We start from the raw sequence: 118,610 nt of genomic DNA on the forward strand, positions 1-118,610 counted from the left end.
CTCTGAGGATGGAGCTTTGAGGACCAGGCTACTGCTCTAGCTCTGAGGATGGAGCTTTGAGGACCAGACTACCACTCTAGCTCTGAGGACCAGACTACTGCTCTAGCTCTGAGGACCAGACTACCACTCTAGCTCTGAGGACCAGACTACTGCTCTAGCTCTGAGGACCAGACTACCACTCTAGCTCTGAGGACCAGACTACCATTCTAGCTCTGAGGACCAGGCTACTGCTCTAGCTCTGAGGACCAGACTACCACTCTAGCTCTGAAGACCAGGCTACCACTCTAGCTCTGAGGATGCAGCTCTGAGGACCAGACTACCACTCTAGCTCTGAGGACCAGACTACCACTCTAGCTCTGAGGACCAGACTACCACTCTAGCTCTGAGGACCAGGCTACCACTCTAGCTCTGAGGACCAGACTACCACTCTAGCTCTGAGGACCAGACTACCACTCTAGCTCTGAGGACCAGGCTACCACTCTAGCTCTGAGGACCAGACTACCACTCTAGCTCTGAAAATGGAGGTCTGAGGACCAGGCTACCACTCTAGCTCTGAGGATGCAGCTCTGAGGACCAGGCTACTGCTCTAGCTCTGAGGACCAGGCTACTGCTCTAGCTCTGAGGACCAGGCTACCACTCTAGCTCTGAGGACCAGGCTACTGCTCTAGCTCTGAGGACCAGGCTACCACTCTAGCTCTGAGGACCAGGCTACCACTCTAGCTCTGAGGATGCAGCTCTGAGGACCAGACTACCACTCTAGCTCTGAGGACCAGACTACCACTCTAGCTCTGAGGACCAGGCTACCACTCTAGCTCTGAGGACCAGACTACCACTCTAGCTCTGAAAATGGAGGTCTGAGGACCAGGCTACCACTCTAGCTCTGAGGATGCAGCTCTGAGGACCAGGCTACTGCTCTAGCTCTGAGGACCAGGCTACTGCTCTAGCTCTGAGGACCAGGCTACCACTCTAGCTCTGAGGACCAGGCTACTGCTCTAGCTCTGAGGACCAGGCTACCACTCTAGCTCTGAGGACCAGGCTACCACTCTAGCTCTGAGGATGGAGGTCTGAGGACCAGGCTACCACTCTAGCTCTGAGGACCAGGCTACCACTCTAGCTCTGAGGATGGAGGTCTGAGGACCAGGCTACCACTCTAGCTCTGAGGACCAGGCTACCACTCTAGCTCTGAGGACCAGACTACCACTATAGCTCGGAGGACCAGACTACCACTCTAGCTTGGAGGACCAGACTACCACTCTAGCTCTGAGGACCAGGCTACCACTCTAGCTCTGAGGACCAGGCTACTGCTCTAGCTCTGAGGACCAGACTACCACTCTAGCTCTGAGGACCAGGCTACCACTCTAGCTCTGAGGACCAGGCTACTGCTCTAGCTCTGAGGACCAGGCTACTGCTCTAGCTCGGAGGACCAGACTACAACTCTAGCTCGGAGGACCAGGCTACTGCTCTAGCTCTGAGGATGGAGCTTTGAGGACCAGGCTACTGCTCTAGCTCTGAGGATGGAGCTTTGAGGACCAGACTACCACTCTAGCTCTGAGGACCAGACTACTGCTCTAGCTCTGAGGACCAGACTACCACTCTAGCTCTGAGGACCAGACTACTGCTCTAGCTCTGAGGACCAGACTACCACTCTAGCTCTGAGGACCAGACTACCATTCTAGCTCTGAGGACCAGGCTACTGCTCTAGCTCTGAGGACCAGACTACCACTCTAGCTCTGAAGACCAGGCTACCACTCTAGCTCTGAGGATGCAGCTCTGAGGACCAGACTACCACTCTAGCTCTGAGGACCAGACTACCACTCTAGCTCTGAGGACCAGACTACCACTCTAGCTCTGAGGACCAGGCTACCACTCTAGCTCTGAGGACCAGACTACCACTCTAGCTCTGAGGACCAGACTACCACTCTAGCTCTGAGGACCAGGCTACCACTCTAGCTCTGAGGACCAGACTACCACTCTAGCTCTGAAAATGGAGGTCTGAGGACCAGGCTACCACTCTAGCTCTGAGGATGCAGCTCTGAGGACCAGGCTACTGCTCTAGCTCTGAGGACCAGGCTACCACTCTAGCTCTGAGGACCAGGCTACTGCTCTAGCTCTGAGGACCAGGCTACCACTCTAGCTCTGAGGACCAGGCTACCACTCTAGCTCTGAGGATGGAGGTCTGAGGACCAGGCTACCACTCTAGCTCTGAGGACCAGGCTACCACTCTAGCTCTGAGGATGGAGGTCTGAGGACCAGGCTACCACTCTAGCTCTGAGGACCAGGCTACCACTCTAGCTCTGAGGACCAGACTACCACTATAGCTCGGAGGACCAGACTACCACTCTAGCTTGGAGGACCAGACTACCACTCTAGCTCTGAGGACCAGGCTACCACTCTAGCTCTGAGGACCAGGCTACTGCTCTAGCTCTGAGGACCAGACTACCACTCTAGCTCTGAGGACCAGGCTACCACTCTAGCTCTGAGGACCAGGCTACTGCTCTAGCTCTGAGGACCAGGCTACTGCTCTAGCTCGGAGGACCAGACTACAACTCTAGCTCGGAGGACCAGGCTACTGCTCTAGCTCTGAGGATGGAGCTTTGAGGACCAGGCTACTGCTCTAGCTCTGAGGATGGAGCTTTGAGGACCAGACTACCACTCTAGCTCTGAGAACCAGACTACTGCTCTAGCTCTGAGGACCAGACTACCACTCTAGCTCTGAGGACCAGACTACTGCTCTAGCTCTGAGGACCAGACTACCACTCTAGCTCTGAGGACCAGACTACTGCTCTAGCTCTGAGGACCAGACTACCACTCTAGCTCTGAGGACCAGACTACCACTCTAGCTCTGAGGACCAGACTACCACTCTAGCTCTGAGGACCAGGCTACTGCTCTAGCTCTGAGGACCAGACTACTGCTCTAGCTCTGAGGACCAGACTACCACTCTAGCTCTGAGGACCAGACTACTGCTCTAGCTCTGAGGACCAGACTACCACTCTAGCTCTGAGGACCAGACTACCACTCTAGCTCTGAGGACCAGACAACCACTCTAGCTCTGAGGACCAGGCTACCACTCTAGCTCTGAGGACCAGACTACCACTCTAGCTCTGAAAATGGAGGTCTGAGGACCAGCCCAGGCTACCACTCTAGCTCTGAGGATGCAGCTCTGAGGACCAGGCTACTGCTCTAGCTCTGAGGACCAGGCTACTGCTCTAGCTCTGAGGACCAGGCTACCACTCTAGCTCTGAGGACCAGGCTACTGCTCTAGCTCTGAGGACCAGGCTACCACTCTAGCTCTGAGGACCAGGCTACCACTCTAGCTCTGAGGACCAGACTACCACTCTAGCTCTGAGGACCAGACTACTGCTCTAGCTCTGATGACCAGACTACCATTCTAGCTCTGAGGACCAGGCTACTGCTCTAGCTCTGAGGACCAGACTACCACTCTAGCTCTGAAGACCAGGCTACCACTCTAGCTCTGAGGATGCAGCTCTGAGGACCAGACTACCACTCTAGCTCTGAGGACCAGACTACCACTCTAGCTCTGAGGACCAGACTACCACTCTAGCTCTGAGGACCAGGCTACCACTCTAGCTCTGAGGACCAGACTACCACTCTAGCTCTGAGGACCAGACTACCACTCTAGCTCTGAGGACCAGGCTACCACTCTAGCTCTGAGGACCAGACTACCACTCTAGCTCTGAAAATGGAGGTCTGAGGACCAGGCTACCACTCTAGCTCTGAGGATGCAGCTCTGAGGACCAGGCTACTGCTCTAGCTCTGAGGACCAGGCTACTGCTCTAGCTCTGAGGACCAGGCTACCACTCTAGCTCTGAGGACCAGGCTACTGCTCTAGCTCTGAGGACCAGGCTACCACTCTAGCTCTGAGGACCAGGCTACCACTCTAGCTCTGAGGATGGAGGTCTGAGGACCAGGCTACCACTCTAGCTCTGAGGACCAGGCTACCACTCTAGCTCTGAGGATGGAGGTCTGAGGACCAGGCTACCACTCTAGCTCTGAGGACCAGGCTACCACTCTAGCTCTGAGGACCAGACTACCACTATAGCTCGGAGGACCAGACTACCACTCTAGCTTGGAGGACCAGACTACCACTCTAGCTCTGAGGACCAGGCTACCACTCTAGCTCTGAGGACCAGGCTACTGCTCTAGCTCTGAGGACCAGACTACCACTCTAGCTCTGAGGACCAGGCTACCACTCTAGCTCTGAGGACCAGGCTACTGCTCTAGCTCTGAGGACCAGGCTACTGCTCTAGCTCGGAGGACCAGACTACAACTCTAGCTCGGAGGACCAGGCTACTGCTCTAGCTCTGAGGATGGAGCTTTGAGGACCAGGCTACTGCTCTAGCTCTGAGGATGGAGCTTTGAGGACCAGACTACCACTCTAGCTCTGAGGACCAGACTACTGCTCTAGCTCTGAGGACCAGACTACCACTCTAGCTCTGAGGACCAGACTACTGCTCTAGCTCTGAGGACCAGACTACCACTCTAGCTCTGAGGACCAGACTACCATTCTAGCTCTGAGGACCAGGCTACTGCTCTAGCTCTGAGGACCAGACTACCACTCTAGCTCTGAAGACCAGGCTACCACTCTAGCTCTGAGGATGCAGCTCTGAGGACCAGACTACCACTCTAGCTCTGAGGACCAGACTACCACTCTAGCTCTGAGGACCAGACTACCACTCTAGCTCTGAGGACCAGGCTACCACTCTAGCTCTGAGGACCAGACTACCACTCTAGCTCTGAGGACCAGACTACCACTCTAGCTCTGAGGACCAGGCTACCACTCTAGCTCTGAGGACCAGACTACCACTCTAGCTCTGAAAATGGAGGTCTGAGGACCAGGCTACCACTCTAGCTCTGAGGATGCAGCTCTGAGGACCAGGCTACTGCTCTAGCTCTGAGGACCAGGCTACTGCTCTAGCTCTGAGGACCAGGCTACCACTCTAGCTCTGAGGACCAGGCTACTGCTCTAGCTCTGAGGACCAGGCTACCACTCTAGCTCTGAGGACCAGGCTACCACTCTAGCTCTGAGGATGCAGCTCTGAGGACCAGACTACCACTCTAGCTCTGAGGACCAGACTACCACTCTAGCTCTGAGGACCAGGCTACCACTCTAGCTCTGAGGACCAGACTACCACTCTAGCTCTGAAAATGGAGGTCTGAGGACCAGGCTACCACTCTAGCTCTGAGGATGCAGCTCTGAGGACCAGGCTACTGCTCTAGCTCTGAGGACCAGGCTACTGCTCTAGCTCTGAGGACCAGGCTACCACTCTAGCTCTGAGGACCAGGCTACTGCTCTAGCTCTGAGGACCAGGCTACCACTCTAGCTCTGAGGACCAGGCTACCACTCTAGCTCTGAGGATGGAGGTCTGAGGACCAGGCTACCACTCTAGCTCTGAGGACCAGGCTACCACTCTAGCTCTGAGGATGGAGGTCTGAGGACCAGGCTACCACTCTAGCTCTGAGGACCAGGCTACCACTCTAGCTCTGAGGACCAGACTACCACTATAGCTCGGAGGACCAGACTACCACTCTAGCTTGGAGGACCAGACTACCACTCTAGCTCTGAGGACCAGGCTACCACTCTAGCTCTGAGGACCAGGCTACTGCTCTAGCTCTGAGGACCAGACTACCACTCTAGCTCTGAGGACCAGGCTACCACTCTAGCTCTGAGGACCAGGCTACTGCTCTAGCTCTGAGGACCAGGCTACTGCTCTAGCTCGGAGGACCAGACTACAACTCTAGCTCGGAGGACCAGGCTACTGCTCTAGCTCTGAGGATGGAGCTTTGAGGACCAGGCTACTGCTCTAGCTCTGAGGATGGAGCTTTGAGGACCAGACTACCACTCTAGCTCTGAGGACCAGACTACTGCTCTAGCTCTGAGGACCAGACTACCACTCTAGCTCTGAGGACCAGACTACTGCTCTAGCTCTGAGGACCAGACTACCACTCTAGCTCTGAGGACCAGACTACCATTCTAGCTCTGAGGACCAGGCTACTGCTCTAGCTCTGAGGACCAGACTACCACTCTAGCTCTGAAGACCAGGCTACCACTCTAGCTCTGAGGATGCAGCTCTGAGGACCAGACTACCACTCTAGCTCTGAGGACCAGACTACCACTCTAGCTCTGAGGACCAGACTACCACTCTAGCTCTGAGGACCAGGCTACCACTCTAGCTCTGAGGACCAGACTACCACTCTAGCTCTGAGGACCAGACTACCACTCTAGCTCTGAGGACCAGGCTACCACTCTAGCTCTGAGGACCAGACTACCACTCTAGCTCTGAAAATGGAGGTCTGAGGACCAGGCTACCACTCTAGCTCTGAGGATGCAGCTCTGAGGACCAGGCTACTGCTCTAGCTCTGAGGACCAGGCTACTGCTCTAGCTCTGAGGACCAGGCTACCACTCTAGCTCTGAGGACCAGGCTACTGCTCTAGCTCTGAGGACCAGGCTACCACTCTAGCTCTGAGGACCAGGCTACCACTCTAGCTCTGAGGATGGAGGTCTGAGGACCAGGCTACCACTCTAGCTCTGAGGACCAGGCTACCACTCTAGCTCTGAGGATGGAGGTCTGAGGACCAGGCTACCACTCTAGCTCTGAGGACCAGGCTACCACTCTAGCTCTGAGGACCAGACTACCACTATAGCTCGGAGGACCAGACTACCACTCTAGCTTGGAGGACCAGACTACCACTCTAGCTCTGAGGACCAGGCTACCACTCTAGCTCTGAGGACCAGGCTACTGCTCTAGCTCTGAGGACCAGACTACCACTCTAGCTCTGAGGACCAGGCTACCACTCTAGCTCTGAGGACCAGGCTACTGCTCTAGCTCTGAGGACCAGGCTACTGCTCTAGCTCGGAGGACCAGACTACAACTCTAGCTCGGAGGACCAGGCTACTGCTCTAGCTCTGAGGATGGAGCTTTGAGGACCAGGCTACTGCTCTAGCTCTGAGGATGGAGCTCTGAGGACCAGACTACCACTCTAGCTCTGAGGACCAGGCTACCACTCTAGCTCTGAGGACCAGACTACCACTCTAGCTCTGAGGACCAGACTACTGCTCTAGCTCTGAGGACCAGACTACCACTCTAGCTCTGAGGACCAGACTACTGCTCTAGCTCTGAGGACCAGACTACCACTCTAGCTCTGAGGACCAGACTACCACTCTAGCTCTGAGGACCAGACTACCACTCTAGCTCTGAGGACCAGACTACCACTCTAGCTCTGAGGACCAGGCTACTGCTCTAGCTCTGAGGATGCAGCTCGGAGGACCAGTCTATACTGCTCTAGCTCTGAGGATGGAGTTTTGAGGACCAGACTACTGCTCTAGCTCTGAGGACCAGACTACTGCTCTAGCTCTGAGGACCAGGCTACTGCTCTAGCTCTGAAGATGCAGCTCCTTTCTAGCTCTTGAAAGTTTACATTGTTACATAATATCACTGAAAAAATCTGTGAAAAATCCCTGCATATCTGTGATTTGTAGGACAATATAATAAATACATTTGAAAGAAAATATATATTTTTCAAAGCTTTAGAGTGTGTTGGGCTATAATGGTATCTGTTCTCTCCAAATTATTTATTCCTTCCATCATTCTAGGGCTGAACTTGTTATTGTTCTTATCGCATCCATAGAGAGAGAGGGAGAGAGAGAGAGAAATAGAGAGAGAGAGCAAGAGAGAGAGAGAGAGAGAGAGAGAGAGAGAGAGAGAGAGATAGAGAGAGAGATAGAGAGAGGGAGATAGGACTGGATATAGGGATAGTGGGAGAGAGAGTTGAACAACACAGAGAGACAGTCAGACAGAAAGACAGACAGAGCGACAGACAGACAGACAGACAGACAGACAGACAGACAGACAGACAGACAGACAGACAGACAGACAGACAGACAGACAGACAGACAGACAGACAGACAAAGACAGACAGACAGACAGACAGACAGACAGACAGACAGACAGACAGACAGACAGACAGACAGACAGACAGACAGACAGACAGACAGACAGACAGACAGACAGACAGACAGACAGACAGACAGACAGACAGACAGACAGACAGACAGACAGACATTGACGTCCCCATGGCGTAAAGTGGGAATAGTGGATAATAGGGGACATGAAGAGAATTAATGATTACCCCAGTATGTAAATGGAATTAAAGGACACTATATGCTGCAGGCGTTGTCCTTGCATTTTGCTGTTGGTTTTTATAGGAAAGCATCCAGATGCTATCTCTGAGAGCCATTGGCCCTGACATTCATTTGACAAATAAAGAGAAATAAAACCCAATCACAACACATTTAATCAATTAAGTATAATGGAAAAAGTGATCAGAACCATTCTTGTTTGTCTAATTGAAGGACCTCTACACACACACACACACACACACACACACACACACACACACACACACACACACACACACACACACACACACACACACACACACACACACACACACACACACACACACACACACACACACACACACACACACACACACACACACACACACCAAAACTTGGCAACCTGATAAACATGAATGACTGAATGAAAAACATTTATATCTTGGGCAAACCTTAATGTACTCCCTCGCTTGTCTGAAACTTTCTGTGGCGACTCAGCGCATTCTGAACAAAACGTTGATAAATGATGGAAATGGTCAAGAGAATGCTGTGGTGCTCGACTGAAAACGAGCACCATTAGTTTCACTTTAACTCAAAGGGCTTTCAGTGTAATTGGAAGGGAGGGGTGTGAATTTGCTGCGCTGTTGAGGGTTAGAGTCTAACCCTCAACAGCGCAGCAAATTCACACCCCTCCCTTCCCATGGTGTAATTGGAAGAGAGTGGTGTGAATTTGCTGTCAGTTACTTTCAGTTGAGCACCACAGCATTTCTCTTGACCATTTCGCATCATTTAGCAACGTTTTAAAAAAAAAATTATATCTCCACCAGGCCTGGGGGAGATCATGTAATCGTTCTGGTCTGTGTACGTGTCTGTCTGTCTGTCTGTCTGTCTGTCTGTCTGTCTGTCTGTCTGTCTGTCTGTCTGTCTGTCTGTCTGTCTGTCTGTCTGTCTGTCTGTCTGTCTGTCTGTCTGTCTGTCTGTCTGTCTGCAGCAAATCTCGCAATCTACAAGGCAGATTTAGATGAATCGTTGCACATTGGCTGACAGCAGGACTGGAATTCTCAAATACTTTTTGAATCGGTCAATGAAAAGTATTTTATTTGAATGAATTTCCATCATTGTCCATTGAAATAGGTATTCAGAATGAAGTGACACCTTTTGAACACAAGAGGACGATACTACACAGCTCTCTGGCCCCTGTTTGCAACATGGAAACGCCATAGTGAACTTATTGTCATTGATATACCTATGTTTCAAGTTTCTTTAATAGTTGTCATACAGAAGTACAGAATACTTTCATACAAAATGCTTCTTACTGTTACGCTCCAGAGACTGTGCTAGACAAGATAGTATCAAATAACATAGTATAGCATGTAATTTAGAAGAAGAAAATGAGGTCACAGTGTTCGGTATAGACATATGTACAATGTTCTGAGTTACCATATAATATACAATACTATGCAGTGTACTAATGTACAGTACTATATAGTGCAAAGCAGAAATGGGATGAGGTACAATTTAGGTACAATTTACAGTAAGGTGTACGGGTTGTAGTGCAATCCTTCATCAATAAATATAAAGTGTGGGGAGTGGGTGCTACAGTGTGTTTGTTTAAAGTGGGTGTGTGCTATAAAGTGTGTGGAGTGGGTGCTACAGTGTGTTTGTTTAAAGTGAGTGTGTGCGTGTGGATGTGTGTGCTATGTGCGTTTGGTGGTTGTTGTTGTGTAGTGTTCATTGTTCGTTTAGCAGCCTGATGGCCTGGGGATAGAAGCTTCTTCTGAGTCTTTCTGTGCTCGCCTTGAGACTCCGGTATCGCTTGCCTGACCGCAGCAGTTCAAAGAGGCAGTTGTTCGGGTGACTGGAGTCTTTAATGATTCTCTTAGCCTTGCCCTTGCAACGCTTGTTGTAAATGTTCTGGAGGGTGGGGAGCCCCCCTCCAATTGTGCGTTCGGCTGAACGTGTCACTCTTTGTAGTCTGCTTCGGTCTTGTGCAGTGCTATTCCCAAACCAGGAGGTGATGTTGCCGGTCAAGATGCTCTCTATTGTACATGAGTAGAAGTTCTTAAGGATCTTCTGACTGACTTGGAACTTCCTTAGGCGCCTGAGGAAGTAGAGGCGTTGTCGTGCCTTCTTCACAACACTGTCAATGTGTGTGGTCCATGTCAAGTCCTCGGATATGTAGGCTCTGAGGTACTTAAAGCTGTTGACTCTCTCAACCGGTGCCCCGTCGATGCTGAGGGGGCTGTAGTCCTTGACCCCCGACCTCCTGAAGTCCACAATCATCTCCTTTGTTTTGCTGACGTTCAGGGAGAGGCTGTTTTCCTGGCACCATCCCGCCAGGACCTTGACCTCTTCCAGGTAGGCCCTCTCGTCGTTGGCAGAGATCAGGCCCACCACCACTGTGTCGTCAGCAAATTTGATGATTGTATTGCTACTCCGCTGAGCCACACAGTCGTGTGTGTACAGGGAGTAGAGGAGGGGACTCAGAACACAGCCCTGGGGGGCCCCTATGTTGAGGGTGATGGATGAGGAGGTGCAGTTGCCTGCTCTCACCACCTGGGGTCTGCCAGTCAGGAAGTCCAAGACCCACTGGCAGAGGTCATAGTTCAAGCCCAGGTCCCTGAGCTTGGCTATGAGTATGGAGGGGACTATGGTATTGAATGCCGAGCTGTAGTCGATGAATAGCATTCTCACATAGTTCCCCTGCCTCTTGTCCAGGTGTGATGCTGCTGTGTGCAGCACATGGGCTATGGCGTCCTCCGTGGACCTGTTGGGGCGGTATGCAAATTGCAGGGGGTCCATGTTGATGGGGAGGGAGGAGCAGATGTAGCCCTTTACTAGCTTCTCAAAGCACTTCATGGCTATGGAGGTGAGAGCTACAGGGCGGTAGTCGTTGAGGCAAGCAGGCTTGGATTTTTTGGGTACAGGGATAATAGTGGACTTCTTCAGGCAGGTGGGGATGACAGCCTGTTCTAAGGACAGGTTAAATATGTCAGTGAATACTGGGGCCAGTTGGTCGGCACAGACTTTTAGGACGCGGCCGGGGATGCCGTCCGGACCTGCTGCCTTCCTGATATTCACTTCACTATGCATATAAAACATGTATTTATTCATTTCCATCATTGTCCATTGAAATAAGCCCGCTCCCTTCCCTTTCATATCTCATGAACCATTTGTTATAGAGAATTATGAGAGGTGTCAATCAACTCAGTCCTTTCATTGGTCTTAACCTCTTAACACAATGGGGACCAGCCACGTATATATACGGGTTTCGAATCCATGCGTTGTGGACCAGAAGCACGTATATAGCCGTGGCATTTGTTATTGCTGTTATTCCATTTTAATAACCGGCTCAAAGTCGCCGACCGGCTCTGCAGATCTACCCTAGTCTGTGAAATCGAGAACATGCAATACCGGCCAGATCCTCTTAGGGGCGCCATCGCTCCACTGCAGTATGCCCTGTGGGCGAAAGGAAAACTTTTATTTTTTCTTCCAATGGAGTTTCATTGTAGCCGGATCCTGAACCAGCACAATGTACCTTGGATTACGTTTCGAATCGCAAATTTCACCATGGAATAATGGGATTTATCATCAGCCATAACGGGGAAATGCCCCGGGGTATCCCACGGTAAGACCTTTTTCACCTAAATTACAGCCGGATCAGAGCTTGCTGTGAGACGCAAGCAGCCGATCAGTGAATGTGGCTAGTTACACGGACACTGTTATTGGTAATCAATAATACTAAATGACGTCCCCCGCCCCCCCCCCCCCCCCCCCTTTCATGCATACATGCTTTGGGACAGCCCGGATCATATGCAGTTTGAGTTATTTCTTTAGCATATATAAAACGGAAATGCCGTTGAATATGACGTTAGCAGCTATTAGCTCCATAACTAGCTTTCCAGAAAATATATGAGACAAAATCTGCGATAAAGCTTATATTCACGGCGCTATAAAATGACAACCTATTTTGATGCATTTTTTTTTTCTTTAAGCCATTTTGAAGGGACGGTTTATGAACTCAATTGACAATGAGAATGGACAGATAGCAATACTATAAAGTATAGATATAGCTGTACAAAAAGACACCGGTCTGTTGACAAACCCTGGTCCTCAACCACTATATTAGACGCATCCCAGCGGTCGCCAAAGTGTTAAGCCCGAGCCCTATTTAAAAAAAATCTGTCTAAAAATACATACCTAATTAAATGGAAGATTGCTCCACTTCTACAAGGTCCATTTGCATGTTCTTGTTATCTAGGCTAGGCCATCTATGGATCTCAGAGAATCTATTCCCAGTCAGAAATATTGTGTCTGTTACTAGGCTTGAGTAAATTGTGATGAACCAAAGGAGAATATCAATTATTTTGTATTTTATTTTTTCATCTTTGACGGTGAATAACACCATGCAAAAAATTTCCAGAGAAATTGCCACTTTTGCAGCTCCACTGAGCTCACTCCCAACCTTCTTGAGATCATGTGTAGGCCTACATAAAATCTAAGCAAATGAATAAAGGTAAAATGATTAAACAGGAGATTTCGTAGAGACAGTACTGAATTCTGCCATCCGGACACATGCAATTTGAAATATGATTATAGAATATAGAATATCAGGCCTATAAATTACCTTAGTATGGCCAAGTCTATGGATCAGGCCAAATCTCCCCTGGCCCGAACCATGGCAGAGTTCAATCTGGATTTAGTATCACTAGGGGTGATTCACAAACCGTGAATGAAATCTACTGTAAGTACAGTTACTTTTTTATAATGTAAATTTCTCCGCCATTTTTCATCAGATTGCAACGCCATTTTTTGCTAGATGTTCACAGAAAGGTAGATAAACTAACTGAGTTCTGTTTTATGGCAATAACGTTCAGGTTTGTGGGAGATAATCCCGAAAAATAAGAAAAATAAAAAAGTTAATCCAGAAATCAGATGAATGACAGGGGCTGGCATGAGCTGGGTAGTGTAGTTTTTTGAAATTCGAAAGCCCATCGAAAGTCCTGGGTCTCCTCTCCTCATAGGACTACAAACAAAATGGTGGCGCACATTTCCTAGCGTCAATATTCACCTTTTTCCGACTAGATTTCTATAACTCATATTTCACTAATAACACTTAAAACCATTGGTAAACAAACGTATTGCTGAAAATATACACTTTTACTTGCTTTTTTGACAGGGTTAATGTCTTTACTCTTGGCAATATAAAAAAAACATTAATTCATACATTCTGTAGAGATGGATTTATGGCGTGATGTCATTTGCGGTCCAGTACCGGACTGCTCGGACTTAAGAGGTTAACCATGCCCCCATGCTTAAGTGTGTAATAGTGTAATAGTGTGTAATAGTGTATTAGTGTAATAGTGTGATAGTGTGTAATAGTGTGATAGTGTAATAGTGTGTAATAGTGTAATAGTGTGATAGTGTAATAGTGTGTAATAGTGTGATAGTGTAATAGTGTGTAATAGTGTGTAATAGTGTGTAATAGTGTGATAGTGTAATAGTGTGTAATAGTGTAATAGTGTAATAGTGTAATAGTGTGATAGTGTAATAGTGTAATAGTGTGTAATAGTGTAATAGTGTGATAGTGTAATAGTGTGTAATAGTGTAATAGTGTGATAGTGTAATAGTGTGTAATAGTGTAATAGTGTGTAATAGTGTAATAGTGTGTAATAGTGTAATAGTGTGACAGTGTAATAGTGTGTAATAGTGTAATAGTGTGTAATAGTGTGATAGTGTAATAGTGTGTAATAGTGTAATAGTGTGATAGTGTAATAGTGTAATAGTAAGGGGAGATCTGCTTTTATTGATCTGTGTTTGCCCTGTCGCTTACACTTGGGCCCCGCCTAACCTTTTTTTTTTTTTAAATTTTTTTTATTATTGCAAAACAAAACTTATTAAAAGTCAGTACTCAACACACAATGTATAATGAAACTTTCAGTAAAGGTGGTTAAAATATATGCAAGTACAGAAACAGGATAAAACAAAAATAGTCAATAATAACATTTTAACCGTATACCGTGTATATCCAGCGAAGTTACAATTATATAAATGTTAGTATATAATATACCCCTAATACCTATTTTCTAAAACCCTACACACATATGCTCCAGCTCAAATCCCCCCCTCCCGGACCCCCTCTTGGATAGTACCTCCATTATCCCTCACTCCTAACCAGACATCACCATTATAGGCTAGCTTTTATTCTCTCCACCACTTCTAACCACATTAACATTTTGGATTCATTGAGCCCCAGAATTCTTGCTGTTGATATTTCTTGATATATCACATCAAGATATGTAAGAAACCACACTTTCCGGCACATTTTTTCCGGTTGAAACCAACGTGATGCAATCAGTTTTTTAGCTACTGTGATACCCGATAAAACCAATCTTTTTAGTTGTGGGTTCACTGCAAACTCAAAAACATCATTCAATAGCAATACCGCGGGGTGTACAGGTATATTCCAAAATACGAGTATTGATAATTGTTGGGACACATCTTTCCAGAATGCCTTAACTGGTGGGCAGTCCCAATACATGTGCATAAATGTTCCTTCGTCCCCATTTGTACATTGGGAGCATTTGGAGTCTTGTATAAGCCCCATTTTGCACAGCCTTATAGGAGTCAAGTATGTCCTGTGAATATAGTTCAGATTGATTTGTTGATGATCCGGGTTCCTTGATGTAAGTCGGACATTTGCCCAGGCTCCTTGCCAATCAAAGTCATTTTCCAGGTCTGGTATATCCCTCCTCCAGACATTGTCTAGTTGAAGGGTTTCGTACGAGGACGTTAGTAATTGATAATAAAAACCTGATACAAAACCTCCCAATGTATCTCTTTCATAGAAAAATTTGTGGTATCTGTGGTGTTCAATTGGTATGTGTAATGGAACACCGTGAGATCTCATACAAAGTCGTAACTGTATGTAAAAAAGCCATGTGGACTCGGTGAGGTTAAACTTTATGCATATTTCGACATAACTACAGAGGCCCTTGTTATTAAAAATATCCCCTAATGAGTGTATGCCTCTTTCTTCCCATACAGGGAATCTTATAGGTCGTTTTCCCATTAAGAGAGCATTGTTATTGAATATGGGAGTGTGATTATGCCATACTTGATTGTTAGGAAATTTCCTTTGTGTTTCCCGCCATGTCCTGATTGCATGGGTTATTATTGGGCCAAATTCTCGCTCACAATGCTTGATTGAAAGTTTAGTGTATGCTATGTCTTTCAATCTCTGTGGGGCTACTATGTTTTCTTCTAATTTTCTCCAAGATACCAAAGCCTCGGGGTCAAACCATATCTTCTTCAATGGTCTTAATGTGAAGGCATTAAAATATTGTAAAAAATCTGGGACTGCCATGCCACCGTCTGCTTTACTTCTCTGTGCGGTGGATCTTTTTATGCGAGGTGGTTTGTTATTCCAAATAAATTTGTATGTGGAGGTTTGTAATCTTTTCCAGTAGCCCTCTGGAGGAGGTAACGGAAGCATTGAGCTGAAGAAATTGATTCTTGGTAATACATCCATCTTAACTATTGATACCCTTGCCTGTACTGAGTTTTTAAGTTTTGCCCACCTGTCCAGGTCGTCCTTGATTTTGTTCTGTATTTTTGTGTAATTGTGCTTCACCGTTTGTCTTATGGTGGGGAATATTTCCACTCCCAAGCATCTGAAATGTTTTACCATCGGTATCGCACCTGGGAGGGTTATATCTTTTTTTGCAGGGGTGTTAAGTGGAAGGAAAGCCGACTTCGGCCAATTTATCTTAAATCCCGATAAATCACCAAAGTTCTCAATCAACTTGAGCAGATGAGGCAATGTGGTGTTGGGGTTTTGCATGAACAATATTACGTCGTCCGCATATAAACAAATTTTTTGTTGTGTGCCCTTGATTACGATTGGTTCTATGGATTGGGATTGTCTTATATATTGTGCTAAAGGCTCTAATGATAAATTGAATAGTCCGGGACTAAGAGGGCAACCCTGTCTGGCAGAGCGTGATACCGGAAAGATTTTGGAGATGATTGTGCCTGTTGTAATCATGGCCGATGGGTCCTTGTATAGTACTTTAATCATATCAATGAAACCTTTTCCTAACCCCATCCTTTCCAATACTGCCCATAGAAACGACCATTCCAACCTGTCAAATGCTTTCATAGCATCCAGGGATAGTATCGCCTTAGGTGTGATGTCCTCTTTGTCTGTATCTAGTACGTGCAGTATTCGCCTTATGTTATCATTGATCAGGCGACCTTTTATGAAGCCTGTTTGGTCCGTATGAACTAAAGACGTCATATGCTTTTGCAATCTGATGGCTAATATCTTAGAGTACAGTTTGACATCGGTTCCGAGGAGGCTTAAAGGACGGTAACTACCGCATTCAGTGGGGTCTTTGTCTTTTTTGTGAAGAACTGAAATGAGTGCGGTATTTTGGTGTTCAATGAAGCTTCCTTCTTTGACTGAGTATAAGATCATATTTAGTAATAAGGGTCCAAATATGTCCCAGCAAGAAATGTACATTTCTGATGGGATACCGTCAATTCCCGGAGCTTTGCCGTTTTTCATTCCGGATATGGCCTTCTTGAGTTCTTCTAATGTGATCGGTACTTCTAACTGTTTAGCTTCTTCATCCGTAAGTTTAGGGAGAGTAATTTGATTAAGATATGTGTCTAATTTGTCTTGATCAAAGGTCGTTTCTGAGTTATATAAATCGGAGTAGAATTCTTTGAATGTATCGTTTATTATTTTGGGTTCTGTTACTAGAGCTTGTTGTTTCCTAATGGCAGTTATATCTGCAAATTTTGCATTAATTCTTAGTCGCATGGCTAATAGGTGACTAGGTTTAGAACCTTGGAAGTACTGCTGTTGTCTAGTGCTGCGTATTTGCAATTCCGATTTTTGTCTGTACATTGCTTTGATCTCGGTCTTTAGAATGTTAACTTGGTTATCTAGTCTAGTAGAGTTGTTGTATTTTAAAGAATTAAAAAGCGTTGAGTAAAGCTTTTCCATTTCAGACAGTTTTGTGTTTTGATTTTTGCGCAATATGGAGGTAAATCTATCCGAGAAATCCTTGATCATACCCTTTACCGACATCCATAATATTCTGGGATCTTGCACCGAGTTAGCATTATCTTGTAGGAATACTGTGAGAGCTTCTTTAATTTGTGTAATGAATTCCTTGTTGTTAAGCAGCATCGAATTAAAACGCCATCTTGGGGCCCGGGTAGATAGTGTACCAAATGTTGCTTTCAGGATTAAGTAGCAGTGATCTGATAGCGCATTGGGTGTCATTTCCACTTCGTATTTATCAAATATTCTCGGGGATGCAAAGACGTAATCAATTCTGGATAGTGTGTTGTGTCTCGCCGAACGACAGGAGTACTTGCGGGTCATGGGGTTAAGTGAACGCCATAAATCAGTTACTCCTGTTGATTTCGACCAATCTTTTAATGCTTTAGATGAATTCTTTTGTTCGCTGGAGAAGGAAAGGTAAGTTTTGTCCATCCTTGGGTTCCAAATGGCATTAAAATCCGCACCTATTATATATGAGTACTCGGGATGGTTTAACATTTCTCCTGTTAGTGAAGTGAAGAACCCCACTTCGTACAAATTCGGGGCATATACCGCTGCCAATGCAATTTTCCTGTTATTGTGTATAATCCTAGCTATAGTTATGCGCCCCTCAGCATCCGACCATACCCCTTTCAATTCGATATTTAATTTGCGTCTGACGACTATGGCTACCCCTCTAGTTCTCGTAGCAAAAGAAGAGTGACCAATATTATGGTATATGTTATCCGCTAACGTATTTATGTCTCCCTCTAAAATGTGCGTTTCGCTTAATAGTGCCACGTCCACATGTTCTTTTTTCATCAGTGTAAGCACGCTTTTGCGCTTGTGTTGTTTGTTTATCCCACCGGTGTTCCATACCATTATATTCAAACTAGCCATAGTCTATGCATGTTTTCGTGTAGTTTTTGGTAATGTTTCTGGAGTATGAAGCTACAATAGATGCACATCCAATTAATGAGGTCCCGTTGAGAGCTGAGCTTAAAAACATATATATATACAAATAAAAATCCCCTATTTTCCCCTCTCCCAGAAAGTCGAACATGCCTGTGTTCCAAGAACACATCCTCCGCGATTGACTTTCTCCCATGGTCCACCGGATTGCCCAACCTGAGCATTGTAATCCTAATTTTCCTATGCTCATTGCCATAGGATCTAACATTTCCATTCTATTGCAATAGAATGTCGCTTTTGGTCTTGCACCTTCCCTTACTGTAATGAAGTATTGTGATAAATAACCTAAAGATAAAAATAAAAAATAAAATAAAAAGAGAATAAACCTTTATCGACATATTCCTTTGAACCCTCCACCAACGTGTGGGGGGAAAAAAAAGGAAAAGATTGTAGATCAATATTGAAACCTTAATGTGAAGAACATTGGAAAAGAATAATGTAAGTTACAATATATTTAAAAAATATATAGTAATATTGACACCTTAATGTGAAGAACATTGGAAAAGAACAATGTAAGTTAAATTATATTTAAAAAATATAGAGTAATGAGAAGAAAAAATTTAATAAAATAAAAATCAATGGAAAGATATAGATGAGGAATAAGAGATAAATAATTATCAACGTGGAGAAGCCACTAGAACCGATTTAACTGATTAGATAAGATAGAAAAGCAGCGCCTTTTAGCGCTTCAATGTGCCTTTAATGGAGTGATTACTTAAATTGTTAGAATAACCTTGCTGTGCTCATACGTTTATGTGTGGATAATTTTAAAGTATTATTATTAAGGGCTGATTGCACTTCATTTAATTTATTATCTGCTATGTGTATGCACACCGAATGTTATTGTTAGAGTTGTATGCTTCGTTGTCATGGTGCCTTATATTCTAGAAGGTTGTAGAATATACTAGTGCCTAGACTATTTTACATTCCAGAATGATCTAAGAGACCCAGGGCATTTGAGCGATAAACCCAGAATATTCCAGATAGATCTTTTTGCATTGATATTTATTTGTCCCCTCAGAGACCAGAGACTGAAATTATAATGTATTATGAATCGTATTCTACACAGTACACTTTGTTATAGACGACTTGCATATCGTTTGCTACTTTGATGAACACAGCAATGTCATTCCAACACTGGTGGAATGACCTCATTGATGAACACAATAAAGTCATTCCCACACTGGTATATATTTAGAGAGAGGCTTAACTGATTCCGGCATTTCCGTCATGCTTTGGGTTATTTGCTGCATTTTGAATCAGGAAATCCTCAGCATCAAAGGGTGTAAATGGACCTGACCTGCGGCCGTTATTGTCCAAGAATGATAACAGCGCCGGATATGCTAGCCTTGGCTTGTGGCCGGCTATGTACAGCTTTTGCATCACAACTTTGTATGGTTGACGTTGGATGATGGCCTCTCTGCTCAAATCTTCGTAGATAAATATTGGTTTATCACCATACTTCAGCTTCCCACGTTGGTTGCGAGCATATTTGATGATTTCATCCCTTGTTGTAGTTTTCCGCAGAGTGACAATGATGACTCTCGGCCCGTTGATATTTTGCCCCTGGGAACCAATTCTGTAAACTTGTTCCACTTCTGGCACTTTGTTTGGATCGGAGTTTTCCAAAATCGTTGATAACTCTTTTGGAAAGTTGATGTCATCGCAGTTCACTGATTCATCAAGCCCCACAATGCGGATGTTATTCCGCCTGTGGTAACGATGGGTTTCTAGTTGCCTCTCCATCACTTCGTTTTTAAGCAATTTTATTTCCCTCCGGTATTCATCTTTCACTTTTTCCATCTCTTCTCCCATCTCTGTCATGATACCTTCGTTCGCCTTGACTGCTTTTGTGTTTTCTGTCACCGAAATCTCCACTGTCGTGATTCGCTTTGACTGTGCATCGATCGCTTCCTTGACTTCTTCTAATTTCTCATTGATGCGATCGAATTTAGCCTCGATGCGATCGAATTTAGCCTCGACGTTTGCCTCGAGCGCCTTGATGTGTGTAATCTGCAGGTTAGACTGTTCTACCATCTGTTCTTTCATCAGGTTAGACTGTTCTAACTGTTCTTTCATCAGGTTAGACAGTGTGTTGAAATCGGGTGGATTTCTGCTTTCTTCAGTTGACGGCATATGGTAGATAGATGCAGTGACGTTGGAATCCATAAATCTGGCTGCTCTCCCTTTTACGGAGCTTGAATCTGTACCTTCTTTTATGTTGGTCTCTATTGACTCTCTTTCGGGGACCGTAATCGATGATCCCGATAAGTTGTCCTCTTCCTTCTCCTCCTCGGAGCTTGTCGCCGTCGGCTCAGAACCAGCGACGGTTAGGACGCGTCTTTCTCGTTTTTTTGCGTCCTGCGCCGTTGAAGTTGCCGTAGTTATTTTCTCTGCCTTCTTTCCACCTTTAACCATATTGTCTTTTGATATGGTTAGTAGAGGGTCTTAACAATACATACGATGTGGTCTATTCTCTTTCTTTACTGTCCAAATAATGTTTTTAAACGAAATTAGCGTTAGTGGGAGCGGAGCAATTGCAAAATGCGTGTGCTACATGTTGTAGCGTAACCGGAAGTTCCGGCCCCGCCTAACCTTATAATTAATGGTAATTATTAAAGGGGTAATAATTAAAGGGGTGGATGTGGAGATGGTGGACTCATATAAGTTCCTTGGAGTACACCTGAACAATAAACTGGACTGGTCGGATAACACAGAGGCCCTCTACAGGAAGGGACAGTGCAGGCTGTTCTTCCTGAGGAGACTCAGGTCCTTCAATGTGTGCAACAGACTGCTGCAGTCATTTTACCAGTCTGTAGTGGCCAGCATCCTCTTCTATGCTGTGGCATGCTGGGGAGGCTACATCAACTCAAGGGACACCAACAAGCTCAACAAGCTGGTGAGGAAGGCTAGCTCCGTGGTGGGAGTCGAGCTACCTAGACTTGAGGTGATGGCAGAGAGGGGGATGATGGCTGGCTGCCATCATGGAGAACCCCTACCACCCCCTCTACGACGAGCTAGTCAAGATGAGAAGCTTGTTCAGCCACAGACTCATTCCCCCCCGACACTCAACTAACCGCCTCGGACAGTCCTTCATACCAGCGGCCATCAGGCTCCACAACAGTGGGCAGCGACTAGCAGCCTCCAGGCTCCACAACAGGGGGCAGCGACTGCTACCAGACATTGACCTGGGACTTATAGGAACCCAAGGAGGACAACCTACACTACCTTAGGCTTATTGCACCTTATGTGGATACTGTGATACTGTGATACTGTGAATAATGTATATTTCAGTGGATACTGTGATACTGTGAATAATGTATACTCAGTAGATAGTAAATTATAACACTACCTTATGCATACTGCACCTTATGTGACACTGAATAATGTGAATATTTTCTTCAGCTAGTTAGATAGTAAATTATATTGACCAAATTGACCTAATTGTTTACACTGCCTGTGTTGTTGTTTTTACTACCTGTACCCCCCCCCCTTCCCCCATGCTGCTATGATGCCTGCATTTTCCCAAGGGGATCAATAAAGGAATATCTTATCTTATCTTATCTTATCTTATCATCTTATCTTAATAGGTGGTCTCTGCATTTTTTTTTCTTTTTCAAGTCAAGTCAAGAGTTTTATTTGTCATGGCATACAAGTATACAATGAAATGCGGGGGGTCTTGCCCGCAACGATGTGCATAATACAATAGCAATATATAATAAGAATCCAATAGAACGACATTGTGCAATAAACAAGTAAACAAAGTAGGGCATATCGGTATACAGTATGTACATGAGTTATTTACAGAGCATGGTAGGACATATAGGTCCTGTGGTAGTGCAATACACTGTTTGCTACGGATTTTGTTACATACTGTAGATGTGTGTGTGTGTGTGTGTGTGTGTGTGTGTGTGTGTGTGTGTGTGTGTGTGTGTGTGTGTGTGTGTGTGTGTGTGTGTGTGTGTGTGTGTGTGTGTGTGTGTGTGTGTGTGTGTGTGTGTGTGTGTGCTTGTGTGCATGTGAGAAGGAGAGAGAGAGAGAGTGTAGCAGTTGCCTGGTGGAGATTTGCACTCTACTGAGCGCACCTTTCTAGTTCAGAATGTGTTGAGTTGGCACAAAAGGTTTTCGACAAGAGAGGGAATAGATTTTGTCAAAGTGGTGGTTGTGTATGGGATTCCTGTTAAGGACCAGTCAAGGGGGCTTTATTCCTCTGAGCCCCCCCCCCCCCCCCCGCACGCTTAGTAATGGTTGTTCAATTTCATCAGATAACGGCTGAGATCTCATCGACGGCTGAAAAATATAATGAACTGTGACTCTGTGTCCAGATCGCTGCTCTTATCCAGGCAGAGATCATCAATGGAGAGGGAGGGGGTTCCACTCCACGGCGGCACCAGGCCAACGCACTTCATTACTGGTAAAGCGCAGGGGGGGGGGGGGGGCAAAATTGGAAGTGAACAAACCTATCTTTCCTGTCTCACCCCAGGGTCAAACTCTAAGGGGCAGTTTGATGGGCTCACCGACATGTTGAGAGGTCATCTTATTACAGCTTTCAGGAGGAGGAATGTGGGAAAAGACACAGAAAGATAAAAACATCTGTCCTCCTACCCTGGCATACACTTCCCCATCATACTTTATTTTGTATAGAATATTTTTTTTTATTTTACTTTACCTCCTGAGCAAATTTACTTCATCTGCCAGGTAATTGACAATTTGGGACCACAGACCATTTTGTCACTTATTAGTGAAATGTGTGTGTGTGTGTGCGTGCGCGCGTGTGTGCGCGCGCGTGTGTGTGTGTGTGTGTGTGTGGTATGGTGTGTCTGGTCCTGTTTAGAGGCAAGCAGCGAGGATAAAAAATTATGTGTACTCCTGTTTTCATCCTCACAATATCCACCACTTTGCCGTACAAGCAGACCGTGAACAATGGCACTGATGAAGTCCAGTCACGCCTTATACTGTAGGTCGTCCTTCAGGTCCCTTATTGGTCCAAGGTGGCATGTTCTTGTCATAACCACTTCCTGGAAGGGATTTCCAGTTGACACACGCCAAGTATTATTGACTGACTGATTGAATAACAGTGAGTGTCCAGTGAAACGGTCACAGAGAGTGAAATGTCACTCGTCAAACGGAAGCGGAAGCGCTATAAACAATATATGTCATTGTCTGACTTAAAAAGCATCATGGAATTATGAGCCTGTGAGAAATATGAAGGCAGAACATCATCTCCATGAACGGTTTACGTGTCAACAACGTCAGTTTTACTATCAGTCACATGCTTGTTTCTTGTCTTCACACTTATTTCCCATGGTATACTGTAAGTGGAAAAGTAATTTTTACGTAATCCGATTATATTTCTATACAGTAGTTGAGTGTTTTTCTTGTGTTTGATCAAATGATCTAATCCATTAATCGTAGTCACTCAGCACAGTACGTGAGAAAATGAATCCAATGTGTGTCTCGTTTTATTCTCATGTGTGATCAGAATACAAGCTCTCACTAGATGGCAGTACACTCCCATACAGATCAGCTGCACGTGGCCATGATCGTTTTAGTATGATTGGTTGAAGGGATCAATCAATGTGCACTTGACTGACCTACTGTGCATTAATTTCATTATTTTTGTGCTGCTGTCTGTTGCGTTTTCAATGCCTCACCTCTTCAACCTCCCCCAATCCAATTCCAATTATCCATCTAATTCTGGTATAATCATTCACAAACTTCATTGGTCATTTATTCAAGATGTGCATAGACCTGGCCTATATAATGTCTTTAAAAAGGACATACCACTCAATTTAAGGAATCATATGCTATTCATACACAATATATGACCATGAACAACTCAACTCCAAAGCCAGAACCCATGGAACAAAGACTCAAACTTGTGATGTCATCAGGTATACAAGTCTGGAGCTGCTTCGTTGGCAATGAATGGGAGACTGATTTTGTGAACCAGCAGAATGTTTGTTTGAGTCTTTATACCCAAATTAGCTTTATTCTATTGTAGTGTTCTCTGTTCTGAAACAGAAAACAAAGCCATATACTCAGAACATTGCCTCAGTTGGTTTCAGTGTCACCTTTACCATCTTTCCCAATTCATTGTCTATGGAGCAGCTCCAGACTTTATACCTGATGACATCACATGTTTGAGTTTTAACATTTCATTCTCACCAATATTTTAGACTAACTTTGACCACAGGAATAACATGTGACAATTCTTAAATTGCTGTTGTTCTCCTTTATTCAGTCAATCAGAATTCCATTTCCCCCACTTCAAACATGTTTCAGAGCAAGCAGTTTTGAATCTATCTCTCTCCCTCTCTCTCCCCCTCTCTCTCTCTCTCTCTCTCTCTCTCTCTCTCTCTCTCTCTCTCTCTCTCTCTCTCTCTCTCTCTCTCTCTCTCTCTCTCTCTCTCTCTCTCTCTATCTCTCTCTCTCCCTCCCTCCCTCTCCTCTCTCTCCCTCTCTAGACAGGATGATAGGAATAATCTTGCCCAAGTGAGATTGACAGTTCATTTCAGAAATCAATATTTACAATTTACTTCTTTCAAAGTTCATTCTAGGAGAGGGCTCCCATATTATCCTCCTCCCAAATAAGCTGATCATATCTCCACCGGCCTTGGAATGAGTTTCCTCCCCAAAATGTGGGACCCCCCTCCCCTCTCTCTCTCTCTCTCTCTCTCTCAGAAATCAATGTCTACGTTTGTGCTATTTAATCTGGCCTCTGATGACAGTAAATCTTTATCTGTTTCTGGGCGAGCAGCAGCGGTCCGCTGACACCATTTCCCATCAGAACAAAGCAGGCAGCCCTGTGTGGACTCTGGGAGATACATGGGGCTCTAATGTGGCTGGACATGTTTCAACAGGGCCATTAATCAGCGGAGGTGACAGCCCCAAACCTTCCCCGTGGTCGTCTGCAGCAAAGAGCACTGCACCTTTTCCTCTGGGCCTTCTGCACTCACACGCAGGGACCGGAGGAGGAGTGCAGGCCATGGGGCTTCTCAGATGAATCTTTTTCTAATGTCATCTCTTATCACAGCGGTGTCCCGCGGAGACGTTTCTCTCAAAGGAGCAGGGAGCTGTCGCTGCATTTTGCCATCAAGTAATGTTATTCGTCAAAAGGAATTCTCACCTATATCTGAAACACAGAAAATCAAAGATCTGTTGTATAACCGCACTCTCTAGAAAGACCTTCATTTAGCAATGTGTATATACTGTGTATATAATGTTTGGCTTCACACACCACCATCATAACGTAAAAGAAAAAAATATATATATTACTGAATAAATAAATAAATAAATAAAGTTTTTAAGAAAATGTAGAGAAATGCAATTGTCATGAAATGTAGAGAATGTGGTAAAAAAAATGCCAGTAAAGCAAATTTTAAGGTATAATCTGTAATGCTATTGTGGCTCTGCCAAGAGAGGTATGGAGAAATCCACAGTATAATAAGTTACTAAGCCATAAGATATATATTTATAATATAATACAATATATATAGCTTTATATATAGCGAGGTGTAACCAGCAATAGCAACACACTCAACACATCAAACCAAACCAAAAAATTTAAACAAAGTGCAGTACCAAGACGGGCTCTTTTGCCTAGAGATCAGTGTTTGACAGCATAGCAGATTCTACCTTTAAGCTGAGCCTGACAGTCGTGGTATACTGAAACCTGGGGGGATATAACACAAATATTGTATATTATCCCAATTATCACTGATTCTAAAATACAGCTAACCCCGAGGCCCATCCAGCACACCTGCCTACTGAAATAAAAAACACAATGATGATTCATGTGTCTAGAGTAATAACAGCACCCCAGAGCACTGAGGGGAAAAGATTGGTAGTATATTTATTATTATTCAGCAGATTTATGATGCTCCCCACACATGAAGTAGCCCCTGGTTCATACACGCTCACACCACGGGGGATCCCCGGCTGGTAATCCATTGTTAAACAGCTTTTGAGAGTGATGGATGAAACCTTCGACCTATCTACACACAATCAATTCATATCTAATTAGCCCATATTATTTATGACACTCGGGAATGGCCAAAGAGAGTGTCTCCGGGGAGGGATAGAGTAGAGAGCTCAGCTGCCACGTACCGTATATATATATACACACAGGTATGCTGTCAATATAAATATATAAATGTATATATATATGGTATACAGCACTATTGTACATGCTATCATGCAGAGTTATAATAATAACTTTATAATAATAACTTTATTTGTATAGCACCTTCCATACAGAAATTGCAGCTCAAAGTGCTTCACAGACATAAAACAAGCATAAAAGAAAAGAATAAAAAAAAAGATAGCAGCAAGGTAAGGCAAATCACAGTGTTTCACATTATGATCTAACATCCCAATAGGCTCTGTTTACGGTTTGATTCAGTTTAAAATATAACAATAGATACAGAGTAAAAAAGTGCAATAAAATAGTGAACCTGTTAATCTGTAGACCGTTTTCGCCTAAAAGGTACATGCCTAAGTAAATGGAAGATTGCTCCACTTCTGCAAGGTCAATTTGCATGTTCTTGGTATCTAGGAACATCTAGGGACCTGGGGGTATGTATTTCCAGTGTCAGAAATATTGTGTCTGTTACGAGGCTGAGTAAATTGTAATGAATAAATTAATTATGATTAATTATGATTTATGATTTTGATGATGATGATCAAAAATGTATGCAGGGCATGAGAAAATGCTCACTGAGCTCATTCACCACCTTATTGAGATCATGTGTACAAAAAATCTAAGCAAATGAACCACGGGAAGATGATTAAACAGAAGGATTTGTAGATACAGTAATGAATGATAATCGACTTTAATTATAAATTCATATTTGACCTTGAACTTGACCGTGACCTTATTATGGCCAAATCATAGGGAAAATGCTCCTCTTTCCAATGGCAGTGTTGAATCTGGATTTAGTAATTTTTTACGATAATTAGCATTTTCAGATACATTTGTATTTCCGATAAAACATATAAAACATCGGTAAAAATGAAAATATACACTTTAACTACTGTTTTTGATAGGGTTATGGTCTTTACTCTTGGCTACAAAAAAAATATTTAAAAACATTGACTTCTTAACATCCAAGGGCCCACATGTGGACGATTCTTTGCCGACCTCTAGTGGCTCGGGTGTGCATTTCCTTTAATACATATAGATAGAATTAAAGCCCTACTAAAGCCTGTCGATTGCCCTTTCAGGTGACAAAATCCGTTCAGCGGTTCTCGAGTTACATGCCGATATGTGAGGCGTGCCCCAAAATACGCAAAAGTACACATCACCACCCCGACTCCCGGGGCTCTAGCTCCGTCAATCATTTGGCGATCTCGAAAATCTTTGCACAGGGTTGTAGCCAATGAGTGTGGCTTTCCAATTATACCCCATGATATGAAATTGGGGATCTAATACGGTCTCTATTGATCGATCTATGATAAAGAAAAGCACGGTCCCCCTATAGGGGGACCTTAAGGCTTAACAGGTTGGCGTTCAGTTCTAAATGACAGAAATTAGAATAGAACTGACACATGAATTTGACAGTAAGTGCATAAAAGTAGGCAGAATAAGAATATATAATTGTATATTCTTAATTATCTAATAATAATTGTATATAATTAAATGAAACATCTAAATGCCTGAGCAAAGAGATGATTTCAGCGCCGTTCTTGCTGGCATGTAATTTATTAGAGTGTTGGCAATGTAGCTAGGTCCCTGTCAATTTAGGGCTTTGTATGTAAGGAGAAGGACCTAAATGTTACAGGAAGCCAGTGTAAAGCAGCTAAGACTGGACTAATGTGCTCTCTCTTTTTGGTTTTGGTTAGTTTTGGATGAGCTGAAGCCTCTGTGTTTTTCTTAGGGAGACCTGTGAAAAGTGCATTACAGTAGATATGAATGCATGAATTCGCTTCTCATCATCGTTTTGATTAATAAATGGTCATACTTTTGCTGTTTCTGAGATGAAAGAATGATGTCTTTGTCACTTTGTTAATATGAGAATTAAAGTTCAGTTCTGTGTGGAGTTTGCATGTTCTCCCTGTGCTCGCAAGGGTCCCCCCCCCCCCCCCCCCCCCCCCCCGATAAGATAAACCCAATGGAAAAACATGCACAACAACAAGATCGCTAACGCTGTGGCATCCTTGACAAAGACGGACAGGAGCACTTGGATTGGTCCCCTGGCGCGGCTCACGTTGCGCTTGTCTGCTCCCGGCTGCCCTTGGGGGGGAAGGACGACGGGATGGGTTAATCACAGAGACAAATCGCATACATGCATCGCATGCATGGCGATTAATGACCTCTGAGCAGGTCCTAAATTATTTATTATTTATTAATCTACGATAACCCCAACACTTGACTCAGATTTGATCCAAGGGGTTAATCCTCCCAGGTTCTTAACTCATTGGCTGCCACGCTGTTTCCGGGATATGGCTATGGACTGCCACGCATTAAACCAATGGAGTCCGTCACCTTGTTTGCAGGGCTATAACTATATTCTATATTATAGCTATGGATGCAATACTATGTGTTAGGGTTAGGAGGCGAGGGAAGGAGAGGAGAACCCAATATGCGGAATGACAGAGGAGAACCCAATATGCGGAATGACAGGAATGGAAGGAGGAGGCGGAGATGGACGTTTGTTCTTCTCAATCACTGTGTTCATTTATTTAAGAACCACGAGAGCAAGGATACTATACAAGAACAAAACAAAAGCGAAAAGGCGCAGCCGAGCTGGCACTGAGAAAACACGAACTGGTTACATGAAAAACTAAGTGCACAAAACGGAATACTAACACTTACTTTGACTCAAAACAACAAAAGGGCAAGGACGACGAAAGCAGTGACACGACCGGTACAGGAACACAGAGGTATGACGCCACAAGGAAGTGAGGACAGACCCACACTTAAATACACGCCTAATTATAATTGGCAACACCTGGCTAAGCCAGTGCAAGACACAGAAACAAATAAACTAGACACAAAAAGCAATATCACAAACAACAACCAGACAGGAGGACGACAATTAAACAAGGGAAGGAAGAGCCCAGGACAACATACACAAGGAAATCAAATCAATTACATTTAACCAACATAAAATAATGGCCTGCACCATCTGGCGGTGCCCGCTAGATGGCGCTATGAGACCACTGTTCATCATGTCCTCACAGCCCCATACAGGACTTAGTCTGGGACTGTTACAACTATGGCCCATTTGACATAGAGTATCTATCGCTCAATATGTGAAAAAGAAAAACATTTCCATCAATACATTCCCGTTTTATACCGTGGTGAATATAAGTATGGTTTTAGAGCGGTCTATGGTCATTCCTGGGAGGCTAGTAATAGCCTGCGACATGTATTATACTAAATCCATTGGCATTTCGTCCCTACACACGCTACAATAAAAAATTCAAATGCAAATAATCGGTATTATGTTCCATCATGAATGCATGAAAGGGGGGGGGGTCGTTTCTGATTAATTGATTGTCAATAACGGCATTCGTTAGTACAACAACATACGCGGATCAGGGCGATGGCTATGAAAACAAGGCACAATCAAGCTGAAATTGACGTTAAATTGCTCTTTCTGTGGCCGGTGGGATTCCAAAAAGGATATTCCAATTATTTGATTGCCATCTGGTAGATCGTATGTCCATTTGGCCCACAACATAACCCACCACAGCATAATGAATCGGGGGTCCCGAAAACGATTCAATGCGATAAGGTGAAGCCCTAAGTTCAGGTTAGTAGAAAAGAGCGCCCGGAGGCATTTCAAAGACGCACAGCCCAATACACAAGGTTTCAAATGGTGCTCGATACCGCCGCCTGGTAGGATGCGGCCGGTATTGCACTTTAGCGATCTCAGACTCAGCCCCATGATAACACCAGGCTTCCTGGATGGATAATGAATGGAAATATCGAATAAAATAAATAACAATCAAATAACGAGTATACTCGTTGTTGGCGTTCAACGATTGGCGGCCAATAACAAGTTTAATCGAGTTAATTAACGTTTCTTTTTTTGTTTTGGGGCAGATAATTAGAATTTCTGTTTTGTTTTCATTAGTTTCAGGACGTTTTTACTCATCTATTTATTTATTGCCAATAAGCAGTCGGTAATGGAGTTAATAGCTGTATCATTTGGTTCAGCAGATATGTACAATTGTGTATCATCTGCATTGCTGTGGAAACCTGCATTATGTTCGCTGATGATATCACCCAGTGCCAGTGGTAACATGTAAATGGAAAAGAGTAAAGGACCTAGGCAACTCCCATGTGCAACCCCATAGTTGTTGTCATATATCTCAGACATGGCCTCCTAGTTTAACATACAGTAGAACTTCTTCCCTCTGATGTATGTTTTGAACCAGTTTAGAAACCGACAAGGTTTTCAAGATGATTGATTATAATATCATGATCAATTGTATCGAATGCTGCACTGAGATCTAGCAGGATAAGGATGGAGACCTTATTCTTGTCAGAGTTTAGTCTGAGGTCGCTGATTATTTTGGTGAGGGCAGTTTCAGTGCTATGATATTTTCTGAACCCCGACTGAAATTCTTCTAAGATGTTGTATGCTTCAAGAAAGGAATTTATTTGAACTGAAACTATCTTTTCAAGTACTTTACTAATGAATAGGAGGTTGGATATCGGTCTATAGTTTGCCAGTGTATTACTATCCATCTATCTTTTAAGGATTTTACAACTGCTGTTTTAAAGGCATCAGGGAAAATACCAGTTGTAAGGGAAGTGTTTATGATATCTAGCACAGGGCTTGAAACACTATTAAACACCCGTTTAAAGAAAGCTGTAGGTACAGGATCGATGTCTAAGGTGGAAGGATTACATTCTGAGACAGTTTTGCAAAGCTTCCCAGCGTTTTCTGTGATAATTATAGAGAAGTAGTCTTTCCTTGCTAAGTGGATAGTTTTGTTATAGGCAGTTAAAGCATCTTTGTAGATATCACAGCAGATAGGGTTTTTTGTTTTCCTCCATTTTCTCTCAGCTGCACGACATTTCCTTTTTTCTTTGTTGACACCATTATAGTTCAGCCAGGGGGAGGCTCTGGTTGTCGACTTCTTTTTAGTTTTTAGTGGGGCGATGATAGTGCATCATTGATATTTTCTACCATTTAATTTAGAGAGCTGTCATGATTGGTTCATATAGTCTGATAAGATCTGTGAACTTTGATTCAGCTTTGTCATTTAGGAGCCTCTTTTGAACTATGACTTCTTTTTTAGTTTTATAGTAAAGGTTATTTGAGCATCAAAGAGTATACAGTGATGGTCGGAGAGAGGTAACTCAGTTGTTAGAAATATTATTGATGTTTAGCCCAGTTGTTATCACTAAGTCTATAGTGTATTACCATGCCGGTGAGTTGCATTTGTTATATGCTGTGTTAGATCAAAGTTATCGAGTAGATTTGTAAGCTCTATAGTTTTGGAGTCTGCTTTTTTATTAAAATGAATATTCAGGTCTCTGTTTAGGATCACCTTATCATCTGGTAACACATATAGGCCGTAAGGTGAAGGCTGTATCGTTTCATCCCGTTCCCACCTCCCCGGACTACACAATTTTCACTCTGGGTGAAAGATATATTGGTGTAGATTTAGGAACAAAAAGTTCTCCATTGACAAACTAGCCCATTTTGCGCAATCATAATTTTAATGATGATTAAATGCGTCTGTTCAGAAAGAACATGTACAAGCTTTTACACAGACACGGTGGGATATATATAGAAACTGCGTCGAACTGTGGCTTAACCTACCAGGCCGCCTATTGCTTATTAACAGCGGAGGAGTGCTGCAGAGTGCTTCCGCGTTTTCCCTGATTGGCTGCGACACGCCCCGCGGCAGGCGCGGCAGCCGCGGAGCGGAGCGGCAGAGCTTTCAGCATTATGTAGCCGTAATCCGCCATGATTTTCATTCGAAGCTTAGCTCACCTGGCATCGCTGCGGTCCTGCGATCCTGCGGTCCGTTGGTGACAAGTTGAAATCCCATCAATTTTTTTTTTCTTTTTTAACGTGTATTCTTTCGCTAAGGTTAGGCATTGTTTCGGAGTTGGTTATGGTTAGAAGGGTTAAGTTTAGGCGCTGTTAAGGAGCTGGTTAAGGTTAGCGTTTGTCTTAGAGAATGGCAATAGACAGCCTATTTCCGCACTGCCGCTCTCTCGCGCTGCCGCGGTTACATGGTCACATTGTCACATTCTTGCACTCCTCCGCTGTTAAAAAGCAACACGCTACCAGGCCAGAATCATACCATTACGGAGACATACAAACATTGTTTAGAGATCGATTTGTGTCATAAATGTCATGATCAGTGGTGCAGTCGTAATATGGGAACTGGTAACACGCCACGCCACGTGCACGCGCTCGCGCGGGTACGTGCATGCGCACAGAACTGATTTATACACACACACACACGCACACACACACGCACACACACACACGCACACACACACACAAGCGCATATACGCAAGTGCAATCTTTCTATCATACAAGCTCTTCTTGCTCTCTATTTGTGTGAATGTGCGCGTGGAAAGCTGGCGCGCAGCACAGACGCTTGATTCAATATCATAAGCAGGTAGACCCCCATCACGAATTCCGAGCCACATTAGTATTCACCTCCACTGCCTGTGTCACACAGAATGAAGGGGGAGATGCATTCAGATAGCCAACACCCAGACACTTAGTCTACCTGCGCTTTTTGTTATGTAAAACGGTGGCCGGGTAGCGTGTAGCTTTATGCCAAGCAAGCAGTGCAAAAATTTACCGTAGTGGCGTGCAGTAATGCGCCTTTCATTTTCCGCCGCCCAGCGCCCAGGTCGCGCGGAAATAGGCTGTCTATTGCCATTCTCTTTGACAAACTCTAACCTTAACCAGCTCCTTAACAACGCCTAAACTTAACCGTTCTAACCTTAACCAACTCCGAAACAATGCCTAACCTTAACCTTAACCTTAACCATGCCTAACCTTAACCATAGAAATTATATTGCCATTCTCTTTGACAAACTCTAACCTTAACCAGCTCCTTAACAGCGCCTAAACTTAACCGTTCTAACCTTAACCAACTCCGAAACAATGCCTAACCTTAACCTTAACCTTAACCATGCCTAACCTTAACCGGCGAAAGAATACACGTTAAAAAAAAATCACGTTAAAAAATATTTTTGATGGGATTCGAACTCGCCAGCAAACGAGCCATAGGATCCACAGCCATGTGGCCTTGCCAATTGAGCTATTGCTAGATACTGAATAAGGGGCGGTGACTTATATATATTGAGCTCCGCTCGTGTCGAACCAAGGCGGGATCTCATGCGCATGCGCGGGCACCTCGCGCGAGCACGCCGGCGCACGCACGCACCTGAGCGAGCACGCCGCCGCCGGTGCACGCACGGTAGCATTTGTCTGAAAAGAAGGGCGCTTTACCGCACTGGCGTGCGGTGACGAATGCGGAAGCATTTTTGCACTGCTTGCTTGGCATTAAGGAAAACGCGGCCGGGTACTTAGTCACAACGAATGGATACAGCGCATTTTTGTGTGCGCGTACACGCGCGTACACATCCGTGCGCGATCGCGCGTACTTCTGCCTCAGTGATCTGGTAACACGGCGTGTAACCGGGTGTGACCACGACTGCACCACTGGTCATGATATATATTTGTATATATATCTGTATCTGAAAATGGGGGACCCTGATTAGATTAGATTAGATTGTACTTTATTGTCATTATATTTGCATACAACGAGATTTGGGACTCAAACCTAAGGTGCAGTAATAAAATCACAAGTAATAAAAGAGAAACATAAAATCCTATACAGAAACATTAAATGCTATACAATAAGACAATGTTAGTCCTGTACAATATACAAAATAACAACAATATACAGAATAGCAATACACAAATAACAATCACAGTCAGCCGGTAGTGGGTCGGTATTGCACTGTGGATATTGACCATCAGGATGTTGCACAGTGTGGGAGGAGGGTGGAAAGGTGAATTACCCTAGTTGATGGTCTTAGCAAGTGTGTGTGTGTGTGTGTGTGTGTGTGTGTGTGTGTGTGTGTGTGTGTGTCTCTCTCTCGCTCTCTCTCTCTCCCTCCCGTGCAGGCCCCCTCCTCTGGAATGTGGTGGCGGGGCTAGCTGACAGTGGGCAATAAGTGGTATTTTATTTTACCACAGTTAAAATAAGTTTAAGTTTAGTTTAAGTTTATTTGCAAAAGGGACAGTGCATATTAATCAACAATAAATGTAAATATTACACTGTCGGGCGACAGTGGCTCAGGAGGTAGAGCAGTCGTCTGGTAATCCGGAGGTTCCCAGTTCGATTCCCTCTCCCAGGCAGCGTGTCGAAGTGTCCTTGAGTAAGACACTTAACCCCTAATTGCTCCCGATGTGCAGGTTGGCACCTTGCATTGTTGCCTCTGCCATCGGTGTGTGAATGTGTGAGTGAATGGGTAAAATGTGAGGAACAAATTGTAAAGCGCTTTGGATAAAAACTGCTATATAAAAATGCAGCCATTTACCAAATACGCCAGATTTAGCCAGAAGGCTAGATTTCATCTGTAGTCCCTGGCCAAGATGTTAAAAAAGGCATCAACCTAAAGCGATAAAAAAAAGGTTATCATACATAACATACATCAAATAGGCCTACATAAAATACAATTAATCATCACAATATACAAATTTTTACAAAAATACACATATAAAACAGAATAAAGGTGAATTGCATACACACACAGCTAATGAATTTAGCGAGAACACACAGGGACCTCTGCCGCGCACTGCAACACACAGAGGAGCTTGGCGCGGCGTAGCGGCAGGCGTGGATAAGGGGGCGTGCTAGCGCGTGGTCACGTGGGCGTCGTGGCCAATCAGAGAAACGCGGAAGCACAAGTGCGTTGCCTTAAGTGTTCACGCCTTCGGGGCTTGTACTCGGTTTGACTGTGCGTGGGCGGGGCGTCGTGGCTTGTACCTTTTGTTTCCTGTAAAACCCGGAAGTAGTCAGTTTGTGCTGTTTATTTTTAACCCTAACCCTAACCTTAACCCTAACCTTAACCTTAACCCTAACCTTAACCCTAACCTTAACCTTAACCCTAACCTTAACCCTAACCTGCAACACGGAACACAGAAATGCAAATGCTGTCGAGTCCTCACTGCTTGTAAAAATAAACAGCACAAACTGACTACTGCACAGTCAAACCGAGTACAAGCCCGAATGCACAGTCAAACCGAGTACAAGCCCCGAAGTCCCGCCTCATACCGAGTACAAGCCACGAAGCCCCGCCCAGACATTGGGCTTGCGGCTCTGCAGATATCCCCTATTGGATAGATTGGCTGGACATCAGTTCTATATCATACTAGCTTCCGCTCAGCGTCATCTGCACACATCTCACTGAATAAAAACCTCACAATGTACCTTTACATACCAACATCCGTCTGACCACACCCCCATCCGCTACCTACATAAGCAGGGGTGGGGCCACACACTCATCTCCTTCTCAAATTTCACCCCAAGTAAGTGCCTGTATACCAATCACTTGAAATGGGAAAGAAAGTATTTATCTGAAGAAAGGAAGAACAAGGAGATACGTTGACGTTATATTTTTATTTTCTCTCTCACTATTTCGAGAAAATACGGCGATAATGTCTTCGTCACTGGAGTGTCTGGAAGATGATGATCATTCTGACCTCCACCGGCTTTTTCGTATTAGGGACTCGCGTCGCTGATATACTCCCCACCTGCAGTCCTCCTTGCTGCGGCTGGATAGGTATTGAACCTCCGGTCATACAGCTGGAGGCACCGGCTGTTGTGAGAAACTGGTTGCTTCCGAGCTGGGTGAGTAATGTTTTGCTTGCGAGCACTAGTTGTCTGCTAGTGCTATGGGGGCTAGCTGACAATTTTACGAAGGCCGGCCCCAGATTGGGGTCCTCTGCTCGGCTTCTAGGCGGCGGACGGAGGATCTTGGTCTGACGCCCATGATGGTCAAATTAGTGGGCCGCGACCGAGACCTGGTTGAACCCGGGATTCTCTGGACAAGCGGATGCTTCTCTGTCCCGTGCAGGCCCCATCTTTCACATGAATGTGGAAGTACACCCTAAAGCACGAGGAAAAGTGGGCATGGATCTTCTTTATCGGTAGTTCCATGCTCAAGTCGGCTGCAGCCCGTATAGGAATTAAGCCGACTCCGCTGCATGTCTGGTAAATCACCGCTGAAAACTGTGTTGACATTTCTTTTTCTCTTCTCTCTTAGGATGAGGAGGGACTCAGGCGGCGGCCTGTCTGAAGTGTGGCTTGTTATGTCGTTGTGTACAGTTCAGGTGATAGCTGCTTAGCTGGCGTGCTAGTTTGTGGCCTACTGTTGTTAGCCAGTCAGCTGTTAGCTGCGGCACTAGCTCGTTGTGTTCACTAGGCTAGGAAACGTTAGCTTGTTGCTATCAGTCGGGCGGCTGTTAGCTTAATGCTACACTGTTGAACGTTACTGTGACTATAACATGCCTTAAACACTCTGACTACGACGTCATCTTTGACAGAGGATGTTAGTCGACCCTACACCCGGGTGCCATGCCAGCGAGGACTTCGTCAACATGGAGAACGGCGGCTGGGTGGCGTAGCGGACATTACCCTCGTCACCAACGCAGGAGATGCCGGGTTCGACTCGGTGTCCCGTTAACCAGTGTTGCAGTCCTCTCGGCCTGCGCTCAGGGTGGAGGTAGGAGTCCTGACCGGACTTTAAACACTTCTTCTTTCCTTCCCTTCTAAATGTTTTGTAATAACGATGTTTCCAAAACGTGTGTTGCTGCAATACATTGAGGATACGACGCGTGTTGTGTGTGAATTGTCTTGTCACTGGTATAGCTTCTCTCTCCATAGAAAATCGGTGTTGTTTTTTACATGTGTAAAAATGAACTGGTTAGTTGTGATGAGAACATGTGTGTTCATGTAACGTTTGTAACGTGGGTGAACTCACAACTAAGTGGGTTAATTAACCTGTGAAGCTATGCTTAGTGACATGTGATTGAGGAATGAATCCTTTTCTCAGCCTGTGATGACAATGAACAGCATGTTCACATATTAACAGGGGTACCTGTTCAACCTGGTCGTATCAAGGGTAAGGTAGGAGGGGTGACGACCCCCGGTTTCCCTGGGGCTTCCCCCCCCTCCTCTCAGACATGTTTGTTTACAATATATTGTGTCACTGTGTTTGTGGGGATATACGATGTAACCCTCAGCTTAAGTTGCTGGGGTTGTGCTTCCGCTTGAGAAACGATTCTTTTCCTAGGGAAAAGGTTGTTTGGTCACTATCATGTGTGCTTAGCAAGGTCTGTGGCCAATACGTAATCAAGGACGTATGTCTCTCTCGTTATGAAAAACGGCGTTCCTCTGTAGTAAGAGTGTACTTTTGCCATTTTTTGTTGTGATGAAGGGTTGTGTGTGTCGTTGAGATCTACAACTGGGTTAGGTTTTGGCCCACAGAAGCACATGTGAAAGTTTGGTACCGGGGTCCTTAACACTTTCTTCGCCAGGCTTATGTACATCATTATACCCCTCTCTGCCAGCTCTATTTGTCTATGGAGAAGTTCCCCTTCTTTGCAGGGCTATAACTTTTTAAATTGTATTGCTAAATTGACATTACTATGGCCCATTCAACGTCAATTATCTATCGTTCAGGACGTAGGAACGTTACACTTTTTCATTCACATATTCATACTAAAATACGGTCTAAAGTATAAATATGTTTTTATCGTTTTCTGCAGCTTTCTCCAGAACGTGATTTATAGCCCTAAATGCATTATATTGATGATCAAATACAGTTTGATAGCGATCTGCGCGAGATAAAAAAATTCAAATGGACGTGCTTCTAGAAGTTACTACTTATCATCTGATGTTGACCGGATGGGGGGGGGGGGGGTCGTTTATAATTCCGTGGCCAACGTTAGATGATTCATCTAGTGTGGGTGATATGATCATTAGAGCAGTTTGTATCGAACACGTTTAAAAAAAACGCTGAAACTCACCGTAGCTTCCTCGTAGCGTTGGGCGATGAGCGTGGAGCAGAAATATTCCTATTATGGGATGTTGAAATATGCGATCCATCTCCAGGTTGTATAATAGTATATACGTCCAAATCATGTTGTTTATCGAGTTATTGGTAACGGATTGCTATCCATTGTGTCTAGCTCGAGTCCCGGGACTATTAGCGAGTGATCGGACCGAATTGGAATGAGCACCAGCTTCCGTTTCCGGTTTCCGGTTTGGGCGATCCACCGATTGGCCACCAGATGGCGCTCTTGAACCATTGGAAAGTTGAGAGGGGATCAACAGTAGATCTCAAGTCTCCCGGGGAGAAATATGATTGCGATCACAGATTTTTGAAATATTGATCTCAATGATGTGTTACGGCGTCATTGGCAGAATTAGCATGGCGGGGAATGACGAGTTTAGGCGTCCTTGGCAGAGAAAGTGTTAAAGGGGCCCTCTCTGTTCTGTGTTTTTTCCTTAGTAAAAATCAGATAGCAGGTTAGCACATGAGCTATGTGAAGCTGTTAGATGCTTCATGTAGCATGCTATGACTGGGTCATGCTCTACTTTGTCATTACATCGTATCAGGGGTGAGGGGTCGTAAAGGGGTGAACTGGTAAACCTTTCCTCCCCTTTTCTGATTGGTCAGGGGTTAAAACCCCCTGTCCTTCAGGGTTCCTGTCACGTTGCTGTTCGGCACGTTACAGGGTAGGGGGGGGGGGGGAGTTTCCTGGTCCCACGCCCTGAAAGATTGGGCGTGTGCACCGCGGAAATTCCCCCACCATAGAGTACGTCACTGAGCATGTTTCTATTGGTAAGACTTCCGTGCGTTGTTCAGGTTCCATGTTATGGATCTGTTTCAGGGAGTTGTCAGAGCTGCTCCTCACGAAGCTCCTCCTCAAAGAGAAGTGCCTTCTGTGAGTTCGGACCCTCCTTCCCAGTGAGGGAGCCTCCTCAGAGTTTCAGAGCCTCCTCCTCAGATTGTCAAGGTGAGTAGAACTTCAAAAAGGAGTTCTGCTCTATTGTATGTGTATTCGATTCAATTCGATTATTGAGTGTGTATTGGTTCAGTGCCTCCTCCTCGGAGAGCCCTAACCCAAGTGTTACATAGCTCAATGTTGCAATATTTCTTTTCAATCTATACAGCTCGCGTGGGAAGTCTCTCTGGGGGTTCCCCGTCCTCTTCTTTTTGGAGTAGGTGGACGGGGTATTGTTTAGGGTTTCCCCGACTCCTCGCCTTATAGGGCTGTTGAGTCATGGGTTTCCCCCCGTCATAGGGGTACGTCGCTCACCGTCCCCTCTTATGAAGTATGGTTGACGGGGTGGTGTTTCCCTCAGCCGCGTCGCATGGGACCCATGTCCGTATTATTTTTTTCTTTTTCTGAAAAGGTCAAATTAAAAAGCGGCTTCTTGTCGTTCCCCAGGCGGCTTGGAGGAACGGTATCTGGTGTCTTGTTAGACTATCCATTGATGTGTTTTGGGTCTTGACGCGTACATAGTGCTGGCTCTGTGTGTTTCTGATAGGAATCACGCATGAGGCTGGTGCGCCTTGGTTGCTCGTTATTAAAACTACGTTTTTATAGGGCAACTGGGATGGAGTTTGTCTCTTCCGAGCGCCAGTTTACTAGGTTTGTCTCAACGAATTCTCGTTCATATCTGGGGGATGGTAACGGAATAGATCAAAACATAGGGGTCTCACGCCCTTGGGGTGGGCCACTGAGCGCGGTACGAATGGGACCGTCTGGGTGGCGCCCTCTATAATGTTTAGATCGACACACGTACCTACCCACTCTCCTGGAGTGGGGATGTCGGCATGATTAGGGCACGGGACTGGTTCTGGTCACGCTGGTCCAGGTCAGTTAACCCGTTGTCCGCCGGGGACGCAGATCTGCTGTTCTGGTACCCTGAGGGACTTGTGCTTTTTTCAGGGGGAAAAATGCCGGGTCGGCCCGGGTGTCACAGGGTTGGGCGTTATGGAGACAGCTGTCATAAAGGGGCTTGGGTCTCCATTCTCTTCGCCCCTGTCAATCACACCATTCTGATTGACAAGCTAAAAACAATTGGTTTTGATAGTTTATCAGTGAGCTGGATACAATCCTACCTGGAGGGGAGAGAACAGATGGTGGAGGTAAAGGGTACCCTATCCCCCCCCTCACAGTGAACTGTGGTGTTCCACAAGGAAGCATACTAGGACCACTACTGTTCCTAATTTATGCAAATTACATGTCGTCAGCTTGTGACTGCAACTTGTTCCTGTTTGCGGACGACTCAGCCCTGCTGGTCTCTGACAAGAACAAGTTACAGGTTGAAAAAACCCTCAGCTCGGAACTAGGCAAAATCTGCATATGGCTCGCCGACAACAAACTATCATTACACATGGGCAAAACAGAGTCCATTCTCTTCGTTTCAAATAACAAACTCAGCAAGACCGACGGCTTCTCAGTTACAGTGGGTGACAATATTGTCACAAGGAAAGATGAAATTACCTACCTGGGTTCCATCCTATAGGCTAATCTTTCCTGTGACAAAATGGCATCCAATGTAATAAAAAAAGTCAACCAACGAACTCGATTCTTGTACCGGATCTCCTCTACTGCTTGACCTGACTCCTAGAACCCACCTTACCCCTGCACACTTTGCCAACCTAGGATGGCTTAGAGTAGACGACAGAGTACAGCAACTTGCAATGGGCCTGGTCTACAAGATACACTACACGACCAAGGTACCCATGTACATGTCAAAATACTTCCCAAAGGTCAGTGAATACCACGATCACAACACCAGAGGGAGCTCCACAAATCATGTAAAACCCAGATTCGGCTCAAACAAGGGACTAAACACGTTTCGCAATTATGCCACAACAATGTGGAACGCCCTACCCAAAGCTGTAAAGGAATGTGAATCACTACCCACCTTCAAAAACACTCTCAAAGAACACCTACGGGAGACTGCAATTCGAAACTGGCCCCTACAAATGTCCTAACCCAGTTGTACAATAAAGACCAAGCATGGCTTTGTCAGTATTCCAATGTACAGAAGTGCCCCCCCCACCCAACCCCCCCCCCCCCCCCCCCACCTCCAATGTACAGCCCCAGTGCCCCACCCAACCCCACCCCACCTACCCAACCTCCTCCAATGTACAGTTTCTATGTCAAATGTATGTCAGTAATCCAATGTACAGTGTCACCCCCCCTACCCACCCCCCCCCCCCCCCACCTCCAATGTACAGCCCCACCCCACCTACCCAACCTCCTCCAATGCACAGTTTCTATGTCAAATGTATATACACTCTTTTTCTGAATTTTTTTAGTATCACAAACAGTACTGTATTTGAAAATCTGGTATGTCATAAATGTATAGATGTAGCAGTACTGTCTATCTGTATGTCGTGTGTGTCATATGATGAATTAAAAATGGGGGACCCTGATGGAAACAAGACGAAAGTCTTTCTCAGGTCTGCATCCTCTTAACAATTGTGTATTGAGCTGTACTGTACTGTACCCATTCTGCAATCTGTTAATAAACTTTTCAATCAATCAATTCAATCAATCCCTCTCTTCTCCCGCTTACGCATGGCTGAGAGGGGGCTGTTGAGGTGGTTTTTATAGTACTCCTCTGGCATCCCTGTGTACGTCCCGGTCCGCCGGGCCCGGTCCGAAGTCGTTTTCGTCGACCCGTAGGCCTGGGATAACCCTTTTTGAAAACTGAAACACTTGTACTGCGGTATAGCCAGTGTATACCCGCAGGTATGTTTTGGAGTTTTTTCTTGAGGGGTTATAGGAACAACCACCGCATATGGTACCAAGAGGGTGGTCGATTCCCTGGTGTGTTGGAGCGGAGTCAACTCCCGGGTTACCCGGTTGAGTGTGCCCCTGCACGTTCATGACGTCTGCCAATCGTGTCAGCCTTCTCTGCCTCGGCCCTCTGGGTCGGGGTTTTTTGGTGGAGGCTTTGTCATGGTGCGCAACAATGCCAGCATACACCCCTTCCGCCGGGGTGCTGTTTTCAGTTGACGCCTTTGGCGCCTGTCTCGTCCGCAGTGCTCCAGGCTCGGGTCAAATGCCTGCTGCCTGGTTTGAGGGATCGACCTCTTCTGGAGGTCGTCTCCCCGGTGCGCTGCCTGCTCCCACTGTAGTGTAGCCTCTTGAGTGCTTCGAGTTACAGCCATGCTGACTGCCTGAGTATGCCAGGGTCAGTGTGCCAGGCAGCGTGCTAGTGGGGGGAAGGGCCTGCTCTTGGATGGGCCCTGTCCGAATACGCTGGCGATGTGGGGGGCGGTGTCACTAGTGACCGCCTGGTGAGGTCTTGATGCTGTGGCGTCGTTGACCTCTCCGGGCCCCCTTTTTCCGGGGGATCCAGTCCCTTCAGTGGGTCTGGGTCTTCCTTCGCGCTCCGCTGCTACGGCCTTGCCACGGGGGTTGAGTTTGCTCTTGACCCCGTGATTTTGGGGGCGGTAACGAGGTTTGTTCCTTCCGTTCGTTCCCTGGTGGCATGCGGGTTGTGCGTGTGCGTAGTCGTGGGGTCAAGCCACGGTCTGCTCACCCTGTGCGTTGAGTTGCTCGAGTTCCTCTTCGCACGGTCGGATCCGTCTCCCTCCCGTCCTCCAATAGGGAGGGTATCCTCCATTAGGGAGGGTCGGGGGGCTCGGTCCTCCCCGGTCTGATGGTTGTGGGGGGCCTCAGCGGGGTACATTTGTCGAGCTTCAAGCTCCCGCTCAGCTCCCGTTGTGCAGATGACGCTGAGCGGAAGCTAGTATGATATAGAACGATAGGTTATGAATATAACCGTAGTTCTATGAATACTAGTGACGCTCAGCGTCTAGACGCCACTGCGGCCCTTGATCTTTCCTTGTGGTGAAATTTTTGGGAAGGAGATGAGTGTGTGGCCCCACCCCTGCTTATGTAGGTAGAGGATGGGGGTGTGGTCAGACGGATGTTGGTATGTAAAGGTACATTGTGAGGTTTTTATTCAGTGCACGTCACTGGAGTGAGATGTGTGCAGATGACGCTGAGTGTCACTAGTATTCATAGAACTACGGTTATATTCATAACCTATCGTTCATCCTCTCTCTAAACCAAGTTAGATTTTCATCCAGTTACAGCTTTCATGTTTTTCTTCAGTATTTACATTCTATTCTCTATATTATTGTATTCATTGATTATAAATTATGTTCACCAATTTTGAGCTTTGCCTTGCTAAATTCTACAATAAATTGACAAATACCTGCAATCAAAGTATACTTTTGGACATTCCATCTTTTACCGCAAGAAGGCTGTGAAATCCTTCATGGAGACTGTTAAAGGTTTGGCATTCAGTATGCTGAAAACCTAGAAAATGGTTCCTAAAGGTTAGTCTAACCAAGAAAAATAACAGACCCATGGAGCAAAAGTATACTTGCTTCTAAAACCCAGCAAACCCACACCATCAGCTTAAACATTCCTGGGGAATTCTATTAGGGCAAGGCCCTGTAGACCTGTACAGGTCTTACCGGGATCGAACACTATACATGAACATGTACAAAGTGGTGCACACAGGTCCAGTCTTGTGCCAAACTATTTGATTTGAAGATTCATTAACACTTTCAGTGCCACCAGGTGGCACCAGAGTTAGCGCTTGAATGCCACCATCCACTTTAATGTTAATGTTAATATCGCCTAATCTATGTTTTAAATTATGGCTATGTGTCTAATTTATCCCGTCGTTTATCAAAGAATCATTTTCCAGTCAGTGCTGTCAAGGCAGATTGGTTTTTTATCGCTTAATTTCCGTTTGAGAGCATTTTGAAAAGCACCCGTTTTGAGGTAAAAAAACAGCCCATTCTGGGCCATTCTGTGATAATCGTCTTTTACTGGAATATTCCAGAACGTTGATATTTGTCGGCCTATTTATGAATCGTTTTTCAAATAAACGCTAGATGATCAATATTATACGTACACACACGCCCATTCAAGCCGCGCGCTGATAATAGCCGTGTTCATTTCCTCATGGATTTTACAGTGAAACCGATAGAGGACATTTCACAAAACAGCTTATATCTTCATCAAAATGAGTCTGATTATCCTAACACTGATAACATAGATGCCTTACCTGACATCAGATCATAGCTGTCAACCCTACCGGTTTTTCCGATATTCTCCTGTTTTTTTAACCCTCTTCACGCGCTGTTCACGGCTCACGGATTGGTACGTATTTTGTACTTATTATTTTTTACAAAATGGCTGCAATTCTCCTCCGTGACGACAGGTGGCAGGAGTGTAGATTAGACCGTTATCACAGGAAGTCAGACCGTTGCGACCCCGAAGAAGAATAACAGCTACGCGACCGGATAAAGCTCAGAGCTCAGGGGAGAGAGTAGACTGATGCACCGAGGGTGTCAAATCAACTTAGCCAGTGTCTCTTGATTGCCCACTCTGTGGCTTTTGTCTCTGGAACAAAAGGTTTGCAAATCTTCTGTGGATAAAACAATACAATGTTACTGTATGTGATGCAGGAATGTGTAAATGTGGTTGGTGAACAGCCGCTTGCTCTGCGCCTCCACTGTCCCCTCCTGCCATTCCTCCACGGAGAGCATGCCTTCACTGACGCCCAATTTCCTGAATGCGATTTATACATATAAATTGATCCGTTTTAAAAGTTGTCGTGAATTGTCATGGTATGACAAATACAGTTACTGGTAACTCGCAGGCATTGCAGAGATATTGAGGAAAAACACAAAATCGCATTGGCTTTTTTTCTATCTCATTTTTCTCTGTAGAATGAATGAAAACTTTATTTAACAGATTGCAGAATGGGTACAATACAGTACGGCTCAATACAGACATACAGACATACAACACAGACATAATAGACACACACACTGTTCCAATGATATTCCCACTGCTAAATTAATGACCATAGGTATTTTTTATAGCTTTTTCAGGAACATGGCATGTCTTTTTTTATCATGCATATCCTGTTACCTATATGTTTTGCATTTTGCACAATCAATGCAGGTGTGACCACCTGCATTTCACTGTATGTGACAAATAAACCTCTTGATTCTTCTTGAGTTGTCGTATTAATATGTAGCCTACAGTGATGAAGGTATAAAGACACTGGTAATACATTGATTGATTGCTAACTTTAACAGATGGGTACAATACAGTATTGTGCAATACACAATTGTTAAGGGGATGCAGACCAGAGAAGGACTTCTTCCCCCATTTTCAATTCATCATAACATTTATGTATGAATTGTAAGATTTCAATAAATATGAACATGTTAATGCTACTACTACATAAACTGAATTTATACTGAATTTGTCTTACACTTAATGCAGGGATGTTCACAGCATTTCACTTTCAACCAGGTATCTGATTAATTTAATGTAGCAACTAGTTCACCCAGTCCTTGTTGGACTGATAAGTGGTTGCCTAGTGGAGATTTAGGATTCACTGACTGTAGACTGTAAGAAAAAAAGCTGCAAGAAAACTAAATGTCTGGCATCTATGGTTTCCAAATACTGTCAAATTACAGTAAAATCAAATGCATTTACAGATTACAACCTTTATTTAATGGTTAATATTTTGATAAAAGGTAATTTACTGTATTTTTATAGCATTTACACTTTATACTTTAAACATTGATCTTAAGGCGATCACTGACTTTATTGCTTTTATCGTTATATATGCCTATGTTTGTGTACAGCACTTTGAGCTACATGACATGTATGAAAGGTGCTTTATAAATACTTACTTACTTACTTACTTAAAGTAGGAAAACAAAATAATACAGGTTTTGACCAGCAGATGGCAGCGACGAGGCAGCTCCATTGGGAGGGGGCGGGGCCGGGTGGGAGGGGCGGACTGAGGGGGCGGGGCCAGGAGAAGGGGCGGGGCTAAAACGTGCACATTTTAGCAAATCGTAATGTTGACAGCTATGCATCAGATGGTATCCAACTGGTATATTCCAATTCCTGATCACCATTCGAAAAATAGATAGATCGAAGTGTATAGATCTAACGTGTATACAGTAGAATTCATGATCCGCGGCGCTCAGACGATCCATAATGAACTCTGGTAACCCCGGCTGCATCAGTGGACTGGAAAATGTGGAGTACAGGATTTTTTTCCCCATCCATTTTCATTGAGTCCATTCCAAAATCCCTGATGTCATCTGGGAGACGATAGGGGGCACTTTTTTCCACATCTGATCGCCGGCGGCTCTTGGGTATACTAGGGTAGGCTCGCGTGATGCAATATGATTTCAGATCGCCAAAAAAAAATAATAATAATAATCCGAGAAATCTCGTGAGTGGCTTTCAACGTAACTATTATAAATCCGAGAAAACTCGTGAGTGGCAATCAAAGTGTTAAAGGTCACATATTGGCCCACCCCTCTACAACAACAACAACAACAACAACAACAACAACAGCAGCCAAACTGCTCCTCAGAGTTGTGCGCCTGGTGTCTGTTCTGTGTTCCATATGTCTATGCTGCAGGGTTATTTCTTCCTGGTGTCTGTTCTGTGTTCCATATGTCTATGCTGCAGGGTTGTTTCAGCAGGGGCTCTTTAAAGCCCAAGAAGCCTCTGGGCTGCTTCTCTCATGAGAGCACCAGGCTGTTTATTTTGTTTGGTTTTCTTCTTCTTTTGCTTTCACTCTTAATGCATATTATCTAATCATCCCCTTAACACATTGCCCGCCATAGGTTATGCCCATCAAAGTACCAAGTCTGCCACCATTGTAAGCCTATGGAGATGTTTACCTTCTTTGCAGGGCTATAACTTTTAAAATTGTATTGCTATATTGACATTACTATGGCCCATTCAACATTGATTATCTATCGTTCAGGATGTGGGAACGTTATACTTTTTCATTCATACATTGTTGTGTTAATACCTTCTAGAATATAAGTATGTTTTTAATCTTGTCTGCTGTAAAGATTATCGATTGCCGTTTCTTTCCCATACACGCTATATTAAAAAATTCAAATGTATATGATCGGTATACATTATGCTTCATCATGCGTGGAGGAAAGGGGGGGGGGTCGTTTATAATTCCTTGATCATCAGTAACTGCTTTATGTAGGTTGGGTGGATATATTGATCAGATGGTTTGCAAACAAGGAAATGCACAATCGGGTTGAAAATAACATTATTCCTCTTACCGTGGGCCAATGAGACTGGCGGTGAAAGATCCCAATTATACGACGCCGATCGCCTAGGTCCATTTCCGGTTTGTATGGCGCAATAAACGCCAAAATCATATAGATTATTAAGTTTAGAAAGCGATCCATATGTACTATAGTGTTTGTCAGGAGTCCCGTAACGAGATGTGACTGCCAGAGGATTTTCCTCGATGCACTGATGGCACATCCTGTTTTGGAGTGTAAAGGTGCTCCCATAGTCGAGCGGACCGTACACGGAGCAGACTCCCGCGGGCTCAAAGCTGACCCAAGTGCGAAGCTCCTATTTTCTGATGCGCGGACGTCCACGGCGCCCACTTGGTGTCACACAAACTGGCGCGAGGTGTAAACTGGTGTAAACTGGCGCGAGACATGTAGGAAATTGGTCAGCGGAGATTCGCTCGACTATGAAAGCTCAAAGAGTCCAGTCCGTGTACAGTCCGCTCGACTATGGGAGCACCTTAACTCGCCCGACCATCCACCAGGCGGCGGTATTGAGCCGTCGTTGCAGTCACATCTAGGGTCCAGCTGCAGGACCGGGGGTTGGTGGCAGGGGCGGGGCTAGGGGGTGGCTACTTGGGCTCAAGCCCCGAATGTTTTCTGAAAAGCCCCGAATCTACTTTAAAAAAATTAAATAAAAAAATATTTATTATTATTATTTTTTTCTGTTGACAATTAATCATTGTTACATGAAAATATGTTTGCACCAGATTTAGCAGAAGCTAATTTCCATCTGTAGTCTATCCAGCTGCTAACTGTATTTGAGTGAGTTAAGTCTTGGTGTTATGGTAGAATCAGACCTAAGCTTTAAATCACAATCAACAAGTTGACAAAAACATAATTCTTCCACCTTAGAAACATAGCTAAAGTACGGCCATTTATAAATCAAAAGGACGCTGAAAACCAGATCCATGCCTTTATCTCAAGCCGATTCGACTACTGTAATGCACTCCTTACCGGCCTCCCGAAAAAATACGATGATAACTATTTTATTGCAATGCACTATTGCATTATTTTATTCTATTTCTTTCAAATGTTGAGATTTATTTATCAAAACACGAAAACCTTATAGAACAAGGCAGGTGGAGCATGACTAAAAGAAAAATTACAATTTTGGTCACTTTTGGTCCTGGCGCTCAACGTTTGGTGAGTTAACCCTAGATCTTAGATCCTAATATGAAAAACGATGTGATTTAATGTTCTATATCTTACCTTGACTTTGTCTATTTTGCTGCTATCTATTTTATGCTTTATGTCTGCACTTTATGCATTGCTCTTGATCTGCCAATGTTGTGCTCATTTTATGCCTGTCTTTTTTTTTTACTGCTGTGAAGCACTTTGAGCTGCAATTCTTGTATGAAAGGTGCTATACAAATACAGTGTATTATTATTATTATTATTATTATTATTATTATTATTATTATTATTATTATTATTATTATTATTATTATTAATTATTATTATTGTTTGCTTCATTAATTAAAGGGTGTGAATTTGAGTGTTCTCTAGTGCCTTTTGTCCGCTTTAAGGTGGTGGTATAAGTTAAAGGTTGTGGTGTCGAAGTAAAAAAAAAATCCTATCTGGGCTAAGCCCCGGATCTCCTACAATCCTAAATCCGCCCCTGGTGGGTGGATGAATTATGAATGCCATGGGGAAAAAATTAAATATTGATCTAAAAAACGCTGTACAGCGATCTTGGCAGACAACGCATGGCGGGCAATAAAGCTGAACAGCGATTTTGGCGTCCAATGTGTTAATGCATATTATCTACTCATCCAACACCCCAACATTCACACCAGTGAAAAATTCCAATGTGTCACACAGCTGCTGCTACTTCACTGCTTCAGACACCTGCTACTGTTGTTTCATCATTTATAAAGCTGCTGCTACAGTAGTGCTACTACTATTCAATGTTGCGATGCCTTTTACACAGCTGCTGCTACTACTATTCAATGTTGCGATGCCTTACACAGCTGCTGCTACTACTATTCAATGTTGCAATGCTTTTACACAACTGCTGCTGCTACTTCAATATGACAATGCTGTATACAGCTGCTGCTTCTGCCACTTCAATGCTGTATAGCCTACTACTGCTGCTACTCAATATGTCAATGCTTTACACAGCTGCTGCTTCTGCTACTTCAATATGTCAACGCTGTATACTGCTGCTACTCAATGTTGCGATGTGTCACAGAGCTACTGCTACGTCAATGTTTCATACAGCTGCTGCTGCTTCAATATAGCATTAAATGCACAAAGTACAAGTAACTGAAAATATCACACTTTTAAGTATATTAATCATGAGTGGACAGGCTAACTATAGTAGGCCTACAGTATGGCTTCTGAAGTGAGCATAATTCCTCTCTCTCTCGTGTGGACACTGTCCAGAGCATGGAGGTATTGTAAAATGTCCAGAGGCATGAATATGAAACTACAAATATCCAAACTGATTACAAGTAATATTGGATTGCTTGTGATTATGAAAAGGCTTGGGGCTGTTGGGAGGGTAATAATAATAAGAGATTGTGATTACATAAAAGGTTGAATGCACAATTGTACAGCCCTGGCCTATTTTATTATATAATTATATTCTATTGTATTTATATTTTAATTTAGTTTATATTCAATTTTATTTTATTCTACCTTAATTGTCTGTCCGTTAATGTCGCACCAAACAACCAAATTCCTTGTATGTGTAAACCACTTGGCAATAAAGACCTTTCTGATTCTGAATGACTTTGAATGAATACTTTAGATTAGTTAACTCTGATTTTGAGGAAAAAGTGACAGCTACAACCAGATAAGAAAAAGAAAGGCAGTCCAGAGTCCACATCCACAAAGAAGAGCCAATATAATTCTGGCCTCACAAAAGTCGTAGTCCTTTGTGAGACTTTGCTAGTAGCAAACATTTGATGTTCTGAAGGCCAGAGTTTATGGACCAAAGAGACCAGTAGAGGAGGACTGATGAAGGATGAAGATTATGATGAAAGGACATAATCCCTTCTCTCTCTCTCACACACACACAGACACGTTTGGATAGCTATAATGCAGTGCTTCTCAAACTTTTTCTGTCAGGCCCCCCTTTGGCGGACCAAAATATTTTGCCCCCCCCCCCCCCCCCTCGCCCCAACAAAATAGTCATGAAATGGGCCATGATTAAATGTATTGAAATAACACCAATATCGTGACCTTTCAAATTGTGCAACCACTTTACAACTGTGCAATTGTGCAACAACATAACAATACAGTCCAATACACACTCAAAGGCTGTGCTTTTAAAAAAAATTAGACATCTTGTAACATTGCAATACAATTCAATTGACACTCAAGACAGCTTTTTCAAAAATAGAGACATCTTGTAACATTGCAATACAATTCAAGGACACTGCTTTTAAAAAAAAATAGATAGAAAACCTTCCCTCTGAGCAATTTTACGTTGAATAGACGTTTAAAAGACGTCTAAATGGCCCATAGACGTCTAGGCTAAAGTCGGTCTAGAATGGGGTGAAAAGTGAAAGTTTGGTAGACGTCTATTCCAGACGTGTTTTCAACGTCTAAGCTTAGACGTGTTTTGAACGTCTATGTTTAGACGTTGTTTCAACGTCATGACATAGACGTCTAAAATCAGTCTAGAATGGGGTGAAAAGTGAAAGTTTGGTAGACGTCTATTCCAGACGTGTTTTTAACGTCTAAGCTTAGACGTATTTTGAACGTCTATGTTTAGACGTTGTTTCAACGTCATGACATAGACGTCTAAAATCAGTCTAGAATGGGGTGAAAAGTGAAAGTTTGGTAGACGTCTATTCCAGACGTGTTTTTAACGTCTAAGCTTAGACGTTTTTTGAACGTCTATGTTTAGACGTTGTTTCAACGTCATGACATAGACGTCTAAAATCAGTCTAGAATGGGGTGAAAAGTGAAAGTTTGGTAGACGTCTATTCCAGACGTGTTTTTAACGTCTAAGCTTAGACGTGTTTTGAACGTCTATGTTTAGACGTTGTTTCAACGTCATGACATAGACGTCTAAAATCAGTCTAGAATGGGGTGAAAAGTGAAAGTTTGGTAGACGTCTATTCCAGACGTGTTTTTAACGTCTAAGCTTAGACGTTTTTTGAACGTCTATGTTTAGACGTTGTTTCAACGTCATGACATAGACGTCTAAAATCAGTCTAGAATGGGGTGAAAAGTGAAAGTTTGGTAGACGTCTATTCCAGACGTGTTTTTAACGTCTAAGCTTAGACGTGTTTTGAACGTCTAAGCCTAGACGTTATTTCAACGTCATGACATAGACGTCTACCAAACTTTACATTAAAGCATGAGCGTTGAAAATGCATTGTTTAAACATTAACACATCAATAACATGGAATAGTCAAAAGTTAGCCGTTTTTATAATTTCTTTTTATTTTAAAATACTAAAGGCTGGCCCAACACACATACATAGCAACTGAACATTTTGAAGATTAAAGATAGAGCTGATAGCGGATCTATTTGAGCTAAGGGGCGGCGCAGAGAGGGTTGCATCCTCCCAGTCTTCGGCACTTCGAGACAGTCGGAGAGGCGCAGAGGGGGTCGCATCCTCCCGGTCTTCAGCACGGGACGTCCAACACTCCTGGACAGCCACTGACAGGGAGACAGGGAGACGGGACAGGCGTTAATACAACTCACGTGATTGTGATGGGCGGACATAGCAATAGATACAAGTGGTAAGCATTAGTAGGTTACAGCAGTAGGGATGACCCCCGGAAATATTGTGTCTATTACTAGGCTTGCTTAAATTGTGAAGAAATGAGAATATGAATTAAGATTTTTCTTTGCATCTTTGACAGTGAATAACACCATGCTAATAATGACCAAACATTAAAAACTGCCACTGATCTCGTTCAGTACCTTCTTGAGATCATGTGTACAAAAAAGTCTAAGGAAATTAATAAAGGGAATATAATTAAACCGAAGGTTCTGTAGATACAGTACTGAATTCTCCCATCCGGACCAATGCCATTAGAAATATTATAGAATAGGAGGCGTATAAATTACCTTATTATAGCCAATTCGCACATTTATATATATATATATTTACATATATTAGCTACATAAATATACTGTAACAGGTTAAGCCTTTGAACATTAAGGCAACTAGGTAAATAAAATATTGCTCCACTTCTACAAGGACATTTGCATATTCTTGGTATCTAGGGACATCTATGGACCTCAGGGAACGTAATCACAGTGTCAGAAATATTGTGTCTATTACTAGGCTTGCTTAAATTGTGAAGAAAGGAGAATATGAATTAAGATTTTTCTTTGCATCTTTGACAGTGAATAACACCATGCTAATAATGACCAAACATTAAAAACTGCCACTGATCTCGTTCAGTACCTTCTTGAGATCATGTGTACAAAAAAATCTAAGGAAATTAATAAAGGGAAGATGATTAAACCGAAGGTTCTGTAGATACAGTACTGAATTCTCCCATCCGGACCAATGCCATTAGAAATATTATTATAGAATAGGAGGCGTATAAATTACCTTATTATAGCCAATTCGCACATTTATATATATATTTACATAAATATACTGTAACAGGTTAAGCCTTTGAACATTAAGGCAACTTAAAGGAACACTCCCAACATTTTGGGAAATTAGCTTATTAAACATCTTCCCTGGAGTTAGACATGCATGCATTGCATTAGGCTTAGGGAACACCTGGACCGTTAGCCTAGCTTAGCTTAATCCGTGGAAGTACCGGTAGGTGCTACATTAAGCCTAGTTCCCAACAGTCATGAAATACAATACCTCTCCTATCTCTCCTCTGCTCTCTGCCTCTAGACATTTTTTAAATTCCGTTATCCGTTCCAACATACACGGTAGAGGGCAGTCTCCTTAAAGGCCCTCTTGTCTCGTAGACCACCCCCTTTTAAATTAAAACGGGACATGACTGCATTTGTCATGAGTCTCTAAGAGAAAGTCATGACATTAATAATTCAAGCAATTCAACAAGTGACTAGTCAAAACAAATACAAATTGAAGGGAAAAGCTGTACTAGGACTACAAGTGTATCACCAGTTTCATAAAACCCCTTCCTCCCATTGTTTTTTGTTGCATGATGATGATCATGAACACATTTATTATGCATTGTATTTTTTGTTTAAATGTCAACATCATCTGTCCATCCTCAGTACATTTACTATCAATATAATATACGCGTCTGACTTCATCTGGTCTTTCCAAACATAAACACAGAAAGTGAGAACGCATGCCTGCCTGCCTCAACCTGCATCTTTGTACATGCATATAAATACCTGTCCATCATCTTGTTAGTGCAGTCGCGGACACTCTTTCCCCCGATCCCCGTCAATGTGGATATCTGAATAAGAAAAAACCAAATGACATGTATATTAATGTAACATCATGTACAATACAATTTAAATCCTTTGAACATATGAGTCAGTAATCTCTAACCTAGGAAAAGATTTAAAAGTCACCATTTTTGTCCTGATGTCCACCCTTTCAAGGTCCTCCTCAAGCAGGTTCAACGCCTCCTCTGTCTGGCAGGGGTGTATGTCGACCCTCCCATCCGGATGAATTTCTTTGTGGAGTTTTTTGATATCATCCTTGATTTCCAGGAGGGTCTCCATCACTTTTCTCTGGAACCCTGATATAAATGACAATTATTAGTTAAATGTAGTGAAAACATTCCGTACTTCAAATAACCGCAAATATTGTGCAAAACAACTCAACCCGTTTGTGACTGAGGAGTTTTAATGTATTCTCCCATACTTCACAGAGGAATAAACTCAAATTACATGCTAAGATTTTATCACTGTTAGTTGTTGAAACAACGGTCACCAGTGTCTAGGCATTTTTACCCAACTGTAAGAATGTTTACACCAGCAATAACTTATAATATGGTAAATTCTATTTATAATCTTAGTCTTTTCAGGCAGAGGAAATTTGTCTCTCCTGGGAGTGGGCCTTGTCTGGGGTACATCTGAAACAAGTACAGAATATTTCTGTGACATGCTACAGAAGCTTCAATACACGGGTGCGTTTATGGGGGACCCTGATGTAAACAAGACGAAAGTCTTTCTCTGGTCTGCATGCCCTTAACAATTGTATGTATTGATCTGTACTGTACCAATTCTGCAATATGTTAATAAAGTTTTTAAATCAATCAATAAATAGCATTTTTAGGAAACTATTGTATATTTGTACGTCTCTAAATGTTTTGATGAATTGAAAATAGAAGACCCTTATGTAAAAAAGCCGAAAGTCTTTTTCTAGTCTTCATCCTCCAGTCCACTGTTGTTGTATTGAGCTGTACTGTATTGTACCCATTCTGCAATCGTTAATAACGCTTTCATTCATTCAATCATTCAGCCGGCAACAGAATAATTTTGATTGACAGTCGAGTCTGCCAATTACGTCACATCGCTTGCACCCGCCCTGCTGTTCTTAGCACCAATCGGCAAGCGCTATGCGTTTTTTACTTTCCTGAAAGTCCTCCATTGATTTTGATGAGCTCAGCTCAACGACAATTTTCATAGCACCACAACATTGTGTCGCACTGTACAGCCTTGGTTGTAGGCTAAAGTTTTACAATTCTTTTTTATCCAATTTGTATTGATTAATTTAGGAGTGAAATGCGAATGAAGGTTGAAATCACTACTCACAACGTTGCTCCCAGATATTATTTTTCACTCGCAACGGCCAAATTAATAGGCAATTTGCGATCATCTCGTTGCAGTGTACAGCCCTGCAAACATTAGAGCTGCTACGTCAGCCATCAAATGTTACAGCTAACACTAGTTGCGTTAATCAACGCAACTAATACCAACAGCAGTGGAAACAAGAGATGGTGGGATGATGTCACAATTTACCAGCTCTGGTGTAGAACCAGTTCTCATCATTAGGGGCCAGCTCCTTGTGTTTAGCCAGCTTGACCATGGTCCACCCAGTCTGGCACCTTCAGCTTTCCTGACCTGGTGACAGAAGAAATGTATCATAACAGGAGGCCCTGTGGAATATACTTTTTTTATATTATTTTAATAGTGTGACCGTCACACCATTGGAGGAAATTAATTAAGTCAACTCACTTTTTCAGGAAGGCCGCCAGGGCACGAACAAACTCCTGTAGGTTCACATCTTTCACTGACGCCCGGCATCTGGACACATGCAACAGAACGTTACATTTTAAATAGGGATTAACATAAGTATTTGACCTCTAGACTAATGTACAAGTGTCTTCTCAATACAAGTATATTCGATTTAGTTACACAGGATATTGGCAGCAGGTCACAGCATAATTTAAGCTGCAGTTGCCATATCTGACATTGAAAATGGGGGACCCTGATGTAAACAAGATGCAAGTCTTTCTCTGGTCTGCATCCCCTTAACAATTGTGTGTATTGAGCTGTACTGTATTGTACCCATTCTGCAATCTGTTAATAACGTTTTCAATCAATCAATGACATGGTGTGAGAGACACATATTCCCCATTCATGAATGAATGAATGAAAACTTTATTTAACATATTGCAGAATGGGTACAATACAGTACGGCTCAATACACACAATTGTTAAGGGGATGCAGACCTGAAAAAGACGTTTGTCTTGTTTCCATCAGGGTCCCCCATTTTCAATTCATATAGACATTTATGACATACACAACATACATGACATTTATGGCATAGGGACATATAGGTATTTAGTACTGATACATTTGTGACAAACGGTATTCAAATATACAGTACTGTTACCCCTAGATCCTGACAGAGTATATACATATGATGGGGAGGGGACTGTACATTAGGAGGGGAGACTGTCTATAAAGCCAGGGACTAACGTTGTGCCACTTGGTCGTTATTCCCATATACATCTATAGTTATTCCTACCGGCGAGATATGCGACAGTAATGTTACACAGCTAGTGTCAGACTGGGGCTTACGTTAGCATATGCTAACATGATAGCCTAGCTTTGAGACTAGCGCGGTTAATACCATGAACATAAACAATCTGAGGCTAAATAATACAGCCTATGATGGCCACAACAATGCGCAGATTTTAATAAAATAGTGACAGTATTCCTAATTGTACACTATTCTACATAAGAGCAGCTAGCTAGCAGGCCTCAACGCGGTAGCATGGGGGCAGCCATCACTGAAATCACGTAGTGCGCGTGCAACATGTAAGATCTAACAATTTTTTAGAGAAATACAAGCACGTACACTCGTATGAACCAACTACACATGCCATTAGATATATAGTAGTCAACCCGGTTACGTTTCGAGAGGGAATAGTAATGGACTTGGCCACATTTGATTAAAATAACGGAGACACTGAGACAGATATTTACCTTGCTTGTAGACAGCGTGAACTTCCGCGAAGGGAACAGGGTGAAACGGGGTTTCCAACCCGTGTTAAAACGGGCAACTCTCGTGCGATTACGCGAGACTTCCGCGTTGCCAACCCCCTCTCAGCACCACTCATTGATTGATTGATTGAAAAGTTTATTAACAGATTGCAGAATGGGTACACAGTACAACTCAATACACACAATTGTTAAGGGGATGCAGACCACTGAAATACTTTCATCTTGTTTACATCAGGGTCCCCCATTTTCAATTCATCATAACATAATATGACATACATTTTTTTATTTTACCTTTATTTTACCAGGTAGTCACTTGAGATCAAAGATTTTCGAGCAAGACCTGGCCAAAATGGCAGCAAAACAAAAACAAACATACAAATACACAAAACACAGACAGACACATAAAAGGCAAAGTGGGGCAAGGGGATACATTTGAGCTGCAGCTAACTGAATGGGATTGGGGGAGATTGGATTTATGACATACCAGATTTACAAATACAGTACTGTTTGTGATACAAAAAGAGTTAAAAAAAAAGAAAAAAAAGAAGAGAGTATATACATTTGACGAAGAGACTGTACATTGTATAGGAGGTGGGGTGGGGGGGGTTGGGTAGGTGGGGTGGGGGAGGCGGACTGTACATTGGAGGTGGTTGGGTGGGGCGGGGGGTGGGTAGGCGTGGGGGGGGGGGTAACTGTACATTGGATTATCGACGAAACCTTACTAGGTCCAAGAAGAGGGTCTTGTGTATTACTGGGTTAGGACATTTACTGTACATTGGAGGGGGTTGGGTTAGGATATTCACAGGGGCCAGTTTCGAATTGCAGTCTTCCGTAGGTGCTCCTTGAGAGTGGTTTTAAAAGTGGGTAGTGATTCACATTCCTTTACAGCTGTGGGTAGGGCGTTCCACATATTATGCACATATTCTTGAGGATACTACATATATGCAGTGAAAGGGTTAACATACTGTGTATTGTCGCAGTGAAAGGGTTAAGTGTGGCAGTGAAAGGGTTAACAATTGTGTGTATTGAGCTGTACTGTACTGTCCCCATTATGCAATCTGTTAATAAAAAATGTCAATCAAGGCTAGGCTAAATTCGGTCTAGAATGGGGTGAAAAGTGAAAGTTTGGTAGACGTCTATTCTAGACGTGTTTTGAACGTCTAAGCTTAGACGTGTTTTGAACGTCTAAGCTTAGACGTTTAAAATCAGTCTAGAATGGGGTGAAAAGTGAAAGTTTGGTAGACGTCTATTCTAGACGTGTTTCGAACGTCTAAGCTTAGACGTGTTTTGAACGTCTAAGCTTAGACGTTGTTTCAACGTCATGACATAGACGTCTAAGATCAGTCTAAAGTGGGGTGAAAAGTGAAAGTTTGGTAGACGTCTAAGCTTAGACGTGTTTTGAACATCTAAGCTTAGACGTTGTTTCAACGTCATGACATAGACGTCTAAAATCAGTCTAAAGTGGGGTGAAAAGTGAAAGTTTGGTAGACGTCTAAGCTTAGACGTGTTTTGAACGTCTAAGCTTAGACGTTTAAACAATGTCTAAAATGGGGTGAAAAGTGAAAGTTTGGTAGACGTCTAAGCTTAGACAAGATTCTCCTGGGCTAAATGAGAGCTATGGATAGACACACATGACCAGGTGTCCCCCTTTTGGTTGTACTGTCCCACCATTTGAGACCGCGTCCCACATATTGAGAGGATGTCCCTCTTTTTGAAGCAAAAAAAAAATATCGAACACAAGACATTCCTGTCAAGTGATAAAGTTTGAATATTTAAAACAGATGTTAGGTGGTAACAAGCCGGCTGCCAGTGCCAAGATGAATGTGGAGAGATATAATTCTGTATTTAATTTGTATTTATTTAGATTTAACCTTTATCTATTCGGTGAAGACAAGTTATTATAATAAAAAAAATTACATTATCTATCTGTCCCACTTTGTCCCACCAAAATCTTACTGTTGTCCTGCTTTTGGACTTTTTGTATCTGGTCACAACCTAACACACACACACACACACACACACACACACACACACACACACACACACACACACACACACAGTCAGAAGAACGGTCAGAAGAACGGTCAGACATGTTATTTAATCAGGCAGGATTGTGATCACAGCCCCACCCCACCTACCCAACCTCCCCCAATGCACAGTTTCTATGTCAAATGTATATACTCTTCTTCTGTTTTTTTTAGTATCACAAACAGTACTGTATTTGAAAATCTGGTATGTCATAAATGTATAGATGTAGCAGTACTGTCTATCTGTATGTCATGTGTGTCATATGATGAATTGAAAATGGGGGACCCTGATGGAAACAAGACGAAAGTCTTTCTCAGGTCTGCATCCTCTTAACAATTGTATGTATTGAGCTGTACTGTACTGTACCCATTCTGCAATCTGTTAATAAACTTTTCAATCAATCAATCAATCAATCAATCAATCAATCAGTCAGGTTTCCCAGCACTATCAGCGCCACGCCGCCACCTGCTGATCAAATGGCAAACAGCAGGTTAGGCTAGTGATGAACACAGCAGACCACAAATCTTCGGAAATATCGTGCTCAGATATTTGTAGGCGCATTTGCAGGACGTCTGTGGTGCATATTCTTCATATTTGGAGATGTTAATACATTGAAATAATATACTTAGTGCATAGTTTAAAATACGTCTAAGCTTAGACAAGATTATCCTGGGCTAAATGCGAGCGAGGATAGACGTCACATAAAATCTTCGAAAATATCGTGCTCATATATTTGTAGGTGCGTTTGCAGGATGCCTCTGTCCATATTGATAATATTTTCAGATGTGAATGCATTGAAATAATATACTTAGTACATAGTTTAAAATACGTCTCCAAAAAAACACGATTTGGCCCGGTTATACGAGAGCTATGAAAAACGCTTGGTTGAAAAGACGGCTTTTGCTCACTGGGTTGTGAACAGCGTTGCGTTGTTATTATGGGCTGAGCCGCCACGCAGGATAATGACGCCGCGCGCACGCGCGCGCGCACACGCACGCGCGGCCCCGCGCGCATGCGCATATGTTCCCTCGCGCACAATAATACACTTTGTTTGTATAGCCTTTCATACAGAAACTGCAGCTCAAAGTGCTTCACAACAGAATTAAGACAGGCATAAAATGAGCACATAAAGTGCAGACATATAAAATCAGTTTTTCACATTAGGATCTAACATCCCAACAGGCCACCTTGTTTATGGTTTGATTCAGTTTTAATATAAATAATAAAAATAAAGAGAAGATTAATTAATTATCTACTCAGTCCCGAAGTTTGTGATGTAGATATGGAATGTCCCGGGTTGCTGCTGTTTGCAGAGTGTGTTGTTGTCCGGGGGTGAGTGGTGGTGGGTGTGGGGGGTTGAACAAAGAGTCCCAGACTGGTTGAAGACACCAGCCTATAGCGGCTATTGTTATGATAATGCGAGGTAGCGCCGCAGGTAAACACAACGATCCGAGCCGAGCGCAGCGCGTTCTCGCGAGCGCGTGCATGTGCGTGCACGCGCTTCTGCTCAAATCTTTAATACTCAGTGAGGTACCACTGAGTGGTACCCCGTGCCATGAACAACGCATGCCTGGTTGTGAAAAACATGTGAAAAAACTTGTGAAAGAACTTTGCAATTTGTGAAAAAAAAGAGAAAATGTAAGTAAATTATGTGAGTCATGACAGCATTAGTGGCTGCAATGAGCCTGTTTTGCACTGCACATCTTTTCAAAACGAGGTTGCAGGCTTGATACTGCCACTCTCAAGTCATGCTCAATGTTGAGCTTAGACCTGTGCTTTGTCTTCAGTGAAGCAACAGCTGAAAATCCAATCTCACAGAGATAGGATGTGGCTTCACACAGACCAAGGTACCCATGTACATGTCAAAATACTTCCCAAAGGTCAGTGAATACCACGATCACAACACCAGAGGGAGCTCCACAAATCATGTAAAACCCAGATTCGGCTCAAACAAGGGACTAAACACGTTTCGCAATTATGCCACAACAATGTGGAACGCCCTACCCAAAGCTGTAAAGGAATGTGAATCACTACCCACCTTCAAAAACACTCTCAAAGAACACCTACGGGAGACTGCAATTCAAAACTGGCCCCTACAAATGTCCTAACCCAGTTGTACAATAAAGACCAAGCATGGCTTTGTCAGTATTCCAATGTACAGCCCCACCCAACCCCACCCCACCTACCCAACCTCCTCCAATGTACAGTTTCTATGTCAAATGTATGTCAGTATTCCAATGTACAGTGTCCCCCCCCCCCCCCCCACCTCCAAGGTACAGCCCCACCCCACCTACCCAACCTCCCCCAATGCACAGTTTCTATGTCAAATGTATATACACTCTTTTTCTGGATTTTTTTAGTATCACAAACAGTACTGTATTTGAAAATCTGGTATGTCATAAATGTATAGATGTAGCAGTACTGTCTATCTGTATGTCGTGTGTGTCATATGATGAATTGAAAATGGGGGACCCTGATGGAAACAAGACGAAAGTCTTTCTCAGGTCTGCATCCTCTTAACAATTGTATGTATTGAGCTGTACTGTACTGTACCCATTCTGCAATCTGTTAATAAACTTTTCAATCAATCAATCAAAACTGTATGTGGTGCTGAATGGTATCAACACCCTAACTGCTGTATCATGAGATACTTGGTACTCAGCACCACACTCTGAAACTAGCTCTCCAGGTGGTATCAGATGCGATTTCAAAGAGTTCTTCCAAGAGTTTGGATGGAGATGTGTCAGGAAGCTTTGTCTCAATGTTGTCTGTAAAGTTTTTTTTTATCCAGAGTAACTTGGTGATCCTTTTCTGTGTTTGATTAAATAATGATTTTCAGATTTTTAGAAATGGTATTTTCATGGAGAACAGTGCAGCTGCAACAGATAGCACTTTAGTGATCATTTTCTGTAATAAAAAAAAATAAAAACATTATTATTTTTATTTTATTTTTAGAAATCTCAAGGCCCCCCCTGTCATGCCTCTGCGCCCCCCCTGGGGGGCGCGCCCCCCACTTTGAGAAACACTGCTATAATGGTTACTTCTTTTTTATAATCAAGGTATTTTATTGATTTTTCAAAAGGCACGGTACATGACAGCAAATTACTTTTTACAACATAAGGCATGACATTATGTTACAGAGAACGATATAAGCCTATAGGAAAACAGGAGACAAATGACCCATAAGAAGTGGTCGTCCTCCATACAGAAGGGGATTGATCACAATGGACTATTTAAATGGCCCCGGAAAGCTAGAAAAGGTCCCATGATGTATGGCGTTCACTTAATCCCACGACCCGAAAGTACTCCTGTCGATCGGCGAGACATAACACATTATCCAGAATTGATTATGTCTTTGCATCCCCGAGACTATTTGATAAATATGAAGTGGAAATGATACCCAATGCGCTTTCAGATCACTGTTATTTACTCCTAAAAGCAACATTTGGTATACTATCTTCCCGGGCCCCAAGATGGCGTTTTAATACTATGCTGCTTAACAACAAGGAATTCATTACACAACTCAAAGAAGCTCTCACAGTATTCCTACGGGAGAATGCAAACGCGGTGCAAGACCCCAGAATAATATGGATGTCGGTAAAGGGTATGATCAAGGATTTCACGGATAGATTTTCCTCCATATTGCGCAAGAATCAATGCACAAAACTGTCTGAACTGGAAACGCTTTACTCAACGTTATTTAATTCTTTAAAATACAACAACTCAACTAGACTAGAAAATCAAGTTAACGTACTAAAAACAGAGATCAATGCAATATACAGACAAAAATCGGAAATGCAAATACGCAGCACAAGACAACAGCAGTACTTCCAAGGTTCTAAACCTAGTCACCTATTAGCCATGCGATTAAGAATTAATGCAAAATTTGCAGATATAACTGCCATTAGAAAACAACAAGTACTTGTAACAGACCCCAAAATAATAAACGATACATTCAAAGAATTCTACTCAGACTTATATAATTCAGAAACAACCTTTGATCAAAACAAATTGGACACATATCTTAATCAAATTATTCTCCCTAAACTTTCGGAGGACGACGCTAAACAGTTAGAAGCACCGATCACATTAGAGGAACTCAAGAAGGCCATATCCGAAATGAAAAATGGTAAGGCTCCTGGAAGAGACGGTATCCCATCAGAAATGTACCTTTCTTGTTGGGACATATTTGGACCCTTATTACTAAATATGATCTTATACTCAGTCAAGGAGGGGAGCTTCCATAAACACGACAATATTGCACTCATTTCAGTCCTTCTCAAAAAAGACAAAGACCCCACCGAGTGCGGTAGTTACAGACCTTTAAGCCTCCTCGGAACCGATGTCAAACTGTACTCTAAGGTATTAGCCATCAGATTGCAAAAGCATATGACGTCTTTAGTTCATCCGGACCAAACTGGCTTCATAAGAGGTCGCCTGATCAATGATAACATAAGACGAATACTGCACGTACTAGATGCAGACAAAGAGGACACCACACCTAAGGCGATGCTGTCCCTGGATGCTATGAAAGCATTTGACAGGCTGGAATGGTCGTTTCTATGGGCAGTATTAGAAAGGATGGGGTTAGGAAAAGGATTCATTGATATAATTAAAGTATTATACAAGGACCCATCGGCCATGATTACAACAGGTACATTCATCTCTGAAATCTTTCCGGTATCACGCTCAGCCAGACAAGGTTGCCCTCTTAGTCCCGGACTATTCGATCTATCATTAGAGCCTTTAGCACAATATATAAGACAATCCCAATACATAGAACCAATCATAATCAAGGGCACACAACATAAAATTAGTTTATATGCGGACGACGTAATATTGTTCATGCAAAGCCCCAACACCACATTGCCTCATCTACTCAAGTTGATAGAGAACTTTGGTGATTTATCGGGATTTAAAATAAATTGGCCGAAGTCGGCTTTCCTTCCACTTAACACCCATGCAAAAAAAGACACAACCCTCCCAGGTGCGATACCCATGGTAAAACATTTTAGATGCTTGGGTGTGGAAATATTTCCCACCATAAGACAAACGGTGAAGCACAATTACACAAAAATACAGAACAAAATCAAAGACGACCTGGACAGGTGGGCAAAACTTAAAAACTCAGTACAGGCAAGGGTATCAATAGTTAAGATGGATGTACTACCAAGAATCAACTTCATCAGCTCAATGCTACCGTTACCCCCTCCAGAGGGCTACTGGAAAAGATTACACTCCTCCACATACAAATTTATTTGGAATAACAAACCACCTCGCATAAAAAGATCCACCGCACAGAGAAATAAAGCAGACGGTGGCATGGCAGTTCCAGATTTTTTCCAATATTTTAAGGCTTACACATTAAGACCATTGACAATATGGTTTGATCCCCAGGCTTTGGTATCTTGGAGAGAATTGGAAGAAAACATAGTAGCCCCACAGAGACTGAAGGACATAGCACACACTAAACTTCCAATCAAGCACTGTGAGCGGAAATTTGGCCCCATAATTACCCATGCAATCCGAACATGGCGGGAAACACAAAAAAAATATCCTAACCCTCAAAAATGGCATAATCACACTCCCATATTCAATAACAATGCACTCTTAATGGAAAAACGTCCTATAAGATTCCCTATATGGGAAGAGCAAGGCATACACTCATTAGGGGATATTTTTAATAACCAGGGCTTTTGTAGTTATGGAGAAATATGCACAAAGTTTAACCTCACCGAGTCCACATGGCTTTTTTACATACAGTTACGCCTATGTTTGAGGTCTCACGGTGTTCCATTAGACATACCAGTTGAACACCACAGATACCACAAATTATTCTATGAAAGAGAAACATTGGGAGGTTTTGTATCAGGTTTTTATTATCAATTATACAACGGCATGCAAATTTCTCGATTCTGATTGGCCATTCACACGTCTTTATTGGTAACAATCCACGGTCCTGGGCTCAGGACCCGCCCACAACCAAATCACATAACCCTCCCCGGCTCACTCCGGGAGAAAACAGGATCGCGGAGAACAAATGGTTATGTTGAAAGCACCATAACGACTAAATATGAAGCGATTCTGTCAAGGGGAATGTGTTAGTATTTTAAACAATGTTGGATGATGTAATTGATGGGTCTTGACTCAATCTAGAACAAAAGAAAAATCGCGGATTGATTGATAGATTAATTGATTGATTTAAATTTCTTCCTTCCTACTTTCCGACTGCAGCGTTCTCTCTCACACTGTCCGACGCTGGCGTACCCACAAACACACACATACACACACACACACACACACACATACACACACACACACACACACGCACACACACACTGTGACACACACACACACACACACACACACACACACACGCACACACACACACACACACTCCTGTCTGCAACAGCGGGGGAGTCAGACTGAGAGAGAAGCAGCGCTGTTTTAAGTGAGCATGGTCTATTGAATTGATTGATTGGTTGATTGCTAATTTTATTACTGTACCCCTGGTTTCCAACTGGTTAAGTTTAGGCTAAAAGAAATAAATAAAAAAATAGGGCGAAGAAAACGTTTTTTTCCTATAGGGCAAAGAAAACGTTTTAATAAATTTTCAATCAATCATTCCAATAATACACAGTTGGATGTGTTAGTTGGTTGGATGCACTTCAAGCTGCTTCCACATGAGGCAACTTCTCTCAATCATTCCAATAATACACAGTTGGATGTGTTAGTTTGGTTGGATGCACTTCAAGCTGCTTCCACATGGAGTTGTGGGAACTACTTTTTCTGGCGGATGGTTTTTTCAATAAATCTTCGATTAATGTGTGTTTATTGTATAGAAATAAGGTTGGATGAATCTGGCAGTTGTATAAAAGCTTTACACCACGTGCAGTCGTGATTTGTGACCAATAAACCATGCCTAGGGGGGTCTAACGACCCTCGGCTGCGCCTCGGGCCTAACAACCACCCCTAGGCATGGTTTATTGGTCACAAACCACTCCTGCGTGTGATGTAATGCTTAATTACTAACGTCCTCGTATGAAACCCTTCAACTAGACACTGTCTGGAGGAGGGATATACCAGACCTGGAAAGTGACTTTGATTGGCAAGAAGCATGGGCAAATGTCCGTCTTACATCAAGGAACCCGGACCATCAACAAATCAATCTTAACTATATTCACAGGACATACTTGACTCCTATAAGACTGAACAGAATGGGCCTGAAACAAGACTCAAAATGCTCCCAATGTACAAATGGAGACGAAGGGACATTTATGCACATGTATTGGGACTGCCCACCAGTTAAGGCATTCTGGAAAGATGTGACCCATCAATTATCAAAACTCGTATCTTGGAATATACCAGTACACCCCTCTGTATTGCTTTTGAATTATGTTTTTGAGTTTGCAGTAAATCCACAGCTAAAGAGATTGGTTTTATCGGGTATCACAGTAGCTAAAAAACTGATCGCATCACGCTGGTTTCAACCGGAAAAAATTTGCCGGAAAGTTTGGTCTCTTACATATCTCGATGTGATATATCAAGAAATATCTACAGCAAGAATTCTGGGTCTCAACGAATCCAAAATGTCAATGTGGGTAGAAGTGGTGGAGAGAATAAAAGCTAGCTTATAATGGTAGTGTCTGGTTAGGAGTGAGGGATAATGGAGGTACTATCCAAGGAGGGGTCCGGGAGGGGGGGGTTCGAGCTGGAGCATGTGTGTGTAGGGTTTTAGAAAATAGGTATTAGGGGTATATCCTGTATATGGCATTTGTATAATTGTTAATTTCGCTGGATATACACTGTATACGGTAAAATATTATTATAGACTTTTTTTTTTGTCTTGTTTCTGTACTTGCATGTAATTTTAGCCACCTTGACTGTTAGTTTCATTATGCATTGTGTGTTGAGTACTGACTTTTAATAATTTCTGCTTTGCAATAATAAAAAAAAGAAAAAAAAAAAAAAAAAGGTCCCATGATGATATCCTCAATATGTGTGCGTTTATAATGTGTCGCCCATCCTATTTGTGTGTCACTGCATGATGACTACATTGTCAATGTGTGCAATGATTAAAGACTTCTTCAAAAGTCTAGTTAATATTTTTATTGCCTCAGACAAATAAATTTAACAGGCCCTGCTAACTGTGAACGTCGAGTCACTTTTGTTGGTAAAGCAAGTTTTGTTTTGAAAGGCTTCAAGCGCTGTAATACCGATCAGCAAAACTCCTGTATATCAATACCAAATGGAGGCTACAGACGTACTATTCACCATAGACATATATAAAGACTAGATGACTCACCCGCGCTGCTGGCCAATGGAGACCGACGTTGCCACATGGCGGTCATCTTGCCACAGCACGCCCACTCATAACATGAATGTCTATGGTGCATGTAGCTACTATTTAAATAACCATAGCTTGCAAAATTTTCAACCGACTTTCAAACGGTTTGGTTTGTTATAAACGTCAGAGATGGTTATCATACTGCATACTTATAATAGACTTTCATATGAAAATAACTTCAACATGTCCAAGCATGAATCATAGCCATGTTAATAACGTTTGTAATAAACCAAACCGTTTGTAAATCGGTTGAGAATTGAGCAAGCTATGGTTATTTCAATAGTACATGCACCATAGACATTCATGTTATGAGTGGGCGTGCTGCCTGTGACAAGATGGCCACCGGTGAACTACGCTGGAGATTCCGCCTTGCACCATCTAGTTATATATATCTATGCTAATCACCGTCCCGACGTCAAGTTAAGTTGACTGGAAAGGTGAGTGTCTACTTTGCTAAAGATGGCGATCAACATTGAACAGGCTGCGCTTCCTTTTCTGCGGACAGTGTCGATGACTTCCCGGGCTCTCTCTTCTCCGTGTTTGAACTTGGCAAAGTTCATTTCTTCATCGGTTATGACCTTCTGTCTCAGAAGCTCATCCAACAACTTGTCTAGAACAGGGGGAGACACACTTTTGATAAAACGTGTCCGAACATTGAGCAGCCTCTCCTCTGCCAAGTGACTCTGAATTCCACTTGGACCAGCACCACTTGGACCAGCACCACTTGGACCAGCATCACTTGGACCAGCACCTGGGAGATTATCTGGACAAAAACATACATGAATTCAGTAACCAGCTGGGCAAAAACTTGTATTCAGTCAAAAACCAGCTAGAGAAAGACTTTTATTAAAGGAACACGCCAACATTTTGGGAAATGAGTTTACCGTCTTCTCCAGAGAGAGAGACAAGAAAATAGATACCAGTCTCCTCTCTGTGCATTCAGTAGAAATCTATCTGGCTGCATGTTAGCCTAGCTTAGCACAATGAATGGAAGCGGACATGACCGGTTACGGTTAGCCTAGGCATTGTCCAACTAACACCTCTCCCGAAGGCTAACCGGTCATGTCCGCTTCGATTCATTGTGCTAAGCTAGGCTAACATGCAGCCAGATAGCTTTCTACTGAACGCACAGAGAGGAAACTGGTATCTATCTTCTTGTCTTGACACCTACGGGAGACTGCAATTCAACACTGGCCCCTGTAAATATCCTAACCCAACCCCCTCCAATGTACAGTCATTTACCTAGTATGGTTTTGTCAATAGTCCAATGTACAATTTTGTTTGTTTGTACAGAGTCTCCCCCCCCCTCAATGTACAGTTTTGCTTGTTTATACAGTGTGCCCCCCCCCCCCAACCACCTCCAATGTAAATTACCCAGTATGGTTGTCAATATCCCAGTGTACCCAACCCCCCCCACCCAACCTCCTCCAATGTACAGTTTCTACGTCAAATGTATATACTCCCTTTTCTTGACTCCTTCTGTATCACAAACAGTACTGTATTTGCAAATCTGGTATGTCATAAATGTATAGATGTAGCAGTACTGACTATCTGTATGTCATGTATGTCATATATGTCCTGATGAATTGAAAATGGGGGACCCTGGTGGAAACAAGACGAAAGTCTTTCTCTGGTCTGCATCCCCTTAACAATTGTGTGTATTGAGCTGTACTGTATTGTACCCATTCTGCAATCTGTTAATAAAGTTTTCAATCAATCAATCAATCAGTCTCTCTACGGTAAAGCCAGTAAAGCTAATTTCCCAAAATGTTGGCGTATTCCTTTTAAGTAATCAACCAGCGAGAGAAATACTTTTATTCATTAACCAACCAGCTACACAAAGCTAATTAGTAAAAGCTAGAAAAATAATTGTATTCAGTAACCATCTGATTGATTGATTGAAAACTTTATTAACAGATTGCAGAATGGGTACAGTACAGTACAGCTCAATACATACAATTGTTAAGGGGATGCAGACCAGAGAAAGACTTTCGTCTTGTTTACATCAGGGTCTCCCATTTTCAATTCATCATAACATTATGACATACATGACATATAGATAGACAGTACTGCTACATCTATACATTTATGACATATCAGATTTGCAAATACAGTACCGTTTGTGATACCAAAAGAGTCCAGAAAAGAGAGTATATACATTTGACGTAGAAACTGTACATTGGAGGGTAGGTGGGGTGGTGGGGGGGGGGGGGGGGGACTGTACATTGGAGGAGGTTGGGTGGGTGGGGTGGGACACTGTACACCTGTACAAGCAAAACTGTACATTGGAATATTGACAAAACCATACTTGGTAATTTACTGTACATTGGGTTGGGTTAGGACCGAGCTGAGGGTTTTTTCAACCTGTAACTTGTTCTTGTCAGAGACCAGCAGGGCTGAGTCGTCCGCAAACAGGAACAAGTTGCAGTCACAAGCTGACGACATGTCATTTGCATAAATTAGGAACAGTAGCGGACCTAGTATGCTTCCTTGTGGAACACCACAGCTCACTGTGAGGGGGGGGGATAGGGTATCGTTTACCTCCACCATCTGTTCTCTCCCCTCCAGGTAGGATTGCATCCAGCTTACTGATAGGCTATCAAAACCAATTGATTTTAGCAAGGATCTCCAAATAGATACACATTTAAGCTGTGGACCCTGAACACAAGTCACTCTTGTGTTATCAGTCACTCATCTCTCATTGAGATAACCCCACATTGAGAGCTACTGGTTTAGGCCATTCATACCTCAGTATCGTGGAATGATTCCCCTGTAATGAACAATGTGTTGTTGGTTATACTATTAGTAGTCATTTGTTCCACTGCCCAGATATTATTGATATGGTAATATAGAACTGCTAAGAGATCACTGCCCAGTAAGCCATAGTATATGGGATATAATGTTTACCAAGACTAATCAGAGGGCTGGATCAAACCTACCTGTTTTATAACAAGCTATATGTACATTCTATTTTTCTAAAGAATTTGATTGAGGGTTGAGTTACCTGACAGGTCAACCTCTCGTCTCCAAACCTCCACGTTTCCTGGCCCCCATACCATCAAAGTCAACAGAACATCTTCTGAGGTTGCATTCATTGCCACTTCAAATGTGGGGTAGTAATTTGGTCCATAATTCAGTAGGAATTGTGCATTCTGGGGGGGGGGGGATAAATAAATATGTTTACCAAACTTAGAAAAACTGTATTTTCAAGTCAATGTGATACTGTTGGTGCACAATGCTAGATGTATTCACCTCAGGCGATATCTTATAGCCCATGTGATCACAGAGCAGACTGTAGGTTTGGCCTGGAGTGAACATGCAGCCGGAGCTCTTCAGGATGTTTTCATCATTACATTGTTGGCTTCTCACCTTTGGAGACATCAGAAATTTGTGATTATATGGTTTAGTACGGTAGCCCTAAGAGGCCGTACATTCATACATTTTATTTACTCCGTTTTCTCGTGATAATGCGATAATTATCGCGTTATCACGAGAAAACGGACTTCGTTTTCCTGTGATAACGAGATAATTATCGCGTTATCACGAGAAAACAAATTAAATCGGATTACATTTATTTCAGGGGGGTACATGACATACAGGTATACACAGTACTGTTACATTTGCGACATACAAGATATGCAAATATACAGTACTGTTAAACAGAGATCCTAACAGAAAATATACATACGATGGGGAGGAAACTGTACATTAGGAGGGGGTGGGAGGGGTTTGGACATACGGGGGCCAGTTTCGCGTTGCAGCCTCCCGTAGCCAGGTGCTCTTTGAGAGCTCACTTTGATTGCACTTTGAGGCACATTAATGTGTATATATATTATCTGTAACAGCAAGGCATAAAGCTATTTCAGCCTGTGTCAGGCCTTGATTGAAGAGATATGTGACGCGGTGATCAATATCCTCCTGCTTAGCCCCTTTCGTGACTGTGATGCACCGAGTGCATCATAGTCACGAACGGGGCTACCTGCTCCTCTGATATTGCGACACTGAATGATGTTTCCTGCAGTGATTTAATATATAGACCATCGTTTTGTTTTCTCGAGATCTCGAGAAAATTATCGCGTTATCACGAGAAAACAAATTAAATTAACTCGTTATTACGGGAAAACGGAGCAAATAAAATGTATGAATGTACGGCCTCTTAGGGCTTCCGTAGTTTAGTGAAGGACATGCAGACAATGACTTTTCAAACACTTCTGAGAAAATAACGATGGGTGAGATATAAAGACACGTGATTACCACTTCAACTCAACTCCGGCCTGGACATTTTAAACCAAGCTATGCCGTCTTTAAATAGAACCCGTGAGGAAGTCGGGAACATGGATACGATTGGCGTTCGAGGTGTTTAATTTAAAGTTGTGAGAACACCGTTGCTAGGGAACTGGGCAATGCGCCTTGAAGCTACCGAGACTAACAATTTAACTAATTAAATGGAGTTTGATTGTATATGACCGTAAGGCATATAAACATTTTCCTCACATATATTATTACTGTTACAAAGGGTCAGATTAAACCGAATATATATATTTATTACTTGATATATATTGTATAGTATTTGTATATCGTCTGATATCCCTTGTGTATTCTTTGTACATATACACGGAATATCCCTTTAACCTAGTACAGACCATAATATTTCGTTCTCCTATTGGACAGCGGTCCCCTCCGCGCCACTGCCATACCCCCAAGGTCTGGTTCAAAGTCACCGCCACAGACTTGCCTGGACATGAACGGCTCTGCGCAAGGATATGAGACAGGAATAAAGCTGGTACTAGTTTGTTCGCCTAACGTATAAATACGGCGCAGGTGAATACAGAAGCACTTAGTCTTAGTTCAAGTTACCCAAGTGAAGCATCACCCACGATACAACGTGCGGTGAAGTAGGGCCCGTTTGGCCCCAAATAGAGCATTGAGACAGCAGCACTTAGCCTCAAGTCAAGTTACTCTCGATTTGTTACCCTCAAACGTAAAGCCTTCATCACGAGTCAACGACCAAGTGAAGTGAGCAACCGTGTATCTAAATAGAGCACTTATAACCGCGTGCGAATAGGATAGTAAAGTGTCAGAGCTTAGTGGAATAACGTCAAGTTCGACCTAGTTAATGTGAAGTACCGCGCACCGGAGAATCTACACCGGTGAATGCAGAGCCCTTTTCCGGCTGGATTATTATTATTATTGCTTTGGTCCTGTGGCTATTGGAGCGGAGGAGAATCGTCTACACCCCACTACTGTGTGGGATTTACCCGTGAGGAACATCACTCGAGCCCGTCTCTTGGAGAGGCTGGCCGGCTTTCACCTATGCTGCACGCATACTGGGATTACAGCTGCTGCTTTCGTCTGCCGAGCAAGGGAGTAATATACCGCCTCCCATAGCAGGAGCTTATTGAGTTCCCGTTGATCCAGACTTTGCATTCGAACATTTCCTCCCCCTGCTGGCTTACAACCGGTGGGAACCCTACCAGTATCTCCCGCTATCTTACTAGAGTACCATAGATATAATTCCTAAGATTCAGGTTGTATTATTATCTCCTGCGTAATATGAGAATGGACATACGTTATTGATTTGCCTACGCACATTCCTTTGCCTTATAAGCGCATCCAAAGTAAAGTATATTATGTACTATCATTGCTGCTAATAAATATTCTTAAACCCAGATTTGTTGTGGAACCGTGTCATTGTGGAGGTGTTCTCATCATATACCTGTGTACTGTATGGCCAGTAGTAATGTACATAAGACAGTAGTGGTTTAATGATACCATACTTATTAATACAGTCAGGGAATTGTACCCCTCAGTTACAATTACAGTAAATGACTCAAAAGTCATTCTAAAAGTCCTAAAAGTATGTGCCGACCAATTGGCCCCGGTATTCATTGACATATTCAACCTGTCCTTAGAACAGGCTGTCATCCCCACCTGTCTGAAGAAGTCCCACCACTGTATCCCTGTACCCAAAAAATCCACGCCCCGCTTGCCTCAACGACTATCGCCCTGTAGCTCTCACCTCCATAGCCATGAAGTGCTTTGAGAAGCTTGTGAAGGGCTACATCTGTTCCTCCCTCCCCATCAACCTGGACCCCCTGCAATTTGCATATCGCCCCAACAGGTCCACGGAGGACACCATAGCCCATGTGCTGCACACAGCAGCATCACACCTGGACAAGAGGCAGGGGAACTAGGTGAGAATGCTATTCATCGACTACAGCTCAGCATTCAATACCATAGTCCCCTCCAAACGCGTAGCCAAGCTCAGGGACCTGGGCTTGAACTATGACCTCTGCCAGTGGGTCTTGGACTTCCTGACGCGAAGACCCCAGGTGGTGAGAGCAGGCAACTGCACCTCCTCATCCATTACCCTCAACACGGGGGCCCCCCAGGGCTGTGTTCTGAGTCCCCTCCTCTACTCGCTGTACACACACGACTGTGTGGCACAGCAGAACAACACAATCATCAAATTGGCTGACGACACAGTAGTGGTGGGCCTGATCTCTGCAAACGATGAGGGCCTACCTGGCGCGGTGGTGTCAGGAGAACTGCCTCTCTGTGAACGTCAGCAAAACAAAAGAGATGATTGTGGACTTTAGGAGGTCGGGGGCCAGGGACTACAGCCCCCTCAGCATCGACGGGGCACCGGTCGAGAGAGTGAACAGTTTTAAGTACCTCGGAGTCCACATATCCGAGGACTTGACATGGACCACACACATTGACAGTGTAGTCAAAAAGGCAAGGCAACGCCTCTACTTCCTTAGGCGCCTAAGGAAGTTCAAAGTGAGTCAGAAGATCCTTAAGAACTTCTACTCATGGGGAGCTCCAGTAGCTCACCACGTACCGCGAGCGCTATTTCAGCGCCGTGGACAACCGTGCTCGTCACGGATCTGGGGCTTAGCGAGTTCGAATCCCGACTGCAGCCGTGCCTTTCCCAGAGTGTCTTCCCCCCCATCTGAACCCTTTCAGCCTGTTTCTGTCGGTCATCCTTGACCAGTATAAATGTGATAAACACATAAAAGAGCCAGGGGAATGGCCAAAGTTTAAAAAAAAAAAAGAACTTCTACTCATGCACAATAGAGAGCATCCTGACTGGTAACATCACCTCCTGGTTTGGGAATAGCACCGCACAAGACCGTAGCAGACTACAGAGAGTGGCCCGTTCAGCCGAACGCACAATTGGAGGTGGGCTTCCCACTCTCCAAGACATTTACAACAAGCGTAAACATGCTAAGAGAATAATCAAAGACTCTAGCCACCCAAACAACTGCCTCTTTGAACTGCTGTGGTCAGGCAAGCGATACCGGAGTCTCATGGCCAGTACAGAGAGACTCAGAAGGAGCTTCTATCCCCAGGCCATCAGGATGCTCAACGACAATAATACTATGTAACAAACTATCAAATACACTAGGGGTGGACGGTATGGTCTAAAATTTATATCACGGTATAATTTGAAGCATAGACGGTAACGGTATATATCACGGTATCAGTGTTTCCGTTAGAATATTTTTTTTTGCCTGATAGGCAGGCTATATAAAGAATGACATCCTCAAGGCATGTAGATTTATAATATTTTAACTTAAAACTAGGCTACTTTTGCGTATTATTATCATTATATTCCAAATAAAATAAGTCCCGAGTCGAGACTCCGTGCTGCTCCCATTGCAAACAGCGAGGCTGGATGCTGGATTTTGCTAGAAGCATATGTAGCTGCAGAGCCGCAGAACCATGGGCGCTTTCAGGAGCCATTGGCAATTCAGCCGTTGGGTGGGGGGGCGCTGTTGAGCGGGCCTGTGACCAGACCTAAAAGCGCCCATGGTTCTGCGGCTCTGCAGCTACATGCTATTCGCAACTCCACTGCTGCAGCCGTCCTCCCGCTGCAGCCGTCGTTATCATAACACTACACACATATCATAATGTTTACAGCAAACTGTAGTTGATCACCAGGTATGTTTTATTAACGTAGAATAATTCATATAAGAAAAACGATAGGGAAATCCCTTACCTTTCTCCACTGGTTAAAAATGCCAGGAACTGAAATTGAAACTTGCTGTGCGCCGCGGTGATATGTGTTTATTATGAAATGACAATTGCGTGTTGACACGCCCACTGCGCGAAGCCTCCTAAATAACTTTTTCCAGTTTGCACATATCTATTATCTATGACTAATTCTATCTATTTTTTAGGGGCAAATGCAATTGAAATAGTCGCGCTGTGGTTACATGACGTCATTGCTCTTTTAGAGCTGCTCTACCGGTTACACGGTATAGTCAAAATCCATACCGTAGAGCAAATTCATACCGTTTATACCGTATACCGTTTATACCGTCCACCCCTAAAATACACTCACAGCACACACATCCACACGTACACACTCACTTTAAATAAACAACTCACTGTAGCACCCACTTTACTCACTTTATAGTTTAGACACTTTAACACATTGGCGGCCACTGGGATGAGTCTAATATCACTAGAGACGACCAGCATTTGTAAACAGACTTGGGGCTGTTTGTAGAGCTAAATCTATACTTTATATATTGCTATCTGTCCATTCTCATTGTCAATTGAGTCCATAAACCGTCCCTTCAAAATGGCTTAAAGAAAAAAAAAATCATCAATACGTTCTCATTTTATAGCGCCGTGAATATAAGCGTTATACGGCATTTGGTCCAATATATTTCCTGGAAGGCTAGATAAAGGGCTAATAGCTACTAACGTTATATCCAATGGCATTTCCGTTATACATAAGCTACAGTTAAAACTCAAACTGCCTATGATCGGCACGATCCTCAAGCATGTATGCATGAAAGGGGGGGGGGGGGGGGGGCGGGGGGGGTCGTTTCTTATTATTGATTACCAATAACCGTGTTCGTCTAAGTAGCCACATACGCTGATCGTATCGTATCGTATCATAACAAGGCCCGATCGGGCTGTAATTTACGTGAAAAAGATCTTACCATGAGCCGGTTGGATCCCCCCGAGCATTTCCCCGTTATCGATCGCCATCTGGTAGATCGATATGTCCATTGGCTGATGATAAATCCCCTTATTGCATAGTGAAATCCGCAATCCAAAACGTATTCCGTGCAACAGACAATAGCTATCGCTTCAGGTGAGTCGAAAACTACATTAGAGATAAAAAATAAAAGACAACTTCGGCCACAGGGAACACTGCATTATCGCGATAGCGCCCCTAAGAGGATCTGGCCGGTAATGCACTTTCTCGAATTCAAAGAGTAGGGTACATCTGCAGTGCAGCTCAGCCACGGATATATCCATCCTTCGATCCATTAAGCATGGATTCGAAAGCCGGATATATCCGTGCTTGGGCGCCATTGTGTTAACACACTTTATATTTATTGGTAAAGAGATTTGCACTACAATTCATACCTCATTGCACCTTACCCTAAGTTGTACCTCACCCCATTTCTGCATTGTACTGTATTGTAACTCAGTTACAAAAATATTTCTACTCTGTATTGTATATATGTATATTGACTGAACATTTCCGTTTACACTTTGTTTACGTACTTTTGACTTTATATTTTATACGTATCTATTTGTATCTAGCACTCTCAGGAGCATAACAGAAAAAAGCATTTCATATAAAAGTATTCTGTATTTTTGTATGACAACTAATAAAGAACTTGAACTTGAAATAATTACAATAATTCCACTGCAAAAATTCCACCACGTCAACAACTCCTGAACTCTGAGCAACATCTGAAAATCTATTATATTGTCTTTGCATAAGAATTTGCCCTCAACTGTGTATTGGCAACAAAAAACATGGGACTAGAATCTCAGCACAAATTAATGGGAGTCAGTGAGCCTGACATCAAAGTGTATAATCTCAATATCCATAATGCAAATCAGCTGGCTAGTAAATAAAGTAATGAAACTAGTTTTCTGCTATTCTGTTAGTTTTAGTGGTTCAACAACATCCACAGCGACACTTGGATGTATCACCTGCTAGTGTGAGTTTACTCACATTTGCTCAAATTCATATTGAGTAATCATACACCAAGCACACGTATTTGATTATTACAGTCTAGTAAGGAAAAAAAGAAAATGCACCCCAACTTTGTAGGAATACATTTTTATAGCTCTATTTGTAGTGATATACCGGTAGCTTTCTTTTTTTTTTTTGATCAAATTTTTTTTATTATTAATTACATGAAACAGGACAACACAATAACCACAGTAACAAAAAACATAACTTCACAGGAGAATAACAAACAATAATAATACAGAATAATAAATTATAAGACAAAAAGAAAAAGAAACAGCGTCCAACCTATCAAATATAGGTGGCTACTTCAATAACAAAAAGGGGTCTTCAAGACATGGCAACCTTTCCCCACCTTTACAAAGTGGAGTGACTTAAAAGATTGTTTATGAGAGTGTTGTCGCAGATTTACTGTAGATAGCCTAGGTCCCTTACACATGTTCAAGACTGCCAAACTCGCAGACGGTAAAGTGTAAGAAGAAAGAAATTCCTCTTCCAAGTTGGTTGACAGGTCAATCAGTCTGCCAATATTAGTCCCTTGGGGAGATGGCATGTGAATTGACATATAGCGCAGAATAGCTAAATACCAACCCCCCCTAAAATCCCCCCAGCCAAAGTTAAGAAGGACAAGACAAAAACCAAGACAGACAAGACATTTCCTCCTCCCCCTCCCCAGAGACCGCCGGACCCCCCCGATCAAGCGCCCCAACCCCGCTCAGCCGCACACGGCGGTCTTTACCTTCTCAGCTGCTGCGAACCACAGGTCAATGCCAGCCTGCCCCACCCCAATCACCCGAGCCGTGGATATCTCAAGATAAATCACATCCAATAGAGTTAGGGACCAGTTGATCATTGTCAGCTTCTCAGGCTCCTTCCATCTCATTGCTATAAGCTTCTTCGCTGCTGTGACACCCGCTAGGACAACCCTTTTCAGTTGTACGGACGCGGGTAGTGTCGTTATATCGTTCAGGAGTAGCGTAACAGCTGTGAATGGGATAGTTAAGCCACACAGATCTGAAAGTTTGTCCGTTATTGACCTCCAGAAACGGGCCACTGGTGGGCAATCCCAATACATATGCATATAAGTGCCAGTGGCCTTTTGAGAGCACAAAGTGCACCGAGAGTCGGTTATCAGTCCCATAGCAAATAGCTTCCTAGGTGTAAGATAGGTCCTATGAATGTAATTAAAATTAATTTGCTGGTGATTGGGGTTGCGGGAAGATAATGCCACATTTGCCCAAACATCATCCCAGTCAAACTCGGGGTCCAACTCCGGGATATCCACACGCCAGATTGTATCCAATGATAAATTTTTATACGTGGATTGAATTAAGAGCGTATAAAAGTCTGAGACAAACCCTCTGGATGTCGTTCTGTCCACTATGAGCCTGAGGAAGGGGTGTGGTTGCAAAGCTTGAGCCCACGGTACGCCATGCGCCCTCAGTGCTGACCTTAGTTGAAGGTAAAGAAAGAAGGACTCGCCGGGAAGATCATAAAATTCTCTTAAGTCCTGAAACGCACGGAGGCCGTTCTTATCATAAATATCCTCCAGAGTATGCACTCCCCTCCTTTGCCATTGAGGAATATTAACCGGCTTGTGTCCAACAAGTAATTGCTGGTTATTAAAAATTGGAGAGTCCAGGTGCCAAGGGCATTTAACCCCACACGACCTCTGTACATTACGCCACGTTTGGATCACGTGAGTTATGATCGGTCCATACCTCAGCCGGCATTTCGCAATAGAGACAGTGGAGTACACTACATCCTGCAATCTTAGCGGAGACACCGCCGCCGCTTCTAAAGAGCGCCACGATACAGCCTCTACAGGGTCTAGCCAGCACATCAGAGGTCTCAGTGAAAAGGACCAGAAATAAAGTTTAAAATCAGGGATTGCGAGGCCCCCATCTTGTTTCCTACGTTGAGTAGTAGCCCTTTTGATTCTCGGGCGTTTGTTATTCCAGACAAACTTAGATACCATCGATTGTACCTTGCGCCAGTGGTCTATTGGAGGGGGCAGGGGGAGCATTGAGCTAATAAAATTTATCCTAGGCAGGATGTTCATTTTGATTATGGAAGCCCGGGCTTGTAAGGAGTTAGGAAGGGACGACCACCTGTCTAGATCCTGGCGTATTTTATCATAAGTACCCGTGAAGTTGTACTTAGTAGTTTGGTTCAGCGTGGGGAATATCTCTATGCCCAGGTATTTAAAATGTTCTACTATGGGGATATCAGCTGGTAGTCGTACCGCCTTGGCCAGTTCATTAAGAGGTAGGCAGGCTGATTTGTTCCAGTTAATCTTAAAACCTGACAATTTACCAAAGTCGTCGATTATCCTCAATAATTTTGTGGCCGACCGGGAGGGGTCGTCCATGAAAATCAGCAGGTCATCCGCATAGAGAGCAATTTTGTGTGGAGTATTGTTGACCATTATGGGGACGATGTCCTCCGATTGCCTAATAAATTGAGCCAAAGGTTCGAGGGAAAGCGCGAACAGTCCCGGGCTCAGAGGGCAACCCTGTCTAGAAGATCTGGAGACTGGAAAGAGTGTGGAACAGTTTTTGCCTGTCAGTATCATCGCAGACGGCGAGGCATACAGGACTTTAATCATATGAATAAAACTCTTTCCAAGACCCATGACCTCCAGTACCTTCCACAGGTATGACCACTCAAGTCTGTCAAACGCCTTCATGGCATCCAAAGACAGAACTGTGGATGGAGTTGTATTGTCTTTACTGTTATCGATTACATGCAACAGCCTCCTAAGATTATCTGCAGCCAGACGCCCCGGGATAAAACCAGTTTGATCGCAGTGTACCAATACAGACATAAATCTCTGCAGGCGACGGGCCAGCACCTTGGCAAACACCTTTAAATCGGCCCCGAGAAGACTCAAGGGTCTATAGCTACCACAATCATTGGGATCTTTGTCCTTTTTGAGAAGTAAAGAAATCAACGCCATATTGACATCTCTTGAGAACTCCCCTTGTTCGATAGCGTAATTGATCATATCGAGCATCAATGGACCCAGTTGGTCCCAGAAAGCTAAATACACTTCGGGTGGAATACCATCCCAGCCTGGCGCCTTACCCCTCTGCATTTCAACAATAGTCTCCCTCAATTCTACGAGAGTAATCGGTCTCCCCAGTTCCTTGGCCTCTTCCTCAGAAATGTGGGGTATCTCAAGCCCGCCAATGAACGATTCAAATCTAGAGTCATCCAGATTACCCTCTGAGCTATATAACTGTGAGTAAAACTCTTTAAAAGTGTCATTGATCTTTTTCGAATCAGTAGTGACTGCACCCTGGCTCGTCCTAATCGAGGGGATATCTGAGAAATGATCATTTGAGCGTATTTTCATTGCCAATAGATGGCTAGGTCTGGAGCCGTGAAAATAGTAATTTTGTCTTGTCCTATGTATTAAGAACTCAGACTGTTGTTTAAGTATGGAGTTTATTTCTTTTTTGACTATCTTACGTTGTGTGTTTAGTCGTTCATTATAGTCAGTTTGCAAGGATGCGTATAGGTCCGCATATAATGATTCCAGTCCTTCTAGCTTTTTTGACCGGGATTTTCGCAAATTGGAGGCAAATAGTGTGACATGACCCCTGATGAATCCTTTCAATGCGTTCCACAGGACCCTAGGGTCTTCTACCGTGCCAACGTTGATCTGCAAAAATTCAGCTAGTTTACTCCTGAACTCAGAACAGAAGTCATCGTTCTTTAGCAAGGTCGAATTAAAACGCCATCTGGGAGCTCTTGCGGAGAGCCTGCCAAAGGTTGCCGTAAGGAAAATCCCTTTGTGGTCTGAGAGAGCCAAGGGAACCAATGAGACATCGAAACTATCAAACATATTAGGGGACGCGAATGCATAGTCAATTCGAGAGAAGCTTTTGTGTCTGGCTGACAGGTGAGAGTAATCTCTGAGGGTGGGGTTGCATAAGCGCCAGAGGTCTGAGAGCCCCGTGTCTTTGGCCCACATCCTGAGGGCCTTAGAGGCCCGTTTCTGGTCGCTCGTTTCAGAGGGCCCAGACCTATCCATCTCCGCATCCCAGCACGCATTAAAATCGCCACCCACAATGAGAGCGTATCCATTAAGTTCCAACATATTCTTCGTGATTGTATTATAGAACGCTGAATCAAATGTGTTAGGAGCATACAATGCTATTATAGCCATCTTCCTATGCAAGAATTCAACTTTTGCTATAGTAATCCTTCCCTCCGTGTCCGACCATACATCCAAGATTTTGATATCAAGGTTACGTCTTGTAACTATGACTACTCCTTTCGTCTTATCATCGGCTGAGGATGCGGAGATAACGTGATATTGCCGATTTGCCAGTCTTGACACGTCACCTACCATTAAATGCGTCTCACTAAGGAGAGCAAGGTCAATATTTCTCCTCTTCAATAGCCAAAGGACACTGGCACGCTTGTGTGGGGCGTTAAGCCCTCCTGCGTTCCAAATTAAAATATTCAATTTAGCCATGGTCGAGCTTGTATAAGTGCGTAGAGAACATACCCGTGCAGCCAGGCTGAGTACAGAGGTGCCGATCCCGGCGGGCCCGGACGGTCAATCCCAGGAGTTCAGAGGAGGAACACTTACACATATATAAGACAACAGTACATAGAACACATAAAAATACCACCCCAGCTACAGCCCCCCCCCCTTCTACTCTAAACCCTAACCCACCCGTCCTACTATAAGTTCCTCTATACCCACTCTCCAATCCCCACCCTATGCCCCACCCACTGAGGATGGTCATCTTCCTATCACTTCCCACTAGAGACATGGATCAATAAGACGCTTCCCACTCCCACCCCCCTCTAGTTAAACCCCTGAGTAAACCCCCACTAGTCCAATAAACACAAATAATAATAAAAATTAAATTCAATAAAGATATCGGTCGAAAACCACCTGAGCACTGGCCCTAACATAAGACAACCATAATGGTAAAAATAGCCATTATTAAATAATAACTCACATCAACCTGCAACCATCTATTTCCGAATCTGCGCTTCAACGTCGCAATGTTATGGCCCAAATGGGTACAGGAAAATTCAAAACAAAATTAAATTAAAGCATCCCAGCCGATAGTCTAAGGCAGGATCGGGTCACAGGTTAATTGTGCAAAATTGTGTGAACAGTGTCAATTAAACAATGACAAAAATAAGAAAGGGAAAAAAAGCGGTTATGGTTAAAGTGCACCCCTGAAGCAGTCCCTCTGATCAGGCACAACGGCTGACATGACATAACCTATGTAAGAATCGACAATAATAGGAAAAGGAAAAAGAGGGTTATGGCTAAAGTGCAAGCAAAGTTAAACTTGACCCAGCCTGTTATCACATATTTATGTATATTCGTTCGAGAGCCAACATGAACCTTGGCCCTAACATGACAGCTATAATGGAAAAATTAGCCATTATTATATAATTACTCAGCATCAACCCTGTGACCAACTACCTCGTAGTCTGCATATTAATGTTGCAACATTATAGTATAAATGGAAAAAGGAAAATTCAAAACAAAATCAAAGCATATCAGCAGTTAGTCTAAGGTAGGATCGAATCACAGTTAAATTGCTCATTCAAATGCCATTAAAACAGCGACAATAATAGAAAAAGGAAAAAGAGGGTTATGGCTAAAGTGCAAGCAAAGCTAAACCTAAGCCAGCCTGTTATCACATATTTTATGTATATTCGGTCGAGAGCCAACGTGAGCCTTGGCCCTAACATGACAGCTATAATGGAAAAATTAGCCATTAATATATAATTACTCAGCATCAACCTGTAACCATCTACCCTGGAGTCTGCATATTAATGTATCAACGTTATAGCATAAGTGCCTCACGGAAAATTCAAAACAAAATTAAGGCGAGTCAGTAGTTAGTCCAAGGTAGAACCGGATCACATTTAAATTGCTCATTCAAATGCCATTAAAACATATAGGAAAATTCAATACAAAATTAAATTAAAGCATCCCAGCCGATAGTCCAAGGCAGGTTCGGGTCACAGGTTAATTGCTCATTCAATTGCCCTTAAAACAGCGACACTAATTATTATATAATTACTCAGCATCAACCTGTAACCATCTACCCTGGAGTCTGCATATTAATGTATCAACGTTATAGCATAAGTGCCTCACGGAAAATTCAAAACAAAATTAAGGCGAGTCAGTAGTTAGTCCAAGGTAGAACCGGATCACATTTAAATCGCGCATATAGATGACATAAAAACAGCGACAATAAGAAAAAAGGAAAAGAGGGTTATGGCTAAAGTGCAAGCCATATAACCATATAGCCATAAAGTGCAAGCCATACCCGACCCAACCTGTTATCATATATTGTATATGCATATTCAACCGACCTTGGCTTCTACTATTGGATCCCAAAGCTCAAAACAACCTGGATATAAAAATAAAAGCATACCAGAAGTTAGTTAAGGACCCGATCACTCTTGAATTGTGCAAACCAATGTCACTTTGAACAGCAACAGCAACCAAAATACGTAACCATTAACGGGTCTCGAATGTCTCAGCGCAGACCATAGTCGAAGCCCGCTGGCTAGCCCGAGGCTAGCGCGTAAGCTAGTGACGAATCCGGATAGCACGTTAGCCTACTATGTACATTGTTCAGCTAGCTCGTTAGCTTCCAAAGAGGCGATACACAAGTACGACCATGAGGTCAGCTTTAGCAAGTAACAGAAGTCATTGGGAAGCCCCGCTAGTTGGATGGGCAGAGGACAGTTAGCATGTCTGGGCATGACAGCAAGTGTTTGTGAATAGTCGACCTAATCAATGTATATAGGCCCAAACCGCCAAGTCACTCACCCTCCATAGATATCAAGCAACAGACTCGGGTGTCTTCGCGAGATATTCCTTCGCTTTAGCCAACGACCAAAACAAACGCTGACCACCGACCTTCTCCAACACAGATAGTTTCGCGGGAGCGAATAACGTGGGCCTCAGGCCTAGTCTCCATAGCTTAGTCAGGACCACCTTGTACTCGGCTCTCTGAGCTTGAACCTCCGGTGTAAAGTCCTCGAAAATGGCCACTTTGTGATCGCCAAACCTCAGAGTACCCCTTCTGGTACGAGCCGACCGCATGATGATTTCTCTCTGTTGGAGTCTGTTCAGCTTGACTATGATGGGCCTCGGTTCTTTGTTCACGCCGGGAGAAAACCTGCCCGCTCTATAGGCCGACTCACAGATAGGAGGCGAGGGGAGGACGTCCGTCCCTAGTATCTTCTGCAGCAGTTCGGGCATGGTCTCAGAGAGACGGCCTTCACCGCTGGTCTCCGGTACTCCAACAATCCTGACGTTGTGGCGTCTATCCCGGGACTGCATCTCCTCCATCGCCGACTGTAGTTTGTTGACTTCAGCCTGCCTAGCCAGCAGGGCGGATTCAAGACCCGCCATCTTCTCACATTGTGATGATACCTCCGTCGTTAGCATGGCTAGTTCGTTAGCATTAGCCGATGAGGCAGCGTGAATCGTCTCCATCTTGTCTGTCAGCGGGACTACCGCCAGCCGTATTTCTTCTGATATCTCACGACGGAGGCTGATACAGAAATCCGCCAACAATTTCTTCTGTGCTTCAGCGATGCGTGCCTCAGAGTCTGCGTGTACTTTCTTCTGTGCTTCAGCGATGCGTGTCTCAGAGTCTGCGTGTAGCTTGGTCATGACCAAGAGCACAGCTTCGCTTAACTCCCCGACAGCGGGAGACGGTACGGCCATGCTCGGCGGTGTCGGTGTCGTGCCTAATTCTTTCATGGCTCTGGTTTCCACCCCCGCCATCGTAGAAAGTCGAAAAAAGTTGACGAATGTATACTAAACACGACGACCTAGCAAACAAATAAAAAACAAATAAAAATAAAATAAAGACTAATGGGGAGAAACGTATATTCAGCACGGTAGAAGGGAGCTCATGTGAAAACACGTCTACTCCATGATCGCTCAGCTCCGCCCCCCATATACCGGTAGCTTTCTATGATCTCAAACTTGGGATTTCACATCAACAACTGCCTTGCCTGCCTAGTCAGGGAAGTGGTGTAGCTTCCCTACCTCAAAGTGGTCCTCGTGGCATTTGCCTGCCTGGGTGTGCACTTGGTGGAACCCTTCTACGCCAGGACCATAGAGAAAGACGCTACCCATATTTCTTAGATACAAAGTTGGTTTTGGTGTCATTAAAAGAAAAATTATTGTTAAAGTATTCCAAATTAATTGAAAAAGAAAAGGCTCGACAGGCTGGCATCTTCTTAAGTTCTTTCCATGCCACTATGACTGAATATTAACAAACACTGAATGTTTCAATTTGAAATAGAAATGTTGTTAAAGTATTCCAAATTAATTGAAAGTCTTTATACACTAGTATTAGCAGACAACAAGACTAGTGAGGCCATACAAATGGCGGAATAGACAGAAAACACATGTTATGTTATCATTTTCAAGGGGTGGGGGGTTATTTTCGAGATACAGAGCTGGTTTCGGTGTCACAATTATTGTATTGATAGTGTTATGTGCCGATTACCTACCTACATACCACCACCCCCCCCCCCCCCCCCCCCCCCACCAAATGTCAAGTTCTACTCAGTACATGAAGAGGTAGGGGGAGAACAGTAACAATAACAATGCTTTTTCTACCTCTTCAAAAGACACATTGTGTTAAATAATAAGATGAAGTGGACGATGCTTTCTACCTCTTCAAAAGGCACATTGCTTGGCAACAGCACCATGTTCAGTATTCGTCTCCTCTTCCCTGGTGATCGGAGGAACAGCAGAACTTGGCCATAGACTGGTAGACCCATGAAGCTCTTAATGTGATCACACACTAGGCCAAATGAAGAGAGATGTGGGACATTCACAACCACATGAGTCTGGGTCATCCTCAGTGGCTCTAAGATGGTCATTCCATCAGCAGTGATGTGAGCGACAGACCAGCCATCAAAGAACAGTGCTGTGGGGGAAAAATAATTTAGAGGCATATTTGTATTGCAAGGATATGGAGATGTGTACCATATTGCATGTGAATCACACTTCGTAGCCGATTGTATTGCTGCCCTTTGTCACGGTGTGACCGGTGGTCCTGTTCCAGTTATGTTTTCCTCCCTCTCGTTTCTTCCTCCCTCTCGTTTCTCCCTCCCTCTCCTTGTGTTTCCACTCAGGTCCTGCAGGTATCCCCTGTGTGCCTCCCTCGGGCGCCCTGGTCTCTCACCAGCGGTGTCCTGTTAGTCATCACTGTTTCTTCACTCATCTCATATAACTTCCCCTCCTGAATTTAAGTCCCCATCCCTAGTCAGTCTTTGTCTTGTCGTACTGTTAAAAAGGTGCTATAGATGATGTTCAGCCACTAGATGTCGCACTAGAGCACCAGCATGTCATCTATCCAATCAGGTGCATTCCACGTGGGGAAATGTAGAGTAGGGAGGGGATACATGTCTGCAACATGTAAAGAACATTCATTTTGGACCCGCCTAAAAATGTTCAATGATAAATTCATTAATCAATAGCTTTTTGAAGGAGAAAAGCAATACTTTTATTCCACACCTTTCTAAAATATTGATCACGAAAATCATGAAAATGCTGTCTATAGCACCTTTAACATTAACTGTTGCCTGTTCCCACTTACCCAAACTTCTATTTTTCTATAACCCGTTTCTGTGGAGTCAGCTAGGCCGTTTGCTCTTGGTACTGGCCTGCCTCGTTTCAGTAACATCAAGTTTGTTTTGCAGCTGGAACCTGCCTCCGTCTCTTTGCACTTGGGTCCAAACTAGAAAACCCATTACACCCTTGGGCTATTAGGTATACTTCTGTATAAGCAGGAAATCTGTACACAGCAAGTTACATCAAACTTGGACCAGTGATGCCTGAGATATCTTGCTTGAGACACATGAACAAATAGATGATGTAGCACCCCCCTCAGGATATTCTGTGTAATTTTGTAAATTGTGGAATACAGTGGCAAGATGCATCATTTCCCCCAAGTTTTGTCAAAATCAGATCAGTGGTGCCTGAAGTATTGCTGAAGATGGGTGAACAGACGGACAATGTTTAGACCTAATGTAAAAGGGGAATACCCCTTTAATGCTGGACCTTAGTGACAAGAAGCATCATTGGTCCACATTTAGGCTAAGTGGCTAACTGGTGGGTGACAATCATAATGTCTTACCATTAGTTTCACAGTGTGGGAGGTGTAGCTGGGAGACAGAGCCCTGGAAACAGTGGATGCTGAACAGGGGTCCTGCAGGAGTCTTGCCGGCTGACTGGAGGAGGCTTTCATCCCACTGGACAGTCTCATATTTCACGTCCGCCTCCTCCTCCACTCCAAACACCAGCCCTGTCAAACTACACTGGAACATACCAGCACAGGGAAACCTGAACCTGGGACACACAATAGGAACAACTGTATTAGAAAGATTCCATGATGATGTTGGTTCTATACATGTATGTATCTGTTTTTATATAACCTAAACCTGGGACACAATAGGAACAACTGTATTAGAAAGATTCTACTATGATGTTGGTTATATACTGTTATGTTTATATAACTTGAACCTGGGACACAATAGGAACAACTGGTGACCACTGCACTTTACTGTCTTATTGTTGTCTCACTGTTCTGTCCTGCACTTATTTATTTATTATTATTATTATTATTATTATTATTATTATTATTATTATTATTATTATTATTATTATTATTATTATTATTACGTTCCATTTGTACCTGTACAATATGGTGAATAAAGTAATCTGAATCTGAACTGGTGACTCCCTCACTAACTCACACCCTGATGCTTAACACTTTCCCCGCCAATCACGTTGTACGACGTGTTTCAAGTTCATGCGAATTCTGCCAATCCACGGCGTACGACGTTATTGAGATCATATTTCATATTTTCGCCATGTTATTCATATTTCCCTCACGGAGCCTTGTCTGATGCAGTGGGACTCGGCACAACTCTGCAACGCTTCAATACTGCCCCCTGGTGGATGATCGGCGAGTTGCCAAACCGGAAATGGCCGGTTGGGTCTCGGTGCGTCTCCTAAATCCGTCCGGCCACTCGCATATTGTCGCGGGACTCTAGCCACACACCGTGGATATGGATCGCTGCCATAACTCAATAATCGACATGATTTGGGCGTGTATTAGTATTATACAAACCGGAAATGGATCGACTCGATCCCCATCAAATAACTGGGGTCTTTTTGCTCCAGTATCATCGCCCAACGGTAAGAGGAGGCTGCCGTGACTTTCAGCCTGTTTGTTTATTATTATCCATGCAAACTGCTCTGATCTATATATCACCCATACTACATAAAGCATTTAACGACGATCACGGAATTATAAACGACCCCCCCCCCTCCGTTCATCCGTGCATGATCAGTCATAACGCTTAGGACCATGTACAGTTGAAATTTTTTATATAGCGTGGATCGGCAACAAACTGCATTTGATAATCTATATATGCATTTATGCCTATATCACACGTTCTAGGAATTACTGCAGAAAACGATAAAAACATATTTATATTCTAGACGGTATTTTCGTATGAATGTGTGAATGAAAAAGTAAAACGTTCCTACATCCTGAACGATAGATAATCGATGTTGAATGGGCCATAGTAATGTCAATTTAGCAATACAATTAAAAAAGTTATAGCCCTGCAAAGAAGGTGAACATCTCCATAGACTTACAGTGCTGGCAGAGAATGGTATAAGATGATCAAACTCTGTGGCAGTTAATGTGTTAACAATGAGACACCCGATAGTGAAACATGTTTCTCCAATCCACTAATTCTGTCCTAACTAACACAGGTCAGCTAGTATTTGATAACCTGGAAGTTTATTCCTACCCTAGGCTAAAGCCATGAAGGACAGGGCTGTGTCTGGTTAGCCAGTCTATTCTGTAACAGCAGAGCTGTGGACGCTCTTGCTTCATGATTTGAGTCTATAATTTTCAGACTAAAACCTACTGACTCAAGAATGACTTGTTCTTTTTTTTATCTACTTTTTCTCCCATTTTCTATTTTTTCTCCCATCCCAATTTCGTATCGTCCAATTCTACCCTCCCCTGTCTCGAACGCTGTTTGGCCATGCCTCCCACAAGCCGGTTGTAATGTGGACGAAGCCATACAATGCACGAGTCCCCTCCGCATGAATACTTTGGGCAACAAACATGTCCTTCCGCGTTTCTCTGATTGGCCAGCGCTCTCCTTCGTGAATACCAGCGCTCTACGCTCGTTTACCCCCTCATGAGGCTCCCCCCAGGTGCTCGTTGCCGCGCATGCGCATGAGGCTCCCCCAGGTTAATACACGCGATAATCCCCCTGGTTAATTGCATCACAGAACACGCCATATTAGCCCATATTAATAATAACAATAATTGTGTTGTGAAACCTGTGGTGCTCAAGTGCAACATCCCATGGGACACGTGAGCCTTCAGAGCTGCTCTTATTTGTAAATAGAAGACAAAGGAGTTTTTTATTGTTCAAGAGTGGATATATGTTGCAGAACATGCCTGTTAATTACCTTTTAAATATCTGTTATGTGGTTAGGGTATGTATGTTTTTTAAATAAATGCCCAGTCTTGTAAATAATAATAACAATAATTGCGTTGTGAAACCTGTGGTGCTCAAGTGCAACATCCCTATATACTATATACTCATGTACCATGTTCTACAGTAAGTGGGGAGTGTAAACATTTATAGTTAAAGACAGTAGAGCTTGAGTACGTTCGATAGGGCTTTGATTCAAACCGGTGCATGAGATGAGGTTCTATATGTAGAACATGGTACAGTAAGTGGGGAGTGTAAACATTTATAGTTAAAGACAGTAGAGCTTGAGTACGTTCGATAGGGCTTTGATTCAAACCGGTGCATGAGATGAGGTTCTATATGTAGAACATGGTACAGTAAGTGGGGAGTGTAAACATTTATAGTTAAAGACAGTAGAGCTTGAGTATGTTCGATAGGGCTTTGATTCAAACCGGTGCATGAGATGAGGTTCTATATGTAGAACATGGTACAGTAAGTGGGGAGTGTAAACAGTGATTCAAACCCCCTCAATGTACAGTGATTCAAACCCCCTCAATGTACAGTTTCTGACAGCTGGGCTGTGTTGTCACGCGAAATAACGTTATGAATAAAACGCGAAATAACATTATATAACGTTATGTTATATAACGTTACAATGTACAGTTTCTGACAGCTGGGATGTGTTGTCACGCGAAAGAACGTTATGAGTGAATCTGGTAGTTGTTTTGATAAATATGTTGTTTTGATAAATATGTATTCTACGGATTCGAACATAACATTACATTTCCGCGATTAGCCTCGCTTGGCGTTTGAGTGCCGTCAAAAAGAAAATGCGCATGCGCTCGGAAAACGAGCGTAGAGGGCTGGCCGATCGCTGGCCAATCAGAGAAACGCGGAAGGACATGTTGGTTGCCCAAAGTATTCACGCGTCCCCTCCGGTACTCGAGGTAGCAGCCGTCGCATCTTTTCACCTGCACAGCGCGATCTTTCAGCGTCGGGGGTCTGCGCTTTGGAGGGACGCCGCCCCCGTCGCTTCCTGATTCTACTGCGCAGGCGCACCAACCGACCTGTAGGAGTCGCTGTCCACAACGTTCGATCCCCACCCATCAGCTTCACACCCCCTAATACTGCCAAATGTATTAGTATGAACGACCAGCAAAGCTGAATGCAATGCGGAGAGCTGGGCTCGAACCCAGCGTCTCCTGCATTGGTGGTGAGCGCCTTGCCCACTGCACCACCTAGCCTCCCTAAGAATGACTTGTTCTCAAGTGAAGTCATGAATTCTGAATGATCATTACACACGCTAATGATGTGGACATTGTACTTATTAGTTCAGATAAGACCAAAATCCAAATATTACACTTTATACGGTCACCATGGGTCTGTGCAGTATCTGCATTTGGTATAAAACTTTAGATTAAAGGAGCATGCCAACATTATGGGAAATGCGATTACAGTCTTCTCCAGAGTCAGACAAGGAGATAGATACCAATTCCCTTAGCACAAATTAATGGAAGCGGATATGGACCACTAGCCTAGCTATTGGCCAAAAACACCTCTTCCAGAGTTTTAAGCTAGGCTGTGCTCTTTAACAATGGAAGGAATTACCAGCATGTGCCCATTTGGTTTGCTGCCCAAGCAATCACACACAATGGCACAATGCCGGTAACAATAGAGATGCTAATACACATCACGTTGGCTCTAAAGTGTGTATCTGATAATTGTTTTCTATATAACCCTTGTTTTAACCAGGTAGATCAGAGTAACGTCTAAATTACTGCCTCATTTAAAGTCATGAGACATCTGGAAGTGCAGAAAAAAAGAAAAGAAAAAAGACGATGTTTACTTGTACACAATCCCGTATCCTTCTTTTGACATTTCAGGTGTGAAGCTTGTCTCGGTCTGGAAAACAGAGAGCTAAATTTGTTATTTCATAAAGATACCAACTTCAATTGTGCATTAGAGCTGACCTAAGTCGAATTTCCGTATCGGTATGTGACCATCAAGTTTATTTAGATTTTGATCTCATTACCATGACGACACGTGAGCATCGCTGTAACACTAACAGCAACCTCTTGTCTCTTTCATTCGGGGTTGTCTCCGGGTACAATCGCCTATGAAATCTAAGTTTCCAAACACTTCTAATTAACCTTTGGTTTGAACTTGGACACAAAAGAAAATCATTCAAAAAGGTTGTGAATAATGAGTAGGATAATGTGAGAGTTTCAGGAAGCACCTTTGCCCCGCCACTGAGTAACACCTTCTGACAGTTAAAGCATTGCTCAGGCTTCCAGTCCAATAAGGGAAGCCATCAGGGAAATGCTCATACCTCATTGGCCACCACAGTTGTCAATCACACTCGCATGAGAGGCTAAAGCAGAGAAACATGGCGGAAGAAAACAATACAGGACAACACCAATGTTATCTTCAAATCCTCATGGGAAGCTCCGAGGAAATATGACACCAGACACTTTGGTTGGAAACAGGCTTCTTATTGGTGGGAACCTCTGAAATAACAATATGGATGTTGTGAAGTGAAAAATATTTGAGGTGCTTGCTTGTTTTATCTTGTAAACCATGCAACATATTGCACAAAAGGAATGTAATTAATGTTGTTCTTTTGCACCAATAATAATGATTTCTATAAGCATTTAGAAACCTCTGCACCTCAGGTATCCATAGAAAAATCAAATTTTCTGATTCGTAATTCCCATTTTGTCATATTTGCGATATTTCCGACATGACATGAAGGCACTACAATAAGGTATGAACACAGCTTTGTTAAGAAGGATGAGACGCTAAACTGAAGTCCTGACTGAATTTGGTCATTAAAGAACCCAGGGCACCTATCGCAAAGTGTAGGGGGTTCCCCGACTTTCCTGGCCAAATTCCCAATCAGGTATCTGACATCAAGGCCACCTAATCATCCCTCCCCCCTTAACCCTTTCAGTGCCACGGACGACATATCTTGTTTAATTTTTTTTATTAGCGATCTGAATTCATATGTCATCAACCGAGTCTCCCGTTGGTACACCAGCCCCTACAGGAGCTCAGATTGGGAAAAAGCGCCCCCTATCGTATATCCCTGTGTAACTGCAGGTCAGTCGCTTAGACTGACCTGGGATCTGGGGGGGGAGCCAACTCGCTCCTTGAGCTGGCGAGCAGTCTGCTCAAGAGGGATCTGCTCGCGGGACGCAAATCAGCCTGGATTATGTATTTACAGGAATCAACACTGTAATCAATAAGCGTGATCGATATTTGGAATGGCGATCAGGAATTGGAATAATCTTTTTGGATAACATCTGATCTCAGGTAAGGAATCTATTTTACCAGTCTTAGGATAATCAGACCCGTTTTCACGGAGATATAAGCTTTTGCCATATGTGTGATGTGGCTGTTTGGCTGTGATCGCTGATGAGGAAATAAGAGAATCGATTTTTCAGCTCGCGTCTATAGCGTGCATACGTACACATATACTATCGATAATCTAGCGTTTATTTGAAAACGATTCATAAATAGGCCGAAAAATGTCAATGTTTTTGTGTATTCTAGAATATTCCAGTAAATGTCTTTTATCATGGAATCTTTATATTTTCCTTGAAAACGAGGGCTTTTCAAAATGCTATAAAACGAAAATTAACCGATAAAAAAACAATCCGTTTCGACAATGTTGACTGGAAAACGAGTCATTGATGAGCGACGGGGAGATTAGACACATAATTTAAAACATAGATTAGGCGTTTTTAACGCTAACATTGAAGTGGATGGTGGCATTCAACGGGGTAAATCAATGTTAATCAAAGGCACTGAAAGTGTTAACAGAAAGATTCCCCCATAAACGGCATTTATTGGAATATTCTGGAATACACTAGACACGTTGTCATTTGTCGGCCTATTTATGAATCGTTTTCAAATAAACGCTAGATTATCGATAGTATATGTGTACTTATGCACGCTATAGAGGCGGGCTGAAAAATCTATTATCCATTTCCTCAAGATCACACACACACATACACACATAGGGCACACGCTGTTATCTCAGTGAATACAGCTCCGATTACCCCAAGACTGGTAACATAGACTCCTTACCTTAGATCAGATGTTCTCCAAAAAGATTATTCCAATTCCTGATCGCCATTCCAAATATCGATCACGCTTATTGATTGATTATTGGCTGCTGTAAATATATATTCCAGGCTCGCCAGCACAATGAAGCGAGTTGGCTCCACCTCTACAGATCCCACAGGGATCCACCAGTATAATCGACTGACCTGCAGTTACACAGGGATAGACGATAGGGGGCGGTTTTTTCCCATCGGAGCTCCTGGAGGGGCTGCTGTACCAACGGGAGACTCGGTTGATGAAATATGAATTCAGATCGCTAATAAAAAAATCAAACGACATTTCTCGTCATCGGCACTCAACGGGGGGGGCATGATAAAATGAGATTAGTCGTCGTCGGCATTCAAAGTGTTAATTGGCTGATATCAATCACCGTCTCCTGAGCCGTTCAGTCATTGTGTAGTGTGATGTGTGCCTGGTGCCAGTGTATGGCAGCCATTGAGCCTGCGTAGCCCAAGGTTGGGTGCTACCAGTGGTGGTGAAGGAGGCAATTTCCACCCTACATTGTGGGGAGTGCTTTGAGTGTCTAGAAAAGGGCTATATAAATGCAATGATCATTCATTCATATTTGCGATATTTCCGACATGACATACAGGCACTACAATAAGGTATGAACAAAGCTTTGTTAAAAAGGATCTATTTGTGTGCATTTGACCACAAGTGTGGATCACCCGCCTCTCGCAAGGTACCCACCTCACAATTTTTTTGTATCCAGTTTTTCTCCCATTTTCTATATTTTCTCCCATCCCAATTTCGTATCATCCAATTCAACCCTCCCCTGTCACGAACGCTGTTTCTTGCCTCCCACAAGCCGGCTGCAATGTGGACTAAGTCATACATAGCACAAGTCCCCTCCGGTACTTGAGGTAACAGCAGTCGGATCTTTTCACCTGCGCAGCTCGATCTGTGTCGAGGAGTAACGCGTGGGAGGCTCACGCTGCCCCCGACACTTCCTGATTCTACTGCGCAGGCGCACCAACCGACCTGTAGGAGTCGCTGTCCACAACGCCCGATCCCCACCCATCAGTTTCCCACCCCCTAATACGGCCAATGTGTATTAGTATGAACGACCAGCTAAACTGAAAGCAATGTGGAGCGCAGGGCTCGAACAGGCAAGCCCAGCGTCTCGCTCATTCGTGGCGAGCGCCTTGCCCACTACGCCACGTAGCCGCCCGTACCCACCTTACAATTAAGGACATTCATTGATTGGACAGGAGATTGCACCTGGAGACATCTAAATGAGAGCAATAGATTAAGGTTTGTGATCTTCTCAAGTAATGATTGCATTTCTTCACGGTAATTCAACCACACTATCAAAGTTAATCGATATATTGATGTGAAAACTATGTGGGTCAGCTTTTACAATGATGCAGCTGAGAGATACTCACTTTACTGAAGTCAAGTATCCTGCAGTAGTCACCAACATGAAACCCTGGGTAGACGGGTTCAGTGAATGTGGTGTTGAATGTATGAAGGTGAGTCATTGTGTCGGAGGAGACCTTGTAGAAGGCCAGGATGCCAGCGGGCCAGTCCAGATACACTCCAAGTCTCATGGGTCTGTCCCTCCAGGTCTGATCTGTCTGGGGTTGAGCTGGATCCTTGAGGGCTGGGACATGTTCACCGTTGTGTAGAAAAGAAAACTCTTCAACAACGTCCACATCATCAAATTTACAACACCAGGACGTGTCACTGTATCCAATGCGCTGACCATGCTCTCCATTCCTTCCATGTACGACTCCTACAGAAATTAATCCTTTGCACTCTACCTCCCAGTAGCAACGTCCCGTCAGACCCTCTCTACACAGCACTTGATGATAGGAGTCAAATCTCTCTGAGTGATCAGGATATGGCTGTGCCTCTTCTACCCAATCCACTCTTCTGTTCCCCTCAGACAGTAAGAGGTTTCTATGTGCCGTGTTGGGATCCATGTTGAGTTGACAGGTGTCTAAAGAAAAGAGATAATTGATCAGAAGTGTGTGTGTGTGTCCATGTGCGAGTGCATGCAGGATTTTTTTGGGGGCAGTTGAAGAGTAATTTTGAAGGAGTCTTTTTTATTTTGGTCCTTGGTCTTGGAATGACCTTCAGTCAAGCCTCAAACTGATGGCACTTGTTCCTTTAGCCAATTTTAAACAGAAGTTATCCGAGGTCCTTACCACCAGCTGCTCATGTAGTAATAAGTAACGTACCTTGGTTTTTTATTGTTCCAAATGTGCACAATGTAGTGATTGCTTTTTGTTGTGTTGTTCTGTGTTTTATGTTTTTGTTGTGTTTACCATTGTGGAAACGTTGCTGCTTTCTTGGCCAGGTCAGCATTGTACATTAGATTTGGTCTCAATGCTTTTATCTGGTTAAATAAAGGTTAAATAAAAAAATAAAACATTTGTGTATTCATTGATATATTATATCAGGGACATAATACCGCAGATAAAGAACCATATAAGTCCATTTTAAGTTTTCAGAGGAACAATGTTTTCAAACTCTATTATCTAAAGATTGTAAGTTAAGAGTGTTGTGTTCACTCATAGTTAGACAGTAGAGGTTTAGTAGTTTCTTGTGATATATCACATTCACACTCCAAGTAATTCAGATTAACTTCACAACTGCAAATACATGGAGTGTCCAAAAAATATCTAAATGGTCTTATATGGTTCTTCAGTGCAAGAGTTTAGTTACTGTGACTGGGGGATGAAAAGGTTATTTACCTGCCCTGGTGCCTACACACACACACACACTTTAGTGATCCAGTGTGAGGGTTTCATTGTCATAATAACAAAGTAGTTAGACAGAAAAATTCTAAATGGACTTATAGTTCTTTGGTGCAAGGGTTCATTTGATCTACAATGCCTAGTTTGACAGTTTGATATGTACTACATTCGATGGTACAGCGTTTCTATCTAAACACCATTATTGTTTCGGTCGTGCTCTAGTGACATCTAGTGGCTGAAACTACTTATTGCGCCTTTAAAATTGCTAGGCAAAAATAGCTGAGCATTGCAGATCAGGTCACTGCAATCAAATCGTTTAGCGTTAGCAATTTGGCTTTTAAAAATTGGAACGTTAACAAAACATGTACATGCAAGTCTATAGCTTTCTTTAGAATTTTTTCAAATTTGTGGTACAGATTCATGTCCACTTGAGGATGAAGTCTCTTGATTTTGGTGACCCCCATGACCTTTCCTCTAGCGCCACCATCAGGCCAAACTTAGCATTTTAGAATTAGTGTATCTTGAATACCTATAGTTCAAATATTTTCAAATTTGAGGTCTACATTCATGACCCCAAGAGGAAGAACCATATTGATGTTGGTGACCACATTACCTTTCCTTTAGCGCCAAGATGAGGCCAAACATTCAATACTCAAAACGAGTGTACTGTATCTCTTGATCTGATTTCCACTAAACTTGACAAAATATATATTTGCCATATATATATTTTCAATATATATTTGCCAGTCATCTGGCCTGATCATGATGGCACTATTATAACTCTAAATTAAAGGTGCAGTGTGGAACTTTTACATATAAATTAATGTCTGTTACATTTAAACCCTTGCCAAACCAGTTTACACAATGCTGATTAAGCCCATCACTACCAGGGGACTCTCTGTATTTCTCAGTATACCAGAGTAGTGTCTGTGTAGACATTCCCACGCTGGTGCACCAGTAGTGATGTGTTTTTTTTACGTCAACCAGCAATGATTGATAAGTTTGCCAGAGCCCAGAGTGGAAGGGAAGAGGGGAACAACAGTAGCGGATGGGGTGAAGAAGCATCCAAGAAAGGTTTGTGGAGTGGATGCTCCAGATAATAGAAACTCAGTGTTCAGAGGAAGGAATAAAGTAAAGAAAATAATAATAAAGCTATTGACAGCGAGGACCATGACAGTGTTCGTGTAATCACTCTCACTGTCAGGAGCTCGATTTAGGGGCATGGTCACAAAAGGTAGATTGAGAATTCGGGCCGTTTGGGGATATACCCACTGCATGTCTTACACTTTTTCAGCAGCTGTGGGTTCAGCTCCTCATCATGGTCCACACTGTGAGAGAGAGAGGAACAGAGTGATTCAGGGACCTTCAGCTTGGCTATGAAACTACATTAATAGATTGATCGGAGTAATGATTATCTATCAGCAACAGTATGTGCACTAATTTGTTTCCAGTCTGCATGTTGGGTCCACCAGTCTATCATACTGTATAGGCCCTGTTCAGCATTACCATGCGTCTGATCGCTCAGACCACATTCGGTCATGTCCTTTGGGGGTCATGATTATGAACCTTTATCTATATAATTCTATGCTATGAACACAGCAGAGGTGAACAGATGCTCTCCTATTCCTCATTTATCTCATCTGCAGTTGGTTCTCAAATTGCTTTATCCACAATGTCTGAAGTTTTCAAAAATACCATATATAGGTTATATTAGGGCTGTCACTTAAAAGAGGTGGACATTACAATCTGAGATCACAAAATTACATATGTTCCATCATCATCTCATTATGTTCCCACGGTGAGGTCAGAACTGAATTTGGGAAACAAGAGTTCAGCTATGCTGCTCCCGTCTCCTGGAACCGGTTACACGAGGAAGCAGGATTCCCTCATTAATTAGAATTGATCATTTTAAAGAAATTGGACACCTGCTTTAGCTGCTTGCCATGGAGTGCTCATGTTTTTAATTTGGTATTATTTATTAAAATGGGACATCTGTATGCCTTCTTAACCAGGGCCCACTTTAAAAAAAGATGGACATATCAATGTGATTACCCTGGTTAAATAAAGTAAATATATATATATATTCTCTATTATAACATAGTAGCTTCCCAAACAACCGTTCGGACCTGCTGCCTGGACCTCCACCTCCAGCTGACTTATACAGTTCTTATAACTTCCTCTTCACCTCCGGCTGACTTCTAACTGACTTATACAGTTCTTATAACTTCCTCTTCACATCCAGCTGACTTATAAAGATCTTATAACTTCCTCTTCACCTCCGGCTGACTTCTAACTGACTTATACAGTTCTTATAACTTCCTCTTCACATCCAGCTGACTTATAAAGATCTTATAACTTCCTCTTCACCTCCGGCTGACTTCTAACTGACTTATACAGTTCTTATAACTTCCTCTTCACATCCAGCTGACTTATAACATTCTTATTTAATTTGTTCCCCCTTTATTTATAGACTGTGCATTTACATTAATCATTAATATAATACATTAATTAATTGTTACATGAAAATATGTTTGCACCAGATTTTGCAGAAGCTAATTTCCATCTGTAGTCTATCCAAAACACATGAAATACAAACAGTGCAAGAGTTCAAAATATATATACACGTAAAATGCCAGACAACATACACAGGACACACAGCATAAAGAGTGCAAAATACATACACATGGAAATGCAACATAACATGCACATACACACAGCACAGTGCCAAACATAATGATCTATTCTTGACACTTAAGATACAAGACAAGTTCAAAAGTACAAAGTAAAAGTGACTGAGTCTCTTGTGTAATCATCTATATATACACAAGGAAGTCAGACAGCACCACCTAGTGTTGGCAACATTGGTGACTCAGGAGCGATTTTTTTGTGACAGAGCAAAAGTGATCATAGTTTATATAATTTTTTATGTCACTAGGAAGCCTGTTCCACTCTTTGATGGCCTTGAAGGAGAAGGCGGATTGGCAGAAGCAGAGTTTCTTAGAGGGACCTTGCAGTCACCTCTTGATGCAGATCTTGAAGCCCTTGTTCTCAGCTCAGAACACGATAGGTGTAACTGAGGGGTACAATTCCCTGACTGTATTGTTAGATATGATATTTAATACCACTACCTCATGTACTTTAACTTCTGGCCACCCAGTACAAGATATAAGTATGATGAACACTTTCCCACCTGATGAAACGAATCCACACAAATGTACCAAATCGAAGGTTTAATACAGCAAAAGGTGTATACAACGATCACTTAATTACATTTATGATTTGAAATATGAAATATGCACTTTTATGGCAAATGAGTATTCGTAGGTAAATCAACATTGAATGTCCAATCTCTGGTTACGCAGGGAGTAAGTATACAACCTGGAATATTTAGGAAAACGATAGCGATGGTACTTAAATGATTATAGCTGGATACACTAAGGGGGGGGGGGGGGGTCCCGCTGGTTGTAAGACAGTAGGAGGGGGGGGTTAGAGAAGCCGCTGGCGGTATCCCATCTGGCCGACGGTGTCTTGGGAGAATCCAAAGTCTTGGACACGGTGCCCACAGAACCTCGGACCGCAGACGAATACAGCTGGACCCTCTGTGGACGGTATCTGCCGGTCCACAACGGAAAGACGTGAGGCGACCTCACTGGTGTCGAGCGCCGTCTTACCTGGAGTCCTCTCCGGGGGGTAGTTCCAACACTCCGCAGTGTTGGCCTTTATCCATGGAATAATCAAAGCACACAAAGCATAATCCAAGCCGTGGAAGGCTCGCCGTCGTCCGGGTAGAGTAATCCAATATACAGGTCCAGTCGCTCTTGGCCCGGAGCTCCTCGGATGCAATCACCACTAGGGGTCTGACCAGCCTGGTTAAGCGTCCAGATAACGTCAGGAACGATGGGGGTACTGATAACTTTAGAACTCTAACCGAACGATGCACCATACATAAATAGACTATTATTAGCTTAATAGAATACGTCCAACTCGACGGTATAGTGCCAAACTATGACTATTCAACTATTAATCTACACGATATCTCAATGCCTATTCTGGGGCCAAGTAGGCCTTACTACACCACACGTGCGTCGTGGGGAGGCTTCGCGTCTGTCACTCTGTTGGAGGGTAAAGAACTGGACTAAAAGAAAGTTCTACTTTACTTGCGCCATATATATATGCGCTATGAACAAATAGTACCATTCGTATTTCGCCCGACATATTCCTGCGCGGAACCGGGGCTTGCCACGACATGTTAGGCGGCACGATTGAACTTGGACCTAGGGGTATGGCAACCTGGCGCCAGGTTCTCGTCCAATGGTAGAATGAAACTATTATGGGCTGTTTAGTAGACTAAAGGGATATTCAATGCATATTGTACAAGGAATATACAGGGGATATCAAACGATATACAAATACAATTAAATATATATATATAAATAAATATACATATTCGGTTTAATCTGATCCTTCACAACAGCCGCCCCCTAATTAGTCCCACCTAATTAGCTAAGCAGAGACAGATTAACCGCACTGTCTACCACTCAAGGTCTGCTGTAAGGGTCAGTCAACTCACAAAGTCATGGGGTCATGGTCATCATCGATAGTATCTGGGAGTCGGGGCAGTTCTATGAGCCTCGCCACGGGACGTGTGTAAGTGCGCCCTTGGACGAGCACTTCAGCTGCTCGGACCTTGCCATCGGCACCGGTGATCACTTTGCTTACGCGGCCAGCCGGCCACATAGCTCTGGGTAGTGACTGGTCAATAATCATGACGACTGTTCCTTCTGTCAAATTGTCTCTCTCTTTTACCCACTTCTGGCGGGTCTGTAGAGACGGTAGGTAGTGAAGTAGGAAGCTGCTCCAAAACTTGTCAGCTAGTACTTGGCTGTACCTCCACATTCTTCGGCCGTTCGCTTCTTCAGGCCTGTACATTGTCTGGGGTAGCGCGGGGTCCAGCCGCCCCATTAGGAGTGTGTTGGGGGTGACTGGGTCGACATCTGCTACATCACTGGAGACGTAACCGAGGGGCTTTGAGTTCAATACTCCCTCGATCTCCGTGAGGACTGTCATTAGGACTTCCTCCGCCACAGTCTGGGCTCCGAGTACGGCGTACAGGGCTGTCTTTATAGAACGTACTTCTCGTTCCCAGGTTCCACCGAAGTGGGGTGCGTTCGGGGGATTAAACTGAAAGTCAATCTGGGCTGGAGCGAGGTGGGTCTTAAGTTCTGGGCCCATAGCTTGGAAGCTCTCTCTCAGCTCTCTTTCTCCGCCTTTGAAGTTGGTCCCGTGATCAGACAACAATGTAGACGGTTTTCCTTTCCGTGATGTGAATCTCCGGAAGGCCATAAGGAATGAGTCTGTGCTCATGGTCGGAAGGAGCTCGATATGTATCGCTCTGGTGGTCATGCATTTGAATACAATACCCCACCGCTTCTCGGTGCCTCTTCCTCTCTTTATATACAACGGGCCAAAGCAGTCCATGCCTGTGGAGTGGAATGGCTTGTCGCCGATTCGGAGGCGACAGGGGGGTAAGTCAGCCATCCGTGGTATGCTGGGCTGCGCGCGCCACTTACGGCAGTCTAGACAGGTTCGCTGGAAGCGCCGTACTGCTTCTCTCCCTTGCAATATCCAATAACGACGTCTGATCTCCGCGAAGACTCTCTCTGCTCCTGCGTGGTGTACATCCTCGTCGTATTTCTTTATGATCAGCTCTGTGACCTTGTGTCGGCTGTTCAAGACGATCGGGTACTTAATGTCATCTGGTAGATCGGGGGCTCTCCGCAGGCGACCACCCACTCTGATGAAATTATGGGCGTCACTCTCTGGTGCCAGGTGAATCAGTCTGCTGTCTGATGGGACGGGGTTTCCTCCCTGTAGACAGTCTAGCTCATCGGGGAACGAGTCTCTCTGGGCTCGTTGTAGTAGAAGAAGTTCTGCTTCTTCGTAGTCAGCTGCTGACATGTCAGTGGTGGACTGAATCTCTGGGTGGTGCCGCAGGAATGTTCTTTGCTGCGCACTCTCTAGGGTAATGCAGTCATCTATGTTGGGGTCTGTGAAAGCGACAGTGCTCAGTCCACAGAACATAGGTTTCTTGTTCTCAGCCTCCTCGTTACTTGCTTCCCTCGGGGTGGGCGTAGGCCAATCTCCTTCCGGGAGCTTGAGGAATGCTGGTCCGTCACTGTAGATGTTGCGACGGGTTAGGTCATCCAGAGACATTCCCCGGGTGATGACGTCAGCTGGGTTGTGTTTGGTGTCCACATACCGCCAGCTTGCTTCTTCTGTTAATTCTTGAATCTCGGTGACTCTGACTCCCACGAAGACTTTGTATCTGCATGAATCGGACTTGATCCATGTGAGTACTGTCGTGGAATCTGACCACAAGATTGTTCTATGCACCGGAATGGTGAGTTCACGTTGGATTAACGTGGCTAGATGCGCTCCTGCGAGGGCTGCGCAGAGCTCTAGACGTGGGATAGATTGTTGCTTACGTGGGGCTATTCTTGAGCGGGCCAGGATGAAAGCAGTGTGTATCTTTCCTCCCATCTCTTGGGCACGCAAGTAGGCCACCGATCCGTAGGCTACTTCGGAGGCGTCGCTGAAGACGTGTAGCTCAATCTCGCATGTCTCTGGCCTCACTGTGGATGGGAAGTAGCTGCGGCGTATATTGACACCTGGGAGTGAGCGGAGTTCCGTCTCCCACTCTCTCCATGTTGAGGCAAGGTGTGCGGGTATTGGGTCGTCCCAGCCCTGGTCCTTGTCCCATAGTGCTCGGACAATCATCTTTGCCCTGGTGGTGTAAGGTAGAATACATCCCAACGGGTCATATTGTCTGGCGAGTGTTCTGTACACACTCCGTCTGGTGGTCGGTATCGCCGCCGACCGTCCCTGCTCTGGAGCCAGGGGTTTGTGTCTATAGTGGAGCAAGTCTGTTTTGAAGCGCCAGACTAGTCCTAGTGTCATTTCTAGGGCTTCTCCTGGGATTGTCGCCATCCAGGTCTCGCTGCTGGCAGCCTTGTCCGCGGAGGAGAGGCTGCGCAATACGTGCGGGTCACTGCTGGCCCACTGCCTGAGATCAAAGCCGCCTTTGATCAGGGAGGCGCGTAACTTGATTAGGAGAGCCTCGGCTTCTTCTTGAGTCGAGACGCTTTGTAAACAGTTGTCCACGTAGAAACTGTTCTTCACACTGTGTTGGACCTCTTCATCTGCTGTTGGGTCCTCTGCGTCTCTCTGTGGGCTGGTACCGGCAGGGCACCATAGCCAGCTGGTCCAGGTGCTATTCCTCGGGGCTGGTCGTGCGTCGTGCTCACCCGTGAATAGAGTCGGGGGTCTGTAGCGCAGCGCCGCGGGGGTATAGCCTGGGCTGCACTGGACCTCCTGGTCCGGTGGAGTACTGTGCTGTCGTCGGGCTTGGTTCTCCTCCTCTCCCTCTTCTTCCTCTATCAGATCTTCCAGATCCTGTAATCGTTTATCTTGCTTCTCCGCAGTGTATGCCGCTCCTTCCTTGTAGCTGGGTCTCGCTTGGACCGGTCTGGGAAGGGGGTCTGCGGGGGGTATAGGCTTTGTCTGTTGGTCAAGTTCAGGGTCGCTTGCTCGTTTGGGAGGCGCTGCTCTTGACTGTTGTCTCGACGAGTTCCTTGAACCCCTGGTGGAGGGAGAGGGTGTTGCCCTGGGGATCATCAGCCGCTTCCTTAGCTGCGCTATTAACTTGTCGCGCTCGGCTTGTAGTCTGTCGCGCTCGGCTTGGCGCTGGATGAGATCGATGTTGCGCTCTGCTTCTCTTTGGGCATAGTCAGCGGCGCGCTGGGCTTCGGTGGCGGCGCGCTCTGCTTCTCTTTGGGCATAGTCAGCGACGCGCTGGGCTCCGGCGGCGGCGCGCTCTGCTGCGGCGGCGGCGCGCTCTGCTGCGGCCCGGTCTCTTACCATATTAATTTCCGTCTGAAGGCGTCTCATCTCCAGGCGTATGCGCTCTTCTTCGCTCCGTTGTTGCGCTTGGAGTTGTTCGCGCTCGCTAAGCGTCTGTGCTTGGAGTTGTTCGCGCTCGCTAAGCGTCTGTGCTTGGAGACGATCACGTTCGGTAGAGGCTGTCAGGCTGACGAGGAACGCCTGTTGTAGTATCCTCTCCGCTTCGTTGGGGGAAGGCGGTAGTGGAGGTGAGCCGCTCCTGCGTGAGCCGCTCCTGGGGGTACTCGTTGGGGAGTCCTGGAGCTCTAGTTCCTCGGCGCTCTCCTCCTCTTCTTCCGTGCAGAGTTCTCTCTCTGTAGGGTTGTCTTCCTCCCGGGGGTGGTCGGGGACTACTTCTTGGGTAGTGGCGGGGGGTAAAGGCATGTCAATTCCCTCCTGGTCCCCACCGTGAGCTTGGTCAGTTACATTAGGACCTACTAGGGCCTCTGTGGTCGGGGAAACCTGGTCGTTAAGGTCAGACATAATTTTACTTTCTACTTTTACCGCGTTTACCGTTTGTCGAAGGCTAGGTAGTTGACTGACAGTGTAAGCCTCTAAGTACTGAGGTGTCTGTCGTCTGCGCCGCGGGCGTTCTAGGTTAGGAGGATCGTTTCGTGGAGTGTTCATCATAGGCCATTTCGATATTAATAACACTATATTAATATTACACTAGTTACCCTCCGGCTCGAAGGACCAATTGTATCTGAGGGGTACAATTCCCTGACTGTATTGTTAGATATGATATTTAATACCACTACCTCATGTACTTTAACTTCTGGCCACCCAGTACAAGATATAAGTATGATGAACACTTTCCCACCTGATGAAACGAATCCACACAAATGTACCAAATCGAAGGTTTAATACAGCAAAAGGTGTATACAACGATCACTTAATTACATTTATGATTTGAAATATGAAATATGCACTTTTATGGCAAATGAGTATTCGTAGGTAAATCAACATTGAATGTCCAATCTCTGGTTACGCAGGGAGTAAGTATACAACCTGGAATATTTAGGAAAACGATAGCGATGGTACTTAAATGATTATAGCTGGATACACTAAGGGGGGGGGGGGGGTCCCGCTGGTTGTAAGACAGTAGGAGGGGGGGGGTAGAGAAGCCGCTGGCGGTATCCCATCTGGCCGACGGTGTCTTGGGAGAATCCAAAGTCTTGGACACGGTGCCCACAGAACCTCGGACCGCAGACGAATACAGCTGGACCCTCTGTGGACGGTATCTGCCGGTCCACAACGGAAAGACGTGAGGCGACCTCACTGGTGTCGAGCGCCGTCTTACCTGGAGTCCTCTCCGGGGGGTAGTTCCAACACTCCGCAGTGTTGGCCTTTATCCATGGAATAATCAAAGCACACAAAGCATAATCCAAGCCGTGGAAGGCTCGCCGTCGTCCGGGTAGAGTAATCCAATATACAGGTCCAGTCGCTCTTGGCCCGGGGCTCCTCGGATGCAATCACCACTAGGGGTCTGACCAGCCTGGTTAAGCGTCCAGATAACGTCAGGAACGATGGGGGTACTGATAACTTTAGAACTCTAACCGAACGATGCACCATACATAAATAGACTATTATTAGCTTAATAGAATACGTCCAACTCGACGGTATAGTGCCAAACTATGACTATTCAACTATTAATCTACACGATATCTCAATGCCTATTCTGGGGCCAAGTAGGCCTTACTACACCACACGTGCGTCGTGGGGAGGCTTCGCGTCTGTCACTCTGTTGGAGGGTAAAGAACTGGACTAAAAGAAAGTTCTACTTTACTTGCGCCATATATATATGCGCTATGAACAAATAGTACCATTCGTATTTCGCCCGACATATTCCTGCGCGGAACCGGGGCTTGCCACGACATGTTAGGCGGCACGATTGAACTTGGACCTAGGGGTATGGCAACCTGGCGCCAGGTTCTCGTCCAATGGTAGAATGAAACTATTATGGGCTGTTTAGTAGACTAAAGGGATATTCAATGCATATTGTACAAGGAATATACAGGGGATATCAAACGATATACAAATACAATTAAATATATATATATAAATAAATATACATATTCGGTTTAATCTGATCCTTCACAACAATAGGACAACAAATTTCAATGGAGGAGGGGCAGTATTATAAATTATTTTATGAACTAAACGTATGTATGAGAAGATACTTAAATTATGAAAGCTTAGTAATTTGTATTTGGGGAGAATATTACAGTGGTGATGCTGTCTAGATTTTCTGTCCAATATCTTCAGAGCTTGTCCATACAGGGATCTGATCGGATTTAAGGTAGTTTGATTGGCTTGCGTCCAGCATGGCATGTAGTATCTCAGGACAGGATCATAGCATTTAGGTAAATTTGTGCTGCCTCTGTTGTTAAAGAATTTCTAAAATGGCGGAAATTCAGAATGTTAAACTTTAAAACATGAGACATTTGGGCGGCTAGGTGGTGTAGTGGGCAAGGCACTCGCCACCAGTGTGGAGACGCTAGGATTCGCGTGTTCGAATCCAGCTCTCCACATTGTTTTCAGTTTAGCTGGTCGTCCGCAGTAATACACATTGGCCGTATTACGGGGAGGGAAAACTGAAGGGTGGGGATCGAACGTTGTGAACAAGCGACTCCTACAAGTCGGTTGGTGCGCCTGCGCAGTAGAATCAGGAAGTGTCGGGGGCAGCGTGAGCCTCCCACGCGTTACTCCTCGACACTGAGAGATCGAGCTGCGCAGGTGAAAAGATGCGACTGCTGTTACCTCAAGTACCGGAGGGGACTTGTGCTATGTATGACTTAGTCCACATTGCAGCCGGCTTGTGGGAGGCAAGAAACAGCGTTCGTGACAGGGGAGGGTTGAATTGGATGATACGAAATTGGGATGGGAGAAAATATAGAAAAATGGGAGAAAAAGTGGATAAAAAAAAAAAAAAAACATGAGACATTTTTTATGTTTTTTAAAAGTCAGTTGAGTCAAGAGTAAGTATTTAAATTCCTCAACATTTTTTATCACTCTCCCCTTTACAAATATATCAGGGTAGATACCTTTCCTGCTTTGTTTGCTAAAATACATAGCCACTGTCTTGTCTGTATTCAGCGTAAGGCGCGATTGATCGAGCCACTCCGCTACTCTGTCCATAGCATTGGATAATTTGGCAGCAACTTCAGCAGGGTTTTTTCCATGGGTAAGGATGACTGTGTCGTCACTCGTCAGCATACATCATGATATCCACTTCGTCACAGACCGTAGGGAGGTCATTAATATATATAGAGAACAAGAGGGGGCCGAGAATCGATCCTTGGGGCACCCCCATATTAAAAGTTTGGAAAGGGGATAATACATTTTTTACCCTGACACATTGAGGGCAATCAGACAGATAAGATTGCAGCCAATTTAGTATGTTCGCTGAGAGCTTGAATTTGGCTAATTTAGAGAGGAGAACAGAGTGGCTCACGCTGTCAAATGCCTTCCGTAGTTCCAAAAACACCGTTCTTAACTATAACGTTTTATCTTTTTCTCCCTCCTTTTTCCTCCGATTTTTCTCCCATCCCAATGTTAGTCGTTATGCCAATTCCCAATCCCCTTCCTGGTCGCTGCACACTTACCCCCCACAGTCGGTCTGGGAGAGTGGAGGCTATCACGTGCTTCCTCCGACACACGTCTAGCCAATCAACCGCTTCTTTTCACCTGGCAGCGCGGACTCTCACTGAGAGGGTGTAACGTGTGGAAGGATCACACTACCCCCCTTAGATCCTATCCGCGCTGAGCAGGCGCCCCGACCGAACTGTAGGAGTCGCTGTTTACAATGACCCGGACCCACCCCGCCAGCTTTCCCACCCTCTAATACAGCCAATTGTATTAGTGTGAACGGCCAGCCAAGCTGGTGATAACGCCGGAGCTGTGAGCTGGATTCGAACAGGCGAATCCAGCGTCTCCGGTGTTGGTGACGAACGCAATCTCCGCTACGCCACCTGACCACCCCACCTCCAGCTGACTTCTAACTGACTTATACAGTTCTTATAACTTCCTCTTCACCTCCGGCTGACTTCTAACTGACTTATAAAGTTTGTAACTTATTCCTCCCCTCCAGCTGACTTCTAAATGTTACTTGTCCTTTCGGACAAGTTATGTTTTTGTAGATTTTTATTGGGTTTTTACTACCGGGCAGTCCTTTAGAGAGAGAGAGAGAGAGGAGGAATGGGAGACAGAGCAGGGGAAGACATTCAGCAAAGAACGCCGGGTCTGGGAATCGAACCCGGGTCAGCCGTGTTGCGACGCAGCGCATTACGTGGTTCACCTCCAGCTGACTTCTAACTGACTTATAAAGTTCTTATAACTTCCTCTTCACCTACGGCTGACTTCTAACTAACTTATAAAGTTCTTATAACTTCCTCTGCATCTCTAGCTGACTTCTAGCAGACTTATAAAGTACAACTTCTTCCTCTGTGACTCCATAAAGCACTGTAATGTTGAAAGGGGATGATGTTATTTTTAGTAAAAGGCATATTATTCTGACAAAGCAGCAGCGTGGTGCGGTATGGTATCACGGCGGCCTGATGAGGATCTCTCCCAGTGGGACAGAGCAGCACTGGGGCACAGGTCCAGGACCAGCTCAGCTCTGCTAGCATTCCTATCAAATGATTGTTACAGTAATTACACTACATTGTTCAATGGCTCTGGGGGGTTACAAAATATGAGGTGGGGCGTGGGGGGGTGAGGGTCAGAAAGAGAGAGAGACACAGAGAGAGAAAGAGACAGGGAGACAGAGTGAGAGAGAGACAGAGAGAAACAGAGAGGGGGAGAGAGAGAATGAGAAAGAGACAGGAGGAAGAGACAGAGAGGGAGGTGGAGAGAGAAAGACAAATAAGGAGAGACAGAGTGCGGGAAAGAGAGGGAGAGAGAGAGGAAGAGAGAGAAAGAGACATAGAGAGAAAGATATATATATAGAGGGAGAGAGGAAGAGAGAAAGGGACAGAGAGAGAGAAAGATATATATAGAGACAGAGAGAGAGGGAGAGAGACAGAGAGAGAGAGGGAGATAGAAAGAGAGAGGGATAGATGGAGAGGGAGAGCGAGGGATAGGGAGAGGTAAAGAGACATCAATCTATTTATAGCATAGATTCATCCCGGCAGTCCCATACCTTAAACCACAAGTAATCACCAAACAATTGTGAATTGTGCCAGTGCAGGATACCTACCGTATCACAACACCATTGAATTTAATTGAATAGTATCGAATTGACACGTGTGCTCTGTACTGTAAAGATGAGAAAAAAAGTTGTTTTATTAAATATGGTCTTTTAAACTTTTTTCCTGTATTAGCTTCAGCTACAACGAATAACATTAGCAAACAGAACAGTTATTTGCATGGCGGTTCTATATTCCAGGCTTTGAAGTCACTATTGGAAAAATGTACTACCGTCTCCTTGCGTTTTGGCCCATTTTAAATTGGAAATTGATGGGGAATTTCCCTCATGCAGGTTGCTAGGCCTAATATCCACCATGAGAATAATACTTTTTCATTGTTGGGAAGCGTTTGAAAAGTTGTGTAGTCGCTCTAACAAACAAGTACTTCACATTGTAAATTGTAATGGAAACGGCTCTATTATATTACATATTTTGCATGCAGATTTAGTGATAAAAAAAAAAACTCAAGATGTTGAGATGCAGTGTGAACTGAAATCCATCTTGACTGGATCTAGACACAAATTGTATATACAGATCTGAACAGGGCCATAGAGCTGGTGCTCATATCTCTCTCTCTCTCTCTCTCTCTCTCACACACACATTCACTCTCTCACTCCCTCTCACCCTGCTTTTCCAGGCCTGGCTTGGCTCTGGCCAGGGCCCTCCTCTTTGCACTGACTGAGCACCTCGTCCATCTTCTTCTTGATGTCCTTCATCCTCTTGGCCCACTTATCCTGCACCTCATCCTCGTCGTCCTCGATGACCACCGTGTAGGCCATGAGGGCGACGAGGCCGATCCTGAACAGGTGTCCCAGGTGGGAGCAGAAGTGCTCCATGATCCTGCGGTCATAGTCACAGTGTTCGGTCAGGAGGGACTTGTTCATCACTCCGTCATAGAACACATCGAGGCTCATCTCCCCCCTACTCTCCTCGTACACCAGTGTAAAGTTCTTCATGGGGAAGTCTGTGGGGAAGTCCCGGAATTTCCTCATCAGTCTCACCATGCTGTTGTAAGAGGCATACTGGTTATTGATGTACTCCTCATACTTCATGTAGGTCGTGTTGATCACTGCATGGTGGATCTGCTCCTTTTCCTGTAATTTCAGGGAGTCAAACTTGAGGTGGATGAAAGAGGCAAACGAGGAAACCTTCTTCTCACAGCCCAACAACACCTTGGCTGTCTTCTTGATCGCTTCAGCTGGAGACAAGAGAGTCCGGGACCTGGAAAGGTAGGAGATGGCATAAGTATTATTAATCCCCATTTTGTTGCTTTGGATAAAAGCATCAGCTAAATGACTAAATGTAAATGTTTTGTACTGTTGTAGATAACGATTAACTTACTCAGTCAAATGGATCCAGTTAATACGATTTATTAGCCAGATTGATCAATACATACAGAATAGTAGAAATAATGGCTGTATGGCTCCCATTCTGGGTTACCGGAGAGGGGAGGGGGACACCATATGGGGGTTAGGCAAGAGGGAGGAGATTAAACGTCGTCAAAAACGTATACAAAAACGCCAGGAATACACTAGTCTAACCATAGCCTAAGAAGACACGTCTTTATGAGAAGACAAGTCTGTTAAGGGAGAGGGGGGAGACCAGCTATTATTTCCTCCACAGTGCCCATTTACAAGGTATGGCTGAATGACAAAAGGTGTAGGTGATAAGTTCAGGTTCAGGTCTCTCCAGGTGTACAAACCTTTATGTTTCAATATGGGTATGCTGGGATGTATACCATATTTAAATTTTTGCTGAAAATGACATAATAATAATACATTTTATTTGTATAGCACCTTTCATACAGGACTTGCAGCTCAAAGTGCTTCACAACAGAAAAAATAGCAAAATGAGCACATAAAGTGCAGACACATAAAATCTGTTTTTCACATAATAGGATCTAACATCTAAAATATTTAGTGATCTAGCCTCCCTAATGTACATAGGTAGGGTGTGCCATAACTTTGGTGCATAGTTTGCAAAGGCTGCGTCCCCGATTTTCTTTAGGCTGTGGTTGGGAACCTTCAGTCCAGTAGTAGATGATTGTATTATTCTAGAAGGCACATAGTTAACTAGAGAATTTGCAATGTAGCTTGGTCCTGTTCCATTTAGTGCTTTGTATATACTGTAAGGAGGAGGACCTTGAAATCGATTCTAAATGTTACCGGAAGCCAGTGCAGGGTCTAATACTGGACTGATGTGGTCTCTCCTCTTGGTTCTAGTTAGTAGCCTAGCTGCCGAGTTTTGAAAGAGTTGGAGTCGTTCTGTGTTTTTTTTTGGGAGGCCAGTGAGGAGTGAGTCAAGTCGGCTTGAGATAAAAGGCATGGATCCGTTTTTCAGCGTCCTTTTGATTTATAAATGGCCGTACCTTAGCTATGTTTCTAAGGTGGAAGAATTATGTTTTTGTCACCTTGTTGATGTGTGATTTAAAGCTTAGGTCTGAGTCCGTTATAACGCAGAGACATGTAACTTTGAGTTTGATCCAAGGAGTAAGTTGCCCCATATTGTTCTGTAACTTTTCTATTTTTGTTATAGGACCGACTAGTAGGATTTCAGTTTTGCCCTCATTTAATTTTAGGAAGTTATTTGTTATTGCTAAGAGACAGGCGGAAATGGAGTTAATAGCTGTGTTACTGTAGTGATATGCAGTAGGTACCATATAATGCCGGTGTGCAACCCGGACCCCAGAGAAGCCACCCAGAGAAGAGGCATACACAACACTGAACGTGAGACCACCTGACCTACCAGGCCACAGACATACACTCCGTCTAAAAATAGACACAGGGGCATCAGGCAATACTCTTCCACTACGCACCTTCAGACAGATGTATGGCAAGGATGCGTGTGCGCAGGAAAAGCTGAGGAAAAATTACAGGAGGCTATCGGCATACAGTGATCATCAGATTCCCTGTATGGGTACTATCGACATTCCATGCCAGTACAAAGACTCACAATGGATCAATGCCAGGTTCTATGTTGTGGATGTGCCAGGTCCAGCTGTAGTTGGACTGCCAACCAGTGAGCTGTTAAACCTGGTAACTGTCAATGTTGATACAGTAAACAAGAAGGTTAACAACAGCCAGAGACCACTGAAGAGGATATCAAACATTGCGGAGCTAAAGAAAGCTTACCCAGACCAGTTTGATAAATTAGGCAATTTTAGTGGAACCGCTAAGCTCTTTTTGAAAAAGGATGCTGAACCTTTCATTGACCCACCACGGAAATGCAGTATCCACATCAAAGACAAGCTAAAATCAGAGCTGGATAAAATGGTGGAGCAAGAGGTGATAAGAAAGGTGGAAGAACACACAGACTGGTGCTCCAGTCCGACGTACGGCACGAAAAAAGACGGCTCCCTTAGGCTATGCCTAGATCCTCAAAAACTGAATGCCAGCCTTAGGAGATGCCCACACAAAATTCCAACTGTGGAGGAATTAAACCCAGAATTTGCTAATGCCAAAATATTTAGCAAGCTTGACGCAAAAGCAGGGTATTGGTCTATACACCTGGATAAAGACTCACAACTCCTAACAACATTCCGGACTCCATTTGGCCGGTACTGCTGGAAGCGCTTACCATTCGGTCTGAGTGTCTCTCAAGACCTCTTCCAGGCCAAGATGGACCAGATCCTAGAGGGGCTCCAAGGTGTTGTCAGCATAGCTGATGACATAGCAGTATATGGAGCAAACGAGGAAGAGCATGACAAGAACCTGACCAACCTGATGCAACGAGCTGGCGAGGCAGGTGTTGTTTTCAACAGCGACAAGTGCACCATAAAACAAAGCAGCATTTCCTTCTTCGGCAACCTGTACACAGGCAAAGGCATCATGCCAGACCCAGATAAGATCAGGGACATACAACACATGCCAACACCCCAAAACAAAGATGATCTGCACAGATTCATGGGAATGCTAACATACCTGTCCCCCTATATACCAAAGTTTGCAGATAAGGCTCACACCTTGAGGGGGCTGCTAAAAAACGAAGCTCCATGGATATGGGACACTGACCACCAGAAATGCTTCGAGGACCTGAAGTCAACAGTCACCGAGCATGCATGTCTGAAGTACTATGACCCAAACACACCTTTAACCCTTGAAGTGGATGCATCACAGAAGGGATTGGGCATTGCTTTGGTGCAGAACAACAGACCCATCGCCTTTGGCTCAAAGACACTGACTGACTGCCAGTCAAGATACAGCAATATAGAGCGAGAGATGCAGCGATACCACACGTACCTATATGGGAAATCGTTTCTCGTGGTAACAGACCACAAACCACTCGTGACCATATGTGCAAAACCACTGCATGCTGCACCACCACGACTCCAGCGCATGCTGATAAAGACACAAGGGTACAATTATGAAGTCATGTACCGACCCGGTACTCAAATGATCCTGGCAGACACCCTCAGCCGGTTGCCAAACCCAGAAAACCATGGGGACATAGAGCTAGATGAGCGCATTGATGGAGTTGATATGGAGATCGAGGATCAGAAGCAATATACCATTGCATTAATAAACTTCTCCCCTGAGAAACAGGACGCTCTCCGTACAGAAACAGTGAGGGATCTCAAACTTAATGCCCTCAAAGAAGTCATTCACCTAGGATGGCCAGAGCACATCAAAGACCTGCCAAAGGACCTGCGTGCTTACTGGTCCTTCAGGGATGAGCTCGCAATGGAATCAGGAGTCATATTCAAAGGTAGACAGGTACTCATCCCAGACTCCATGACTGTTGACATCCTGAAACAGTTACATGTGGGCCACCAAGGGATTGAGAAAACGCGTCGCCTTGCCAGAGAAAGTGTCTATTGGATCAAAATGAATGATGACATCGAAAGGGTGTGCAGATCCTGCAGAGTGTGTGTGGAACATCAAGATGCAAACCCAAAAGAACCTCTCCACCCACACCACATACCATCCAAACCATGGCAGTCTATCGCTTCTGACCTATTTGAGGTCAAAGGTCGCCAGTTCCTTCTGACTGTGGACAGGTATTCCAAATATCCACTGATGGATGAAATGCCTAATGTGTCTAGCCATGCAGTCGCACAAAAAATGCAGATGTACCTGTCGCTGTTTGGCCGAGTAGACGAGATCCTAACAGATAATGGGCCACAGTACACAGGGCAGGCCTTCCAAAGGTTTGTAACAGACTGGAGAGTCAAACACATCACAAGCTCTCCCCATTACCCAAAGAGCAATGGGTTCTAGGGCTGCAACGATTAGTCGACATAATCGACGATGTCGATTATAAAAAATCGTTGACGAGAAATTGTTGCGTCGATTAGTCAGAAAAAAAAAGAAAAAAAAGAAGAAAAAAAAATTTATTTAATTTTTTTTTTTTTTTGTGCACTATCCATCTTTGTGAGAGTGGCTTCTCAGGGTTCCAGACAACATCATAACAAGACACACACACATTCACACTCCTCTCACTCACACACAGCGATCAGAGTAAGACACAGACACATTCACACTCCTCTCACTCACACACAGCGATCAGAGTAAGACACACACACATACACAAATTACACAGTACACACCTCTCACTCACACAGCGATCAGAGTAAGACACACACACAAATTACACAGTACACACACTCCTCTCACTCACACAGCGATCAGAGTAAGACACACACACATACACACACACGGACTCCTCTCACACACAGCAAACAAAAGTTATTTAAAGTACACTTCCACTTTAATTTGTATTATTTAATTTATTTATCTTGTTATGAGTGATTGCTGTATTGTTCTTCAAATACATTTTCATTTAAAGTGGCTTAAAGATCCAAATTCAAATGTTTCATGAGTCATTATTTTAATTTGCTATGGGATCATCATGTTATGATGTTGTTGTTTGGTCCTGACAAGAGTCTCAAAGTCTGGGGTGATGGTAGACAAGCAACTCTGAGGTCATGCTCAATGTCCAATCTGTTCCTCTGCTCTGTCTTCAGCTGGACCAGAGCTGAGAAGCCACTTTCACAAAGATAGGTAATTAAAAAAAAAAAAAAAAAAAAAACTTTTTTTTTTGTTTTTTTTTTGTTTTGTTGTTGTTTACATTGGTTTTCGATTAGTCGACTAATCGAAAAAATAATCGGCAGATTAGTCGACTACCAAATTAGTCATTAGTTGCAGCCCTAATGGGTTCATTGAAAGGCACGTGAGACACATCAAATCAATTGTGACCAAAACCCTGGAACAGGGAGGCAATCTACAGATGGCATTACTACAAGTCAGAGCGACACCCATCGACAGTAAACTGCCATCACCAGCAGAATTGATATTTGGGAGACCTGTCACCACCCTGCTGCCAAGTCGGGCAGAGCCAGGCAGGGAGGAGCATAGGGTTCACATGGAACAGAGAACAGCGGACCTAAAAGAGCATCACGACCGCAGCTGCCGCAGAGAATTACCCCCACTCTGCCCCGGACAGCATGTGACTGTGCTGAACAAGGATAGAGGGACATGGCATCCAGCTATCATTGTACAAAAATGCAACGAGCCAAGAAGCTATGTTGTACAAACACCAAATGGCAACCAGGTCAGGCGGTGCAGGAGCCACCTGCGTGAGCTATACATCCCACAGATGCAGATAAGTCCAACACAGACACACTTTGCTGTGCCACAGCTTCAAGAGGACACCCACGAGGGCCCACCGGAAACACCTACAATGCAGAGTGACCCACCGGAAACACCTACGATGTCACCCTGTACTACACAGGTGCCCAATAGCCCAGGACCAAGACGCACAAGATGTGGGAGGGTTGTAAACAGACCAGATTATTTCAAAGACTATGTGACATGAGCACACAATATTGCACGGAAGATGCCCACTACAGAGGGCCAGAACAACACCAGGAGCACAAGGCTGGGTGGGTCATCATGGGGACTCTGGTGCTTTGTTATCATTATGGTCTTGGGGGGTGAATGTAAACCTAAATAAGGGGGAGGATTTGCACTTGGTGATGTGATTTCAGTGGACTATTGACATAAGAGTGTTCCGCTAATTATATGGGGCGATGCTGCTAAACAGGGGGGATGTAGTGATATGCAGTAGGTACCATATAATGCCGGTGTGCAACCCGGACGATATATAAGAGTGCACGAGTATGTATGAGCGTCTCTATGTCAACCAAGTAAACTTGAGTCCAGTCTGCAACTCGTTGTCTTCATTGTCTCGATAACACTTCAGTTACCATTTGTCGATGATTGCTTCAGCGTTAGCCATGGCTGCAGACAAGTGAGCCAGGAAGCTGGAAAGGTAGGAGATGGCAAAATTATTATTAATCCCCGTTTACAAGGTATGGCTGAATGTCATAAGGTGATAGAGTCAAAGTTCAGGTCTTTCCAGGTATATATTATGTTTCACAAGACGGGTAGATCAAATCAAGCAATCTGATTGGTTCATAGCTGTGGTGTATTGAGCATAATCCAGCTATGATTCTAATTTCTTTTCACAAAATCATGGTTTAATCAGTATCACTCCTTGTTAAATGAGACGGTCTGGTCTACGGAGGAGACTGGGGCTGACAAATGCTGATCGGGAAATCCCTCGCATCACGGCACGCACACATGCCCATTGGGAATATATTATATGAATGAATGAATGAAAACTTTATTTAACAGATTGCAGAATGGGTACAATACAGTACGGCTCAATACACACAATTGTTAAGGGGATGCAGACCAGAGAAAGACGTTTGTCTTGTTTACATCAGGGTCCCCCATTTTCAATTCATAGTGACATTTATGACATACACAACATACATGGCATTTGGCATAGGGACATACATGAATATAGTACTGATACATTTGTGACATATACGATATGCAAATATACAGTACTGTTACCCAGAGATCCTAACAGAAAATATATACATATGATGGGGAGAACTGTACATTAGGAGGGGGTGGGTGGGTGGGAGAGAAATATACATACGGTGGGGAGGAGACTGTCTATTAGGAGGGGTGGGGGGGTTTGGACATTTACGGTGGCCAGTTTCGAATTGCAGCCTCCCGTAGGTGCTCTTTAAGAGCGGTTTTGAATGTGGGTAGGGATTCACATTTTACGGCTGTGGGTAGGGCGTTCCACATTGTTGTGGCATAATTGCGAAACATGTTTAGTCCCTTGTTTGAGCCGAATCTGGGTTTAACATGATTTGTGGAGCTCCCTCTGGTGTCGTGGGTGTGGTATTCACTGACCTTTGGGAAGTATTTCGACATATACATGGGTACCTGAGTGGTGTAGTGTATCTTGTAGACCAGGCCCATTGCAAGTCGCTGTACTCTGTCTACTCTAAGCCATCCTAGGTAGTCAAAGTGGGCAGGGGTGATTGTAGTGGGAGATGAGCAGACAGCGATTATAGGAGAGGAGTGAAGAGCAGCACAGTTGGTGGTGGTGCTTCGTGGTGTTTAGTCAGACGCAGTTGACTCAGCTATTGTAGCAGCAAGCAGGAGTTTAGGAGTAAGCAGCACGTAGTCCAGCTCAAAGGTTGATTTTCATGTAGCATGTAGTGCCACACCCTCATATATTTGGCCGAGGCCAGCCCCTGCACTCCAGCCTCCGTCACCCCGCGGCTTAAAGGAAAACTCCAACATTTTGGGAAATTAGCTTATTTGCCATCTACCCTGAGAAGATACATACCTTTTTTCTTCTCTGTGCATGCAGTAGGAGTAGGAAGACACGCACCGTTAGCCTAGCTTAGCGTCAGTCACTGGAAGTAGGTTCCTCCATTAGCCTAGTTACAAACGTCTTCCTACTCCTACTGCCAGGGGTGTAGCTCCAGATTCTGGGCCCCATGAAAGATTGTATTTGTAGGCCCCCAGTGAATGCGAGCGCGCGTAAGCGCGCAAGCGGAATTTTTTTTGGCTATTTTTTTATTGATGAAAACGCATAATATGGTTTTTACCTATACATTCGGATCAGCAGTTCAGCACCTGCACTGTTGGTGGGTGAGCCTAGTAAAGGATGTCGCATTGCGTTCATCTTCAAT

General features: G+C 44.0%; 2 protein-coding genes across 2 annotated transcripts; both read right to left on the reverse strand.

Annotated features, from left to right (window-relative positions):
* Positions 1–51,768: 51,768 nt before the first annotated feature.
* LOC311227753 (uncharacterized protein) lies at positions 51,769–56,846 on the reverse strand. Its single transcript, XM_084313537.1, has 6 exons — positions 56,723–56,846; positions 55,465–55,533; positions 55,249–55,350; positions 53,854–54,023; positions 53,671–53,735; positions 51,769–51,990 (listed from the first exon to the last, which is right to left on the reverse strand). The coding sequence occupies exons 3-6, from the start codon at positions 55,313–55,315 to the stop codon at positions 51,957–51,959; spliced, it is 336 nt and encodes a 111-aa protein (XP_084169663.1). The 5' UTR covers positions 55,316–55,350; positions 55,465–55,533; positions 56,723–56,846; the 3' UTR covers positions 51,769–51,956.
* Positions 56,847–67,264: 10,418 nt separating this feature from the next.
* LOC311226309 (uncharacterized protein) lies at positions 67,265–117,876 on the reverse strand. The gene is made up of 11 exons (XM_084311726.1): positions 117,853–117,876; positions 116,814–116,870; positions 110,234–110,830; positions 97,758–97,813; positions 95,169–95,725; positions 91,505–91,560; positions 87,291–87,502; positions 85,822–86,078; positions 70,368–70,484; positions 70,120–70,267; positions 67,265–67,878 (listed from the first exon to the last, which is right to left on the reverse strand). The coding sequence occupies exons 2-11, from the start codon at positions 116,843–116,845 to the stop codon at positions 67,517–67,519; spliced, it is 2,394 nt and encodes a 797-aa protein (XP_084167852.1). The 5' UTR covers positions 116,846–116,870; positions 117,853–117,876; the 3' UTR covers positions 67,265–67,516.
* Between the last annotated feature and the right edge of the window lie 734 nt (positions 117,877–118,610).

This window comes from Notolepis coatsorum (genome assembly GCF_963971535.1).
Source record: "Notolepis coatsorum genome assembly, chromosome: 4".
In the NCBI taxonomy this organism is placed as follows: Eukaryota; Metazoa; Chordata; class Actinopteri; order Aulopiformes; family Paralepididae; genus Notolepis; species Notolepis coatsorum.

What these genes read in the sequence shown, in the direction of transcription:
- LOC311227753 (XM_084313537.1), bottom strand. Translation starts at nt 55,315, where the DNA reads ATGGTCAAGCTGGCTAAACACAAGGAGCTGGCCCCTAATGATGAGAAC. An exon ending in CTGGTTCTACACCAGAGCTG is followed by an intron (nt 54,024 to 55,248) that starts GTAAATTGTGAC and finishes CATTTATATCAG; the next exon opens with GGTTCCAGAGAAAAGTGATG. An exon ending in ACTAACAAGATGATGGACAG is followed by an intron (nt 51,991 to 53,670) that starts GTATTTATATGC and finishes TCTCCCTGTCAG; the next exon opens with TGGCTGTCCAGGAGTGTTGG.
- LOC311226309 (XM_084311726.1), bottom strand. Translation starts at nt 116,845, where the DNA reads ATGGCTAACGCTGAAGCAATCATCGACAAATG. An exon ending in GGATACTTGACTTCAGTAAA is followed by an intron (nt 91,561 to 95,168) that starts GTGAGTATCTCT and finishes TCTGTTTTCCAG; the next exon opens with ACCGAGACAAGCTTCACACC. An exon ending in GCAATGTGCCTTTTGAAGAG is followed by an intron (nt 70,485 to 85,821) that starts GTAGAAAGCATC and finishes ATGTCTCCAAAG; the next exon opens with GTGAGAAGCCAACAATGTAA.